Raw genomic sequence first — 144,179 nt, forward strand, 5'->3', positions numbered from 1 at the left:
TGGGCAATAGGGTAAGACGGATTGGTGAAGCTTAAAAGCTGTCCTCAGTTAAACATCAAAAATGGAGTCAGACTATTACAGATAGATAGATAGATAGATAGATAGATACATAGATGATAGATAGATAGATAGATAGATAGATAGATAGATAGATAGATAGATGAAATGGAACTTAGAATCCAGAAATAAATCCTTGTACTTATAGCTAATTTATTTTCAACAAAGGTGCCAGCACAATTCACTGGGGAAAGGTAGTCTTTTCAACAAATGGTGCTGGGATAACTGTCTATCTACATGCAAAAAGATAGATTTAGACCCATATCTCACACATACACAAAACTAAAGCATACATTAACTAAAAATGGATCACAGACTAAAATGAAAGAGCTAAAAGTTTTATTCTTTTAGAAGAAAATATAGGACATTATCATCAAGAGCTTGAGTTAGGCAATATTTCTTAGATGCTATACCAAAAGCACCATCCACAGATGAAAAATTGGGCTTCAACAAAATTAGAAACTCTTATATGTCCAAAGACCCCACCAAAAAATGAAAAGCAACTGACCGGGAGAAAACATTTTCAAGACACATATCTGATAAAGGACTTATATCCAGAATTTATTAAGAACTCTTTCAAATCAATGAGAAACCAACATCCCATGTCTATGTAAAATGTAAAAAATGGGCAATGGATATGAACAGGCATTTTCCCAAAGAATATGTATCAGTGGATCTTAAATACATGAGAAGATACTCAAACATCATTAGTCATTAGGAAAATGCAAATTAAAACCATTTTATACCCACTAAATGGATATAATAAATGAGAGAAAATAATAAATGCTGGCAGGGATGTGGATAAATGGGAACCCTCATATATGGGAAAGTAAAATCATGAAGCCACCTTGGAAAACAGTTAAACATAAATAATTAAACATAAAATTACCATATAACCCATTATTTCCATTCCCAAGAAAATGAAAACATGTCCACACAAAGACTTATACACAAATGTTGCCAGGAGATAGGAGTGGAATGGGAGTAACTGTAAATAGGCATGAAGGATTTTATCAGGGTGATGAAAATGTTCTAAAATTGACTTATGGGTAATGGTTACATCATTTGTAAATTGAATAAAAATCACTGAGTTGTACCTTAAATATGATGAATTTTATGATATGTAAAAATACAACAAAAATCTCTTTGTGTGTCCCTAAGTCCCTGTATGTGGTGTCTCTCTGTTCCATTGTCCTTCTCTTTGTCCCCTCATTGCTCTCATTCCATTCCTCTGCTCTTCACTCTGTTTCCTCTCTCAGTGGTCCCTATAACTGTGTCTTTTAATCTCTTTTTCCATTTTCTTCTTCCGTGTCCTACTCTCCCTGTGTTACCTTTTGTCTCTATCTTCCTCTCTCTGTGTTTCCCCCATTTATACCTCTGTCCATTCTACCTCTCTTTGGATTCCTGTTTCTATTTTTCCCTTTGTGAATCCCTTGCTCATTCTCTATCCTCTTCTCTAGGTGTTCTTTATGTCTTCATTATGTGTCAGTCATTCATACAGTCTCTTGTCTTGCCTTGTATCTCATTTTCCCTCCCTGTTGTGCTGCCTCATTTCCCAGTATTAACTGAAGACTGTTAAGTCCTCTATGATGTCATCTAAAACTTATTTTAATAAAAAGTCTTCAATTCTGCCTAAAAAAATGTTTCAGTCCCAATTTATATTAATGAAGGCCTTAAATTTGATTTGGAGGAGGTATTTTCTCTCAAAAAATTATATGCTTAATGTTGTCTTATTTTTTTTTAAGATTTTATTTATTTATTTGAGAGAGAGAATGAGAGAGAGAGAGAGCACATGAGAGGAGGGAGGGTCAGAGGGAGAAGCAGACTTCCTGCTGAGCAGGGAGCCCAATGCAGGACTTGATCCTGGAACCATGACCTGAGCCGAAGGCAGTAGCTTAACCAACTGAGCCACCCAGGCGTCCTTAATGTTGTCTTATTATATTCCAAGCTCTATGTTGGCTGAAGTTGCAGTGCTTAACAAATATCTATCCAAAGCACTCTACAAACGTGACTTTCTGATACTTATATTGTACATTTCACCTTATCTAAATCAAGGAAAATATAATCTTATGCAGTAATCCAATATGGTCACATGATGAGTGAAGTCTATGGTAAAATCAAGATACAAAAAGTATTAGAGAGCTCACCTGGGATGCTATACTATTTTTGTCTGTTCCGCTACCTATCCCAATAAGGTGGGAAAGGCAAGGAGAAGTAGGGAGGAAAAATTCACCCATTAACTGCAAAAAAGCAATGCAATGGATAAAGAATAATATTTTAAAGATTGTACTAAAAAAACTGGACAGTCCAAAGAGATGAAAATAGTCAACCCCTACATCACACCATTCACAAAAATTAATTTGAGATACCTAACATATCTAGATGAAAATATAGGAGAATATACTTATGACGTGGGGTTAGGCAAAGACAAAAAAAGCCATAACAAAAAAAGAAAAATGTGATATATTAGACTTAATTAGATTAAAAACTTCCAATGATACCATTAAGAAAATTATCAAGCAAACCACAGGAGAGGAGAAAGTATTCAAAATACACATTTCTTACCAAGCAAGAACTTATAACCAGAATATATAATAAATTCCTATAACTAAAAAATCAGGGGCACCTGGGTGGCTCAGTCAGTTAAGCATCTGCTTTTGGCTCAGGTCATGATCCCGGGGTCCTGGGATCAAGTCCCACGTCAGGCTCCCTGCTCAGTGGGGAGCCTGCTTCTCCCTCTGCCCCCTGCTGGTGCTCTCTCTCTCAAAAAAATAAATAAAATCTTTAAAAAAATTTTAAAAATCAAACAACCCCAATAAAAATGTGCAAAGATGTGATGTGTGTGTATATATATATGTGTGTGTGTGCGCACACACAATGGGATATTACTTAGCTATCAAAAATAATATCTTACCATTTGCAATGATGTGGATAGAACTAGAAGGTATCATGCTAAGTGAAATAAGTCAATCAGAGAAAGATAATTATATGATTTCACTCATATGTGGAATTTAAGAAACAAAACAGAGAAGCATAGGGGAAGGGAGGGAAAAATAAAACAAGATGAAATCAGAGGGAGATAAACCATGGGACTTTTTTTTTTTTAAGATTTTTATCTATTTATTTGACAGAGAGAGACAGCAAGAGAGGGAACACAAGCAGGGGGAGCGGGAGAGGGAGAAGCAGGCTTTCCGCGGAGCAGAGAGCCCAACACAGGGCTCGATCCCAGGACCCTGGGATCCCAACCTGAGTCAAAGGCAGATGCCCAACGACTGAACCACTCAGGCACCCCTACATTACAAATCTAATTTTACATGTGTTAAGCATATAATATAAATTAATAAATAAAAGACATAATCAATACAAAACAACAGAATGATGAGGTAACTATACAGAAAAACATCAAAGTTTGCAACCTTTTGTGTTAATTTTGGTATAATATTGTTAAAATATACATATACACTTGTTAAACACTTGCTTTTTAAGATAACATGAAAATTCACAGACTTTGATTAGATTCAAAACTAAACTTTATGAATTAAAATGGAAGAAATAAATTGACTATAATGCTATAAAATAAAAAAACTAAACACTAGGAGATTGTAAAAATACCATCTAGCCATTTGTAGAAATAGTAATTCTTGGCTAAAGGAGAAAATAAAAATAAAAATTATAACCGACTTGACTTTAAGAGGAAAAAAGGAAAAGGGTAAAAAAACTTAAGTATGATTAAATAAGCTTCAAAAACCAATAAATAAAAATTAGCTTCCAGAGGTAATTATTAACAAAAAATAATAAAACATAAGACACATTGAAAATGTGATTAAAAGAATAAAGCTTCTTTTATAAAAAAACAGAAAAATAATTGGCAAGAATATTCAGAAAGAGACATAGCTAGAGACACGGAGGAGATTAAGTAATTATACAATTTAGTTCTAGCAATAGAAATTCCCAAGATGTCTGTGTTTTGTCCAGATAGAGCAGCATACTTCAGATTGTAGGTTTACATCTGCCAGTGGGTGTTAACAAGCATTTTCTTTGCATTTGTTTTGCTTATTTGGTAATTTTCTTCTATGCTTAGTTTAAATTTTTTTTAAGTTTATTTATTTAGTTAGTTAGTTAGTTTTGTAATCTCTACACCCAACATGGGCCCGAACTCACGACCGAGATCAAGTCACATGCTCCACTGACTAAGCCAGTCAGGTGCCCCATGTCTTGTTTAAATTATATAAGGCATAGATGTTAATAGTATGTTAGGTATTATAATGTGTAACTTTTTTTTCCTGGCATTTATGTGAAGTATTGTTTGCTGTGAGATATTGACCATAAACATCTAAACATTTATTTATTTTTTTGTAAATAGGCTCCATATCCAACATGGGGCTTAAACTCATGACCCTGAGATCAAGAGCCACATGCTCTACGGACTGAGCCATGCAGGTGCCCCTAAACCTTTTTTTTTTTAAAGATTTTTACTTTTTAAAAAGATTTTATTTATATTTAGTTATTTAATTAGTTAGTTATAGCAGGGGGAGGCACAGAAGTAAAGGGAGAGAGAATGCCAAGCAGACTCTGTGCTGAGTGCACAGAATGTGATGTGGGGCTTGACTTGAGGCTCAATCCTATGATCCTGAAATCATGACCTGAACCAAAACCAAGAGTCAGATGCTTAACCGAATGAGCCACCCAGGCACCCTTAAAGATTTTTATTTTTAAGTAATCTCTACACCCAAGGTGGGGCTCAAACTCACAACCCAAGAGTTGCATACTGAGCCAGCCAGGCACCCCAAAACCATAAACATCTAGAAACAATGCACTTAAAATGAAAAGTAGTGTTTTACTTCCACTTGAGTTTGAATATTTTCCACCAAAAAATAACCAAATAACCAAATAGAGGCGCCTGGGTGGCTCAGTTGTTAAGCGTCTGCCTTCGGCTCAGGTCATGATCCCGGGGTCCTGGGATCGAGCCCCGCGTCAGGTTCCCTGCTTGGCAGGAAGCCTGCTTCTCCATCTCCCACAACCCCTGCTGGTTTTCCCTCTCTCACTGTGTCTCTCTCTCTCAAATAAATAAAATCTTAAAAAAAAATAACCAAATAAATCAGCGAGAAGAGTGGCATTACTTTATATTTTGACAATCTCTTTAATCCTAAGTGTAACAGAATACAGCTGGTATTTTATATGTGCTCTTGCCTTTATTTATTCATTTATTTATTTAAGAGGGAGAGAATCACAAGCATGCTCCACACCCAGCATGGAGCCTGACATGGGGCTTGATCTCAGAACCCTGAGATCATGACCTGAGCCGAAATCAAGAGTTGGACACTCAACCTACTGAGCCACCCAGGCGTCCCAGTGTGCTCTTGTATTTAATCCGCCAAGATAAAGAAAATCTGGACTCACACATCCAGAATTTAAAAATGAAGAAGTATTCTAATGGCCTTTTCAGATATTTGTCAATATTATTGACACTACACCAAAAATCAACAAGTGGTAATTTCTTAAATGTTACTGTAATGTGGAATCTGACCTTTATCTCTCTAAGATTGGTATTAATTTTAATTTTTTTTGCAGTTTTTTTTTTTAAGTAAACTCTATCCCCAAGGTGGGGCTCGAACTCATGACTCTGAGATCAAGAGCTGCATGTTCCATCAACTGAGCAAGCCAGGCACCCCAGCTTCTCTTAAAATCCATTTGTCTATCTTATACTTTAATATCATCACAGATGATCTAGTAGCATCACACAGTAATCATTTAGAAAATACTGGTTCAATGAGTTAGGCAGACCTTCCAAACGTTGACATATTTCATTATATGGTATTACAAAATCACATTCATTAATATCATTAGTAATGTCATCACAAAAGACTAAGTATTAGGAAGCTGTCAAGTTCATGGTGACAGATACTATTTTTTTTTTAAGATTTTATTTTATTTGACAGAGAGAGCGAGAGCAAGCACAAGCAGGCAGAGCGGCAAGCAGAGAGGGAGAAGCAGACTCCCCGCTGACCAGGGAGCCTGATGTGGGGCTTGATCCCAGGACCCTGGGATCATGACCCAAGCCGAAGGCAGCTGCTTAACAGCGGCTAATTTTTTTGTTTGAAAAGTCAAATTAACAAAAATTACTACCAGTTTTCTTTATTGTCAGGTTTTATAAATCACTTCATTTTTGACAAAATGTTTAGCAGATATACAGGTCTTCATCTTCTTATTCAAATTTGTCAGGTGCTCCTTCAAATGAAATTGGTGCCCATAAAAAGGTGGCTAGTTCAGCTCACAACTCAAACAATCTATAAAAGTGCGTTTCCTGGAAACAACTTGATACTTCAGCATGAAGAAAAACTTTATGTGCCTTTCTCTCTTCATTACATAAAATACTTAGAAGACGAATATATATAGAAATGTTAATATCCTGGTTGTAACATTATAGTTTTGCAAGACATTACCATTGGGGTAAACTGGGCAAAGAGCTCATGGGATCTCTCTACATAATTTCTTACAAATGCATGTAAATCTAAAATTATCTCAAAATAAAAAGTATAATTTAAAAATTTTGTACTCAGGGTCAAGTTCAACAAAACTAATTTTAACTGTTTTATGAAGAACATTCTTAAGTGGAACTAGCATGTTTTTACCCCAAGTGTGTGGTGGTAAAGAACACAAGAACTATAGTACACTTTGGTGACACCGTCCTGATTCAAGCTAAAGGCCCAGCAGTTTCCCCACCATTGCTTTTTGCACAATCAGTGCAAATTTCAGCACAAGAGAAAAAAGCAAATCAGGTCTTAGTGTTATAATGAAATTTGTTTTGACCATGTAGATCACCCAAAAGGGCCCCCAAACATCCTCTGACCACATTTAGAGAACCACTGATCCATAAGTTAAAACAGAATAGTTATATTAAAACTTACTGTCACCCCTTTTACTTTTTTTTTTAAGTAATCTCTACATCCAACATGGGGCTCAAACTCACGATCTCAAGATCAAGAGTCTCATGCTCTACCTGACTGAGCCGGCCGGGTGCTCCTGTCACCCCCTTTTGAAACAGATTTCAGTGGTGGCCATAACAGGCTTATGGATTTGAAGTGATATTATTTCATACTGTTCATCATCTTTTCTCCAAATTTTTCTTCATGCAGTATAGTCTATTACTTAACCATAGGAGTGGTAGGATGGGCAGTGGTTGAGCTCGGGCACTTTTTCTGTTTGTTTTAAACATCTAGAGCTGTTATCTATCTCAGGATATGAAATATGGGGCACTGGTAGATAACCAGTCCAGACAGACTGGAAAAAGAAAAATAAAACCACAAGATTTTGAAGATTCACATATATGAACACCATCCGGTGCTTGCCTCCTAATCAGCTTCCAGACTTGCACACAGGTTTTAATGCTAGGCCGAGGTGGAGAACTCAGGTGGCCTGTTCCAATTCTGTCTTCTGAGAAGTTCTAAGCAGAGGATCTAATGCAGATTTAAGAATTAGTACAGGTGGGGACTGGGTAGGTCCGAAGTATAGGGCGTCTTTCTACCATTTCCAGTCTCTGGTTGCTGTTCTATATAAATGCCTCCCCGGGTTTGAGTCTTTGAAATCTGTTTGAATTTTCAGATACCAGCAGTGCTTATTGTTGTTGAGAATTTTAAATAATTTAAGGCAAGATCTTTTGGATTTATGGACCGGTTACATTGAAAACTGAAATATTTCAGGTGCCTGGAAGGCTCAGTCGTTAAGCGTCTGCCTTCGGCTCAGGTCATGATCCCAGGGTGCTGGGATCGAGTCCCACATCGGGCTCCCTGCCCAGCAGGAAGCCTGCTTCTCCCTCTCCCACTCCCCCTGCTTGTGTTCCCTCTCTCGCTGTGTCTCTCTGTCAAATAAATAAATCAAATCTTTAAAAAAAAAAAACCTGAAATATTTCTTCTTAAAGTTAAAAAAAAAAAAACAGTAAAAGATACATGTTTGCTTTTGGAATCCTTATTTTTGTGACATCATTTTATGGAAAAGAGTGATTCAATTCTAAGATGCAAAGAGATTAAAACTCTCAAAGTATTTTTCTATTGAGACGGAGAAATAGCAGTAGGCCAGGATTTACCATGGGAAGGAATGAGAAGGGCAAGCCACACCAGCAGCTCCATCTAGGATAATATTTCATAATTCTTCACCAGGTTCTTCTCACTCCACTGAAACTTAGATTTTGAACGAAAATTAAGACTCCTACACCTTGGGATGCCTGGCTGGCTCAGTCACTAGCGCATGTGACTCATAATCTCAGGGTTGTGAGCTCAAGCCCCATGCTGGGCATGGAGCCTACTTAAAATAAAAAATTCAATTCAATTAAAAAGACCTCTGCACGTCATATTATCTGAGCTAGTGATTTCCTAACTCTAACTTTGGATAGTGAGATTTTGGAACCTATGTTTATTTTTTCCCTCAGTTGAGAGCCAATGACCCAAACACTGAATCTTGTACTTGCTATTTTCATAATAACTTGAAATCCTGCTTCCTCACTTTCTAAATACTAATATACAAGTGAGTTTGTTTTCCTATTTTTATATGGTTCTATTCTAGGTATCTGTCCACAGATAAAAAGACATGTTATTACACTGTTCTTAATATCCCGCCATTCCTCAAAATTTTACTTTCCAAATAAAACTCAGAATCATTTAGTCAACTTCTGTGAAAAAAAATTGGGCCTTGGCTCCGAATTATACGTGAATCTGTGGGACACCGCTGTTCTCAAAAAGAGAGTATTCCCAACCAGAGAAATCATATATTTTACAATGGTTGGAAAGATTTAAACCAAAGAGGGCGCCTGGGTGGCTCAGTTGGTTAAGCGACTGCCTTCGGCTCAGGTCATGATCCTGGAGTCCCGGGATCGAGTCCCGCATCGGGCTCCCTGCTTAGCAGGGAGTCTGCTTCTCCCTCTGACCCTCTTCCCTCTCGTGCTCTCATCTCTCATTCTCTCTCAAATAAATAAATAAAATCTTTAAAAAAAAAAAAAAAAAAAAAAAAAGATTTAAACCAAAGAATTACCTGTGGGATGTAGTATGGTAATTCAAAGAAGAATAGGAAGTAATTTCATTTTCTATTCCCATATATGGGTGTTTTCTTCATGAAAGCATAGGATACATTTCTAATCTAAATACACCAGTAAATAAAAATATCTTCAAAATGGATTCAACTTGGAAACCAGAGAGGGCCCCAGGAAACAAGCAAAAACGGTTACTTCTTCCCAAAACCAGGATAGTCACAGTCTTTCTCACCAGTCAGCTCTTTGCATGATAAAACCTTCTTCTACCCATGCACCATCTCTGATCCCATGAATTCACCATTTCCCAAACTCTCCCTGAAGCTGACTCTGCTGGGTCATGCTCTGGGAAACCAAGATTAAGTCAGCCATGGTTTCTGTCAAGTCTCTTGTTCTCAGAAGGTAAGGCAGACATTAAGAGATGAGCTCTAGTGTCGCTGTTTCTCTAACATCCAGGCTACTGTATAAGGAGTGTCCAAGTATTCTTGGGAAATGACATTAGAAGAGCCTCCATTCCCTAATTTCAACCTACTTAAAAGTACCCCTTCCATCACGTTACCTGACAGATCTTCCACAACCCACCACCCCCACCAGGGCATGCCAGAGCTCCTGAAAATGAGCCAGCAGTTCTCCTTCATGTGGCCTGGAGATGTTGACTCTTACCATGAGGCTCGTGAACACTGCTGTCACACATAAGATGTCTCCACTTTGGTGTCTGGCAATGGTTGACTTACTACTAAAGCCACAGCCCTAGGTGTGACTTCTGGCATCTCACGAGGTATGAGTCTTGGTTAAAGATTTCACTACACTCGTACATACAAGGTTTCTATCCTGAGTGTGTCCTCTGATGTCTGATGAGGTTTGATTTCCGACTAAAGCCTCGCCCACACTTCCTACAAATATAAGGCTTCTCTCCTGAATGTATCCTCTGATGTCTAATAAGGTGTGACTGCCGGCCAAAGCCTTGCCCACACTCCCTGCACACGTGAGGCTTCCCCCCTGAGTGTGCCTTCTGGTGTGTGATGAGAGTTAACTTATCACAAAAGCTTTGCCCACACTCCCTGCACACAAAGGGTATGCTACCTGAGTGTGCCCTCCTGTGCCTAAAGAGGTTTGGCTTCTGGCTAAACCTTTTACCACACTCCCTGCATATGAAAGGCTTTTCCCCTGAATGTGTTCTCTGGTGTGAAATGAGGGTTGACTTATCATTAAAGCCTCGCCCACACTCCCTGCATACAAATGGCTTTTCCCCTGAGTGTGTCCTCTGGTGTGTGATAAGGGTTGATTTCCTGGTAAAGCCCCGCCCACATTCCCTGCACACAAATGGCTTCTCCCCTGTGTGTGACCTCTGGTGTTTGCTGAGATTTGACTTCAGGCTAAAGCACTGCCCACACTCCAGGCATACATAAGGTTTAACCCCTGAGTGTGTCCTCTGGTGTGTCTTGAGGTTTGATTTCCAGCTAAAATGGCGCCCACATTCTGTGCATAAATAAGGCTTCTCTCCTGTGTGTGTCCTTAAGTGCCTAATGAGGTGTGACTTCTGGCTAAAGCTTTGCTCACACTCCCTGCACACATACGGCTTCTCTCCCGAATGTGTCCTCTTATGTCTGATGAGATGTGAATGCTGGCGAAAGCCATGCCCACACTCCCTGCAAACATAAGGCTTCTCCCCCGAGTGTGCCCTCTGGTGTGTGATAAGGTTTGACTTCAGGCTAAAGCTCTGCCCACATTCCTTGCACACATACGGCTTGACCCCTGAATGTGTCCTCTGGTGTGTGAAGAGGTTTGACTTCCAAGTAAAGCCTCGTCCACACTCCTTGCACACATAAGGTTTCTCCCCTGAGTGTGTCCTCTGGTGTGTGATGAGGTTTGACTTCCAGGTAAAGCCTCGTCCACATTCCTTGCACACATAAGGCTTGTCCCCAGAGGATGTCCTCTGGTTTTTGATGAGGGTTGACATATTGCTAAAGCTCTGTCCCCACTCGGAGTACACATAAGGTGTCTCCCCTATGTGCATCTTCTGGAGGCTGAGCAGGTTTGACTCCCTCATAAAGCCCAGGCCAAACTCCCCATATTTGATTGCTCCAAATCCTGAGACTTCTACACCATGCAACACTTTGTCTGTTCCCCCAAGGACTGTCCTCTGGTCTTGGCTGGGCCCTGTATCCATCGCTGTGTTGTCTTGCTTGGACCTTACTGGCTGTTCTTGCCGTGGGCTGGACAACGCCTCTGAAGTGCCTCTTTTGCTTACTCTCCCCAACAAGGGCTTGGAGTCTTCTTCTGTCTCTTGAATTTCTGCTTTGTCACCCCAGCAAGTTTGACCAAAGAGTTGCTTCTGCTGCTGGTTTTGATCTTCTGGATAGTGCTTCCCCGGGGGGAGATGGTTTCCTGCACATAAACTTGAGAAGAGCTGAGGAAGGTGACTGAACCACACATGCTGGCTGAGGCCTTGCTGACTAGCGAATGCCAGTGGGTAGTGGGGACAAGGTTGAATGTTTAGCTTTGATCCTGCTGAAGAAAGAATATTTTGAGTCAGAGTAGCCACGGGTAGGGTGGCCGGGGCCATTTTGCTTTGCCCATTGGTCGTTTGTAATATGTTTATATCACAACCTGTCTCCCACTCAGACATCCTTGCATCTATAAGAAGAGCTGCTTTTCATTTTACTTTATACACTACATTTTTAATCACAGGAGTTAGCAAACTTGTCAGGTAGGCCAAATTCAGCCTGCAACTTGTTTTTGTATGGCCCACCAGCTAAAAATGGATTTTACCTTTCTAAGGATTCAAAGAAAGAAAGAGAAATAAATAAATAAGCAAACAAACAAATAAACCAATGAGGCACTAGACTGCATGTGACCTGGGAAGCTTAAAATATTTACTGGGTGGCCCCTTACAGAAAAAGTTTTTGGCCCCTTGTCCTACTGCAATGTAGAAAACTCTGGGGCACCTGGGTGGCTCAGTTGTTAAGCACCTGCCTTCGGCTCAGGTCATGATCCCAGGGCCCTGGGATCGAGCCCTGCATCAGCAGGGAGCCTGCTTCTCCCTCTCCCCCTCCCCCTGCTTGTGTTCCCTCTCTTGCCGTGTCTCTCTCTGTCAAATAAATAGATGAAGTCTTAAAAAAAAAATGTAGAAAACTCATACCAAAAACTTACTTTCACAATACTTGACAGAGTAAATAGTTTACTTCCAGAAATCAACCAACACATACAATATATTGAGAAGTATTTATTCATGAAAAACACTGAACTCCGGATAAGAAAAGCAGGAGTCTGAAGCATGACTGCCTGGAGTTGCTCTCATCCGTCCGATCCTCCAGCTTGGGTGTTATGGTAGTTAGACTAGGACAGGTCATAAAACCATCAGTTCTGTTGCTGCTACAGGGACAGTCACCTGATTTGAGTGGAAGGTGAGAAACCAGTGCTGGGTGGAACTGTCAGTAAATGTGATCTAGGTGGTAAGTGAACAGGGAAGGCCACCAGTGACTGCTATCTGAGATTGCAGTCTTTCTTGGTTGGGACCAAAAGAAGAAGAAGAAAGACTGGTAGACCATCCAGAAATGCAGCAGGGGAAAACCTGAAAGTGAGAGAGCCAGGGAGGGGTTTGATAAACTCTCCACACAGCCCTGGCTGACTGGAAAGCTGTTTGCAAAAGCAGGGGAGATGGCTGGGGCCCAAGCTATGCACATAAGCCTGCCTGACAGAGACTATAACCAGGTACAGAGGAAAAATTAGAGGGATCAGTGGAAAGTAAAAAGCCAGACAAGACTTGGAAACTATCTGAACTTTGAATGAGCTCCCCAACGCACCTATTTATCCATTGGCAGAAGTAGGGAGCCTTACTGGCTCAAAGTCTTTGAACACAACCTATTGCCAACTGTTGCAGATCACTAAGCCCTGCAGACACAAGGCTTAAATCAGGAAGCCAGGATTAAAAATAAACACAAGAATACAATAACAAATCAAGCGGAAACATCACCTTCACAGAGAAAACTTTTTCCACATATTTAGTCTAGAAAAGTTACTAAAACTGGCAACAACAATATCTAGGCAGGAAACACCATCAGCTCTCAGGGGGGCTAAAAGATAGTATCTAAAATATCCAGTTTCCAAAGAAACAGGAAAGAGTGACCCATACTGAGGAAAAAATGCAGACAATAGAAACTGTTGCTGGGTGGCCCAGATGTTGATTTACAGGAGGAAAGAAAGTGTTCAAAGCTGATGTTATGAATATATTTAAAGAACTAAAGGAAAACAACATGTAAAAACTTAAAGGGAAGTATGGTAACTTAAGAAATAGAAAAATCTCAATAAAGAAAAAAACTATTAAAAAGAAATAAAAGGAAACTCTGGAATTAAAAAGTAAATTAACTGAAATAACAAAATTACTAGGAAGATACAACAGCATATTTGGGCTTGCAACAGAAACAATGAAGTTGAAGATAAATCAATAGAAATTACCTAAACTGAAAAACCAGGTGAAAGAAAGATCGAAGAAAAGCAAAGAGCCCCAGAAACCTGTGGGACACCATCAGATAAATCAATCTATGCATAATGGGAACGCACGAAAGAGAAGACAGAGAGAAAAGAGCAGGAAAAAAATGTCTGAAGAAATAATAACTAAAAAGTCTGAAATCTGTTGAAAAACATTAGTCTATAAATCCAAGAAGCTCAACAAACTGCAGGAAAACATAAAACATAAAGAGGGTGCCTGGGTGGCTCAGCTGGTTAAGCATCTGCCTCCGGCTCAGGTCATGAACCCAGGGTCTTGGGATTGAGTCCCACATCGGGCACCCTGCTCAGCGGGGAGTCTGCTTTTCCCTCTCCCTCTGCTTCCCTCACCACTTGTGCTTGCGTGCAGTGCACTCTTTCTCTCAAATAAATAAAATATTTTTAAAAAAAATTTTAAATCTTTAGAAAAAATACTCCAGGGGCACCTGGGTGGCTCAGTTGGTTGAGCGTTTGCCTTCAGCTCAGGTCATGATCCAGGTGTCCTGGAATGGAGCCCCACATCAGGCTCCCTGCCTAGTGGGGAGTCTGCTTCTCCCTCTCTTTCTGCCCCTCCCCCCTCTTGTGCTCTCTCTCTCAAATAAAATCTTTAAAAAAAAAAGAAAGAAAGAAAAACATAAAGAAAGCCCCAGAGAGATACATCATAGCCAAATTCTTGACTATCAGAAAAAAAGACAAAAGAGAACATCTTGACAGCAGCAAAAGGAAAATGATTCAACATGCACAGGAGGAAACAATATGATTAGTGCTAACTTCTCATCACAGACAATGGAGTATGGAATGATTTATTCAAGGTGCTGAAATACAGGTGAAAAGGCTACTAAGAATTCTATTGAGAATAGAAGAATTCTATTCTCAAGAAATTATCCTTCAGAAATGAAATTGATACAGATATTCACAGATTAACAAGTACTCAGAGAGTATCTGTTGTTAGCAAACAGGCCTTATAGGAAATACTAAATAAGCCTGTCAGGCTGAAAAGAAATGACACCAGACATTAACTCAAATCCACAGGAAGAAATGAGGACCACCAAAACTGGTAAGTATGTGGGTAAATATAAAAGACTACACATGTATATTTTTCTCCTTTCTTCTCTTAATTTCTCTGAAATGCGTAAGATTATTATAAAAGGTAATAACTCTAACACCATATTATGAGCTTTATTATATATATTTTTTACTGGAATGAAGTTAGTATTAATTAGATTATGTTAAATTAGATGTATTTTTAATGCCTAGAGCTGAATTAAGAAAATAACTACAAAAATTATATATAATATATCTAATAAATAATAATTATTATTATTATATACACACACACCCAAAAGGCAGGGGAATAAAAAAACATGAAGCACATAAAAAATAAGTAGCAAAATGGCAGACTTAAACCATATCAATAATTATATTAAATATGAGCAAACCAAACATTCTAAACAAAAGACAAAAAGTTCTTAGTTACACCACCAAAAGCACAATCCATTTAAAATTTTGTTAAGTTGGACATCACCAAAGTTTAAAACTTTTATGCTTGAAAAGACACCATGAAGAGAACGAAAAGACAAGCCGCAGACTTGTCTTTTTTCTGAAACTTGACTTTATAGAGTTGAAAGTATGTGAAAACCGTATATCTGATATAGGACTGTGTCTAGAGTATATGAAAAACTCTTATAACTCAAAAAGAAGACAAAACAATCCAATTTAAAAATGGACAAAAGAACTGAATAGCTATTTTGTTAAAGAAGATACGCAAAGGGTTACTAAGCATATGAAAAGATCAACATAGGGCGCCTGGGTGGCTCAGCTGGTTAAGTGTCTGCCTTCAGCTCAGGTCATGATCTCGGGGTCCTGGGATTGAGTTCCGCATAGGGATCCCTGCTCAGCAGAGAGTCTGCTTCTCCCTCTGCCCCTCCTCCTGCTCATGCTCTCTCTCTCTCTCTAATAAATAAATAAAATCTTTAAAAAAGAAAAAGATCAACATCATCAGTCACTAGGGAAATGCAAATTAAAACCACAATGAAATACCACTACACACCCAGTAGAATGTCTGTAATCAAAATTAGAGACAATTCTAAGTGCTAACAAGGAAGTAGAGAAACACACTGCTAATAGAAAATGTAGAAATAGAAAACAGAAATGAAAAATAGAAATACTAATAAAAATGTACAGCCACCTTGGAAAATAATTTTGCAGTTTCTTAAAAAGTTAAATATAAACATGTCATACAATCCAGAAATTTTACACCTACTTATCAACCCCCCAATGAAAATGTATGCCCACAATAAGACTGGTACATGATTGTTCTTAGCAGCACTATTCACAATAGCCAAAAAGTAGATACAACCCATATATCCATCAGTCTGTAAATGGGTAAACAAAATGTGTTATGTCCATACAATGGAATATTATATGGCAATAAAAAGGAATGGATTACTAGGCCACCTAAGTGGCTCCGTCGGTTAAGCTTCCCACTCTTGATTTCAGCTCTGGTCATGATCTCAAGGTCGTGGGATCGGCCCTGCCTCTGGCTCTGTGCTGAGCACGGAGCCTGCTTGGGATTCTCTCTCTCCCTCTCCCTCCCCTCCAATACATGTGCACACTCAAAAAATAATCCAATCAAGAAATGGGCAGAAGACATGAACAGACATTTTTCCAAAGAAAACATCCAAATGGCCAAAAGACACATGAAAAAGTGCTCAACATCGCTCAGCATCAGGGAAATCCAAATCAAAACCTCAATGAGATACTACCTCACACCAGTCACAACGGCTAAAATTAACAAGTCAGGAAACGACAGATGTTGGCGGGGATGCGGAGAAAGGGGAACCCTCCTACACTGTTGGTGGGAATGCAAGCTGGTGCAGCCACTCTGGAAAACAGTATGGAGGTTCCTCAAACAGTTGAAAACAGAGCTACCGTATGACCCAGCAATTGCACTACTGGGTATTTACCCCAAAGATACAATTGTAGCAATCCGAAGGGGTACATGCACCCCGATGTTTATAGCACCAATGTCCACAATAGCCAAACTATGGAAAGAGCCAAGATGTCCATCAACAGATGAATGGATAAAGAAGATGTGGTGCATATACACAATGGAATATTATGCAGTCATCAAAAAAACCGAAATCTTGCCATTGCAACAATGTGGATGGAACTAGAGGGTATTATGCTAAGCAAAATAAGTCAATCAAAGACATATATCATATGATCTCACTGATATGAGGAATTCTTTTTTTTTTTAAGATTTTATTTATTTATTTGACAGAGAGAGACACGGCAAGAGAAGGAACACAAGCAGCAGGGGTGGGAGAGGGAGACGCAGGCTTCCTGTGGAGCAGGGAGCCCGATGTAGGGCTCGATCCCAGGACCCTGGGATCATGACCTGAGCCGAAGGCAGACGCTTAACGACTGAGCCACCCAGGCGCCCCGATATGAGGAATTCTTAATCTCAGGAAACAAACTGAGTGTTGCTGGATTGGTGGGGGTGGGAGGGATGGGGTGGCTGGGTGATAGACATTGGGGAGGTTATGTGCTATGGTGAGTGCTGTGAATTGTGTAAGACTGTTGAATCACAGACCTGTACCTCTGAAACAAATAATACATTATATGTTAAAAAAAAAAAAAAAGAAGATAGTAGGAAGGGAAAAATGAAGGGGGGGAATCGGAGGGGGAGGCGAACCATGAGAGACTATGGACTCTGAGAGACAAACTGAGGGTTCTAGAGGGGAGGGGGATGGGCGGATGGGTTAGCCTGGTGACGGGTATTAAAGAGGGCATGTACTGAATGGAGCACTGGGTGTTATACACAAACAATGAATCATGGAACACTACATCAAAAACTAATGAGGTAATGTGTGGTGATTAACATAACATAATAAAAAATAAATTAATTTAAAAAATTTTAAAAAAAGAAAATAAAGAAATGGATTACTGATACATGCCACAACCTGGATGAACCTCAAAAATATTATGCCAGATACAAAAGACCATATATTTTATGATACCATTTATAGAGTATGTCCAGAAACAGCAAATCTATAGAGACAGCGTTATCAGTGGTTCCCCAGAGCTCAGATGGGAGGAAGGATAGATGCAAATGGGCATAAGGGAGCTTTTTGGAATGACAGAATATTCTAAAGTTAAATGGAAGTAATGATCATACAATAAATGTTTACCAAAACTAATGTAACTGTATATTTACAATAACTAGATTTTATGGTATATAAATTTTATCTCAATGAAGTTGTTAAAAAACTGTAAGACTATATTTCTAAGATGTCAGTGTCATAAAAGACAAAGAAAGGTTACTGAAATGATCTATATTAAGGGAAATTAAATAGACCTGACATGTAAATGCACTACTGAAACCTGGACTGGATCATTTTCTGGAGAGTAAAAAAAGATATTATTGCATCTACTGACAAAATTATAATATGATAAGGAGATATTAGATAAAAATTACTGTATCAAAGTTAAATTTACTGAGGTTGATAACTACTATGGTTATATGAGATTACTATCCTCCTTAGAAAACCTTTTAACAAACATACACATATGAACATACACACACACACACACACACATATATATGTATACATAACTATACATACATATATATTGAAGGGGGAAGAAGGGAGAACATGCATGTAAGATAGTACACAAATATAAAATATTAATAGGTGATGTCATGATGCCATTTTACTTTTTTTAATGATTTTTCTTTTTTTTTAAGATTTTATTTATTTATTTGACAGAGAGAGAGAGCACAAGTAGGCAGAGCAGTAGGCAGAGGGAGAGGGAGAAGCAGACTCCCTGCTGAGCAAGGAGCCTGATGCAGGGCTCGATCCCAGGACCCTGGGATCATGACCTGAACCAAAGGCAGAAACTTAACCGACCTAGCCACCCAGGAGCCCCTAAAGATTTTTTTTTTTTTTAAGATTTTATTTATTTATTTGACAGAGGGAGACACAGCGAGAGAGGGAACACAAGCAGGGGGAGTGGGAGAGGGAGAAGCAGGCTTCCTGCTGAGCAGGGAGCCCCATGCAGGGCTCGATCCCAGAACCCTGGAATCATTACCTGAGCTGAAGGCAGACAGTTAACGACTGAGCCACCCAGGCGCCCCTAAAGATTTTATTTTTATGTAATCAGTACACCCAACACGGGGCTTGAACTCACAGCCCCAAAGAGTTGCATGCTTTGGGGCACCTGGGTGGCTCAGTCATTAAGCGTCTGCCTTTGGTTCAGGTCATGATCCCAGGGTCCTGGGATCAAGCCCCACATCGGGCTCCCTGCTCGGCCAGGAGCCTGCCTCTCCCTCTCCCACTCCCCCTGCTTGTGTTCCCTCTCTAGCTGTCTCTCTCTCTGTGTCAAATAAATAAATTAAAAAAAAAAATCTTAAAAAAAAAGAGTTGCATGCTTTACTGACTGAGCCAACTAGATGCCCCTGATGCCATTTTATAATAACATATATGCCATATATTTTTCCACATACATATGTATGAAAAGGATATAAAGGTGTCCTTTGTACTATTTTTATTTTTGCAAATTTTCTGTAATTTTGAAGTAATTTCCAAATGTCAAGTCAAAAACATACAGGATGAAGCCGACTTCTGAAAATGGCAGCAGACTGAATTAGTCACAAGAACCCCTGCAGAAAACAATGATAAAACTGGAAAAAAATACAATAAATAATTACTTCAAGTCACTGGAAAACACCCAGAAGTGACTAGAAGCTGGCTGGAGTAAAGGGTTCACACTAAAAAAACTGCAATAAAAAGGGAGGGGTAAGAATTTTCTTGCTACAAAGCACTCCCAACACACACAACTACAGCAATGGAGAAATACCACAGCCTTATGGGCTCAAGGTGCCACGGGTTAGGATTCAGAGAAGGAACAGAAGCTCCAAATACATGTTAAGAATAGAAGGAAATGGGGCGCCTGGCTGGCTCAGTCGGTGGAGCACATGACTCTTAGTCCTGGGGTTGTAAGTTCGAGCCCCATGTTGGGTGTGGAGATTACTTAAAAATAAAATCTTAAAAAAAGGAGAATAGAAGGAAATGTACAGTCTCAAATCCTTATATTAGAAAAGAAAGAAACCTGAAAAGTAACAATGTTAAGCATCCATCTTAAAAACCTGGGGAAAAAATAGTAAAATAACCCCAAAGAATAGAAAGAAAATAATAGAAGTTCAAACATAATTCATACAATAGACATGATGAACAAACAAACAAAAAAAGGCAAAATAAACAGATGAAACAGTTGTCTTTATATGAAACTCCAAAGAATATACACAGGACAAATTACGGAATTAATTAAACCACTCAGCAAGGCTGCTGGTATATGCTCATTATGATCAAATGAATTTTAGTTCTACATTTTAACAAAAAATTATAAAAATTTAGTTTTTAAAAACGTTAACTCTCAAAAAAAAGTAACTCTCAAAACAACAAAAAAATAAGCCTATGTATAAATTTAAAGAAAGATGTATATTTACATTATAAATTATAAAACCTTGCAAGAGGTAGTGATAAGGATATATTAACAAATAAGTAAAAGAAGACACCACACTAAGAGAAAGACTTAATATTCTAAAAGATGTCAATTCTCTCTAAATTAATGAATATATTAATATATGTATATTATTGAATATATAAATGCAATGCAACTACAACAAAATCCTGACAGGAGACTTTATGAAATATGACAAGCTGATAATAAAAGCCCACTGGGCTGAAGCTACAGAGACAGAATAAGACAGGAAGACTTACCCTACCAGACACTAAGACTTATTATAAAGCTATAGGAAATTAAAACAGTGTGATATTGGTGCAGGCATAAGCAGATACAGCAATGGAATAAAAAGAGTTCAGACACTGATCCAGGCATATACTGAAATTCAAAATACGAGAGGTGGCATTAAAAATTGGGGAAAATGATGAATTATTCAATGGGGCCCAGTCTGATGGTGACGTGTTTAGAAATCTATAAAAATAGACCCACATCTCTCAAGACACACAAAATCAATTCCAGACAGATTAAAGACCTAAGTTGTAAAAAGCAAAAATATTTTTTGATTTAAAGAAGAAAATCTAAATAATGTCTTTATGATCTTGACAGAGGGAAGGAATTCTTAAATCAGACAGACACACATACAGACAACACAAAAAAATCTGACAAATCCAAACACATTAAAATTTATGAAATTATTATTAAAGGCCATTAAAACATGGGGTAAATTTCATAACACTCTTGAAATGAAAGTAATGGGAAACAGATCAGAGGTTGCCAGAGGTTAAAGGTGGAGGGCAGCATGAAGGAGTTTCTTTCTAGTGGTGGAACGTTCTGTATCCTTACAGTGGTGGCACTTACATCAATCTATGTAAGTGACAAAATTTCACAGTACTATGCAACAACAACAAAAGAGTACATGTAAAAACTGACGAAATCTGAATCTGATTAAGGTCTGTAGATATAATAGTATTGTACCAATGTCAACTTCCTGGTTTTGAAATTGGAGAAAGCTGGGTAAAGAATAGATGGGAACTTGCTGTATTATTTTTACAAACTGAGACTTAAATTATTTCAAAATTAAACAATTTTTTATTTATTTTTTAAAAGATTTTATTTATTTGAGAGATAGTGACAAAGATATCAAGAGAGAGCAGAGTGGGGAGGTGGGGGAGAAGCAGGCTCCCCGCTGAGCAGGGAGCCCAACATGGGGCTCAATCCCAGACCCTGAGATCATGACCTGAGCCAAAGGCAGACACTTAGCCACCTGAGCCACCCAGGCGCCCCTAAACAGCTTTTTATAAAGCAGGTTGGCAGTCCACAGATTGGAAGAAGATAAACATAATACATTTAATGGACAAAGGAATCATTTCCAGGATTTATTTAAATACTTCTACAAATGAACAAGAAAAAGAAAAGCAGCCTAGAGATCTGAAGAGGAAATTTGCAGAAGAGGAAACATCAATGCTCATCAACCTAGGAACATAGGAAAAGATGCTCAAACTCAATGCTGATTACATTAAAACTAGTGTGAGAAGCCATTTCATACCCAAAGGATGGTTAGAAACATAACTCTTTGTTATGGCAGCCTTGCAAACTAATGAAACAACTGTTGAGAGCAATTTGGCATTACCTAGGCAGGATGAACAAGTGCACGCTCTTTGATTCAGCTACTCTACTCCTACGCATCTATCTTAGAGAAACGAGGGCTTATATGCCCAAGGACACATGTATTAGAATGTTTATAGTTATAATTTTTTTAAGATTTTATTTATTTCAGAGAGAGAGAGTGCACACAAGCAGGGGAAGGGGCAGAGGGAGAGTGAGAAGCAGACTCCCTGCTGAGCAGGGAGCCTGGCACGGGGCTCAACCCCAGGACCCTGGGATCATGACCTGAGCCGAAGGCAGACGCTTAACCAACCAAGCCACGCAGGTGCCCCTATAGTGCATTCTTTAATAGCCAAAATTGGTAAAAACATAGACTTCCAACAAAATAAAATGGATAAATGAATTGTAATTACACGTATAATACAATAAATACTATATAGTAGTGAAAATAAATGAACCAGAACAACATATATCAACATGGGTTAATCTCACAAACTCAGTGTCAGTGGAGAGAGCAAACTACAGGAGGATATACATAATATGATGACATTAATGAAAGTTTAAAAATGTCAAACAATACTGTAGATGGTTGAGGGATTCACATATATGAAGTAAAGCAAAAGGCCAAGCATAAGATTTATAAATCCCTAATTTTGAAAAAACAGTTCCCTTTGGGCATGGTGTGGGGAGGTAGGGGAAATAGGAACTTCAATTGTTTAGGTAATGCCTTATTTCTTAAGCTGGGATGTTGGCTCATGAGGACATATTTTTTCATTATTCATAGCTTGCTGTAATCTTAATTACTGAGTAACATATTTTTTAAGTTATGGGAATTGGAAAGGTAGAATTAATCAATTACATCTCACCTACGGGAAACTAGAAAGTATCTGAAGGGTGGCAGACTTAATGTCCATAGGACAGACGTAGTTTTTAAGATCAAGAGAAGAGAAAGAAGCCCATGAATGAGGAAAGACTGAACATGATGAAGAAGGCAAGCCAAGTAAAAGGAAGGGAGGCTTCCTGGTGGAGGAAAGAAACAGGGAAACCAAGAAAGCCCTCACCCCAACTGAAAATGCTATTCTGGAAGGGAGGTCATGCCAGGCAAACTTACCAGTGACCTAGGAGGCCTGAGAAGAGCTTCTTCCCCGTACCCGAGAGATGCCTCCTCCTTCCCTATCTTCCAAGCTGTGGACGGTCCCATCTACCCTGCGTCACACTCACCTGGACAGAGGCCCAGTGGATGCTGTCTCTCCTCTATCCAGGGCTCTTCCCCTTGCTCCAGCTGAGAAATGAGTTTTGGTCTGGAAAATGGAATTTCTGCTCATGGGGAAAAACAACAACAACAAGAAGGAGATTCTTGGTTATGGGCTCAAGGGGCCATTTCTTAACTCAGAGCCAAAATGCGTAGGGAAACTCAAAGGGCGATACAGGACCCATAATTGTGAACTCTCCTCAGAAGAGCTGAGTAAGCAAAGGTGACTCCGGTCAGGAAAACAGCATATTAACACTTGGTGAAGGAAAATCACCTAGGTTTCAAACAAGATAAAGCAAAAAGAGAGCCCCAGCCTTGAGAAAGAGGCGTGGAAATGCAATGTTAAAGGCAACATGAGTAAATCTACCTGTTTTCAATTCCACTAAATCCAGATTTCCGCTGAGGGAGGGGGGGATTATGGTTTCTAAGCCCAACCCTAGAACAAAGCTGCTTCATGGGTAGCCTTTCCTCGTGATATGTAGAAAACACTCTGTGGGGCAGATTTTAAGTGCTAAGGGAAACCATCCTTACCTAGTGAGACCAGGTGATTGTAGGTCTCCAGCATCACTTCCCTGTGCAGAGTCCTCTGAGCTGGGCTCAGCAACCTCCACTCCTCCTGGGTGAAGTCCACAGCCACATCCCTGAATGCCACGAATGCCTTTAACACAAAACACACCACTGTTCATCTGGGAGTGGCCTTGCTCGCAGCTCAGGATAAGCAATCAAAAGGCTTCCCTGTGGGAGGTAGATATTTCTAAACCCTACTTTGGATTGTGAATGAAGGGTAGCAGAATACGCCACTCCAATTTATGCCATTTTGGCATAGGGATTATTTTGGGCTGAAGGCATTGAGAAGAAGCAGACACAAGAAAAGTTCTCTGCTCTCCCCCCATCTGCCTAAGAGCAGAACACAAATTTGTGAAAGTATCTCCCCTCCCGGCTCTACCGGGAAGAACAGAAGTCAATCTCTGGAAACAACTCTAGACCCTTATCAGCCAGGAGATGGCACCAAAGGAATTCACACAACTAACCTTACTAACTACCCCTTATCTTCCACCACAATTTGTTGTCCTCAAAACTCAAAATGTTTTTCCTTTGTCTTGTCACTTCTCTAAAAAGTTATTGTCCTTTTGTTAAGATGCTGTATGAGCCCAAGTTCTAACCACCCCTTTGAGTTATTCATCACTGAGTGCTCCCATGTGTATCTGTGTTAATAAACTTGTTTGCTTTTCTGTCTTTTGTTGGTCTAATTTATAAGGCCCCAGCCAATGAACCCAAAATAGGTAGAGGAAAAATGAATTTTTTTTCTTCCCCTACATGACCTTAGCGCCAAGCATTCAAAGACCATTATTCTCCTTTAACCAGCCAGCATCATTTATGCACCTATTACATTCTAGGCTAGCTGCTACCAGGGATGAAAGCAAAACACAAGTCCCTTCACATTGGAAGCTTTAAATCTTGGCACGGAGAAGAGGAAGACATCACACACATGAAGTTAAACAGTAAAAAAAAAAATCGTCTTACTGAGCTTGAAGAACAGAGACTAATTGGTCTAAGCATTTATGCTCTACCTACTTGAAGCCACTGAGTCTCTGGGGGGTAAGTACCCACCAATATGTATACTTTGTAGCAGGACCCATTCCTCCCCCTGCTCACACTCCAGCTGCCGTGATCCTGCCTGAAGAGTGCAAGTGTGTGGTTGGAAAGACTCTGGACTCAAATCACACTATCCCCAACTAGAGTACCCTTCAGCAAATTAGCTAACTCTCAGCATTTCTGTTTCTTCTGTGAACCAAGAAAACACAGCATTTATCTCACAGGACTGTGCTGAGGATCAGAGAAGTTGGTAAATGTAAGGATTCAAGACAAAGGACTGTTGCACACAGTAAGTGCTCAGGGAGGACTTCCCTAGCTGTTCTAGAATCCTTATTTTCACTCAGGTTCTTTTTCCCCTCTGCTGCTTTAATGTACCCTCTTAACTCTAGATAATGTGTTACTCATTTTTATTTTCTGACTGCCTACTAGGCTGAAAGTTCTATATGCCTTGTTCACTGCTATTGCCCTGGTGCCCAAAGCAGAGCCTGCAAACACTAAGCAGTCAAATATTTTTAGATGACTGAATGTGCACTTACTATTATTATTATTCCCCTAACAAAGTTTCAAATGCCCTTCTGCTACCTCGAAAGCTATACTTTGGAGAGTGGGAATATAAAATCGTCCTTGGATGAAAGTTTTGGTGAGGTGTCTTGGTGTGGAGGTGTGCAGAAACCAAGCCCCGAGGAGCCTAGGATCCAGTTCGGGGATTCTTCCTAGCCCATCAGTTTTTTTGTCTTTTAAAAGAGAACATAATCTGGGGCGCCTGGGTGGCTCAATCAGTTGAGTGTCCAGCTCTTGGTTTTGGCTCAGGTCATGATCTCAGGGTTGTGAGATCAGGCCCCACGTCAAGCCCCACATCAGGTTCTGTGCTTGGTGGGGAGTCTACTTGGGACTCTCTCTCTCTCCCTCTGCCCCTCCTCCCCTTGCACATTCTCCCTCTCTCTAAAATAAATAACCTTTTTTTTTTTTTTTAAGATTTTAAAAGAGGACACATTCTGCAGTCCATAGATAGGGTTAGTTTGAGCCATACACAACATTTTCTTTATATCACTTATATGTTGGATGATTCCACATGAAAATATCAACTTATGAGTCCTGTTGAAAAAATCCATAAATCTGACCACTCTGGGCTTTGCATTGCTGCAGGGCCACAGATGGCTGAAGGTGACCCACACTATGGGTCCATTAGCCTACCCATATTATTGGCAGATTGCTACAACTCCTACCTTACTTGTTTCATTTAGCTCCCTGCTTGGTCCCTTTGGTGATCTGATTTTGCATCCCTTCTCAGAACACCATCCCCCTTAAGGGATGACACTGTGTCTCCCAAACTAATTCTATGCCGTGCCCTCTCAGGGGACGCTCCCCTAAATTTTCTGTTCCCTATCAGCACAACTGTTCCGCACTGGCTGTGGAATGGCCTGAAAACAGGACCCCCCTGCCCCCCCCACCTTTCGTAATAGCAATCCCAGAAGCCAGCCCTCCATCAAAGTAATTAATTAAATATAAAGCACAGCCAGGATGAGTGAGAACTATGGTTCTTACCCCTCATCTCTAGCTGTACTTTAGAACTAACTGTGGTGTTTTAAAGTATGGACTCCTGGGTCTCTCCACAAATGGATAAAATCAGACTCTCTGGGGATAGGGCTTTTATACTTTTAAAGGCTCCTAAGTATAGTCATGGTTTAAAATCAGTAGGTCAGAGGAATCTCAAGAGGGAGAGGTCACTGTAGGATGGAGAGATCACAGCAGGTTTTATGAAAGGAAGGTATGATCTTGGTCGTAAAGGGCAGGCAGGATTTTGAAGGATTAAGGAGAAATAACAGGGGTGGGCCCTCCAGATAAGACATCTGGGATGGGAGGGAATAAGGAATGAAAAGTGGCTAGCTGGAAAAGAGAGCAGGCCGGTCATAGCAGACTACAGAGGGTTCGAAAGGCCAAAGGAATATAAAATCCTATCCTCTACTGTGCATTGAAGGTAATATATGAGTAATACCCTCGATGAGTACACGAGTGTACATGATGAGTAGATGAGTATACATGTGGATAGACAGGTGGTAACGCACGTGTAGCAAAATATTCATTGTTAAATCTAGGTGGTGGGTATGTGAGTCAATGTTAAGGTATATTTTTTTCTGTAGATTTGAAACTTTTCATAATTAAATATTGAAAAGACTATTCATTCATTCAGATATCTGCCTAGCCCCGGCAGTGATTTGATTTTTAAAACCCCTTCTTAGAATGAACACACACACAAACACACACACACAAATACCTAGAAAATCTCTGACAAAGAAGCTACACTGCAGACCAACCTACATTCTTTCAAGAAGTTTAACACAACTGGTATTCCTACAGCCCTGGAAAAATTCATGGTTTCTTTGTCTGAGAGCCACACATGTAGGGGGGTGTGGAAACACTAAATGGATGACTCTCTATGACCCATTCGAAACCTCTCTCACTGAGGAGCAACTCAGCTAGCAGCTGGGGGCACTAAATCCAACTCAAGGGGAGGCATGACTGGCAAAAAAGTAACCTATCCCTTTGTCAGCTGAAGAATGGATTGGTGGCAGGGCGCCTGGGTGGCTCAGTTGGTTAAGCGACTGCCTTCGGCTCAGGTCATGATCCTGGAGTCCCGGGATCGAGTCCCGCATCGGGCTCCCTGCTCAGCGGGGAGTCTGCTTCTCCCTCTGACCCTCCTCCCTCTCATGTGCTCTCTATCTCTCATTCTCTCTCTCTCAAATAAATAAAATAAAAAATCTTTAAAAAAAAAAAAAAAAAAAAAAAAAAAAAAAAAGAATGGATTGGTGGCTGATGAGAACCAACAAGACACAGTAGCCTGCTGCTGGATCCCAGCAGAAGACTTCTACATTTTTAAGATGGAGTAATACGGAACCAATACTTTGCCTAAAGTTCATAAACATGGGCACAAATCACCCAAAAGAGGCAGCAGAGTTCAGTGCACTGGCTTTAAGTGTGGTCCCTGAACCTACAGCAAGAGCATCCCTTAGGAACTTGTTAGAAATACAAATTCTCACGCCCTAGCCCAGAACCACTGAATCAGCATGCGGGACCCAGCAATCTGTTTTAACAAGGCTTCTCAGTGATTCTGATTGACAGAAAAGTCTGAGAAATGCTCAGGGGCTAAAAGCACACTCTGGAGACAGACTGTGTTCAAATAAGAGCCCTCCTTCTCCCACAACTTGGCATCAGTAACTTGACATTTCTGTGTCTCAATTTTCTAAAAATGGGTATTATAATATGACTTACCTTTTAGGGTTGTCGTGAGACTTAAAGTTGCTAATAAGCAACATCCTACGGCTGTGAGGGGAACTAGCCTGATGAGGCTCACACTGTCAACAGCGTCAAGTGGAGGAATCAAAGAACCCCAGTCCTTGATAAGCTTATGAAGGGAGAGGACCAACCCCATAGTGTATCCTGGCTCTGGACTTTCTTTCATGTGGGCTCAGTTATTGTTTAGAACAGCCCAAGTGGGGTTTCCTGTTGCCTGCAGCCAAAAGGTATCCTATCTTGTAGCAATCCCCCGCCCCCTCCGCCATGAATCATGCTTCTCTTTTTCTACCCTTTATGCATTTTCCTCCTATACTAATGCTAGGCTTGGCCGTGGGACATACTTTAGCCAACGGGACATCGGCAAACATGATGCAAGCAAAGGTTTGGAAAGCATTTGGGTTTGGGGCTGGCCTTGTTTCTTTCTGTGCAGTCAACCTTGAGGCTGCCATGTAAATAAATTGAGCTTGCCTGCTGACGAGGCCACACAGAGAACCAAGAACTGAGGTACCTCAGAGCCAACCAGCCTGTCAACCACCAGATATGTAAGGCCATCCAGCTCCAGCTGAGCAGCCAGCGGACTACAGCCACATGAGTGAGCCCTGGTAAATCAAGAGAAGAACCACTCTGCTGTGCCAAGCCTAACTGCTGACCCACAGAATTGTGAACGAATAAATGATTGTGTTTTAAGCCGAACTGGTAGACAGAAATGAAGTGCCATCACAATTACCCAAAACACGTGGCATTAGCTGTGGGAACAGGAACAGTGGAGGTTATCAGCACCAGTGGGAAAAGTAGTAGACAAACTGTTAGTGGGGGCTAGAAAAGCGGTTAAGGAAACCACTAGGGCAGCCTGAGAAAGGCCATGCCTTTTACATGCTAGCAACACTGTCGCCTGTACTCAACTTGGAAAACAGAAAAAAATACCGAATGATTTCAGATCTGGCTAACGAGATCTCCAGGAACCCTGTTAAAGGCTTCAGTTGGATGCCTCTAGCCACATATGAGAACTTATAGAAAGAGAAAAGCTAAGGCGCCTGGGTGGCTCAGCTGGTTGACTGTGTCTGCCTTCAGCTCAGGTCATGATCCCAGAGTCCTAGGATGGAGTCCTGCATCCGGCTCCCTCTACCCTTCCCCCCTGCTCGTGATCTCTCTCTCACTCACTCTCTCTCAAATTAATAAATATTTATTTTTATTTTTATTTTTTTTAAGATTTTTATTTATTTATTTGAGAGAGAGAATGAGATAGAGAGAGAGCATGAGAGGGGGGAGGGTCCGAGGGAGAAGCAGACTCCCTGCTGAGCAGGGAGTCCGATGCAGGACTCGATCCCAGGACTCCAGGATCATGACCTGAGCCGAAGGCAGTCGCCCAACCAACTGAGCCACTCAGGTGCCCTAAAATATTTTTTTAAAAAAGAGAAGAGCTAAAGAAGCAACTGAGCAGTTTGTAAGCATCATTTAGGGGAAATAGAGACACATGGGGAAAAAAAAAACCTTAACCAACTAGCTTGTTATTGTCATGCACGGATGGTCATCCCGTCCCAGTCAAACTGCCAGCAGACTACAGCGACATGAGCAAGCCCAGGTGAAGCCTCCCAAACGCCCATCTATGCCTGGCTCAAAATCCTGACCTCTCAAACTGTGTGCTAATAAATTACTTTGTTGTAAGTCAATAAGCTTTGGGATGGTTTGTTATGCAGCAAGGGCTAACTGATATATTGATAAAGGAATGTCATATTAGATGAAAATTACTTTACAGCTAATATCATCCTTGACTTGCTAGGATGCTCATGCTGACAGAAACTCCTTAGGTTTGGGGGCACCTGGGTGGCTCAGTTTAAAAAAAAAAAAAAGAAACTCCTTAGATTTGGCAAGCATTAGAGTCAGTCCTCCCATCTTTCTCTCACTCCTGAGCCTGAAAAAAGGATTCCTCTGAATGACTAATAAAACACTTATTTTTCTTCCTTCCTCCAGCCAACCTCCTAAAAAATGAATTAATGTAAGTTAAAGGTGTATATGAGATGACTCCACTGTGTTGGTAATAAACACACGTTCAGAATTAATAATCAGAACATGTCAGAAACAGGACAACACATTTGAAATGAGGAGTGTCCTGGGGTGCCTGGGTGGGTCAGTCGGTTAAGCATCCAACTCTTGGTTTCGGCTCAGGTATGATCTCAGGGTCATGAGATCGAGCCCCTAGTTCAGCTCCACACTCAGCAGGGAGTCTGCTTGAAGATTCTCTCTCTCTGCTCCTCCCCCTTCGCATGCTCTCTCTCTCTCTTTCTAATAAATAAATCTGAAATGAGGAGTGTTCTGAATACCTAAGACACTGTTGTGAGCCACTGAAGGAGGACTTCTGAACAGAAGAGTGATGTTACTGTAATATTTGGGGAAAATGAGGATGACAGAAACATGCTGCGTAGCAAAGGACCATATCAACATGTAGAAACCAACCAGGACACTATTGTAAACATTCATGTGAGAAAAGAAAAAGATCTGCACTGGCAGGTCTACCCTGGGGATGTAAAACTGCACAGTATAACAATAAAAACAAAACAAGAAAACTGAAAAACATAAAGCAGACATCATGATGGAAGAAGGGGGCCTCAAAAACAGAAGAAATAATCAAAGCGATCAAATGTTTTAGAACAGGCAGCGTTCCAAAGCTCCAACTGGTGTGAGTCCCCACTGCTTTGAAATGGTCATTTCAACTCACCTTACCATATTTTTGTTGTGAGAATAAATACAAACCTATAAAAGAATTTCATGCACAAAATTGATCACAGAAGCAAAATTTACAATAATTAAAATATTGGGACTAAGTTAAATGCTCCCCCAAATTGGAAGGGACCCTCTTGTACTGTTGGTGGGAATGCAAGGTGGTGCAACCACTGTGGAAGACACTATGGAGGTTCCTCAAAAAGTTAAAAATAGGGGTGCCTGGGTGGCTCAGTCTGTTAAGAGTCTGCCTTCAGCTCAGGTCATGATCCCAGGGTCCTGGGACTGAGCCCCACACTGGGCTCCCTGCTCGGTGGGGGGTTTGCTTCTCCCTCTGCCTCTCCCCCCACTCCTGCTCTCTCTCAAATTTAAAAAAAAAAAAAGTTAAAAATAGAACTACCCTATGATCCAGCAATCACACTACTGGGTATTTAGCCAACAATACAAAAATACCAATTCAAAGGGATACTATGTTTATAGCAGCATTATTTACAATAGCCAAATTATGGAAGCAGCCCAAGTGTCCATCAACAGATGAATGGATAAAGAAGATGTGATATATATAATGAAATATTATTCAGCCATAAAAAAGAATGAAATGCTGCCATTTGCAACAACACGAATAGAACTAGGGAGTATAATGCTAAGCAAAATAAGTCAATCAGAGAAAGATAAATACTATATGATTTCACTCAAGTTTGGAAATTAAGAAACAAAACAAATGAGCAAAAGAAAAAAGAGAGAGAGACAAACCAAGAGACAGACTCTTAATTATAGAGAACAAACTGATGATTACCAGAGGGGAGGTGTGGGGGCAGGGAATGGGTGAAATAGGTGATGGGGATTGAAGAGATTAAGGAGTGCGCTTGTGATGAGCACTGGGTGATGTATGGAAGTGTTGACTCTCTATATTGCACACCTGAAATTAATACAACACCGTATGTTAACTACATTGCAATTAAAAAAATAATAAAAATGATCCCCTCCAAAGTGGAAAGTAGTGGATGGGTTCATCCATTTCATGCAATATTATAGAAATCACTTCCAGTGGGTTAAGTGTTGGCTATTTCTCCACCTATAAAATATGGGTCTGGGTAGATACACTGGCACGATCTTTAATATACTGATTTTATCGCCTTTTCCGTCTGAGCTGCCAACATGCCATCCAGACTGAGGAAGACCCGGAAACTTCGGGGCCACGTGAGCCACGGCCACGGCCGCATCGGCAAGCACCGGAAGCACCTAGGAGGCCGGGGTAATGCTGGTGGCATGCATCACCACAGGATCAACTTCGACAAATATCACCCAGGATACTTTGGAAAAGTTGGTATGAGACATTACCACTTAAAGAGGAACCAGAGCTTCTGCCCAACTGTCAACCTTGATAAACTGTGGACCTTGGTCAGTGAGCAGACACGGGTAAATGCTGCCAAAAACAAGACTGGAGCTGCTCCTATCATTGATGTGGTGCGATCGGGCTACTACAAAGTTTTGGGAAAGGGAAAACTCCCAAAACAGCCTGTCATCATGAAAGCCAAATTCTTCAGTAGAAGAGCAGAGGAGAAGATTAAGGGTGTCGGGGGCGCCTGCGTTCTAGTAGCTTGAAGCCACATTTGAGGGCGTTCATTAAATGCTAACAAGTGCTTTTCAAAAAAAAAAAATACTGATTTTATCATTAAGCTCTGTCAAAATGTGTGTGAGTGTGTATGTGTGTGTGCGTGAGTATAAAATGAAACAAAATCCCAATGGTAACAGAATCCCAAAATAAAATGGAAGACCTGTAAGTGTGCAGGCTGTGCCTTTACACATTACTGACTGTCATCCATCAGGTATTCTTTATACAGCAGACAAGTCAGCAAATTTGTTCAATGGAGTCAGTGAAAAAATGATAAGGATTAGTAACATCATGTGCCTGCCAGCCCATCTCATTTGTTACAAATTTTACTTTATTCTCTCAGGCAAAGGTCCCTGCCAGTGACCTAATATAGAACTGTGTATTTGTTTAAATTGGTTTGTATAATTCAGATGTCATGCATATCAGAGTACCTGGATAGTCTACCCAGACCCCCTGAAATATGTAGTTAATTAATATTTTGTGTGTATTTTCTTCACTACTCATTATGTTAATATATATATAATTATATACCACTCCTCCAGGAACAGGCGTGAACTTTGCCCAATACCAACAAGGCAGCCTGCAGCGCAAGAAAAAGGGACAGATCCATCCTATTGGCAGCCAACATGTAATTTGATGAAAATTCTCACCTCTTTTTTGGCTTTCAGGAGCCCCGTGGCCATTTTCCTGGTCTCCTGAATGCTGTCCTTGGAGAAGGGCAAGGTCTCAGAAGATAGACCTGGGGATGTGAAAAGAAACGAGAGCGTGCCTAGATGGAAAAGCCCCTCTCCACCAGTCAAGGCGGGGTCGGCTCCGGAGCCCCACACCTGGGGGTTCAGTGTTACAGAAATCACCAGCACAACCCAATTCCCATCCAGAGCCCTGGGAAAAGGGTTCAAAGTGACCGAGCACCCTCAAATTCAGCCCTAAGCTCTGGCCACGGAGTGGAGCCCATGTCCCCCTGCAAAGGAGTAAGTGTCTCCCTCTAACTCTCTGGGCTGGAATGAAAAGATAACGGCCTGGAATGCCTATGGAAGGGCGCCCGAGTTCAGAGGTAGCCTGTGTCCCGACGAGTAAAACAGGGACAAGCAGAGGGACGTGCTGACTGGACGAGGCAATGACTACAGGGCACTCACGTGACACGGGGTGCACGTTGCCAATCCTGAGGCTGAGGCTCGGGAACCAAGCACAGAAGTGTGGGAACGACCGAATAGGGAGGCCTACCCCGCCGCCTACCAGCGAGTGGGCGGGACCCACCAACCGGAAGTGCTCCGGCTACGTAAACTCCTCAGCAAGGAGAACGCCAGGGACAGCGGAAGTGGCAGCGCGGGTCTCTGGAGAGTGTAGTCTTTGGGATGGAGAGGTGGTGGGCGAGCAGGCTTCGCCAACGGCCGGGTGACTCTGGCATCTGCACCTCTCATGCAACGAAGCTTAGGAGCTCACGTTAAGATGCCCAGACCAAAAGGTGCACATGTTTCTTCTCCGAGGGCCAGTGAGATCCCGCGGACCACGAGAGAGTCGCAGAAATGCCCGAAGATTCTAGAAAATGTGGTCCTGGCGCCCCGCCGGTGTTACGGAGGCAGGTGGACAGACTGTGCGCGCTGACCTTCAGCGGTACGGGTGAGTTGGGGTAACCCACGCCAAGGCTCCGCACTGTGTGCCCTTCCAGGAGCAGAAACCAGGGTCCGGAATGGGGCGAGTGGGCGCAGCTCAGGGCAAAGATCTTGCGGAACGAAGCAGTGGAGTGACACTCTGTTGGGACTCCGGGATAGGAGCGACACCGGCCTTGGTGCGCCAATCCGCACAGGGAACGCCAAGGCTATTTTCTAGGAGAGCGGGATTGGCTTGGGCTAACTCCCGGGGTATTGGTGGATGGCTCTAGTCCTGTGTCCCTGGGATATTGGTGGGTGGGGAGGCGGGACTTGAGACCAAGAGCAAAAGGCCCCCTGGTGGTAGAAGTAGTCGTGTGGTGAGGAACCGTGGCTTGATCTAGAAATCCCTGGGTTTTTTATTGGAAGCTAGGTGCCACTTAGGGGAAATTTACCGGAGTTGTGGTTGGGAGGTGGGGGTATGGGGTGTGAAGAGGAAGCAGAACTTGACAGTTTTGTTCATAATGAATTTTTTTGCATTAATTTTGATTTTCAAAGATACCACCTTAAAATATTTATCTTGATTACTGAGTTTTTATGGTGCCCCCTTATATTTTGCCCCCAGAGTGCCGGCTATAGGGAAAGGCATGAAGAGATCTTACACTATATCAACTTCATTGGCACCTATTGGCCTGTAGTCTTGATAGGAAGTGAGGGCTCGGCTTCTGGGCATTAAGTAGCCAGAAAGAGGCCTTTGGAGCTATGAAGAGCACACATGAAATGGAAGGACTGAAAGCTTTAGAGAAGGGATTGGGGTGCAGGGGGTGGGAGGTGGGATCCTGAGATAATCCAGATCCCTATGTGTAGACATGTTGACACAGTCAGTGAAGAGAGACCCAAGCTGATAGATTACCTGTAATAAGTGAAACATAATATAACAACAGGTCAGGTGATGATGTGACTCAGCGAACTTACTCCCCTTTTTTTCCTTCAGGGAAGGAAAAGGGGCTGGAGGTTGAATGAGTCAATCACTTGTTCATGCCTGTGTAACGAAGCCTCCATAAAAAAACAAAAAGATGGGAGTTTGGAGAGCTTCCAGGTTGATGAAGACTCGGGGAGAGTGGTGCGCTCAGCATGAAAGCTCTGTGACCCTTCCCCATACCTTGCCCTATGCATCTCTTCCATGTGGCTGTTCCTATATTATCCTTCTATAATAAAATGGTAATCTGGTAAGTAAAATATTTCTCTAAATTCTGTGACAATTTAGCCTGAAAGTAATCTATGAATTAGAAATTAAGGCAGAAAACAAAGGACCTATTAATCACATTTCAGGTAAGAAAACTAACATAAAAGTAGGATATGAGAAAGGGAAGAAATAATCAGATGAGGGTGGGGTTGGGGCACTTATGGGGATGCAGGAGGCAGAAAGAAGTGCAGTTTGTGCATAAAATCATTACAGAGAGACAGTCTTTGGAGAGGTGTGTACACAAGGATCGTGGCTAGATTGGAAGATGACAGATATCCCGAAAGGTATATTCAGGGGTTGACAATGAATAAAAAACGAGAGTCAAGTGTAGAGACTTTCCCATCCTGTGCACAGATGGGAGGAGAGCATGGATAACATCAGTAGGTGATGTGCAAATGGGGAGTAGACAAATGTGGAGTAAATAAGCACAGCAAATAGCCCCTCAAGAGGGAGATGAGGAAAATGAGCACAATCCTATCCTCAGAAAGACACACAGCAGTTAAATCTCATGTGGAAACTCAGGTTCAAGGGTAAGAGATGGCTGCCCACACCTCTGCTATGTCACCTGCAGCCACAGGGTGGTGGGCAACGCCTTCTTGCTCCAAAAGAGTTGGCCACAGAAGGCAGAGCAGGTCCTGTCGACCTCTGATAGTCGTGGACCTGGGGCGGCGAAGGAACGGAGAAAAAGACACGACAGTAAAGCGAGGTACAGGGGACCCCGAGCAATCAGCCCGAGGTGCCAAGGTTTATTTTCCATCATCTTATATACCTTCTACAGCGATACAGATCTATAATGATTTTTAACAATACAACAGTACAGATCAATAATGATTTACAGCAATGACTTAGGTTATTGAGAATCTTTCAGGCAAGATACCAGCACACAATGCGCAGTGTTATTACGTATGATCTCTAAGGCAAGATGTGAGGACAGGGTGCTCAATGTACTATGTATGATTTCTGAAGCAGGATATGTGAACAGCGTATAAAATGCAAAAACAGGAAGGGGAGTGCACAGCGGGCTTTTCACAGCTGGCTTCCTTTTAGCAAAATAACTTTTACTGTGTACATTGGAACAAACCACGCACGTCCTTAGGGCAAATTCGCTCTGATCCTTCCAGGCTATTTAACCTCATAATCTCGAGTTTTCTCAGAGATTTCGGAGCCTTGCAATCTCGAGTTTTCTCAGAGATTTCGGAGTCTGAATGAACATGCACCAGTGGTCGCCGTGGTGTTCTGTGTCCCACAAGGTCCCACACTGAAGCTCCAGAAGGGAGGAGGTTCCACAGTGAGAGAAAAACACAAAGTAAACATAGTATCTGTATATTTTTATAATAAAATATTTCATATACATTCAAGTAGAGATGGGTACAGTGACAGATAATAAGGTAGAGGAATCAGATAGACACCACAGAGATGTAATGACAGATAAACAAATGATATGTAAGGGAGTTTATCCACATATGCAGACTTTATATGTTCACGTAAATACTTGTATTTGTGCATCATTCAGTAGAGATGTTTACACAGACTGCACTCACGTTGTGAAGTCAACAGGAGATGAAGTAAAAACAAAGCAGTTATCGAGTATCCGTCTGTTTTTTTTAAGATGTTATTTATTTATTTGACAGAGAGAGACATAGCGAGAGAGGGAACACCAGCAGGGGGAGTGGGAGAGGGAGAAGCAGGCTCCCCGCCGAGCAGGGAGCCGATGCAGGGCTCAATCCCAGGACCCAGAGATCATGACCTGAGCCGAAGGCAGACGCCCAACGACTGAGCCACCCAGGCGCCCCGAGTATCAGTCTGTCTTGTGAGACACACACAAACACAGCTCCTCGCCTCCCTTCTGAACACCGCTACTGCCTGCAGCAGGTGGCAATTCTAGCCCTGGCCACTTCTCTCACAGTGTCAGAGACATGGAAGTACATACCACAAAACTCACTAGAAACAAAAGCCAGGAAGTGCAGAGGCTGTGGAAAACGGACTTCAAGTAGGAGGGATTAGAAAGTCCAGGAGAGGGATTCCAGAGAGGATCCAGATGCCTGCACAAAGGCCAGGCAGTGAGCAGACCCAGGTGTCTGTGACTAAGTTAGCATGAACTCAAACATCGTCTGATACAATGCTTCTCAAAAGCTGCTGCAACAGACCCACCTGGGGGGCTTAGTAAACACAGATTGCTGGGCCTCACCCTGAGTTTCTAATTCAGTGCCTGTGTGGCACCTGGGTATGTGCATTTCTAATATGTTTCCAGGTAACAGTGATGCTGCTCATCCAAGGAGCACACTAGGCTCTACTCTAACACCAGGTCAGGGGGAGGTACTAAAGAGCAAAGCAGCAGCAGAAGGGACTTGAAGCCTGCCTGTAGGGGCTTCTCTGGAAACTCCTCAAACATAAAAACCTCCAAGATGTTGCAAGAACATCGACAGCATCATGTCTCCAAATAAAAGGTACCACTCAGGAAGTGCTTGGCCAGGTAGTGACAGGCCCAACCACTGGACCCACGTAAACCTTCCAGAAAACCTGGGACCCCGGCACTCTGAGAACCCCTTTCTACCCTCCCTCACTGAGATCTGACACCCTGTTTCCTGATAACATTCCATTATAGCACAGGAAGGAATGTCACTGATATGCCCACTTTTATGGACTTTCCTAGATAAAAATAACCACTCGATATAGAAATTTTTTTTAAATAAATGTTTATTTTTCATATAAAAGAGCACAAAATTTTACATCAGTTTAATGGAAACCCTAAAATACAAAGAAAAGATATAAAAATAATGATAAAAATAGTCAACGAGGCAAAGCAATACTTAAGAGATCTTATATCCTAAAATACATATATAGCTATCTATGCTATTTTAAAAATCAAGGCAGAAACAAAAGGGGTGCTACATACCTCTAAATTTATGCATTCCAATTTTCCAGTTTAACTCTAAAATTAATCTGGAGATCGGTCATGAAAAAAATGGGGAAAGTGTCTAACTCAACTGATGGGACAAAGAAAATAATCATTGGTAAGTAACTGCAAATAAATACCTAACCAAGACAAAAAACCATGGCACCTCTTCTGGGGAAAGGCTGAAATGGGGGATAGAGGAAAAAACTGTGACCCTCAAAGGAAAATAAGACAGAAGAAATCAGGCCAGAATATTAAGGAATTGGAAATGAGTCTCCATATCAGAAAAGGAACACAACAAACAGCAAGAGGAAAGACAGAGGCAAAAGTCACCGACTCCAGGGGTGGGGAGGTCCATGAGAATGAAGGAGGCAGGAAGAGAGGTGGAGTGTGTACATAAAATCATTCCCTAGAGCTGTGCTGTCCAATGACGCAGCCACTCATCACATGTGGCTACTGAGCACTAGAAACATGGCTAGTTTGAACTGAGAAATGGTGTAGATAGAAAATACACTCCAGCGGCGCCTGGTGGCTCAGTCGGTTAAGCATCTGCTTTCCGCTCAGGTCGTGATCCCAGGGTCCTGGGATCGAGCCCCGCATCGGGCTCCCTCTCCCACTCTCTCTGCTTGTGTTCCCTTTCTCGCTGTCTCTCTCTGTCAAATAAATAAATAAAATCTTAAAAAAAACTATCCCAATCACAGACCCGCAAGCTGAAGAATTTTAAACTGTTAAGCGTCACTGTCTTGATTATCACCATGACATGAGATCAAAAAATCAAATCAGCACATGCCATATAGACTGGATGTCTCATCTGAAATAGATATATGCTGTGCATGGAGAAGCACTGAACTTATCCAGGGGGCAGCATGCCAGGAGGTGCCACACATGTATCTGGGTGTGCATTTGAATGGAGTGCTCAAACTCTCATCCGCACAGCTCCGCTGTCCTTCACTGGCACTGCAGGGGTGGAACTAGGAGGGGAATCCACATCCGGTGATACAATGGGGAAAGAGACACTTTGGGATTTTGCCCTGATTTCTGAGGGGTATTTTCTCTTCTCCCTCTGGGTTGTATTTTCTTGCTGTCCGCCTGTCTACCATTTTGCCACCCCAAACTGTAGCCCAACTCATCTCCTCAGCGTGAATGTTGAGAGTTTAGACTTACCTCTTTAATCTCTACAAGATTTGCCCAAAATTCAGACTTAAAAGAATAAAAACAAGTTTGCTTGAGAAAGTTCAGCCTCCCCCTTCTTAGGGGAACCCTTAAAGAAACATCAGCCCAGTGTCTCCCCATCTCTGCTCAACAACTCCTTGTGACCTCTCCTTCAGGAGCAGAAGGCAAATTCTTACCTAGGCCCACCTGCCTCCACGAACTGTAACACAGGACCGACACACAGAGATCAATAACTCAATATAATTTAACATAATACAAAGTCAGGAAGGGATGCCCATCATGAAATGTTTAAGCAATAAAGCTGCAGTGATGGGGAGGGACGGGAAATAGTACAGGACTCTAGGGATGGGCTGGGAGTGAGTCCCGATAAACTCTACATCCTGGTAGAGGTAGGGTGCAGGCAATCAGACTCTGAAGAGAAAGGTAAGCCAAAATTCTATCTATGTAAACACACACAATTAAGATCACATCAGATAGAGTCAGGTGGGTTAGGAATGACAGAAAGCAAAGGAAACAATTGAAAATGTGAAGGTTTCTCCATAAACCGTTAGGAGGGTAAATGCCAGACACACCTCCAGCATGTGTTTATAGTCAATTAACAAGGCAAAGTTTGGAGCAGCAAGGAGAGATGGAGGCCAGGCACTTCCTCTGGATCATCAATGTGAACCTGGCAGCAAGCCACTCTGGATACTACCATTTTCCCCATGACGAATCAAAGCCACAGTGAGTCTCATTGGTGGGTTCAAGGTCAGAGAGCTAATAAAGGCTGCCATCTGGGATCTGAATGAGGCTGTTGGCCTCCCAGGCCTGTTCCTGATGCTCAATGACTAAAAATCAATCTCACTTAGTGATAAGTACAAGTGGGGCGCCTGGGTGGCTCAGTCGTTAAGCGGCTGCCTTTGGCTCAGGTCATGACCCCAAGGTCCTGGGATTGAGTCCTGCATCAGGCTCCCTGCTCTGCAGGAAGCCTGCTTCTCCCTCTGCCACTCCCCCTGCTTGTGTTCCTCTCTGGCTCTCTGTCATATAAATAAATAAAAACTTTTTTTTTTTAAAGTACAAAGTATCTCTCCAAATCCCTCAAGTTATTCTTTTCTGTTAGTATTTGTTCTGTGAGCTAGACAAGGCAGAAGAAAAGGGAGAAAATGTAAACTCAGGAAAGTAAACACACTTCTAAACTGATGCATGGTCAAAGAAGAAAATGCAACATACCCAAGGATAAAATTGCATTTGGCATAGGGACCTAAGCCTGTATGAAGCCTCTCATCCAAAGCTATGAAATAAATCCTACAAAAATAAGAGATCCACTCACTGAGTAACATTTTAAAGGATCTGGGAAGGTAGCGCTATTATCTATGACTAAAAGAGTCAAACCAGGGTTATAGTTTTTAAACAAAACAAAAATTCCTAAACCTCCTTAACTGGCTGTTCCTTTTACAAGAACCACGTATGTCTGTCAAAAAAATAAATTAAAGAAATTGGGGAATTATTACTAATAATAAGGTACCAAAGTTAGGAACATATTTTCCCTTAAGAGAAAAAAAATCCAGGGCGCCTGGGTGGCTCAGTCCTTAAGCGGCTGCCTTCCGCTCAGGTCATGATCCCAGGGTCCTGGGATTGAGCCCGGTATCCGGCTCCCTGCTCTGCGGGAAGCCTGCTTTCTCCCTCTCCCACTCCCCCTGCTTGTGTTTCCTCTCTCGCGGTGTCTCTGTCAAATAAATAAAATCTTAAAAAAAAAAAAACCAAAGTAACTTGCTATGCCTTTCACAGCAATTTCTCAAAATAAATTTTTATGAAGCCTAGGACAATCAAAACAAAAGTTGGTTTTATTAACAACATAAAATCCCCAAAGCCACTGTAACTGATTGTCCTTATCACAGACATTCCACTAAATAATACAGCTAACAAGAATGGGATTTTTAAAAGGCCGGGGCCCTATAGTATAAATACACTCTTAACCAGGAATTTACTCATTTACTAAACCTGAATCCATTGGCCAACCCTCCCCGCGGAAGGTGCTGCAAAAAACACCTGCCAACGGGCGCCCGGGTGGCTCAATCGGTTAAGCATCTGCCTTTGGCTCAGGTCATGATCTCTGGGTCCTGGGATTGAGCCCCACAACGGGCTCTCCGCTCAGTCGGGGGGCTGCTTCTCTTTCTCCCTGTGCCTGCCGCTCCCCCTCTTTGTGCGGGCTCTCTGTCAAATAAGTAAAACCTTAAAAAAAAAAAAAACCCACCAAAAAATAAAAGGGAGTTTTACCCAGGGGGGGTGGAAAATGCCTGCTTTTTACCTTTAATACCAAGACCCTGCCAGTCGGACGTCAGAAACCCTGTGGATCAGCCTCTGCGCGGGCGCCCCCCCAGTCCGGCTGGAAACCAGAAAGAGCTGGAGGTTTAACCGCTTGGGTTTCCAGCCCGAGTCCCGACTCGCGCCGTCGCGACAGCCGAATTCCCAGGCACGCAGGGCGGACCCGAACGTCCCACGTCCAGCGGTCTCCTCCCAGCCCAGCGTAAGGATCTGGAACCATGTTCAGCCCCATCTGCCTTCACAGCTTCTTCCGGCCTCGCGCTTGCCTGTGCCTTCGCGTGGGGGCGGGCTTCCGGAAACAGTGGCCAATGGGAAACACGATTAAATACACTGGACTCAAAGCAACACCGAGGAAGAAAGGAAGAATGCAGGTATCTCAAATATAGTCAGAGCCCTTAGCCAATGGATGTGCAAAAAAGGGCTCGCCTCTCGTTGACCAATAAAAAGTGTTTACGGCCGACCCGCCTACAAAGAGTAACAAAGGTTTCTTGCGGAAGTCCAGGCAAGAACGCTTCCTCTGGGCGCTTCACCCTGACTTTGCAATCTTTCGCGCTGTTGGCTGAATCGTCTAGGAGATTTGCACTCGGCGCTGGAGACCCCCTGTCCTCGTCCAGGTGTTACGACCCCTGAACTCCGAGACCTGACTTTGCACACAGCAGGTCTCATTATCAATGGGCTAATAAATAATAAAATAAAGGAAATGGACAGTGAAGACATTAATGAATAAAATCAAGCAGACACTTGCGGTGCAGGGCCTCTTCTTTGCAAAACCAAATCCAGGGGCAAAACCAAATCCAATACGTTTCTAACAAGCAATCAGAGTACAGAGGGGGCAGGCAGCAGAGCTTTGCATTTGATTCATATAATTTGTCAGTAAAGTCCCAGAGTTTGCAGCCATTTCAATGTTCTACAGTTTACCTCAGTTCTGGGAGCAGCGCTTCTCTTACAAGCAACCGCGACCAACGGCTTTAATTTCAGCAAATTCCTCTTTATGTGCGTATCTGGAACTGTCTGTGGGGTAACATTTTAAAATTTCTATTTCGAAGGGATCCACGGCTCTCGTGTGTTTGTGTGTGTGTGTGTGTGTGTGTGTGTGTGTTTCTTGGCATCCCCTGGGGTCCGCGGGCCCCTCGACTCCAATCTCCACCCACGGAATTCAGAGCCACATTCTTGTACTGCGCGAGTGTCTTCCAAATAGAAGAAACAGTATTATTGCAGACTGGCTCTCTGGTTCTGATCTAGGCGGTCGCGTTGACGTCCAGACAGTGCTGTGCGTGTTGACCGTGGTTTTCAGTGAAGGGAGGGTAAGAAACAGACCGTGACTAACAGAAGTGCGTTCCTAAGGCTGGATTGGTCACAGATGGAAGAAGAGCCTCCCTAACGCCCCAGGGGCCAAATGGCGGCCTAGTGGGAGGTACAGCACGGCTGTAAATGACTGGCGGGGGCGGGTCCTTCCAACAACAATGGAGCTAGTGGGAGGCCTGCGAGGCTGGGCCAATCCCGCTGTGACTGGCGGGGGCCAGCCCTCCTCTAACAACAAAAGGCCCCTAGGAAAGAATCCTGCATACCAAGGGACGCTGAGGCGTTACTATGGGAACTTAGGGTCTTCCAGGTCTTGATTAACTCCTTTCTCCCACAATTTTTTCTTTTTCTAACTGGTTCTTATAACCCTATGAGGCCTCAGTGTGCCGTCTCTCGCGGCAGAGTTTTCTCTAGTCTCGGGGCTGTTTCCTAAATCACTGCGCTAATCTCACTCCTCTGCTCCTGATTACCCCAAACATTTGTCGCGTGCTGGCTCTTGTCCCTGCTAGACCTGCTCTCTCGCCGGCTACTGAGAGGGCAGTTGGGATTTTGGAAGAGGGGGCAGGTGCAGGGTACCCGTGGCGGGGTGGGAGAGAAGGGGAGACGGGCTCCTCCACACCTTTGCCCACTCAGGTTCCCCAAGGCTCTGACAGGAGAATCCTTACCTTTTCCGCAAGGTTTTAAATTGAGACACTTGGGAAGAGGGCAGAATTGCAGCATAATACAAGCTGGGGGAAGGGGGATATGGGAAAGGTGGGAGATGCATCAACTAAGGCGGTATCTTTATTACTTTATTCCAGTATTTTAATCTTTATTTTACCCCATACCTTTGCCTAATCACGTTTCTCTGTCTCTACCAGGCACCCCTCTCCCCTGGGGTGGGGGGGGGGCGGTTGAGAGGATGTCAGTCCCCAGTCTCTGCTCCCTTGGCCTGAATTGGAATTAGTCCCTTCTTTTTTATTATTATTTTAAAAAGATTATATTTATTTATTTGACAGAGACAAAGTGAGAGAAGGAACACAAGCAGGGGGAGTGGGAGAGGGAGAAGCAGGCTTCCCGCTGAGCAGGGAGCCCGATGCGGGGCTCCATGCCGCGCTCCATCCCAGGACTCTGGGATCATGACCTGAGCCGAAGGCAAACGCTTAACGACTGAGCCACCCAGGCGCCCCAGTCCCAGAGCTTTCAGTTTCAGTGTACATATCTTGGCTGGAAGGGATGGCGTCGTTGGACTTTTAAAATATTCAATTTTCGCAAAGTTATATTTATCGCTCTCTTCCTTTATGTATACTGAATTTTGTTTCTTACATGCAAAAGTATTCTTATCCTGCAATTAAAAAAAAATCCTTCTTTATTTTCTTCTAATTCTGTAATAGTTTCTGATTTTTACATTTCCTTTGGAGTTGATTTTGGGGGTACGGTGTGAGGTAGAGATGAATTTGCATGTCATCCTTGTGTAGCGGCCATGCTAATCTTCTCTGTATCATTCCAATTTTAGTATATGTGCTGCTGAAGGGAGCAAGGTGTGAGGTAGAGATGTAACCATTTTTTCCCCCGGATGGATATTTCTCCAAAGAAGACATACAGATCACCAAAAGACACAGGAAAAGATGCTCATCATCACTCATCATCAGGAAAATGCAATCAAAACTACAATAAGAGATCACCTCATACCTGTCGGAATGGCTAAAATCAACAACATAAGAAATAGTGTTGGCAAGGATGTGGAGAAAAAGGAACCCTCTTGCACTGTTGGTGGGAATGCAAACTGGTGCAGCTACTGTGGAAAATAGTATGGAGGTTCCTCAAAAAATTAAAAATGGAACTACCTGGGCACCTGGGTGGTTCAGTCAGTTAAGCAGCTGCCTTCAGCTCAGGTCATGATCCTGGGGTTCTGGGAATGAGCCCCTCATCAGGGCTCCCTGCTCGGTGGGGAGTCTGCTTTTTCCTATGTCCCTTGCCCCTAAACATGTGCTCTCTCTCTCAAATGAATAAATAAAATCTTTTTTTTAAAAATAGAACTACCCTATGATTTTTCTCTTTATTTTACACCATACCTTTGCCTAATCACGTTTCTCTGTCTCTACCAGGCGCCCCTCTCCCCTGGGGGGGCGGTGAGGGGATGTTAGTCCCCAGTCTCTGCTCCCTTGGCCTGAATTGGAATTAGTCCCTTCTTTTTATTATTATTTTTAAAAGATTTTATTTGTTTGACAGAGAGAGAGACAAAGCGAGAGAAGGAACACAAGCAGGGGGAGTGGGAGAGGGAGAAGCAGGCTTCCTGCTGAGTGGGATGATGATTCAGCAAACACACTATTGGGTATTTTCCTGAAGAATACGAAAACACTAATTCAAAGGGATACGTGCATCCCTTTGTTTATAGCAGCATTATTTACAATAGCCAAGATATGGAAGCAGCCCAAGTGTCCATTCACTGATGAATGGATAAAGAAGTTGTGGTGTACAGGTGCGCCTGGGTGACTCAGTCGTTCAGTAACTGACTTCGGCTCAGGTCATGATCCCGGGGTCCTGGGATCGAGCCCCGCATCGGATTCCCTGCTCCATGGGAAGCCTGCTTCTCCCTCTCCCACTCTCCCTGCTTGTGTTCCCTCTCTCGCTGTGTCTCTCTCTGTCAAATAAATAAATAAATCTTAAAAAAAAAAGAAGTTGTGGTGTATATATACAATAGAATATTATTCAGCCATAAAAAAGAATGAAATTTTGCCATATGCAACCACATGGATGGAGCTGCAGAGTATAATGCTGTGAAATAAGTCAGTCAAAGAAAAAAAAATACCATATGATTCCATTCACATGTGGAATTTACGAAGACTCACTTTAAAGACTCACTTTAAAAAAAATAAATAATGGGGCGCCTGGGTGGCTCAGTTATTAAGCGTCTGCCTTCAGCTCAGGTCATGATTCCAGGGTCATGGGATCGAGCCCCACATCGGGCTCCCTGCTCAGCGGGAAGCCTGCTTTTCCCTCTCCCACCCCCCCTGCTTGTGTTTCCTCTCTCACTGTGTCTCTCTCTGTCAAATAAATAAAATCTTTAATAAATAAATTAATTAAATAAAGGCGCCTGGGTGGCAAAGAAATAAATAAAATAAATAATAAAGACTCACTTTAGACCCAAAGACACATATAGCTTCAAAGTGAAGTAATAGAAAATTACATTTAGGCAATTGGTAACTCAAAGAGACCTGAGATGGCTATAATAGCATAAAAAAGTAGACTTTAAATGAGAAAAGGTTACAAGAGACAATGAATTATATATTAATTAAAGTGTCAGTCTTCAGAAGATATAACAGTCATAAACAGAGCCCTATAATATATAAAGCAAAACCTGATAGGATTGAATGAAGAAACAGGCAATTCAACAATAATAGCTGAAGACTTCAAGACCCAATATTCATAATAGACACACAACTAGATAGATCAACAAGGAAATAGAGGACTTGAACAACACTGTAAACCAACTAGAACTAACAGACATATAATAAAACACCAGAATAAACATTATTCTCAAGTGTACATGGAACACTCTTTAGTGTATGGTTCCAGACCATACATTAAGCCACACACACACACCACACAACTCAGTAAATTTATAAGCATCAAAACCATATAATGTATCTTCCCTGACCAAATGGAATGAAATTAGAAATCAATAGAGAAGGAAATCGACTATTCACAACTACATGAAAATTAAACACAGTTTCAAACAACCAGTGGATCAATGAAAAAAATCACAACAGAATTTAGACAATACTTTGAGATGAATGAAAACAAACATATCAAAACTTCAAGGCTGCAGCTAACACAGTACTGAGAGGGAAATTCATAGCTATAAATGGCTACATTAAAAACAAGAAAGATCTCGGGCGCCTGGGTGGCTCAGTTGGTTAAGCGACTGCCTTCGGCTCAGGTCATGATCCCGGGGTCCCAGGATCGAGTCCCACATCGGGCTCCCTGCTCAGCAGGGAGTCTGCTTCTCCCTCTGACCCTCTTCCCTCTCGTGCTCTCTCTCATTCTCTCTTTCTCAAATAAATAAATAAAATCTTTAAAAAAAAAAAACAAGAAAGATCTCAAATCAATAACCTGACTTTCCACCTTAAGGAACTAGAAAAAGAAGAGCAAATAAACACAAAGTAAGCAGAAGGAAGGAAATGGTAAAGATTAGAAAGGATATAAATAAAATAGGAAATAGAAAAACAACAGATAATCAACAAAATAAAAAATTGGTTCCTTGAAAAGATTGACAAAATTGATGCACCAATAGATAGACTAAGAAAAATAGAAGATTCAAGTTACTAATATCTGGAATGAAAGTTGGGACATTACTACTGACCTTACAGACATAAAAAAAATAAGAGAATATTATGAACAATTTTATAAACAAATCAGATGACTCAGATGAAATGGACAAGTTCCTGGAAACACACAAACTACCATAACCTATTCAAGAGGAGTATGTAACAGTCTTTCTATGACAATAAGGAGATTGAATCTGAAAGCAAGTACTGTTAATGGAATGAATGTTTGTGTTCCTCTCAAAATTCATATGTTGAAGTCCTAACCTCCCACATGAAGATATTTCAAGTTGGAGCCTTTGAGAGATAATTAGGCTTAGATGAAGTCATGAGGGCAGGGTTGCCACGATGGGACTAGTGCCCTTATAAGAAGAAACCAGAAAGTGTGCTCTCTCTCTCTCCCTCTGCCATATGAGGATACAGCAAGCAGGCAGCTGTCTGCAAATCAGAAAGAAGGTCCTCACCAGATGCTGAATCTGGTGGGACCTTGACCTTGGACTCCCCAGGTTCCAGAACTGTGAGAAATAAATGTTTGTTGTTTAGGCTACATAATCTATGGTTATTTTATTATAGCACCCCAAAATGACTAAGAAAACTTCTAACAAATAAAAGAATCATGTGGTTTCACTGGTGAATTCTACCGAACATTTAAAGAATTAGCACCAATACTTCTGAAACTCTTCCAAAAAAATAGGAAAGAAGGGAATACTTCCAAATTCATTCTATGAGACCAGTATTACCCTAATATCAAAGCCAGATAAATATATCACAGAAAACTACAGGCCAATATTCTTTATGAATAGAAATGTAAGAATCCTCAATAAAATACTAGCAAATTGAATTAAGTTGCATATAAAAAAATTATGCACCATGAACAAGTGGGATGTATCCCAGGAATGTAACGCTGGTTCAACATAGGAAAATCCATGAATGAAATATATCATATTAATAGAACAAAGAGAAAAGGACATCTATGAAAATTAATAGTGAAAGCTTTCTCCTCTAAGACAAGGAACAAGACAAGGAGGTCTGCTCTTGCCACTTCTCTTAAACGTCATACTGGAAGTTCTAGCCAAGGCAACTGGGCAAGAAAAAGATGTAAAAGTCATCCAAATTGGAAAGGAAAAAAGCAAAAACTATCTCTGTTCACAGATAATATGATCTTGTATATAGAAAACTCTAAAGAATCCACTAAAAATTATTAGAACTAATAAATGAGTTCAGCAAAGCTGCAGGATACAAAAATCAATGTTCAAAAATCAGTTGTATTTCTATATACTAGTAATGAACAATCCCAAAATGAAATTTAAAACAAGAATAAATTCTTAACTTTACCTAACAAGGTGAAAGATTTGTATACCGAAAAATATAAAACACTGTTGAAAGAAATTAAAGACTTAAATAAATGAGAAGATATCCTGTGTTCATGGATTGTAAGCCTTAATGTTGTTAAGATGGCAATATTCCCCAAAGTTACTGCAGATCCAATGCAATCCCTATCAAAATCCCAATGGCCTTCTCTTGCAGAAATGGACAAGCTGATCCTAAAATTTATATGGTATTGCAAAGGACTCAGAATGGCCAAAATTATCTTGAAAAATAAGAAAATTGGAAGACTCACATTTCTTGTTTTCAAAACTTATTACAATGTTACAGAATCAAACACCAAAGGCTAGACATATATCAATGAAAGTGAATTGGGAAGCTAGAGATAAACCCATACATCTAAGGTCAACTGATTTCCAACAAGTGTGCAAGACTATTCAGTGGGGAAAGAACAGTCTTTTCAACAAATGGTGCTGGGACAATTGGGTATCAACATGTAAAAGGAGGAATTTGGACCCCTACCTTACACCATATAAAAACTATAAATGATCAAGGACATAAATGTAAGAGCTAAAACTATGAAACTCTTAAAAGGAAATATAGGTATAAAATTTTGTGACTTTGTATTCGGTAACCATTACTTTTCTTTTTTTAAAATATTTTATTTATTTATTCATCAGAGAGAGAGCACAAGCAGGGAGAGCGGCAGGCAGAGGGAGAAGCAGGGTCCTCGCTGAGCAAGGAGCCTGATGCGGGACTTGATCCCAGGTCCCTGGGATCATGACCCGAGCCGAAGGCAGATGCTTGACTGACTGAGCCACCCAGACGTCCCTAGGTAAACATTTCTTTTTTTTTTTTAAGATTTTATTTATTTATTTGAGAGAGAGAGAATGAGAGACAGAGAGCACGAGAGGGAAGAGGGTCAGAGGGAGAAGCAGACTCCCCGCTGAGCAGGGAGCCCGACGTGGGACTCGATCCCAGGACTCCAGGATCATGACCTGAGCCGAAGGCAGTCGCTTAACCAACTGAGCCACCCAGGCGCCCCTCTAGGTAACCATTTCTTAAATAGAACATCAAAAGCACAAATATCAAGAAAAAAGCAAATAAATTAGACTTCATCAAAATTAAAAACTTGTGCATCAAAGGAAACCACCAAGAAAGTGAAAATACAACCCACAGAATGGGAGACCATATTTGCAAATGATAGTAACATACAAATAATTTTTATAGTTCAACAACAAAGATAATCCAGTTTTAAAATGGGCAAAGGACTTGAATAGACATTTCCCTAAAGAAGATATACAAATGGCCAATAAACACATGAGAAGAAACTCAACATCATTAGTAATTACAGAAATGTAAATCAAAACCACAATAAGATACCACTTCACAGCTACCAATGGGATTAGGATTTAAAAAAAGGGGGGGCGGGGTACGGGGAATGACAATTATTGGTGAAAATGTGGAGGAACCAGAACCCTCATACATTGCCAGTGGCAACAAAGTAAGATGGTGTAACCACTACGGGAAACAATTTGGCAGCTCCTCAAAAAGCGAAAGATAGAATGATCATATGATCCACGAATTCCACTCTTCCACATATATCCAAGAGAATTAAATGCCTATACTCAATGAAAATCTTGTACATGAATGTTCATCATAACATTTTTCATAATAGCTCCAAACTGGAAACAACTCAAATGTCCATCAACTGAAGAATGGATAAAATATGTGCTATATCCATACAACAGAATATTGTTCAGCCCTAAGAAGGAATGTAGTACTGACACCTGCTACAACATGGATGAACCGTGAAAATATTATGCAAAGTGAAAGCAGCCATAAAAGGCCACATAGTTTGTGATTCCATTTATATCGAATGCCCAGAATAGGCAAATCTATAGGGACAGAAAGTAAGTTAGTGGTTGCCAGAGGTAGGTGGGAGGGAAGAATGGGGAGGGACTGCTTAACAGTAAAGGGTTTTCTTTTCGGCCTGATGAAAATGCCCTGGAAGTAGACAGTGGTGATGGTTAGACAACTTTGTAAATGTACTAAAACTACTCAGCTGTGCTCTTTGAAAGGTTAAAATAGTAAATTTTATGTTACCTGAATTTTACCTCAATAAAAAAATTTTAGGGCTCCTGGGTGGCTCAGTCGTTAAGCGTCTGCCTTCAGCTCAGGTCATGATCCCGGGGTCCTGGGATTGAGCCCTGCATGGGGCTCCCTGCTCCGCGGGAAGCCTGCTTCTCCCTCTCCCACTCCCCCTGCTTGTGTTCCCTCTCTCGCTGTGTCTCTCTCTGTCAAATAAATAAAATCTTCAAAAAAATAAAAATAAAAAAAAACTTTAAAGCAAAGGATAATTCTTTGAAAAAAATTTTAAATAAATATTTATTTTTTGAAGATATATACAAAAGTATTTAAAGATGAAACAATATCATAGTCTAGGATTTGCTTTAAAATACTCCAGGATTGTGTGTGTGAGGGAGGAGGATGGAATAAGGGAGACAATTCATCATGAGTAGCTAGATGATGGGGACATGAGTTTGTTACACTGTTCTTTTTCTATATTTGATTGAAAATTTCCAGGTACATGTAAAAATCTAATGTGCAAGATAACATCGTTAAATTGCATAATTATTTCCCGTCTATTGACATATAGTAAAAGTTAATCATGTGTTTTAAGACTTCAATAAATTCATGGGCGCCTGGGTGGCTCAGTTGGTTGAGCGACTGCCTTCGGCTCAGGTCATGATCCTGGAGTCCCTGGATCGAGTCCCGCATTGGGTTCCCTGCTCGGTGGGGAGTCTGCTTCTCCCTCTGACCCTACCCCCTCTCAGGTGCTCTCTCTCTCTCTTTTTCTCATTCTCACTCTCTCAAATAAATAAATAAATAAAATATTTTTTAAAAATGTTTAAAAAAAGACTTCAATAAATTCAGTTTTTTAAAAAGTTTTAGAATACTCATCAATTCTACTCCTATAAATACCCCAAAGAAAGTAGAGTAGGGGCGCCTGGGTGGCTCAGTCGTTAAGCATCTGCCTTCGATTCAGGTCATGATCCTGGGGTCCTGGGATCGAGCCCCGCATTGGGCTCCCTGCTCAGCGGGAAGCCTGCTTCTCCCTCTCCCACTCCCCCTGCTTGTGTTCCCTCTCTCGCTGTGTCTCGCTCTGTCAAATAAATAAATAAAATCTTTAAAAAAAAGAAAGAAATTAAAGTATATGTCCACACAGAGTATATGTGTACCCAGATGTTCACAGCAGCTTTATTTATAATGTCAATTTTATAAAGCCAAAAACTGGAAACAACCCAAATGTAAATGTCCATCAACAAGCGAACGGACAAACTGCAGTTGTGTTGTATGGAATACTACTTAGGAGTACCTGCAACAACATGGGTGATTCCTGCAAACACTGAGTGAATTAAGTCCTACATAAAAGACTACATGCTGTATAATTCCACTTACATGATATTCTAGAACTTGCAAAATATATGGTTTTAGAAGTCCAGAGAGTGATTTCCTTTGTAGGGGGGCAAGAAGAAGGGAGCAGCAGACGTCTCTAGAAAGAGCTGGAAATGTTTGGTTTCTCCAGTTCAAGTGCTGGACACGGGTGTGTTCACTTTGTGAAAATCTACCAGCCTGCATACTTATGACATCTTTCCCATCTAAACAGGAATAAATGCCCTATACCGTTAAGCCTGATCCATGTAGTGCATCTCAGCACCCACGCCCTGGCATTCCCCCGGGCTCTGGAAGGCACCGGCCTGGGCGATGCCCAGTCCCAAAAGCCTCTCCCTACAGTGCACCTTCTGGTGCGTCTGCAGGTGGACTCTGACTGAACCCCCTTCCCACACACGGCACAGAGACAGGGCTTCTCCCCTGTGTGCACCCTCTGGTGTCTCCCGAGGGCTGAATGGTGCCTGAAGTTCCTCTCACAAGCCCCACACCTCTAGGGCTGCTCTCCCATGTGGACCCTCTGGTGGATGCCCAGATCCTTGCTCCGGCCGAACTGCTTCCCACAGGCCTCACGCCGGAATGGTCTCTCCCCAGTATGGACATGCTGGTGCAGGTAGAGGTTGGCTCTCTGGCTGAAACCCCAGCCACATGTGTCACACACATAGGCCTTGTCTCCTGCATGGTCTGCCAGTGTTGTGCCAGCGCAGAGCGCAAAGTGAAGCCCCGGCCACATACCTCACAAGCCTGGGGCTTCCTATGTGGACGTTCTGGTGGGTCTGCAGGGCTGCCCTGCAGCTGAAGTCCTTGTCGCAGTCTTGGCACCTGAAGGGCTCTCGCCCGTGTGGACGCGCCAGTGGATGGACAGGTTGGAACTGCAGCTGAAGCCCTTCCCACATTCCTCACGCGTGTGAGGTTTCTTTCCCATGTGGTCCTTCCTGTGCCTTCTCAGAGTGGATCCTGAGTTGGATACTCTGGAACGCTCCATGCTTTGGTAGGCCTTTTCTCTGGGAAGGAGCCTGGGAAAGTTAAGGTCTGCTGTCCTTACCCTGAAGGCTCTTCCACGCCCATCGTATGGAGAGGGCTTCTCTCCTGTATGGGTTTGCTGGTGAAGTAGAAGGTTTCTGAGCTGCCTGAAGTCTTGGCCACACTGGGGACCACTGTAGGGTTTTTCTCTTGGAGATGCCTGCCAAGGGAGAATCCCATCATTCTCATCCCTGACACCTGGGACAAAAAAAATTAGATGATGAAGTGAGCAGGGGTTTTGTCCAAGGCTGCACAGCGCATCTGGACACACTCTCAGGCAGTGCTGGTAAGGCCGAGAAGCTTCACAAAGTAGAGAAGTGTTGGGCTGCTGGTCTTTGTCCTTTTGACCTTGGGTTTTTCATTTTTGCTTCAGGGGTAAAGGGAACATACGGAGAACCGTTTCCTTAGTGAGGAAATGAAGTGTTACTAAAACACTTGATTAAACTGTGAACTACAAAGGTGTTAGTGTTGTTAAAGCATAATTATCAAAAGTTAAAAAGATAACTTTCCCAAATATGAAGTGAACAGGGGCACCTAGCTGGCTTAGTTGGGAGGGCATGCAACTCTTGATCTCAGGGTTGTGAATTCAAGCCGTGTGTTGGGGGTAGAGCTTACTTCACACACACACACACACACACACCCCAAATATGGAGTGAACATCTGTCGAAAATTTTAATGAAGAACCAATAAGATGGTAAGGCTGGTTCTTAAGCATGTATGGAGCCTGAGCAGGTATTTGTCTCCAATCAAAAAATCTTTGAATATTTTCAATTAAATGAAAGGCATAAAAAGTCAAACAAGATACATTTTTAAAATTGTTACCCATCCCTTCATGGATTCATAGGTTACTGATGGTATTTACTCCTGGCTGACTGGTTCTCACCTGAATAGGAGCTTCTTGGCATTTCTTCCTCCATCCATACACCATCTTCTTGTTCAAAATGGAAAATCATTTCCAGTTTGGACAGCAGATGCCCTGCTTGAGGGGAAAGATATGTGGATTAGGGCCCTGCAGTGTGACTAAGGACCCTCACACAAGTCAAATCTAGGCCTTGGTATCCGTGAAGATCCTCTGAAGACTGAGAATAAACCTATTATACATTAATATCACATTTTGCATTTACTTATACACTTACAAATATGTATATATATTCCCTAAACAAGAAAAGTTCCAGGAATTCTTGGGAACTTCAGTGAAAAGACCCATTTGCAATATAAAACAGTAATAATGCTCAATGGGTTGAATAGGCAGTGATGAGGCCAGGGAAGTGCAGCCCCAAGTATGATTTGAAGAAACTTGTCAAAAATGCAGACTCCATCCCAAATCCACTGATTCAGTAGTGCTGGTGATGGAAGCCAGGGTTGTAGGTTTTTTGCATAACCTTGTATTTTATAGAAAAGTAGCATTGTAGGTTTTTTGCATAACCTTGTATTTTATAGAAAAGTAGCAAGAGTAACACGAAGAACGCCCACAGAACCCTGAACCATATTCACCAGTTGTTATTGTTTGGCCCGTTTACTTTATTACTTTCTCTCTCTCTCCACATACACAGTTCTTTTCTAAAACCACGTGAGAGAAAGTTACAGGCCCATGGCTCTCTAGGACCCAATTCTTAGTAGGTATTTCCTAAGAACAAGGACATTCTCTCCCATAACAACAGCACAGTCATCAAAATCAGGGGACTTAACATTGACACAGTATTTTACGTAATCCAGCTAATTTGCAAACGACGCCAATATGTCCCTTTTGGCACTCTTCCTGGACATTTTTTAGCATTGAATTTAGTTGTAATGTGTCTTTAATCTTCTTTAAGTTGGACAGGAACTGGCATTTCTAATGATCAGGTATTTTTCTGCACTCTCAAATCTGATACCCTCTGTCATAAGGGATCTGGAATATGTGGGTGCCCAAATGCTAATCCCCTGGGGATTTAATCCATTTGGTTGAACCCACTGTGAGAGTAGCAAATGGGTTCGGGAAGATGCTGTACTCACCCAAGGAGATGAGATTTTCTCATAGTTCCAACATCACTTCTCTGTACAGGTGACTCTGAGAAGCCACTCCTCTTGGGCAAAGTCTGCAGCCACATCCTTGAATGTCACCAGCTGCTAAAATGACAGACATAGTCACACACAGACATACCCATTCCCACAGAGGAATGCAGTTGACAAGTACCAGTGAATCTTGATGGTTTCTAGGGTCCTGATTTTGGCAAACATCCATGCCCCTGCTTACATTATATTTTGTAGAAGATGGAAAAGACATATGAGACACATTTAAAGCTCTCCAGCCCTTAAAGTTTCTTTGATGGGAAGACTCAAACTTCAACCATAGTATACCCAAAGCTACACAGTTCCAGAGGTGCTGCCCACACCACATTGTATGAATCAGGAGAATAAGCTTGAGATTCAAAGTCCATAGTTTACATTAGAGTACACTCTTGATTTTGTACATTCTTTGGGATTGGACAAATGTATAATGATATGTATCCATTATTATGGTATCATACAGAGTATTTTCACTGCCCTAAAAATCCTCTGCACTCTTCCTGCTCACCACTTCCTGTCAACCCTGGTAACCACTGAGCTTTTCACTGTCCTCATAGGCTTTGACATACCTTCCACATCACAGTGACAAGCTGGCTTAAGAGGTCTGCCTCTTCCTTTCCAACCCCCAGATAGAAACTTTACAGTGGAGAAAACTGGGAGACCCTACACTAATTTTTTAAAAGATTTTATTTTATTTATAGAGAGAGAGAGTGCAAGCAGGAAGAGGGGCAGAGAGAGAGGGAGAGAGAGAATCCCAAGGAGACTCTGCACTGAGCATGGAGCCTGACACGGGCTCGATCCCAGGACCTTGAGACCATGACCTGAGCCAAAATCAAGAGTTGAACACTTAACTGACTGCCACCCAAGCACCCCAACCCTACATTAATTTAAGTCACCAAAGTTAATATCACTAGTAATGAAACAAATCAATATTATGTGCTATTTGATATGACACACTGAGGACACATCACTTCTGCATCACTTCTTGCCAAAAGTGTAAAACCTAAATCTAATCATGAAGAACTGTCAAAAAAATCTTAACTGAGGAACATTCTACAAAACAGCTTAGCCGGCACTCATCAAAAGTCATGATCAAGAAAGACAGAGAAACATTAAGGAAAGTGTTCCAGATTGGGGCGCCTGGGTGGCTCAGTTGTTAAGCGTCTGCCTTCAGCTCAGGTCATGGTCCCAGGGTCCTGGGATCAAGTCCTGCATCGGGTTCCCTGCTCCGCGGGAAGCCTGCTTCTCCCTCCCCCACTCCCTCTGCTTGTGTTCCCTCTTTCGCTGTCTCTCTGTCAAATAAATTAATAAAATCTTTAAAAAAATAAAAGGAAAGTGTTCCAGATTGAAGAAGACTAAAGAGAGGTAACAAAGGGAAAAAGGCCATAAAGAAAGTAATTAAGACAACTGGCAAATTTTAATTATGGGTTGGAGATCAGACAATAGTATTGTATCAAGGTTAAATTTTCTAAATTATACCATGGTCATTTAAGGGGCTGTTCTTGCTTATAGAAGATGCGTGCCAAAGTAATTAGAGGTAAAAGACAGATAATGTCCACAACTTAGGCTCAAATGATTCAGAAAATGATAAATACACAGAGATGCAATGATAAAGTAACTGTGACAAAAAGCTGGCAATTGATGAATATGAGTTAAGGCAATATTGGTGTTCTTTGTACTATTATTGCAATTCTGTAAATTTGATCTCATTTAAATTTTAAAATCCATTGCAGCAAAAAACAAAACCAAACAAAAACCTTAACAAGGCCTACAAAGCCCTCAAGAAAGGACAGTACTTCTCGGGGCACCTGGGTGGCTCAGTCTTTAGGCATCTGCCTTCGGCTCAGGTCATGATCCTGGGGTCCTAGGATCGAGCCCCGCATCGGGCTCCCTGCTCAGCGGGAAGCCTGCTTCTCCCTCTCCCACTCCCCTTGCTTGTGTTCCCTCTCTCGCTGTGTCTCTCTCTGTCAAATAAATAAATAAAATCTTTAAAAAAAAAAAAAGAAAGGACAGTACTTTTCAATGTACATGGTAGACACTGGGGCTTGTGGAAGAGATACTGGACCATTTGTGACCTAAATTAATGGAAAGTAGGGGCAAAAGTTAAGGTGTGCCAGGGCTCTGATAGGGTGGTGGCGTAGGGGGAGTGCATTGAGGAGGGAGAGTGGGCTCTCCTCTGCAGTATCCTAAAGCTGTGCCATGTTTCATGTTTCTCTTAGAGTCCTGGTGGGCTCCGCAAGGAAGTGAACAAACATGTCACCTAACTGGGGACAGGGATTACTGCACGAAAGAGGTTAAATCCCACTCACTGAGGGTCTTGCTGCCAGGAACCTGGGGGCCATTTTCTCCTCTCTTCACAGATCACTCAGGGCCAGCAGACTCCAAAGAGAGCAGAATAGGGAGCTGGGAGAAATGAGGATTGAGTCACATGCCAGAAATCCTCATACCCAGTCTGTGCAGATCCACTCTCACCTAAAAGGAAAATAAAAGCATCAATACAAAATCCAGAAATAAACCCACAATCATATGGCCAATTAATCTTCAATGAAGCAGGAAAGACTATCCAATGGGAAAAAGACAGTCTTTTCAACAAATGGTGCTGGGAAAACTGGACAGCAACATACAAAAGAATGAAACTGGACCACTTTCTTACACCATACACAAAAATAAATTCAAAATGGATTAAAGATCTAAATGGAGACCTGAAACCATAAAAATCCTAGAAGAGAACATAGGCAGTAACTTCTTTAGCATCGACCATAGCAAGTTCTATCTAGATATGTCTCCTTAGGCAAGGAAACAAAAGCAAAAATAAACTATTGGGATTATATCAAAATAAAAAGCTTTTGCACAGCAAAGGAAACAATCAACAAAACCAAAAGACACTTATGGAGTGGGAGAAGATATTTGTAAATAACATATCCAATAAAGGGTTAGCATCCAAAATATATAAAGAACTTATAAAATTCAACATCAAAACACAAATAATCCAATTAACAAATGGGCAGAAGACATGAACAGATATTTTTCCAAAGACGACATACAGATGGCCAACAGACACATGAAAAGATGCTCAATATCACTCATTATCAGGGAAATGCAAATCAACAGTAAAATGAGATCTCACCTCACACTTGTCAGAATGGCTAAAATCAACAACACAACAAACAACAAGCGTTGGTGAGGATGTGGAGAAAAAGGAACCCTTTTGCACTGTTGGTGGGAATGCAAACTGGTGTAGCCACTGCGGAAAACAGTATGGACGTTCCTCAAAAAGTTAAAAATAGAACTACCTTGTGATCCAGCAGTTACACTACGGGGTATTTATGCAAAGACTACAAGAACACTCATTCAAAGACACACCGGTACCCTGATGTTTATAGTAGCACTGTTTACAATAGGCAAGATATGGAAGCAGCCCAAGTGTCCATCAATTGATGAATGGATGAAGAAGAGGCAGTGTATATATATACACACACAATGGAATATTATTCAGCCATAAAAAGAATGAAATCTTGCCATTTGCAACGACATAGATGGAACTACAGAGTACAATGCTAAGCAAAATAAATCAGAGAAAAAGAAATACCATATGCTTTCACTCATGTAGAAATAAGAAACAAAACAAACAAGCAAAGGGGAAACAATAAGAGAGAGAAATCAAGAAACCAACTCAATTATAGAGAAGAAACTGATGGTTACCTGAGGGAAGGGGGATGGGGGAAGGATTAAATCGGTGATGGGCATTAACGAGCGCACCTGCAATGAGCACAAGGTGATATATGGAAGTATTAATCACTATATTGTACACCTGAAACTAATATAACACTGTATGTTAACTAACTGGAATTAAAAACTTGAAAAGCGTCAAGAACCAAAGTCCACCTGCAAGACCGTGAAGAATGCAGAACACGCAAATCCTTCAATCTCTGCACTCAGAGGGGTTTTGCAGAGATACAGCCAGGCTGTGATTCAGGGGTGGCCTGGGATACCAAATTCACAACTGGGGCACCTCCACCTTTAACATCTGGGGCTATAACTTCCACTGGGACAACAAAGTGAAAACAACACCTCTCTAGCCTTTCTGGCCAAGAGTATGGAGAATTCTCTGTTGAAGAGATCTGTGCGGGGGCATCCACTTACTAACTCCTCCCTCATCGCCCAAACCCGAGAATGCACAGATCTAGCCACTCCCACCAACACCTAAGAACACGCAGCCCTAGACGGTCCCCCCAAACCCCTGTACCCTACCTCACTGTCCTCTCTCCACCAACCTGGGGTTGCCATGGTCCAGCTGCCACCCCAAACCAAAATGCCCGGGCGAGATTTATCCAAGGGCCCCTAGCTTCTGCCCACCCGCCCCCCAGCCCAAGGATGCATCACAGCTCACCAACCTGGGAACACGCAGTCGCAGCCAACCGTCGCATCTCAATAGAACCAAGAACCCCCTTATGTCGCCCCCCAGACCCCGCGAGTTCCGGACGTTCGGTTTTCCCTGGTCCCCCTTCGCACGACCCGGTACTCTCCCTATTGCCGCCGCCCTCAGCCCGTAAGACTGGGGGACTCACCTCTCCGGGCGACCGCCTGGGAGGTCTTGGGCAGGGAGGCCAGTACGAGACGTTCATGGGCCGCGTGCCCGGCAACGGCCCAGCCCACCCGCGCGGCAGACCGAGAGGGCCCTGCAGCTGGTGCCCCCGCGCGGGGGCCTGGCGGCTGGACCACAACTCCCAGAAGCCCCCGCGCAGGCCGGGGGCGCGCTCGGTACCCCTCCCTGAGGCGAGGCCCGCGTAGGTGAACCCAAAGTCTAAGCCGTGGTGGTCCCGCTCGTGGGGGCTGGACCCACCCGCCCAAGAACAGACACGTGCCTCCGCGGTCTACAATCAGATGTAAAAAGTGCCTGTAATTAGTCTGTTCAGACGCAGCTGTGTTTAAGCTTATATCCTTTATGTGAATATTTACGTCATTTTTTTAAAAGATTTTTATTTATTTATTTATTTGGGAGAGAGCGAGAATGAGAGAGAGAGCCCCAGAGCAGGCAGAGTCAGAGGGAGAAGCAGACTCCCTGCTGAGCAGGGAGCCCGATGTGGGACTCAATTCTTGGACTCCAGGATCATGACCTGAGCTGAAGGCAGTCGCTTAACCAACTGAGCCACCCAGGGGCCCCTATTTATGTCAACTTAACCTGCTTTTTTTTTTAAATTATGTTAATCACTATACATTACATCATTAGTTTTTGATGTAGTGTTCCATGATTCATTGTTGCGTATAACACCCAGTGCTCCATGCAGTATGTGCCCTAATACCCATCACCAGGCTAACCCATCCCCCTACCCCCTCCCTTCTAGAACCCTCAGTTTGTTTCTCAGAGTCCCTAGTCTCTCATGGTTCGTCTCCCCCTCTAACTTCTTCCCCTTCATTTTTCCCTTCCTGCTTTTTTTTTTAAACATATAATGTATTATTTGTTTCAGAGTTACAGGTCTGTGATTCAACAGTCCTATACAATTCACAGTGCTCACCATAGCACATACCCGCCCCTAACCTGCTTTTTAAATCAAATATATATTGAACACGAAGTGTTCTTCCATAATATTTTGTAAATTCTACATGCCACTTATGTAATTGTCTTATCTTGTTATCATTAGGTTGTTTCAAATTACTGGTATTACAACTGCCATCACCTGTGTTTGGCAGAGCTCAAAGGCAGGAAGGGGAGTAGGAAAACTTTATAGTGAAAAAGGGAAGCCTTCAGGAATACAGTGATTGGAGATTATTGGCATAGAAAAGCTGGAGGTGAGCTAAAGAGAAGCAGTGCATATTATATGACTGGTTTGGGATCGAATTTGGCTTTCTCTGGTTGGTCCTGAACTGGAAGCAGAGGGAAGAAAAAAAAAAAAAGTGTGGGGGGAGCTAGCAGTCATTGTCCAAAGCCTGAATGTTATGGGCTGATCACTGCCAAGGTTTTAGTTTGGTTTCCTGATTGGAAACTAGTTGGTTGCTGCAGAGTTTGTAGGTCAGAATTCTGCTGTCATATATGATCTGTTGTTGTCTGTTTGTATATCCAGTCTGTCAAGTTTAACGGTTTCAAACAACTATCTTTCATGGTTTCTCTGGGTCAGGAATTCTGGAACAATCTGGATGGACAGTTTTGGCTCAAATTTTTCATGATAGCTGAACCTGGAAGAGTGCAGAGTTCCCAAGCCACCGCGAGCTGGTGGGACATCTCTCTTATTTCATGTGATCTTAGGGTTTCTCCATGTGGTCTCCTTGTGTGGGCTAATTTGGGCTTCTTAGCATCATGGTAGCCTCAGACATCTTACACTGCAGTTCAGGGTTCTAAAGGCAAGAGTCCCAAGAAAGATCCAGATGGAAGCTCTATCACGTTTTACATCTAGCCTCAGAATCACATAGCATCATTTCCACTGTACTCACAATTTAAAAGGCCCATCCAGATTCAGTGGAAAGGGGAAATTGTCTCCACTTCCTGATGGGAAAGTGGCAAGGTTCTGGAAGACCATGTGGGACCAAAAATATAGTTGCACTCATTTTTGGAAAATACAATTTGCCATAAACTGTAAACAGATCGAAGCAGAGGAAAAAGTCTTAATTTTTGCTCAGCCATGAAGACTGGACATTGTTATTACAGAGCTGAAACCATTTGTAGTAGGTAGGAGTGATAAAAAAAATTATGATCTCTAAATAAATTTTCAGCAGGGTCAGGGAAGATCTAGCTCCACCGAACATATTTAAAGTGACAATGAGAGACAAAAATGAAGCTGTTTTCTGTTTACTCTCTTTGTCCAATATCTGTTCACTGTTACTATAGTTTTGTCATTTTGAAGCTGTTGAATAGAATCACACAAAATGTACCTTTTGATACTGGCTTTTATTCATTAAGCATAATGCCCTTAAGTTCCATCCAAGTTGTTGCATGTATCAATAGCTAACTCCATTTTATTGATGAGTATTATTCTATTGTGTGTATGTGTTCTGTGTTTTCTTAGATTCTGTGTTTGTCTTGTTTGGCATCTATTCACCACGGGGCCAATTGCATTAAGTATATTTTCTTATTTTCTGATTTTCTGTATTCTTGATCTGGCATGTGGGAGCCTTACAGATCTGGAGAGAGATTCCCTCCGAGGGCTAGCCAATTCTTAGAAATAGCAAGGGGCTTAGCAAGAAGCATGTCTTTTACATATAAATCAACCCCACCAGAGTCTATATATCCCAACCGTCTCCTTATCTACCTTAAGTCAATACTTCCTCTGCCCTAAATCATCTCAGAGCCAGATACCAGGCAACTAGAGACCACTGCTTTATTAAAATTCAACTGGGTAAAATTTAAAGATCTCCCTGGCTTTATTCAACATTCCTTAATTGGGTAGCATTCAATATAGCAGATAAAAAGGAGTTCCAAAGAGCCATACAAAGCAAGAGATTTTATAGTCAGAAGGGAACAGGAAGAAGGAAATTGTACTAGGCAATACATAAATAAATAAATAAATAAATAAATAAATATCAGATTTGTTATTGCAAGGGTACTTTCCTTTAGGGGCTAGCAGGAGTCCATTAAGCAGATTACCTAATTAATGCTGATCAGGCAATTCCGGAATGACTGGTTTAAGATTCCATTTCTGGGAGAGCTACACACCTGTCAAAATGGCTAAAATATTGTGACAACAGCAAATGTGGGTGAGGATGTGGAGAACTAGATCACCCATACATTGCAGTATATATAATAGAGTAATACAGTACATCCACTCTTGAAAATAGTTGGACAGTTTCTTATAAAACCCCAAATGCACTTACCATATGACTCAGCAATAGAACTCTTATGCATATGCATTTATCCCAGAGAACTGGAAACTGTGTTCACACAAAATCTCTACACGAATGTTCATATTAATTGTATTCATTATAGCCCAAATTGGGAAATAATTCAGATATCCTTAAATGGAGGAATAGTTTTTTAAATTGTGGCACATTAAAAACAACAACAACAAAATAAACAAAAAAATTGTGGTATATTCACACCATGGAATACTATTCAACCATTGGTACATGCAACAACTTGGATGGATTTCAAGGCAATTATGCTAAAAAAAAAAAGAAAAGAAAAGAAAAAAAAGCCAGTCACAAGATCTACATATTGTATGACTCCATTTATATAGCATTCTTGAAATTTAAAAAATTAGTGAAATGGTGAACAGATTAATAGTTGCAGGGCTTAAGGATGTGGGAAGGGGTGGGCATGGCTATAAAGGGGTAGCATCAAGGTAGCCTTGTGGTGATTAAACAGTTTTGTATATTGTGGTGGCTACAAGAAACTTAGACACATGATAGAATTCTACAGAATTGTTACATACAGAAATAAGTGCATATAAACCTGGTAAAATCTTGATATTGGACTATAGTTATGCAAAATATTACCATTGAGGGTAACTGAGTGCAGAGTACATGGGATCTCCCTCTATGAATATAGATTGAAGAAAATGATTACCTTGAGCTTAGAAAATTATTTAAATTAAGTGATAATCAAAACAAAAGAAACAGGATGAGGTAAATCTTACAGGGAAATTTATAGCCATAAATACATATTAGAAAAGAAATGGTAAAAATCAATGAAACAAAAATTCACCTAAATTTTAAAAATTGCATTAAATTAAACCAAAAGTCGAGTAAGAAAGTAATAAAAACAGAAAAATAAATAAATACATAAAATAGAAAAGAGCCACACAACAGACTACCAAGAAAGCGAGAAGTCATTCTTTCAAAAGATCAATAAACCACTACAAAAACTAATTAAGTGAAAAAGAAAAAGCACAAATAACCAGGAGCAGGAATATAATGTACAATATAATGCAGATTTTAGAAAGAATAAGATTACACCCACTGATCTGAAGGGATGTACAAGATAGACTGTTGCTTGAGCAAAGAAAGAGAAAACAATGCATAGCATGGTGCCATTTATTTATTTATTTTTTAAAGATTTTATTTGAGAGAGCGAGAACGAGAGAGAGAGAGAGAGAGCACATGAGGGGGGGAGGGCTAGAGGGAGAAGCAGACTCCCTGGTGGGCAGGGAGCCCAATGGGGGACACGATCCAAGGACTCCAGGATCATGACCTGAGCCGAAGGCAGTCACTTAACCAACTGAGCCACCCAGGCACCCGCCATTTATTTTTTAAGTGATCTCTGCACCTAATGTGGGGCTCGAACTCATGATCTCCGAGATCAAGAGTCAGATGCTCCACCAACTGAGCCAGACAGTTGCCCCAAGCTTGGTGCCATTTAAAAACTTGAATAAGGACAAATCAGATTGACATGTGTGATGTTGATATGAGCAGGGAGAAAGCTATGAAAAGATAAATAAGCTTTGTTGAAATTATAGATATGTCTGAAAGAATTGAGATGGGGCATGATATTTATATGACCTCATTGTTTACTAGTTGTGAAAATATATTACTGCTGTAATTTTGGTAGAGGAATATAATAAAAGATACATTAAAAATGTATGCATATGTGGAAAAGAAAGGTTTGGAATCACTCTTTCCTGTAAAAATTACCATAAATCAGTGTTCAAGAAAATCTCTCTCACAGGATCTGACTGAAGAGGAAATTATAGAAGAAGGAAAGATTTATGAGATCTTTGGTGAAGGACATTTCCTTCTGCAGAGTGGGACAACTTTCCCTGACAAACTAGGGTCTAATACTAGAGACATGGAAAAGCCCTAACCCCAGATACTTGACTCACTATCTATAGTAATCTCCTAAACTTTATCCTTCTATTCATGTACTTTGGTCAAGTAACTGTGTCCCAGATGTGTTTATTTCTCACAAATGTTAATGACCATGAGGAGGAAAATGGTTTTCACAGTCAAATTAATTTGTGACACACTGGAATATACAAGTTGAACTCTGAGCCTTACTGTTTTCTATTTCTGGACTATTCTACTGCATTGCCCTGTTTGTCTATCCTTAGACAAACACTACAGTCCTTATCGGCCTACCATAGCTTTATACCGAGGCCTGCCTCAGATGCCACAAGGCCTCCCATTTGTTCCTTTTCAATACTGATTAACTATTCTAGGTCTTTGGGTTTCTAGACAGTAGCTCCCCCCTTATCCATGGCTTCCCTTTCTGGGTTTCAGTTACCCACGGTCAAACCACAGTCCAGAAATAGCAAATGTAAAATTCCAGAAGTAAACACTTCGTAAGTTTCAACCCATGAGCCGTTCTGGGTAGTGTGATGAAGTCCCACCCAGGATGTGTCCCTTTGTCTAGTGTATCCACACTGTCTGTGACACCCACCTGTTAGTCACTTAGCTGTCTAGGTTCTCGATCAGCTGTTATGGTATCACAGCACCTGTGGTCAAGTAGGCCTTATTTTACCTAATAGCCCCAAAGCACAAGAGTAGTGGTGCTGAATATTTGGATATGTCAATGAGAAGCTGTAAAGTACTTCCTTTAAGTGAAAAGGTGCAAGTTCTTGACTTAATAAGGAGAAAAAAGAAAAAAAATTCAGTTCTTTTTTTTTGTTTGGTTTTAAGATTTTATTTATTTGACAGAGAGAGTGCGAGAGCAGGAACACAAGCAGGGGGAGTGGGAGAGGGAGAAGCTGGAAAAATCCAGTTCTGTACTAGCTGCAGTTTCAGGCATTCACTGAGGGTCTTGGAACCATATCCCTTGCAGATAAGGCAGTGGGGCCGGGGGAGGACTACAGTACAAATTTTAGAACAATTTTACCAATTAAAAAAAAATGCTGGTATTTGGACTGGGGTGGCACTGAATCTATAGATACTTTGGGGAAAATTGATTAAAGATACTGAGTTTCCAACCCACAGCCATGGTATCTCCATTTATTTAAATCTTGTCTAACTTCTCTCAGCAATGTTTTGTAGTTTTCCATATAAAAGTCTTTCATATCTTTTATTACACTACTCCTAAGTATTTTGTATTCTTTGATATTATTATAAACTGTATTTTTGTTTCATTTTACAATTGTACATTGCTCATATAAAGTGTTGCTTTCTTTATGGTCAATTGATTTTTTTTGAAAGATTTTACTAATTTGACAGGGAGAGAGAGCAGCAGAGGGAAAGGGAGAAGCAGACTCCCCACTAAACAGGAAGAAAGATGCAGACCTCGAACCCAGGACCCCGGGATCATGACCTGACCCAGAGGCAGATGCTTAACCGACTGAGCCACCCAGGCACCCCATGGTCAATTGATTTTTTTTTTTTTTATAAAAGTGCCAAAGCACCTCAACGGAGAAGAAAGTCTTTAACAAAAAGTACTGGAACAACTGAGTATGTGAGGGGAAACACACACACACACACACAAAATCAAAGAAACAAAACAGAAACCCCACTTGAACTTTATCCCATACACAAATATTAATTCTAGGTGAATCACATACCTAAGTTAAAAGCTAAGACTATCAAGCATCTGGAAGAAAACAGAATTTTCTATATAATCTTTAATCATTGAGTTGCGTTTAGTTCTGCATTAAAGAACATAATCTGTATGATGTAAGTCTGTTGAAAGTTATTGAATCTTATTTTATGATTCAACATTGTAGTATTTCCTATTGTATTTCCTATATAATTGAAAAGCAAGTATGTTCTGTGGTAGAGACTGTACAAAGACTATCACTAAATAAATATCAAGTAGGTAAAGTTGGTTGATAGTATTGTTTAAATCTTTTGCATTCAGGGCTTTTCAGGTTTTAATCCATCCAGAAAAGTCCTAAGTATCATTGTAGGCTCTCTTTTTTTTTTTTAAGATTTTATTTATTTATTTGAGAGAGAGAGAGAATGAGAGCTAGACAGCATGAGAGGGGGGAGGGTCAGAAGGAGAAGCAGACTCCCTGCTGAGCAGGGAGCCCGATGCGGGCCTCGATCCCGGGACTCCAGGATCATGACCCGAGCCGAAGGCAGTCGCCTAACCATCTGAGCCACCCAGGCGCCCTCTCATTTCTCTTTATCTCCATGGTCTCTTCATCTATATTCCTTCATCCTCATTCCTATAACATGCACTGCACTTAGGTATGGAAAGTCACACAGCAATCTGTTCACTTAAAAGGGGCTTATTCCCAACAGAAATTCAGTTCAATGCTTCTTTGTCTCCACCACTCTTAGATGGTCCCATATAAAAGTAGGATTTTTATATTGTCAAGGTTTTTCTTGCAGTCATGGCAGTGAATGTTTTTCATATTCGTCTAGAGCATATTGTTCTAATTGCAATCAAAGTTGAAATTCTGGGGAGCCTGGGTGGCTCAGATGGTTAAGCGTCTGCCTTCGGCTCAGGTCATGATCCCAGAGTCCTGGGATCGAGTCCCGCATCGGGCTCCCTGCTCCTTGGGAGCCTGCTTCTCCCTCTGCCTCTCTCTCGCTCTCTCTCTCTCTGTGTCTCTCACGAATAAATAAATAAAATCTTTAAAAAAAAATAACATTAGGATTATAGGGGCGCCTGGATGGCTCAGTCATTAAGCATCTGCCTTCAGCTCAGGTCATGATCCCAGGGTCCTGGAATCTAGCCCAGCATTGGGCTCCCCGCTCCACGGGAAGCCTACTTTCCCTCTCCCACTCCCTCTTCATGTGATCCCTCTCTCGCTGTGTCTCTGTCAAAAAATAAATAAAATCTTTAAAAAAAAATACTGGTTAACATTAGGATTATAAATTCATAGAAATAGGTAAGTTGCTGTCTCAGTCTGTGTCTAAAAGAGTTCCTAAAACCTTTCATAGATTTCAACTATTAAATATATATAATTTGGTGTCTCCCTTAATATAGCTGTGTGACATTTGAAGTAATTTTGGTGTAATTTAAAAATGTTCCTTTTGGAGGGGAATCTATTAAGATTTTACACCTCTGCTGTAGTCAATTCTGTGTCAGTTCAATTTCTTTATAAAAATCCCATACTTGGGGCGCCTGGGTGGCTCAGTTGTTAAGCATCTGCCTTCGGCTCAGGTCATGATCCCAGGGTCCTGGGATCGAGCCCCGCATCGGGCTCCCTGCTCCGTGGGAAGCCTGCTTCTCCCTCTCCCACTCCCCCCGCTTGTGTTCCCTCTCTCGCTGTGTCCCTCTCTCTCTCTCTCTCTGTCAAATAAATAAGTAAATAAAATAAAATAAAAATCTCATACTTTGTCCAGACTTTCAGATATGGATAAAAATACCTATAGTACTTTTGTTTTTTAATTGTGATAAAATTCATATACTATTATATTCACCCTTTTAAAGTATACTCTTCAGTGGTTTTTAGTACATATTCACAAAGTTGTGCCAACTACACCACAAATCTCAGAACACTGTCATTAACCAAAAAGACAAAGTCCTTTTAATTAAATATGTAGTTGTTTCAATTTCACAATCCTATTCATCTATCATCCTTACTTCCCCACACAAATGACTAAGGTGTGTCTACTGTTATTTCTGTCAAATAATCAAATTTTCTATTTTAGTTTGTTTACTTATTTCATTTATTTCTGTATAAGAATGACTTTCTCTACCCACATTTTAGGCTTATTTTTGTTTATTTAAGCTCATTGAGTTCCATATTGAGTTTATTAATGACCTGTCTAGTATTTTAATATATACATGCAAACTGGTTTATACAATTTCCAATACAACCTGCCATTCACAGGTTTTTCAATTGTGTTCATTTTCATTCACACTTAAATAATATGTGTATCAAGGACTTAGTTCCCTGACCCATGTTAATCAATAGGGAGCACAGAGTTAAAATTCAAATATTTGATGGCTATTCTATTGTTACTGTTTTCTCCATTCTGGTCAAACACTGTGGCCTGTATGTTTTGGTTTTTTTTGGGGGGGGAGGAGGAACTAATTATTAGGAAAAATATCCTTATCTCTTCCTGTTTTTTGACAGCTGTGATTTCAACTACTCATCATTATATGCACAGGGTTTCAGACTGGCATTAACTTTGGTGCAAGCATAGAAGATGAAGTCTGAAGAAAGACTATTCACAAATTCTTTTTCTTCCTTTTAAAATTCCATGCTGGATAATGAGTGATGAGAAAAGCTTTCCTAGGGGCGCCTGGGTGGCTCAGTCGGTTAAAAAAGGTTGCCTTTGGCTCAGGTCATGATCCTGGAGTCCCAGGATTAAGCCCCACATCGGGGGGGGGGGGTCCCTGCTCAGCGGGGAGCCTGCTTCTCCCTCTGCCCCTCACCCTGCTTGTGCTCTCTCTCTCAAATAAATAAAATAAAAATCTTAAAAAAAAAGCTTTCCTATACTAATTACGTTCATTTCTCTCTTTTTTTTCATTAGGAATTCTTTGATTTAGACAAAGGTAAGCAACATGGCTAAAATCCTTTCCACAAATAGGAGCACCTGGCTGGCTCAGTCGGAAGAGTGTGTGTCTCTTGATTTCAGGGTCATGAGTTCAAGCCCCACATTGGGTACAGAGATTACTTAAATAAACTTAAAAAAAAAAAATCCTTTCCATGAATAATAATGAAGATAACTATGAAAATGAGTACCAATGATAATAGTGGACAACTTTTACTAAACATTTACTAGGTATAGTAAATATTTACTAGGAATAGTTCTAAGCACTTTACATTTATTAATTCATTGAATCCTCACAACAAACAAATACATACAGCATGATTATCTTAATAATATGTAAGAAATAAATTGCCACTAACATATAAAAGTAAAAAGTAAAAACAAAACAAAACTAGAAGGATAAACAACACTTTGATAATAGTGGTTCATTATCTTTCTAGTATGAGAGGGGGGTGGATAAAAAGGAACAAAACAGTTTAAAGGGAGAAAATGTGTATAATTTCAGCAATAAATAGATGTTTTAAAAGAAAGAAACAAACATTCAAAGATAAATTTGGGGTCATAGTATTCGGGACATATTTCATAACTGCAAATGTTTAGATGCAAACAGAACATGAGTAATAAAGTCATTTTGAAAAGTCATTAAGTATATATAATTCATTTTAAAAATCTATATTTATTGAAATGGCAACCATATTTTTTGGCATGACCAAAACAGGTGAAGGGATAACATGCATGCATACCATGACTTTAAAAATAAAGTCTGGGAGGTTTGCTCTATCAACTTACGAGTAGTCATTGATAGTTGCTATGATTACTGTTAATCATAATTGCTGGTTTTCTGATTTTCTGTTTTGTGTAAGAAAATACAAATTTGTGAAACGAAACACAAGATTAATACTGACTTCAAAAACAAGGTTATAACTCTACAATTAGAAACTACAAAATCTCACAATTTTAAACAGTGTGATATTGGTGTAAGCACAAATACATAGATCAGAGAAGAAAAAAATACAAGCAAATATAAACAAGAATATAATGTCTCACCAAGAAGGTAGAATGAAATAATAGGCAAGAAAAGAATTACTGAACTGCCCTTAGTACAAGATTGGGGAACGGGGATGGGTAATGTCAATTTAGAATCTTAATTCATAACTTAGAGTGAAAAACATTTGAATTAAAAAGAAATATAAAATAAAATTTAAAAACAAAAACTAGTGAAAGTGTAACTATCAAACGTGAATTTTTTTTGTTTAAAATATTAGGAAGGTAACAGGTGCTTTAACTTTTATTACTCATCAGTATGAATTCCCTGATGACGAATGAGATCTGAGCCACTACTAAATGCCTTCCCGCATTCCTTACAGTTATAGGGCTTTTCACCAGTGTGAATTCTCAGATGTCGTGTAAGGTTTGAACATTTATTAAAGGCCTTTCCACATTCACTACATTCATACGGTTTTTCATCTGTATGTATTCTCTGATGTTGAAAAAGTTGTGAGTTCTGAGTAAAGGCCTTCCCACATTCAAGACATTCAAAGGGTTTCTCACCGGCATGAATTCTCTGATGTTGACGAAGTTGTGAGCTCTGAGTAAAAGCTTTCCCACATTCCTTACAATCATAGGGTTTCTCCCCAGTGTGAATTCTCTGATGATTAGTAAGCGCTGAGCCACTACTAAAGGCTTTGCCACATTCCTTGCACTCATACGGTTTTTCACCAGTATGAATTCTCTGATGCTGAACAAGCTTTGAGCTCTGAGTAAAAGCTTTGCCACATTCTTTACATTCATAGGGTTTCTCACCAGTATGAATTCTCACATGTTGAAAAAGTTGTGAGCTCTTAGTAAAGGCTTTCCCACATACTTTACATTCATAGGGTTTCTCACCAGTGTGAATTCTCTGATGGTCAATAAGATTTGAGCAATAGCTAAAGGCCTTCCCACATTCCTTACATTCATAGGGCTTCTTACCAGTATGAATTCTCTGATGCTGAGAAAGGTATGAGCTACAACTGAAAGCCTTGCCACATTCCTTACATTCAAATGGTTTTTCACCAGTATGAATTTTCAGATGTCGAGTAACATGGGAGCCACAACTAAAGAATTTCCCACACTCCTTACATTCATAAGATTTTTCACCAATATGAATTCTCTGATGTTGAATAAACTGTGAATTCTGACTAAAGACCTTTCCACATTTCTTACATTCATAGGGTTTCTCTTCATTGTTAATTATTTGCTGTAGAGTAAAGAATGTCTGTTGAATAAATGTGGGCATGTATTCATGAGTGAGTATTTCTTGGCTGAAATGCCCACTTTGATATCCCAGTTGTTTTTCAAAGTGGTTTCTATATTCCACAATGTCTCTAAAACGGGAGTACTCAAGGCCATGCTTTGTAAGCCCCATTATCTCCCTCTGGCAAGATTCTATTTCATAAACTTCCTTCTTCAGAGACAGTAACTTGGTTTCACACATTGATTCCAGATCTGAAAGAAAATGAAATGTTAAATATTCTTACCACCCCACTCCCACCACCCATTTATGAAAACTTAAACTTTTATAATAGAAATGGAAAAATTAAAGTGAAAAGAGTATCTGGTGGTAAGTGACATATAGTTCTCAAGTATATCTGTTTAACCTGAAGATAGACCCCAAAACTGCACTGAAATTAATGAGATATAATGCAAAATGTGAGGGAGGAGACTACAGAAAAAGGAAACCACAATGATTCTCAAATATTGATGTGGCTCAGAATCATAAGGAAAGGAAGATAAATATACACTACCTGGGCATATGAAAAGATGACAAGTCCTATATACATCTATACAAGCATGCATGTATGAACACGTAAGAAACCATCATACTATACGTATCACAAAAAGTGGATAATTTGCTGACCTCCATTAAAGGTTTCTGGAGAGGAACAAATGCACATAGGGGAAGATTTCTGGGCTCTGTAGTATGATAAAGAATAAATTTGGTCTTTGTCCTTGGTTTCTAACACAGAGCTTCAAAAACCCTTGGAACTTCCTGAGTGATAGGAGTGTTTTTTGCTAGGCCAATGAGGTGACTCACGGCAGATCCCTAGATAGCTGCAGGATGGGGGACTGGTCACCAGAAAGACCTAGCATGTTATTAGAGGGTTGGGACCTTCAGCTACTGGCCTTCTGGGGAGGAGAGAAGAGCCAGAGATTGAGTGGCCAATGACTCACTCAATCATGCCAGTGTGAGTAAATCCCAATAAAAACTCTGTACACCAAAGCTCAGTGGACCTTTCTGGTTGGTGAACATACTTGATGTGCCAGGTAGGTGACACACTTTGATTCCACAGGGAGATGGCGTGGAACCTCTGTATCGGGAAGCTTACTAGACCTTGCCCTAAAATGTATCCTTCAGAGTAAAACTGCAATTATAAGTATAAAGCTTTCTAGAGTTCTGTGAATCATTCTAGCAAATTATTAACCTTGCAGGAGCTGTGAAAATCCCCAAATTTATAGCCAGTTGCTCAGAAGTGTAAGTGTCTAAGAACTCTGAGACTTGCAGCTGGCATCTAAAAGTGAGAGCAGGGGCGCCTGCGGGGCTCAGTCGGTGAAGCGTCTGCCTTCGACTCAGGTCATGATCCCAGGGTCCTGGGATCGAGCTCAGTGGGGAGTCTGCTTCTCCCTCTCCCCCACTCGTGCTTGCTCTCTCTCTCTCTCTCTCTCAAATAAATACATAAAATCTTTAAAAAAGTAAAATAAAATAAAGCGAGGGCAGTCTTGTGTACAGCTCTGCTATTAATCCGTAGGGTCTATGCTAACTCTGGGCAGTTAGGATCAGAACTGCAGCACTCCCAGTTGTGATGAAAACTGAAGAGGTTCCAAAGTAAGGATAGATTGGCCAAAATTTGAAAGAGATTACAGAGGGCTAGCCACAAAGGGGCAGAGCCTGGAGTCAGTCTAAGGTATTGAACTAAATTGATGTGAGTAGTAGATAGGGAAGACTCAGAATATGTTCTGTTCTGGTGATTCAGTAAAAATACTGTTTGCCTTCGAATTTTGTGATGCTGATCTTGGGAGAAGAGACTTACTCATGTACCACTGCAGTGGCTGAAAAGGAGGCAGCTAACGTTTAAGGCAAACAGGAAGAAAATAAGACACGGTGGAAAGTACTGTCATGGAAAAATGACAAGTGGAAGCAAGCTGATAAGAGTGGAATTCCAACTCACAGTTACTCACTATATGTTCCTGGATTCATGACCTGAGCCGAAGGCAGACACAACTGACTGAGCCACCCAGGCACCCTGGAGTTTTCTTAATACATTAAATAGTAAGACCTAATACTGAACCTAGTACTATAGCAATTCTGAAATATTGATGAGCACAAATAATTTTTTAATATGTCTACATTAACAGTAAGATGATATGAAAATATCTGTGATTTCCATCCATGTCAAAGTCACAGGAACTATACAATACTGCTATGGTTTGTTCCATACACCACAGTAGGAAGATATGCAATTTTCAATTCGAGGTTAGTTAAATATAAAGTATTTTGTTCTTCTCTTTCAAGCTCAAAGACTCCCTAAATTTTATTCAAAAGAATCCAAAATTAGCAACCTCCTTAAAAACATGATGTCACTCTTCCGCTCAAATCATCTCATTCAGAATAGAATTCAAAGCCCATACCAAGGCCCACAAGACCCCAAGTCATCTGCAGGCACACCCCACCTCTCACGTGCACCTAGCACACAAACACACAAACACACGTACATCCTGCTACTTTGCTGATCTCCTTTCCTACAAGTCCCTCTTTGCTTCTTCTGTTCCAATCACAGTGGTAGATGCCAAAAAGCCCCTAATTCAGGGACTTTGTTCTTCCTTTTCCTTCTGCCTGAATCTCTTCTACCAGATATTTACAACACTTGTTCCCTCGCTTCCTTCAGGTTTTGGTTAAATTATCACCTCATCAAAGAGGCCTTCTCTAACCTCCCTTCACACCACTTACCACCATCTGACATTATAAACATATCTTTTTTTCTCTCTCACCTTCTAGAACACAGGCTCCAGAAGAGCAAAACTCTGAATGTTTTATTCAATGCTGTACTCCCAGCATTGGCCCCACTGGGACCAATACTTACTATACAGTAATGCTCTTCTGGAGCATTCAGGATAAGGTAAACACTTTATCCTAAATCTCGCCTCCTCTGACACCTCTTCCTTTCCATTATAGGCCTTTTCATTTTCCCCAACATTATCATCATAGGAGGTGACTGCAATCACTTGCAAGACTCCCAACTATTTATTCAGTATGGATTTTCCACTTCTGCATATTTAGCCACTGACTTTCTGCTAAGCCCCCTGATTCTCTTTACTAGATTCTACTTTGTAGAAATTATTCATGGATATATTTTAGCACTACTTTTTGACTTCCAAGTTTGTTTGTTTTTTTTAAGATTTTATTTATTCATTTGACAGAGAGAGACAAAGCGAGAGAAGGAACACAAGCAGGGGGAGTGGGAGAGGGAGAAGCAGACTCCCCACGGAGCAGGGAGCCTGATGCTGGGCTCGATCCCAGGACCTTGGGATCATGACCTGAGCCGAAGGTAGACGCTTAATTACTGAGCCACCCAGGCACCCCTGACTCCCAAGTTCTTAATAGGTGACATGATTAGCAAATGACAGCACCTGGCAGGCTCTCTTGCACAAATCAGTAAATGAAAAACACTGGGTAAAGAAATAATGCACAACAAACTGGTTAAACAAGTCACTGGCAAGTAATATTGATGAAGACCAGTACTTGGAGGAGGGGCTGTGCATACACATGCATGCATGCACACACAGAAAACATTGAAGAGGAAGAAAAGCCAACTAGGAACTGAATCTAAAATACGGGTAAAAGAGTTTTATTGGAGGGGAAGTGAAGGGCTCACCCTACTTGAAATTATGAGGGTTGCTGGAGAAGAGTAGCAGAAAGAGTAGTAAGTGAGAGAAGGAATGAAACAGGTCATTTGTAAACTCATGCTAAGAGGACTTGGTTTTTCCAACAAGCCTAGATAACATCTCAAAGGTGCTGAGTTTACCTGTAGTGCCTTGCTCCTGACCAATCATTTCTCACTCACCTGAACACAGGCCTCTTGTCAGCTCTCTGCCAACCATCCAGGGCTCTTTTCCTTGTTCCAATAAGGAGATAACTTGAGGCTTAGGAATGTAAAGTCCTGCTCACAAGAAAAGATATGGGACATGGTTATGCGGTGGGTAAACCAGATCCAGAAATCAGATCCAGTCCCTTGATGACAAAAGAGGAGATGCCACTACAGGAACAGCCAAAGAAAGAGGACGAAGCTTCTGCCACAGTCACTGGAGTTGCCCATTTCCAACTCTTCCTTTTCATTGCAGCTCAAACCACTTATTTGGGAATAGGGAGCAGAAATTCAGCCGGTAACTTGAAAAGCAGCTGGGAAATTCACTGTGGAAGAATCATTCCAGAGAAGAACTCTAAATTACTGGTATAGAAGCCCTTACCCATTGACAGCAGATTGCTATAGTTCTCCAACATCACATCTCTGTACAAGTCCCTCTGACCAGGGTCCAGGCACTCCCACTCCTCCTGTGAGAAGTCTATAGACACATCACTGAACACCATTGATCCCTGAAACAATAAACATATGTATTACTTGTATAATAAAAGAAATAATTCAGAGACTATGGCACTTGTATTATGGGGTAAAGCAAATGAGTGACTGTATTGGTATCACTCAGAATCAGTACCTTTGGATCTTAAAAATAGATGCAAGAGTAATTAGTTTATTTTATAATAACATATCTAGAGGGCACCTGGCTGGCTCAGTTGGTAGAGCATGTGGGGACCCTTGATCTCGGGGTTTTAAGTTTGAGCCCTATGTTGGGTATAGAGGTTACATCCAAAAATAAAATCTTAAAATCTATGAATAAACTTAACCAAAGATGTGAAAGACCCATGCTCTGGGAACTATAAAACACTGATGAAAGAAATTGCAGACAACATAAATAAATGGAGACATTCCATGCTCATGGACTGGAAGAACAAATACTGTTAAAATGTCTATAGTATCCAGGGGCGCCTGGGTGGCTCAGTCGTTAAGTGGCTGCCTCCGGCTCAGGTCATGATCCCAGGGTCCTGGGATCAAGCCCTGCATCGGGCTCTCTGCTCAGTGGGAGGCCTGCTTCTCCCTCTCCCATTCCCCCTGCTTGTGTTCCCTCTCTCGCTGTCTCTCTGTTAAATACATAAATAAAATCTTTAAAAAAAAATGTCTACAGTATCCAAAGCAATCTACAGATTTAATGTAATCCCTATCAAAATACCAACAGTATTTTTCACAGAACTAAAATAAACATTCCTAAAGTTTGTATGGAACCACAAAACGCTCAGAATAGCCAAAGCAATCTTGAAAAGGAAAAAAAAACTGGAGGTATCACAATTCCAGACTTCAAGTTAAATTATAAAGCTGTAATAAAACAATATGGAACGGACACAAAAATAGACACATAGATCAACGGAACAGAACAGAAAGCCCAGAAATAAACCCACAATTATGTGGCCAATTAATCTTTGACAAAAGAGTAAAGAATATACAATGGGGAAAAGATAGTCTCTTCAATAAATGGTGTTGGGAAGACTCAACAGCTACTTGCAGAAGAATGAAACTGGACCACTTTCCTACATGATACACAAAAACAAATTCAAAATGAATTAAAGACCTAAATGTGAGACCTAAAACCATCAAAATCCTAGGAGAGATCACAGGCAGTAACTTCTCTGACATCGGCTATAACATCATCTTTCTAGATATGTCTCCTGAGACCAGGGAAATAAAAGAAAAAATAAACTATTGGGACTATGTCAAAATAAAAAGTTTCTGCACAGCAAAGGAAACGATCAACAAAATTAAAAGGCAACCTACTGAATGGGAGAAGATATTTACAAATGACATATCTGATAAAGGGTTAGTCTCCAAAATATATAAAGGACTGATACAACTCAACACCCAAAAACAAATAATCCAATTAAAAAATGGGCAAAAGACATGAACATGAACATTCCTCCAAGGAAGACATACAGATGGCCAACAGACACAAGAAAAGATGTTCAACATCACTCATCATCAGGGAAATGCAAATCAAAACCACAATGAGATATCACCTCACACCTGTCAGAATGGCTAAAATGAACAACACAAGAAACAACAGGTGTTGGTGAGGATGTGGAGAACAAGGAACGTTCTTGCACTTGGTGGGAATGCAAACCGGTGCAGCCACTGTGGAAGACAGTTTGGAAGTTCCTCAAAAAATTAAAAATACAACTACCCTATGATCCAGTAATTGCATTACTGAATACTAATTCAAAGGGATACATGTACCCCTATGCTTATATAGCAGCATTATTTACAATACCCAAATTATAGAAGCAACCTAAGTGTCCACTGATAGGTGAATGGATAAAGATGTGGTATTTATACAGACAATGGAATATTATTCAGCCATAAAAAGAATGAAATCTTGCCACTGCAACAACATGGATGGATCTAGAGAGTATAATGCTAAGCAAAATAAGTAAGTCAGAGAAAGACAAATACCATATAATTTCACTCATATGTCAAATTTAAAAAATAAAACAAACCAACAAAGGAAAAAGAGAGAGAGAGAGACAAACCCCCCCAAAAAAAGAGACTCTTAACTATAGAGAAACAGATGGTTACCAGAGTGGAGGTGGTCGGGGGGATGGGTGAAATAAATGAAGGGGATTAAGAGCACACTTATCTCGATGAGCACTGAGTAATATATGGAATTGTTGAATCACTATATTGTACACCTGAAACGAATATAACATTGTATGTTAACTAGAACAAAAAGGTTAATCAGTTTATTTTAGATTGAAAACAAACAAGTTCCTGACTTTACCTATTGAAAAGGTCTACAAATAATAATTCATCCAGTAGAAATAAGCACCCCTAGTGTCTAGATTGTAGTCCCTAAGTATTATATTCAAATAAAAGGAACCAAGATCTTTTGGGGAAAGAGATGATTTCAGGATTGAGTCAGAAATGCCAGGATAAGACTGAACATTCTGTTATATCAGAAAGCAAGGGAGCTATCAAAAACTGTTAGAATCATGTTACATGGACCCAGGCACCAACTTGAAGAGCCTTTCATTGGCTAAAAATGGTATAATTTGAGGATCCAGTATAATGGACCTATAGACAAAAAAATGTTTAAATCATGAGCTCCTAACAGCAATGAATAAAATACTACTGGTCACCCTTTTAGGATTCTAAGAAACCAACTCATTATTCAAATATTCTTTCCTAGACAGACTATCTTTCAGGGTAACCAAACAGTTGATGAGAAGTTTTACTTTATAAAGAGTATTTCAGGGGCGCCTGGGTGGCTGTCCATTAGGCGTCTGCCTTTGACTCAGGTCATGATCCCAGGGTCCTGGGATGGAGCCCCACCACATCGGGCTCCCTGCTCAGCGGGGAGTCTGCTTCTCCCTCTCCCTCTGCCTCTCTCCCTAGCACTCCCTCTCTCTCAAATAAATCAAATCTTAAAAAAATAAAAATAACAAACAAAGAGTATTTCACCTAATCTACGAAGGAGGAATGACAGAATTAAAATATCATTCTGCAACCTCTAATCTAGACAGTAATCACCAATGATGGATAACATTACAAAAAGAAAGAGTACCAGATATAATGTGCCTCCTGATGGAATCACATATCACCATGTGTGACATATTCACGACAAAAAAAAAAAATCTCAACTGAATCTGATCAAGCATCTAGACTTAACTACCAATTTTCAGGAAACAGTTAAATGATGCCACAGAGATGCAATCAGCAAAATCCAAACAGTGGACAAATGAACTACTTTTTTTCTTTTCTAACAAAAACATACACAGAAAGAAAACAGATGGAAGGGGTACCTGAAAAATAAGAGACTCAAAAGACTTCAATGAACTGCAGTGCACAGTCCTTATTTGGATTCTAATCCAAATAAACAATTAAAGAATTCAAAATTTGAACACTGGCTTGATATTGATGATATTAACAAATTATTTCTAACTTTTCTAGAGGCAATAATGGCATAATGGTTGTTTCCAAAAATAATCCTTGTCTTTTAGAAATACATACCAATTTGTATTTGCTTCAAAATAACCCTGTGTGTAGAAGTGAGGGTAGGGTAGTGTGCAAGGAAGAAACAGGTATCAGTATAAATGAAACAAGACTGACTCGGATTTGAAGCTGAATGGTGAGTATATGGTGGTTCATAACTCCTCTACTTCCCTATGTCTGAAATTTATTATTATAAAGTTTTTTTAAAGGGGGTTGGTAGAGAATAGAATATCTGCAAGGCTCTACTCATATGAATTGCACTGATTTAAACAAAATTGTGATATAACTCTGTTGTGGGAAAAGGAAGTAGAGTGTGATAATAGCAAATCCAAATCCACACATACCTTGCAAAAAAATAACTACAAAATGTCTAAAAATTTGGTTAATCAAGAAACAGCAATATAGGAATATTAATTAAAATAATGGATATATTCTATTGTAATCAGCTAAAAGAGATGCAGGTATCTCCCTTCAGGGATTATCTTTATTTCTGAGATAAAGAAAACTGGTGATTCCTATGGAAATTCCTCATGACCCACACTTCCTGTCCAACTTCAAACTGAACTTCGTTCATGGATGCCCTAAAAGTCACAGAGATCTGTCAGGATCAGCTACTGAGCCCACAATCTTCCGAGCTCATAAACCAGGAGGTCTTGCAACAGTCTAACATTTGGAACTACCAACATCACTTCCTATACTATCTCACTGGTCAATACCCATCTGTAGAACATACCCATGTTTGCTCCCAACTAAGCAACTTACGCATCTCCACCTCATCAAATCACCGTCTGGAAAGCATAAGTTCATTCTACAAATCTACTCTCATTTCCTTTCCATCATAGCTCTTGGGAGAGGGCTGAGAAAAGAGATGCCAGGTGAAAATATTAATGCTGGGTCAAAAAAAAAAGGGCACTTAAGAATGGTAAAGGATTATCTGGTTAGACTGAGGGGAAAAGGAGTCCAAGGATCCTGAAGGGGAAACCTGATAGCCAAAGATGTCAGGAATAGGAAAACAAATACTCAAATGACCATTAAAAAAAAAATTTTTTTTAATTTGAAACTAAATGTCAGGAAGGTAAGAAAAAGCATCAACTCACCTGGGCCATGGCTTTCAGTATTGCAGGAGAGGATCAGTCCTCCTTGGGGCTGTTTTCCTGAGAAAGGATAGTATTCTGAGAAAGCAGGACTGGGGAAGCAAAGAAATGCTCTAGAAACCACATTGGCTTTACAACTTTCAGTTGACCCCCCTGGGTCTTATGATGTAACTGTGGTCAGTGGGAGGACGGGATGAATTCTACTTCTTCAACCCCAGCAGCCCCAGGCTTTAGCTATAGTAAAATGGATCCTGGCTGGTGGATTCAAAGGAATACAGACTCAGATTCCCTCTCCTTCATCTGATTAACCCAGGTTCTTGCCTCATCCAAGTGATTCAGGCCAGACCTTGTCCCACTTCAGTAAACCCAAGACAGAGCTTCTTTGACCTGCCTGAGGAGATCCTCCTCTGCAGCCCTCACTCAGGTCCTCAGGCAAATTCACCCAAATGGTACCCTTGGTCCAGGAACCCAGTATGCTCTGATCAGAAGGACTAAGACTTCCCTAATGAAGTCTTCTCACTTCCCAAGCCCAAGACAGTCTGTCAACTCCCATCCCCGCAGAACTCCTTACCTCAGCCTTACACAGACACACTCCTCATTCTTTTTTTTTTCCCCAAAGATTTTATTTATTTATTTGAGAGAGAGAGAGAGAGAGAGAGAGAGCACAAGAGGGGGTAGGGTTGGGGCGCCTGGGTGGCTCAGATGGTTAAGCATCTGCCTTCGGCTCAGGTCATGATCCCAGAGTCCTGGGATCGAGTCCCGCATCGGGCTCCCTGCTCTTTGGGAGCCTGCTTCTCCCTCTGCTTCTCTCTGTCTCTCATGAATAAATAAATAAAATCTTAAAAAAAAAAAAGAGGGGGGAGGGTCAGAGGGAGAAGCAGACTCCCTGCTAAGCAGGGAGCCTGATGTGGGACTCGATCCCAGGACTCCAGGATCATGACCTGAGCTGAAGGCAGTCACTTAACCAACTGAGCCACCCAGGTGCCCCCACACGCCTCATTCTTACCCTATAGCTCTGTTTTTCTTTAAAAAAAAAAAAAAATAATAACTTTGCTAATATGTTTTTGCCATGCAAAACAAAGTGTCAACTTTTATAGCTTTGGGCTAAGAAGATTTTTCTTACCTATCCATATTTATATAAATTTCTCTGTTTAGGGGCGCCTGGGTGGCTCAGTCGTTAAGCGTCTGCCTTCAGCTCAGGTCATGATCCCAGAGTCCTGGGATCGAGCCCCGCATCGGGCTCCCTGCTCGGTGGGAAGCCTGCTTCTCCCTTTCCCACTCCCCCTGCTTGTGTTCCCTCTCTTGCTATATCTCTCTCTGTCAAATAAGTAAATAAAATCTTTAAAAAAAATTTCTCTGTTTAATGCTTTGTCACACGTAGGTCTTTAATCAATTATTATTTTATTTTGGTAGAATATTATTTAACAAAACACTATAGTATAAAATTATGTTATAATTTTGTTTCAGTATAATTTATGAGTTAGGAATCCTACTTAATTTCTCTCCTGGGAGGCTGACTACCCAAGTGTACCAAAGTCACATGTGAATATATCTCACTTAAAATGCACTATTATTTTATATGCCACTAAGAAAGATAAAAACTGTGTAAGATATTACCTGACTTCAGATATGTTGAAATCGGGGGGGGGGGTGCGTGAGCCTTACCGCAGGTGACTACAGCATTGGTTTAAATGCCAAACCATTATAACAGATGATACATATTTGGATTTACTGTGGTTCTATTTTGATTCAGTGATCCATCTTTATTCTTTGGCCAGCATCACACTCTATTTATTGTAATTTATTTTTTATATATAATTTAAAAATATGTCAAGGGGCACCTGGGTGGCTCAGTTGGTTAAGCGACTGCCTTCGGCTCAGGTCATGATCCCAGGGTCCTGGGATCGAGCCCCGCATCGGGCTCCCTGCTCGGCGGGGAGCCTGCTTCTCCCTCTCCCACTCCCCCTGCTTGTGTTCCCTCTCTCTCTCTGTCAATTAAATAAATAAAATCTTTAAAAAAATAAAAATAAAAATATGTCAAAAATATATCTTATAATTTAAAAATATGTCTTAATAAAAGGCCGTTTCCATCACATACCTATTAGAATGGCCAAAGCCAGAACACTGACAACAGGAAATGCTGGTGAGGAGCAACAAGATCTCTTGTTCATTGCTGGTGGGAATGCAAAATAGTACAGCCACTTTGGAAGACAGCTTGACAGTTTCTAACAAAACTAAACATACTTGGGGCGCCTGGGTGTCTCAGTCTGTTAAGCGTCGGCTCCCTACTTCTCCCTCTCTTTCTGTGTTGTCTCTCTCTCAAATAAATAAAATCTTAAAAAAAAAAACCAAAAAACTAAACATACTTTTATATGATCCAGCAATCATACTTCTTAGTATTTACTCAAAAGAGCGGAAAAATTATGTCCACACAAAGACTTGCACAGAAGCTTTATTCCTAATTCCCAAAACTTGGAACCTTTAGTAGGTTAATGGTTAAATAAACTGTGGTACATCCAGAAAATAGAATGTCATTCAGTGATAAACAGAAGTGAGCTATGGAGCCATAAAAAGATATAAAGGAAGCTTAGATGCATATTACTAAGTAAAAGAAGTCAATATGGAAAGGCTACATACTGTATGACTCAAACTATATAATAATCTGGAAAAAGCAAAACTCTGAAGACAATAAAAAGAGTGGTTGCCAGGGGTTTGGAGAAGGATGAATAAATAGAACACAGAGGATTTTGGAGGCACTGAAACTACTTTGTATGATACTATAATGATGGATACATGCCATTTTACATTTGTCCTAACCGACAGAATGAACAAGAATAAACATCTAAACTGTGAACTCTGGATGATCATGAGGTGTCAGTATAGGTTCATCAAGTGTACCAAATGGGGGCGCCTGGGTGGCTCGGTCAGTTAAGTGTCTGCCCTCAGCTCAGGTCATAATCCCCAGGGTCCTGGGATCCAGCCCCAAGTCAGGTTTCTTGCTCAGCACGGAGTCGGCTTCCCCCTCTCCGTCTGCCCGCCCCACCCCCACTTGCACGCTCTCTCGCTCTCTCTCTCTCAAATATATAAAATCTTAAAAAAAATAAAACTTTTACCAAAAAGAAGTGTACCAAATGTACCTGGTGGGGGATGTTGATAATGAACAGGGAGGCTGTGGGAAATCTCTGTACCTTCCTCTTGATTTTGCTGTAAACCTAAACCTGCTCTAAAAACATAAAGTCTTTAAAAAAAAAAAGTTTCTGGCTCTGAAGCCAGACTGTCTAGATTAAAAATAAATAAATAAATAACCCCTCATTACTCATCTTTTTCAAGTTTCCTGATATTCTGACTTACTTTCCCATATGAGCATAAATTGTTTAAAAAATATATCGGTATTTTTCTTGAGGCTGCATAAAATGCATACATTAACTTAAGGAGTTCTGACACCTTTATGATGTTGAGTCTTGCTTTCCTATAACACAGAATACCTTTCTATTTATTCAAATCAATGTTTCTGTCCTTCAGGATACTGAAAGTTTTCCTCATGTGTATCATGCTCATCTCTTTTTTAGATTATTCCTAGGTATCTTATACTATTTTTGTGGCTATTAATTATATTTATAAATTACAATAATTAATATGCATATGATATAATTATGTTACACAGAAAATTAACATAAACATAATTATATTTTAAGTATATATTTATATGTAAATGTGTTTTATATTATTGTTTACTTAAAATTGTTATTACACTTTTCCCCAATGCATCTTTCATCTATTTTTGTTTTAAATAAACAAAATTCTATTGACTTCTGGATACTGACTGTGTACCTTTTAAATTCTCTTCTATTTGTAATAGTTTTCAGTCTATAACAGGATGTTAAACTATGTCTCTCTCATTCTTAGTTTAGGAGAAGTCCTGAAGAAGAGCAAGAGAACAGGGGCCACAAAACTCTGCATTCCACAGCAAGAACACTGGCTATTTTTTTTTTTTTTTAAGATTTTATTTGAGAGAGAGAGAGAACACAAGTGGAGGGGAAGGGCAGATGGAGCAGGAGAAGCAGACTCCCCGCTGAGCAGGGAGCCCGAAACGGGGCTCGACCCCAGGACCCTGACGCTTAACCAACTGAGCCACCCAGGTACCCCGAGAACCCTGGCCATCTTGTGTATCGTGCAAAAGGAGCTGGCTGCAAACTGATTTTGTGCCCTTGGATCCATTCAACATCTATTCTAAAGGTGTTTCAGAGATTGGAGAGTGTATGAGAGGAGGCTGTTTTTGAGAGAAAGAGCTACTTTTGGAAAGCACTGGTATGCTCTGTAGTCCTCCTGCCTCACAGGGACAGAAAAGAGGGACCCCAGTGCCACAAGGGTTCCAAGTAGAATGTGATGGGAGGTATTGGGAAAATTTGCCTTGTGTTCCAGAGTTTAGAAAGCACAGAGACTGGGGCCACAGTCCCTCTTCGAAGTAGCTATGATGGGCCCCATAGTAGGAGCTGGCCTGGGTCTGGTTTTATTCTAAGCCTACCAAAAGTATTTCCAGCTCTAGAGAAGAGCTCTGTGGAGGACTGATGCCCAAAGCCTGAATGTAGGAACTGTAAGCAGCCCTCTCCTTAGTAGTTGTGAACATGCCCCAAGGCAAGAGAGATCCAGCGTCCCTACAATTAAGATTTTTCTTCCCCTCTCTTTTTGCTGCTCCCCACTTCAAGTTGTCTAGTGGAACAGAGGTTAGGAGAAGGAAAAAAAGAAGCAATCATCAAGCTTTCTCACTGGAAGCTTCTAGCTCAAGGAGCCAGGAGGTCAAACTTTTAAAACAAAAGTTTATGGCATCGATTAGTACAGTGAAACAGACATTCTCATTACTAAAATGAGGCTGATTTTGTGACTGAAAGAAACCAGAGGACTGTTTATTTTCCAACTGTGACTGAAACACTTATCTATAGGCAGGAAATTAACTGGCCCAGAGAAGCTTGGTAGAAGTTATGGGGAAAAAATAAAGCAGTTGTTTTCCAGTTGTTCCCTATGGAGTACTGGTTTTCTAAAGGACTTAGGGGGGAAAAAGGTTAAATAATACTGCTGATAGTGCCTTCTCCCTGATTTTATGGTGAATGCTTCTGGTATTTCACCATTAGGCATTAGGTTAGTTTTGCTTTTTTTTTTTTTTTTTAACCTTTCAATATAGAAATCTCCAAACACACACAAGAGTAGAGTTTAAATAGTATGAAAATCCTCCATGTACCTACTAACTAACTTCAATAATTATCAGGTTAGGTGGCTCAGTCTGTTAAGCATCTGCCTTCCGGCAGGGTCCTGGCATAGAGCCCTGCATCAGGCTCCCTGCTCTGCAGGGGAGTCTACTTCTCCCTCTCCCTCTGCCCCTACCCATTTCTGTTCTCGCTGTCTCTCGCTCACTCTCTCAGTCTCAAATAAATAAAATTTTTAAAAGAAGTAATTATCAGGTCATGGCCAATATGGTTTTTTTTAAGATTTTTTTTTATTATTTATTCATTTGAGACAGAGAGAGAGCATGAGCAGGGGGAGAGGCAGAGGGAGAGGGAGAAGCAGGCTTCCCGCTGAGCAGGGAGCCCGATGTGGGGCTGATCCCAGGATCCTGGATCATGACCTGAGCCGAAGGCAGACGCTTAACCATCTGAGTCACCCAGGCGCCCCGGCCAATATGGTTTTATCTAGACTCTGCTCCACTAATATTAGGTTAGCTTTGATTTTTGTTTGAATAGCTTTATTGAAAAATACTTCACATATTATATAAGTCAATCATTTAAAATATATAAATTCTATGTTTTTTACTGTATCACCATGATCTAATTTTAGAACATTTTCTTTCCCCCAAAAGAAAGCCCATTAACAGTCAATCTCCTTTTCCCCCTCCTCCCTCAGCCCTAAGCAGACATGAATCTATGTTCTTCCTCTATGGACTTGTCTAACATTTCATATAAATGGAATCATAGGATATGTGGCCTTTTGTGACTAGATTTTTTCATTTAGCACGTTTTCAAGGTATATCCATGTTGTGGCATGTTATCAGTATTTCATTTCCTTTTATTGCTGAATAATAATATTCCATTGTATGGATAGATCACATTTTGTTTACCCATTCATCAGTTGAAAGACATTTAGATTATTTCCACTTTTTGGCTTACCATTGTGAATAATGCTCCTATGAACATTCATGGACAAGTTTTTGTATGAATATACCTTTTCAGTTCCCTTCAGTATATACCTAGAAATGGAACTGCTAAGCCATATGGCAACTCTGTTTAACATTTTGAGGAACTGCTAAACTGTTTTCTAAAGGGGCTGAACCATGTTGCATCCCACCAGCAATTTGTCAAAATCTTCATCTTGTTATTATCTCTTTTTTATCATAAGCATCCTACTAGATAGGAAGTGGTATGTCATTGTGGTTTTGATTTACATTTTCCTTATGACTAATGATGCTGAGTGAAATTAGTTTTTAAGAACTCAATTCTTTAGAATTCTTTTCTAATGTAATTTCCACTACTGTCCATTATTTTCCCAAAGGCATTCCCATTCATGTGGGAAGAGGCAGTAACTCTTATTTCCTATTAAGGACAAGGAAATTGAGTGGAATAAACATTGTGAATGGTTAATGGGAAAGGAGAACCAGCACATCTTTGAATGGTTTTGGCCAGGAGAAGGGATGATGTAGATAATTAAGACAGAAAGGGCTTAGGCCCAATAAAACTGGGGACATTCATGCTCATCCTGATCGTCTTGAGGAAACTCCAGGCTTTCAGTTCACTTTTTCATCCACGCCACCCAGATTACTTTAACCCAGAGTAAGCCTGCTCAAAACACTGTGTGCTAATCTTGAAAAAATGCTATCTATATTCTAACTCTCCTACTCTTGTGCCCGCTAATTTTTAGGTAAATAGAGTCATAAGGAAAGCTAATAGCCTTATGAAGTCAGAGGTACCCCTGCAGTGTTGAGTCACTGTATAATGAAGCTAACATTTAACAGCGGCATGTACCTGTCATGCCCACAGCACCTTTCCTGAGGAAAAAGGTGCCCACCCGAATTTAAAGTTTAAGTCTCGTTTGATCATTCTTAAAAAGCAAATTTTGCTCACTATCCCTTAATAAATGTTTACTGTCAGATTTAATTACTTCCTCAATTAATTGCTAGCCCCTTGACCCCAATAATCTTTCAAGGTATGAGAAAATTTTGAAGGTTGAAAAAATGACTTACCATAAGAAGAAAAAAAAAGAAAGATCAATGTGAACACTAACTAAATCTTAAAAAGAAAACTTTTGAGCTCTGGCACCACTTAAAGTAGTCCAACAATAGCAGCATATTTGCTCAACATAAACTCTCAGGTATAAAAGAGTCCTCAGTATTTGGTCTTTTATTCAATTCCAAAAAGGAAAGAGAAATGAGGAAAAGATCAAAGAAAAGGAAAGAGGGTTCTTGAATAATAGCTGACTCCACGCTTAAAAAAATCTGGAACGTTCTGCTGCTTCAGTTGCCAAAAGATGATACTCTCAAAAGTGTCAGGTGTTGTGTTGAAAGGATCCCTTTTAAGAGCCTCCTAAGGGGTGCCTGGCTGGCTCAGTTGGTAGAGCACTTGATTCTTCATCTCGGAGTGGGGAATTTGAGCCCCACGTTGGGTGTAGAGAGAGAGCACAAGCAGGGGAAGGGGCAGGCAGAGGGAGAGGCAGGCTCCTTGCTGAGCAAGGAGCTCAATGGCGGACTCAATCCCAGGACCCTGGGATTATGACCTGAGCCGAAGGCAGATGTTTAACAGACTGAGCCACCCAGGTATCCCGAGATTACTTAATAAGTTAAAAAAAAAAAGTCTCCGAATAGGGGCCCTCACTGGCCGTTTAGTGAAACATGCAATAGTATATTATGAATACTTCTTCTGCGGCTCCTCCTTGTACTATGATGGAGTCCATTGCAACCATAAGGTAATTAAAACACTGAAAAATTCTTTAAATCCATAATAACACGTGAGAGAAAAATATAAAGTTCACAAAAAAGGGTGAATAAAAATATACAATATTTTACTGGCTATAATTAGTGAGTGATTATATGTGTAGTTTTTTTTCTTGTCTTATTATTTATATTTCTAGTATAAGTGCTTGTTTCTACTTGTACAATCTGAAAAGTATAAACTCAAGGAACTTTGAAAAAGCCAGTTAGCCTCAGAAATAGGAAAAACTGTACCAAAACCAGGAAGGACACCTGTGGCCTCACACAATAACCCCAGACAGAAAGGGCATCACAGTTAGTTGGCACAAGTGAGCACACAAAAATCCAAGTAGAAACAGGGTATGATAAAATAATAAATAAGCTGAATGTCCCAAGTGAGAGCTCACTGCATACTCAATCCATTACCTATGAAATGAACATTTTATTAACAAAATTAAACCCCTAATAATTAGTGATATTAGAAAGATTTAGGTTTTTTTAAGAAACGCCTAGCCTAGCTCAATATATTATGACAGGATGATGAGTTGTGATGACATTGCGTATCATGCAACTTTAAGCACACATCACATCCAGTGAAGAAACTGAGTTACAAAAATAAAAATCTACATTAAAAACATAAATTTACATGTCTGATGACATATAAAAAGGGACTCAGCATAATGACCACCAGCTCAGGTTCTAATGACCGTATAATATGCAACCAAGTCCCAGGGACCAACCAAGAGTTAAGTGAGAACTCAGCCTTTCTCATATCTGACTTGGTAATCTGTGTCTTATCTCCTTTTTTTCTTTATATTTTCCTAGAGGTTTATCAGTTTTATTCCCAAAACTAAATTTTTGGCTTTGTTCATTTTCTCTGTTGTACATTAATTTTATATTTCAAAATATATAAATTTTTATTTGAGCTCTATTATTATTTCCCATTTTTTTGCTCTTTTTGGATTTAATTTAGTACACTTTGTCTTAACTTCTTGAAATGGGGGCACCTGGGTGGCTCAGTCGGTTAAGCACATGACTACGGGTTTCGGCTCAGGTCATGGTCTCAGCATCATGAGATCAGGCCCCATGTCAGGCTCCGCACTCAGTTGGAGTCTGCTTGTCCCTCTCCCTCTGCTCCTCCCCCCGTTCTCTTGCGCTCTCAAATAAATAATCTTTTAAAAAAACATCTTGAGATGAATACATAGATCATTAATTTTTCAACATTCTTCTTTACTAGCTTATGCATTCACAGCTATATATTTTCCTCAGGTTCAGCTTTAGCAACGCCACACATTTTGATATATTTTTATTATCATATAGTTAAAAATTTTTCTAATTTCCATTGCAATTTCTTCTTTGAGCCACCAGTTATTTATAAATTCATTGCTTAAATCCCGAATATTAAGGACATTTCTAGGCATCTTTTTGTTATTGACATCTGGCTGAATTCCAGTGTGGTCAGAAAACATTATTTCAGTCTTTTAAAATTTATTGAGATTCCTTTATGGTCCAGCATGTGATTAATATGGATAAAGTCTCATAAGCATCTGAAAATAATATATACCGTAGTCGTAAGGTACACTTTTCCACATATGACACTTACGTCAAGTTTGTCAATTATACTGTTCTAATATTATATAGCTTTAGTGGACATACACTGATTGTTCTATCAGTGAAAAGTGCTGTGAAAAGTGAAAAAAATGTTAAAAATCCCCTACTATGATTGTGTTTTGTCCACTACATCTTTTAATTCTGCTTAAAATTTGAAACATTTTACAAAAGTATGTACATTTAGGACTACAATATCTTATTGGTGGACTAACCTTTTTATTATAAATTGTTGCTCTTCCTGGCAAAGCTTCTGTTCTAAAGTCTGTTCTCATACAATTAGGTAGGAATGTAAATTGATAGAATCATTTAGGAAAACTACCAGTGTATATTAATGCTGAATATATGCATAACCTACAACATAAGTATTTCACTCCTAGGGGTATACCCAACAGAATGCATTTATATGTGCACCAAAAGACATGAAGAATGTTCAGAGTAGCCTTTTCCATAATAGCCCCAATCTGAAATCTTGAGAACAACTCAAATGCCAATCAATGATGGAATGGATAAATAAATTTTGTTATAGTCATACAATGGAATTTTATTTTTTTAAAGATTTTATTCATTTATTTATTTGAGAGAGAGAATGAAAGAGAGAGCATGAGAGGGGGGAGGGTCAGAGGGAGAAGCAGACTCCCCGCTGAGCAGGGAGCCTGATGCAGGACTCGATCCCGGGACTCCAGGATCATGACCCAAGCTGAAGGCAGTCGCTCAACCAACTGAGCCACCCAGGCACCCCATAGAATGGAATTTTAAACGGCAATAATAATGAATGATCCACAACAACATGATGCAACATGGATGAATCCTGCATATTCATACTACTTAATATTATTACATATTATATTCATTATTACCTGTGAAATACAATGTTAAAAAAAGCCAAGCACAAATTGTGTGATACTATTTATACGAAATTCCAGAAGAGACAAAATTAATCTATGGCTGTAGAAGACAGAGTGATGATTATCTCTGGGAGAGGTGAGTAGTGAATGGATGGGACAAGAACTAGGCTTCTAGAATGCGGGTAATGTTCTATTTCCTAATCTGATTTGAGATCTGGTTAAATGAATATGCTCATTTTAAAAAATGCATCAAGTCATATATTTTGATTTCTGTACTTCTGAATGTATGTTATACTTTAAAATACAATGATATATCTGTATCAGCAAATAAAAAAATTAAAATACCAAGTGATGAAGTATTAGAATACAGATGATATGTTGATAAACTGCTGGTAAGAATTTAACTGTTACAACCATATTGAAAACCGGTTCAGCATTATCTAGGAAATTTGAAGATACACACATATCCTATGGTCTGGCAATTGATTTGCATGTTTATACCCTAGGAAAGCATGCATATGTGCACCAGAGTACTCATAAAAACATGTTTAGAGCAGCCCTTTCAAGTGAGCCCAAAAGAAGAAACAACCAATGTCCAAATATATAACTGTGGTTTATAACAATAAGGATAAGCCTAAGACATACAATATTGTGTGGAAAAAAAAAAAAAAGACTCAAAACAACATTACCCAGCACAATTTCATTTCTATATAGTTAAAAAGACAAAACTAAACTATATTATTTAGGGATGTGTAGATATACAATAAACTGTTTGGTTTGTTTTTTTTAAACACCAACAAGAAAATACATTATCACCAAAGTCAGAATTAGGGTTACCTAAAGAGGTGAAGAGTGTAGGTTTATTCTCAGGGCAGGTAGAACAGAGGCTTCTGGAGGGCTGAAACAAGTTTTTGTCATATAGAGGTTCCCTTTATAATTCTTAAACTCTATGTCTATATTTTAAACACTTTGTGTATGTATGTAATATTCAGGAATTTTTAACCAAGGAAAAACTAATTATATCATAGCTATAAATTTTAGTGAAAATATAAAAATTTGAAATGATAAATGCTATGAGATTCTGATCTTGAAAATAATGTATACTGTATGTACACAGGAAATGTGTTAGAAGGAAATCAATCAATATATTGACAATGGTTATATCAGCGTGGTAGTTTACTTTTGCTCTCTGTAACTTCCCATTTTCCAAATTATTTAAAATAATCATGTGTACGTGTCTATGTGTGTGTGTTTAAAAAGAAGCAAAAGCTTAATACATTGGAGAAATTGAGCTATTTTCTAAATTAGTATGTGAACACTATGTAGAAGGAAATGAGGGGAAATGTTGGGATTTGTGTGCCCACCCCTAAAGCTTCCCATCATTTTCTTTAATGGAAATTTGTCCAGGTCACATAGATGAATCTGTGTTATACACGAGGCCATCCAGAAGAAGAAAAGCTTAAAAAGGAAACCCCCTCACACCTTCTATTTGGCTTCCTCAACAGCCATTCCTCCTCCTTCTTCTGGGGACCTATCTGAGAAGAGCAGAGCTGAGGAAGGAGAAAGGAATCATGAGATGCCAGGCCTTTCTTGTGGCTTAGACTGACCAGAGCAGTAGTAGGTCTGGACTCATACCTACCACCCATGGAGAGGAGGGATGGAGTCTAGGCTGTTCACAATATTCCTGTCGGAGCATGTCAGAAGGGGAGAAGTCTCTGCTGTCCAAAACCAAAATCTTGTCTTGATCTCAGACAACTACTGGGACAACACACACTGCCACCCTGGCAATGCTTACTGGCACCCTCCAACTGCACACACGGTTCCACAAAAAGTTACGTGTTCCCACTCACACGTCCTCACAAAGGCTTAGGTTGCTAACACAACCGCAACCACAAACACACACACACTCCTCAGATAACAGTCATGGCCGCATAATCAGACTCTGTACACTCCCCACCTCCTACACACAATGTCACACAAAAGGAACGCACACACTCACAGACCCGCCGTGGGGACAGTCACACCTGACACACACAGAGACGCACAGTCAGAACCGCACACCTACAACAGGGACATCCAGCCACACCTGTAAACAGAGGTCCGCGCATGGTCAGTCGCAATGACACACCCACCCCAGGGACAATCACACCCCTACACAGAGCGCCGTACAGTCACATAAGGTCACAGCCGCACACATGGAATCCTGTTCCTCTTGTCCCTTCCCCCAGTCCCACGAACTCACACGCGCCGTTGAGTCCAGACCCGCCCAGACCACCCCTTCAGGCTGCTCCTCCCCAACCCACGGACGCACCTGCGCAGCCTGGTCGAGCCCCCAACACTTAGGCCGCTCACCTTGTAGTTCCCCTTGCCGGGAGGCCGAGAATCGGGCAGGCGAGTGAAGGAGCGGCCCTGTTCCTCCGGAGGCCTCTGGGAAGTGTAGTCCGGAAGCAGGTCGGCTCAGACAAGATGGCGCCTGGCGCTTCGCTTTACTGCCCGCGCATAAACCTGGGCCAAGCCGATATCCCTGCTCCCCCTCTCCAGATCGCTGCAGGGGGTCTTCTACCTCCAAATGCAGTCTCCGAGTCGGGTTCCCACAGGAGACAGCCCACACATCCTGGAGATACGGTTCCTCCATGGGCCCTGCCAGTGCCTGGGAGCCACATGTTTCCCAAGAAATAGAAAAAGGTTGCCGCGTTCTCACGGAAGTTGATTAGAGCCGCAAGAACTTCTGGGAAATGTAGTCTAGAGGTGGAAAGGGTGAAGCTACCTCCCATGTAGCTTGTCTTGGTTGACTGCGCTAAGCTTGCCCACAGTGAAGAATGGAGCCTCACCCAAGATTCTTTTAGAACTTGTATCTTTTAACCTTAAAAATAAAAGTGTCAATTACTTTACCACCAAAATGGGTTGTTGGGAATAACAGAATTGCAATTCAGGAGGAGAATGTTCTGCCAAAATGGTAAGCAAGTCCAGCAAACAAAGGAGAGGGACAACTCTTTCGTGGAAAAGGAGGAAGTTGGGAAGTTGTTTTGAAGGAAAATCCGTTGGAGAAAACCAGGGTGATAATGGTTTATCATTGCCAAACTGCAGGGGTAGTCAGTTTCTTGTAGGTGATACAATGTACATCTTTCCCCTTGGGCCTGTAATTTACATTCTTTCCTGTTGAGGGTCCTTAATTGACAATTCTTCCTATAACTGACAGACCCTCTTCTAGCCTCCTGACTCTACTTTAATGAGGTTTCTCCTTATTAATTTTCACATAACCTACTGAGAGCTGGGACCTGGGACCTGGGAGTGATTGACTAAATTGCCATTTTTGCCTTCCTCAGTGGATGAGTGTGTAGCAGGACCTGGACACTGCTCATGGAACAGAAATCTGGGTGTCTCAGCCCGAATCCCACAAGAAAAACTGAAGGTGAGTAATCCAAAAGCTTGGAAGGGGGCTGATGGCAGGTTGTCTGGAGTGTCAGGCTGTGTGTATGTGTATGTAATAGTGGTGACTCAGAAGATGGCCCCAATGTGTGTAAGGCAATATGTGAATTTGGATGAGTTACCTCATTTTCTTCATTTGCAAACTAATGATACTTGGAGTGCATGTTCTGGTACCATCAGTTTTACTTGACCTTTGGAGAATCAAAAAAGCAAACCAACTGGTCTGACACATAGTTTCAAATATGTTTTTTTATAAGATCATGTCTCTGTTCCTTGCATATGGCTATGGATCCCACACCCTCCAATGCCTTAGGGATCTTGTTTTCATGTGTACAATTTCAGTCTCCTTCTACAGCATTTGGAGTTGTATTTTATTCCTCTCCAGTCTTCTATGGTTTGATCCCTGACTCCCCCAATTGGAAAAAAAAAAAAAAAAGACTTAATAGTATGGTAAGTACAACAGCTTAGATATGAATCCTACCCCTTTAACCTCTTGGAAACAATTAAAAGTCACAAATGGGGACCAAAACAGAAAAATCCAGTTTCAGCCCATAGGGGTGCTTGGGTGGCTCAGTCAGTTGGGTGTGTCCAACTCTTGATTTCAGCTGAGGTCATGATCTCAGGGTTGTAAGATCGGGCCCCATGCTCAGCCCCCTCCGCTTGGGATTCTCACTGTCTCTCCCTCTCTCTGTTCCTGCCCCTCCTCCTGACCCGGCTGATGCTCTCTCTAAAACACACACACACACACACACACACGCCTGTAACTCCAAAATAAATGTGAGTACTTCCTAATACAGTTGACATTAGGTAGAAGAATGTCAGAGAATGAGAGCTGGTAAGCAGAGGTGAGAAGTGGTGCTTAGAAGCTGATGAAGCCTATTAGAAAAGATTCCAGAAATGGTGGAGGGCAGAAATGGTGGGGGCAAGAGGCAGAGCGGAATAACTTCAAGAAGACTAGGAGCTTATCTTGAAGGATAAACTTTGGAAAGGGAAATGACATGAAGATAGTAGAGGTCAAGCAGAGTGATATCAGGTGGAACCCATGTGCCAAGATCAGGACAGTCATGTTTAAGGGAAAATTGATTTGGAAAACTAAAATGTGTCTTTAAGATAAAATAAGACGAGTGTCCAGAGAAAACCTCAAGTTGCTTAAAGGAGAGAAACGTCAACTAGTGTCAAGTTTATTATACTCAAAAATATTTAGCACCACAAATCAGTGTAACAAAACTAAAAGGATAATCAAGGGAGTGAAAGCCAAAGATTTTTGTCCAGAGTCAACGTGCAATTTAAGTATAGGTATAATTTAGAGTCACCCTAAAAGAAGAATAAGAGTCACCCTAAAATAAGAATGTTGAGAGCCAACAGTAGTAATATAAAGGTGGGTTTGTGCAAATAGAAAAACACAGAGGATGGCTATTAAAATTTAAAAAGGGCTAAAAACAAACCAAACCCCTAAAAGATACTAAAGTGTTGGCTGAGCCTGGTACGAGTGGAAGAGGATGGAGGAAATAAACTAGAATAAGTAGGACTTGGTGGAAGAAGAGTTTGCACGAGAATTATTTAGGACAGGAAAGAAGAGTATGGATGCAGCTATTACAGAGATGAGAGTAGAAAAGAACTATGAGGAAGAGAGTAAAATGTGAAATGAAATGGCTGGTTATGAAGATTGTGTGCTTCTGATTATGACAATCCTGAGATTGAAATCCCAGTCCTGAAAATTACCGTCTATGACCTTGAACTAATGATGTGTGCTCTATGCACAACATATTCTATATCATCAAAAATCTTCATAACGGTTTTTTTTTCAGGAGTGCCATATGGATCAAGGAAAACATGTATAAAGCTTACACAAAATAAGTCCCCAAAAGCTATTACATTAAACACTTCCCAACTCATTCTTTAAGGCCAATATTAAACATGGAGTTACTGTATGACCCCATAATTTCACTCCTATACATACACCCAAGAACACTGGAAATGTATATTCATGCAAAAATTTGCACACGATTGTTCATTGCAGCATTATTTACAATAGCCAAAAGTGGAAACAACCCAAATGCCTATAAATAGATGAATGGACAAAGAAAATGTGGTATACCCATACAATATAATTTGGCAATAAAAAATACATGCCACAACACAGATAGTCCTTGAAAACATTATGCTGAGTAAAGGAGCCAGTCACAGAAGACCACATTACATTAATAAGATATGTCCAGAATAGGCAAGTCTAGAGATTCAGAGAGTAAATCAGAGTTACTTAGGGTTGGCAGGGTTAGGACAAATTGGGAGTGATTGCTGGTAGGTATAGGGTTTCTTCTTGGGGTGATAAAAATGTTCTTAAATTAAATAATGAGGACAGTCATACAGTTTGGGGGTTACAATTTTTCCACATCCTTGAAAACAGCTATTTTTCCATTTGTTAAAATTATAGCCATTCTAGTGGGTGTGAAGTGATACATCATTGTGGTTTTGATTTGCTTTTCCCTGATCATTAAAGATGTTTAGTGTCTTTTCATATAATTATTGGTCATTTGTATACCTTCTTTGGAGAAATGTCTATTCAGATCCTTTGCCCATTTAAAAATTGAGTTAGTTGCCTATTATTGAGTTGTCAGAGTATATTTTGGATAGAAGTTCCTTAATAGATACATGATTTGCAAATATATTCTTTCATTTGGTGGGATGTCTTTGCACTTCTTAGAAGGTGTCCTTTGAAGCACAGAATATTTAATGATCTTGAAATGAAAGTTATCTAATTCTTTTGTTGGTCATGCTCTTGATGTTATATCTAAGTATCCTTTGGTAGTCTGAGACTATGATGATTTGCTCCTGTGTTTTCTTCAGAGAGTTTTACAGAAGTCTTCCTACCTTGTATTATGCTAAGTGAAATAAGTCAGAGAAAGACAAATACCATATGATCTCACTCATATGTGGAATTTTAGAAAGATAATAGATGAACATATGGGAAGAGAGAAAAGAAAAAAAGGAGAAAGGGAAACAAGCCATAAGTAACTCAACGGTAGAGAACAAACACGGTTGATGGAGGGAGGTGAGTGGGGGATGGACTAGATGGGGGATGGGTATTAAAGAGAGCACTTGTTGTGATGACCACTGGGTGCTATATGTAAGTGATGAATCACTGAATTCTACTCCAGAAATCAATATTACATTGTATGTTAACTAACAAAATTTAAGTTAAAAAAGTTATAACTCTTGAATTTAGCAGTTTGATCCATTTTGAGTTAATTTTTATAAAGGATAAGAGATAAGGGCCCAACATCATTCTTTGCAGGTGGCTATGCTGTTGTTGCAGCACATTTATTTAAAAACCTGCTCAATTTTTCTCAACTGAATCATCAATATTGATTGATCTTATAGATGTTTGGGTTTATTTCTGCACTCTCAATTCTATTCCATTGATCTATGTTCCCATCCTTGTACCAATATAATAGTGTGTGATTGTCCTTATAGTAACTTTAAAATAGAGAAGTAGGAGTCCTCCTACTTTGTTTTCCTTTTTCAAGATTGTTTTGGTTCTTCTGGATCCCTTGCAATTGCGTATGAATTTAGAATCAGCTTGTCAGTTTTTACAAATAAGTCATCTGGGATTCTGATGGAATTATTTTGAATCTATAGATCAACTTGGGGAGTACTACCATCTTAACAGTATTAAGTCTTCCTATCTATACACTTGGGATGTTTTTTCATTTGCTTAAGTCTTTTAAAATTTTAAAATTTATTTAACCAGATGTTTTGTAGTTTTCTAAGTTTTACACTTTTTGGTTAAATTTATTCCTAAGTAGGGGCAGTGGGTCATTTGGTTAAGGGTCTGCCTTTGGCTCAGGTCATGATCCCACAGGGTCCTGGGATGGAGCCCCGGGATCCCTGCTCAGCAGGAGAAGTCTGCTTCTCCCTCTGCCTCTGCCCCTCCCCCTGCCTTTGTGCTCTCTCCCTCAAGTAAATAAAATCTTTAAATAAATAAATAAATTTATTCCTAAATATATTATTATTTTGATACTGTTGTAAATGAAATTGTTTTTAATTTCATTTTCAGATTGTACATTGTGAGTTTATATAAATACAACTGATTTTTTTCTACAATAGAGCTACTCAATATTTGTATATATTGTGAAATGATCACAATAAGTCTAGTTAACATCTATCACTACACATAGTTACAAATTTTTTTCTTGTGATAAGAATTTTTAAGATCTATCCTCTCAGCAACTTCCAAATATACAAAACAATAGTACTAACTATTGTCACCATACTGTATATCACATCTTTAGAACTTACCTATACCTAGACCTTTGACCACCTTCACCCATTTTACCCACCCAAACCCCTCACTTCTGGCAACCACCAATCTGTTCTCTGTACCTATGAATTTGGGTTTTGTTTTAGATTCTGTGAGATCATACAGTATTTATCTTTCTCTGTCTGATTGATTTCACTTAGCATAATGCCCTCAAGATCCATCTATGCTACTTTCTAAATATATCATAGTTTCCTTTTCCATTCATCCATTAATGAACACTTCGGTTGCTTCCATGTCTTGGCTATTGTAAATAGTGCTTCAGTGAACATTGCATGCATACACCTTTTTGAGTTAGTGTTTTCATTTCCTTTGGATAAATACCCAGAAGTGGAATTGCTGTATCATTTGGTAGTTCTACTTTTAATTATTTGAAGAAAGTCTATACTGTTTTCCATAATGGTTAACCAATTTACATTTCCACCAATAGTGCATAAAATATCCCTTTTCTCCACTTCCTTGCCAATGCTTATTTCATGTCTTTTTGATAATAGTCATCCTATCAGGTATGAGGGGATATCTCATTGTGGTTTTGATTTGCATTTCCTTGATATGCTGAGCACATTTTCATGTCCTTATTGATCCTTTGTATGTCTTCTTTGGGAAAATGTCTATTCGGGTCCTCTGCCCGTTTTTTTTTTTTTTTAAAGATTTTATTTATCTGACAGTGTGAGACACAGCGAGAGAGGGAACACAAGCAGGGGGAGTAGGAGAGGGAGAAGCAGGCTTCCCACGGAGCGGGGAGCCCGATGCGGGGCTCGATCCCAGGACCCTGGCATCATGACCTGAGCTGAAGGCAGACGCTTAAATTTTTTGTTTGTTTTTCTATTGAGTTGCATGGCTTCTTTATATATTTTGGATATCAATCCCTTATCAGATATAAAGTTTGCAAATATTTTCTTTGATTCAATAGGTTACCTCTTTATTTTGTTGATGGTTTCCTTTGCTGTGCTTTTTCATTTGATGTAGTCTACTTGTTGTTTTTGCTTTTGGTGTCAAATCCAAAAACTCATCACCAAGACTAATATCAAAGAGCTAACAGCTCTGCTTATTTCTAGGAGTTTTATAGTTTCAGGTTTTACATTCAAGTCTTTAATCCATTTTGAGTTAATTTTTGGGCATGGCATAAGAGAGTGGTCCAGTTTAATTTTTTGCATGTCGCTGTCCAGTTTTCCAACACCAAAAATTACCATATGATCCAGCAATTTGTAAATTTTGTATATATACAGAAGAATTGAGAACAAGCTCTCAAAGAGATATTTGTACTCCCATGTTCATAACAGCATTATCCACAATAGCCACGTGTCCATTGATGGATGAATGGTTTCACAAAATTTACATAGAATATTATTCAGCCTTAATAAGGAGGAAGATTCTTCAATATGCTACAATATGGATGGACCTCGAGGACATTATGCTAAGTGACATGATCCAGTCACAAAAAGACAAATGCTGTATGATTCCACTTATATGAGGTACCTAGAGTAGTCAAATTCATAGAGACAGAAAGTAGATGGTAGATGCTGGAAGATGGGGAAAAGGAGGAATAGAATTTTTATTTAATGAACATAGAGTTTTAGTTTTGCAAGATGAAAAGAGTTATGGAGATTGGTTGTACAACAATGTGATGTATTTAACACTACTGAACTGTACACTTAAAGAGAGTTAAGATGAAAATATTATGTATATTTTATAACAATTTTAAAAACTCTGTACCTGAATATAGCAGTTTTGTTCATAATAACCCAAATCTGGAAACAATCCAGATATCCTCCAATGATAAATGATTACAGTGTGGGATAGCCATACCATGGAATATTACTCATCAATAAAATGAAATGATCTATTGATTCACACAACAACTTGTATGAATATATAGAGAATTATACTGAGTGGAAAAAAAATCATAAAAGATTATCTACTGTGTGATTCCATTTTACATATAACTTTATTTATTTATTTATTTAGATTTTATTTATTTGACAGAGAGAGATGCCCAACAACTGAGCCACCCAGGCGCCGCTATATATAACATTCTTTATTTTTTTAAATTTTTTTAAAGATTTTATTTATTTAATTGACAGAGAGAGAGACAGAGAGAGAGGGAACACAAGCAGGGGGAGTGGGAGAGGGAGAAGCAGGCTTCCTGCCGAGCAGGGAGCCCGATGCGGGGCTGGAGCCCGATGCGGGGCTCGATCCCAGGACCCTGGGATCATGACCTGAGCCGAAGGCAGTCGCTTAACCAACTGAGCCACCCAGGCACCCCTATATAACATTCTTTAAATGACAAAATGTAGAAATGGAGAACAGAATAGTGGTTACCAGAGATTAAGGAGGGGGTGAAGTTGAGAGGGAAATGAGTATGACTAGGAAAACATGAAGGATCCTTATGGTAATGGGCATGTTTTGTATCTTGACTATATCAAGGTCATATACTTAGACCTTGTGATATTATACTATAATTTTGCAAGATGTTACTATTGATAGAAACTGCATTAAGTATACACAAGATTTCTGTATTTTTTTTTTTGAGAGTGAGCACAAGTGGGGTGGGGAGTGCCAAGGGAGAAGGAGAGACTCTCAAGCAGACTGCACTGAGCGCAGAACCCGACAAGGGACTATAGTCTTAACTGGTCAGTCTGGAGTTTTCTGGTCAGCACCAATGAGGTAATCTGCTACATAAGGCAAAGGAAGATGAGGTAATCCTTTCTTTCATTTTCCTTTCCCCTATCGTCCTATAAATGCCTTCCATTTTGCACAGCTCCTTTGAGCTCCTATTTACTTGTCAGGTGGGATGCTGCCCAATTCATGAATGGTTCTTTGAAAATTAGTAATGGGAAACCTAACTAAAATGGATTCAGGAGGTTTGGGCAGGGACACTCTTGTCCTAGCATTGGTAGTCAATTGCAGACCCAGCAGGGAGATATTGACTTGACCTTGCATGTGGAAACTACTATTCCAGGCAAAGAACAGACTTTCCTTATCCCCAGGGCAACAGCTCAGCCAATGAGAAGCCACCATACTTTGAACTCCCAGTTTACTCCAATGGACTTTTAACAGCCTTCCCAACTTAACTCTTTTGTCCTTAAAAAAAAGCTCACCACCTCTCCTTTGTCTCCTGGACTTGCCTAAGGGTTTTGCCTTGGCTTGTGATTGTCTTTTATTCCTAAATAAACCTATCTTTTGCTGATAAAATATTCAATAAAGTCAATCAAATCTTCAAATTGACTCAGTTGAATTTTGTGTTGCTTTTTTTTTAACAGGGTCTGAAATGCCCAGTGTTTATCATCCACTTGGTTAAGCACAGATCTCAGCCACCATAAAAATGCCTACCCAGGAAATCAACCTCTGAGTACCCCTAGTAAGGCCAAGTCCCATGCCCAGACTTGGTGGAGTACAAAGTCCTTTCCACCAGATTCCTCGTGTTTTCATCTCCAGACCACAGTTTTTCAGATAGCTCTGCAACTTCCCACATCAGGTTCTTTCAGGGACTTTGAGTTTTTTCCTGCATCAATCACACACTCAGGCCGGTGGGCCACACTTGGGAGCCCTCGATCGGATTCTAGACCGAAATTCCTGAAGCGTGGAGACAGGAATTCAGATTCCGCCCGGGCGGCGCCATTTTTTCCGCGCAGTCTGGCTCCAGACTACATTTCCCAGAGGTCCCGCGACCCTACTCAACTTACAGTTTTGAGTTTGTTCCCACGCAAGCTGGACTTTAACCTCCCCGCGGAGAGTAGGGGGAGCCTGTGGTAGGCGTGGCTCTGCTCGGCTTGTTTGGAGCTAACCCTGGAGTGGCTCGAGGTGAGGCAACTTGAGCCCTTGGGGAAGCGGAGCGGATGCAAAGCTTCAGGCCGCTGAGCCTGGAGCGGGCTGAGGGGTAGAGGTTGTGGCTGCGGGTGGGTGTGAGTGTGTGACGGTGTGCGGCGCCTGTGACCTTGCGTTTGACAATCATGTCCCCGTGGCGGGTGTATGATTGTGACGTTGTGTGACTGTGTGTGTGTAGGTGCGGGGAGCCCGTGTCTCTGCTGGTATGACTGTGTGTATCCCTGGTGTGGTTCATCTCCGAGAAACCGTGTGTGCGAGTGTGTGGTGCCTACGACAGTACAGGTGTCGTGTGTGTATGCGAGGTGAGTGTGCGATTGTGACCGTGACCGTGGCATTGCGTGTATGGTTATGGAGTGCCTTCGACTGCCACTGTGACTCCAATACTCTGTCCCAGGAGACCCCTGTAACTCAAGACCCATTCTGGTCAGTCCTTCCCTGAGACAGCCTCTTCTGACCTCCCTCCTCTCTTGATGGGAGGAGTGGGACTAAGACAGGGCTTGGGCACCGTTTTTGCCGAAAATTTTAACAAGCAGTCTTAGCGGCAGCCAGTTCTGGCTTGAGGTTGAGCAGCCTAGTCTGTGTTGTCTTGGACCATATCAACTTGATTCTTGCTTTAGATCAGGAGAAGTGGGGATGCCTGGGTGGCTCAGTCCATTAAGCGTCTGCCTTCGGCTCAGGTCACGATCCTAGACTCCTAAGATAGAGCCCACATCGGGCTCCCTGCTCTGCGGGAAGCCCGCTTCTCCGTCTGTCACTCCCCCTGCTTGTGCTCTCTCTTTCTCTCTCTGACAAATAAATAAATAAATAAAAACTTTAAAAAAAATTTTCAGGAGAAGTGAAAATATGAAGTAGGTTGTGATGGTGCTTGCAAGTAAGATAATGATGATCAGTGTATTCAAGTGATCTAGAGCAGTAATTATTAAGCTTAGAGCAGTTTCCAGAGTATGAAAATCCCCTTCAAACCGTAAAGTACAACTTCTGCAGCTACTTGATTTTGTGCTTCATCCCCCCACCCCAGTACTTGCCTGAGAATCACAAGGTGGGGGGGAAACATGACCCTCATGCTAAAATAATAATAATAAAAACATTTTTTTAAGTGAAAGACCAGGCCTAAAATCAAAATCTTGGAATGACCTTTAAGGTGATAATATCCAAAAACAACAGTGGGGATATGGTTAAGTTAATCCAGGCCATATCCATGTAATAGAATTTTTTACAATGAATACATATTGTTTTTTTTCAGAGTTTTTTCAGAGTTTGTGTAATCTTTTTAATGTTCTAAAACATGTCGGTGGTATTTGCTTCAGTCACATTGATTTTCTTAATGGCCTATATTCCTGTCACAGGCATGTGTTTACAGCCTATTCATAATTTTCTTACCATATAGGATGCTTCTACCCTATCTCTAATTTTTTTTCACGAAATAAAAATGACTTTATAGTCTGTTTTTCTGATGACAGTATTACAGACTTAATGAAAAACAATCAGAAACTTGAGATTATAAAGAATCAGATTTAAATTACCTATAATTTCATCATCCAGAAGTACTCATTATTTTCAAGAATGTATTTCCAAATTTTTGCTTGCATGGTTCTATAGTTTAATTGGGTGAGATTACAATACACTCACCTTCTGTTACTTGCCTGCCCCTTCCTCTTCGTGGATAGGCACTATCATAATTAATAATTGTGTTGAATTGTGATCATAATGTATTTTATATATTTTGGATATTAACCCTTTATCAGATATGTCATTTGCAAATATCTTCTCCCATTCCCTGGGTTGCCTTTTAGTTTTGTTGATTGTTTCCCTCGCTGTGCAGAAGCTTTATTTTGATGTAGTCCCAATAGTCTATTTTTGCTTTTATTTCTCTTACCTCAAGAGACCTGTCTGGAAAGATGCTGTTACAACTGATGTCAGAGAAATTACTGCCTGTGGTCTCTCCTAGGAATTTTATGGTTTTAGATCTCAAATTTAGGTCTTTAATTCATTTTGAGTTTGTTTTTATGTAGTAAGAAAGTGGTCCAGTTTCATTCTTTTGCATGTAGCTGTTGAGTTTTCCCAACACCATTTGTTGAAGAGACTGTCTTTTCCCCATTGTATATTCTTCCCTTTTTTGTCAAAGATTAATTTAACAAATTTTAGGAGTGTTTGTTCTAGTTCTGGGAAAAATACTGTTGGTATTTTGATAGGGATTGCATTAAATCTATAAATTGCTTTGGGTAGTATAGACATTTTAACAATATTTGTTCTTCCAATCCATGATATACAGTTGTTCTTGAATGTCATAGACTTTGATGTCTCCTCCCAAAACGGGAAAAATGAAACATGTAGGGAGAGTAAAGGGACGCTGGTCTTATAAATCTGGAAGTCACTTCAGCTGGAGAGGGAGGGGCTTGCAACAAAGAAGGAATTGTAGCAACAATAACCTGTTTCTTTGTCTGCATCTCTCTGATCAGAAGCAACAATCCGCAATCAGAGCGGAGATCCCCAATATCTGGAGGACAGGGTCCTTTTCTCTCACCCTGGCTCCTGGAAGCTATGTGCAAGCAACTCCAGGAACACATGCACAGGTGCCTGCCACTTGACTGGGAATGGCCATTGGATATTACTACTTTGCTAAGAGCTGAAATTGACCAAAAGTGACTAGAATTTATTATACAAGCCTTTCTCTGCAAGCCTTCGATAGACTCCAGAGTTTTTGTTTTTTTTAAAAGAGAGAAAGAGCACACACCCAATTGTGGGGTGGGGCCGTGCAGAGGGAGGGGAAGAGAATCTTAATCAGGCTCCACACCCAGCACGGAGACTGACGTCAACAGGGCTCAGTCTCATGACCCGGAGATCATGACCTGAGCCAAAATCAAGAGTAGGATGCTTAATCTACTGAGCCACCCAGGTGCCCCTGACTCCAGAGTTCTAAAAGTTACATCACATTCTGCCAGCACAATTGTTGTCTAGATGAGGAAACAGATTGCTGGTTCTTCCTACTCTGCCATCTCCCAGAATCTGAGATCTTCTATATTTCTTTATTTCAAGAGTGTTCAATGGTACAGTTATAAAAGCTTCTTTTTTTTTAAGATTTTATTTATTTATTTGAGAGAGAGAGAATGAGAGAGAGCACATGAGAGGGGTTAGGGTCAGAGGGAGAAGCAGACTCCCTGCTGAGCAGGGAGCCCGATGTGGGACTCGATCCAGGGACTCCAGGATCATGACCTGAGCCAAAGGCAGTTGCCTAACCAACTGAGCCACCCAGGTGTCCTATAAAAGCTTCTTTAAAGGCATTGATAATTTCAACCATCTATGTCATTTTAGCATTTGCATCTATTGGTTGTCTTTGTCCTTACAAGTTGAAGTTTTTCTAGTTCTTTGTATGATGAATTTTTTTTTTTTTTTTTTTTTGCTGTATGTTTGGAAGGCTGTTCATTCAAGGGGCATAACGCTGGTCCTTAGTGTAGGAGACAGCCATTATGTTCTACATTCCCTCATGTGTCCTTTGTGTTTATGTATGTGAGTAGATGGCATAGGCAAGGAGAGTAGGAATAGGAAGGAGAGTGAAAGTGATAGTTTTTTTTTTCATTTTTATTGTAAAATGTAATAGATGCGGAAAACTGCACAATGTAAACATATAGCTTAATGAATTATTGTACGGCCAATACTCTTGTAGTAATGGGAGTCATATTTAACCTGATGATTCAGAGACCTGTTAGCAAGTCTTATTTCTCACTGCCTTTTCTTTTCCTTCCTTGGTTTGTCTTCTCTGAACCAAGCCTGTCTCCAAGGGAAGAGAGAATAAAGCTGAAGAGAGAAGAAAGAAGAGTAGAACTGAATAGTGCTTATGATCCTGAGTCATGACTGAGGTTATTGGTGTTTTCTCTCTCTTCAGGATTACAATAATTTCTTTCCATGCCATTATATTAGATTTCCTTATCCTGAAACTTTCTTTCACACTGAGCCCCATCCAGGAGTCTGGTTCCAAGCTTCTCCTTTCCAACAGTGGTGGGACACATAGTCCAGAGCCTTGCTCCATACCATTCTCTTCTTTTTACACCTTTACATACTCATTCAATGAATCAGTTGGCAACCTTGTGCTCAGTCTTTTAATAGGAGCACTTCCCTCAAGGAACCAGGAAGTCATCCCTCATCAGATTTGGGGTTTAGTGAAGTAGAGATATATGAATTTCATAAATAATATATAACTTTGTTTTTCAGCAAGCAGTGATGTTCAGAGATGTGGCTGTAGACTTCTCACAGGAGGAGTGGGAATTTTAGGACTTGAAGCAGAGGAACTTGTACAGAGATGTGATGTTGGAGAACTACAGCCACTTGGTCTCATTGGGTAAGGATGCTCCCCCCAACCCCCAGTAATTAAGATTCCGCTTTATATACAGACCTGTGTATAGACAACTTTTGTATATGCATATAGGATAGTTTTTTTTTTTAATTTACACAACAGTACATAAAAGTAGTTGATACTGAAAAAAACTCTTCTACCTAGAATGCCTCCATCCTCTGCTGTAAATTTTCTGGATGCCATTCTGACTTTCTGCTTCTGAACAGAGCAATTTGAACTTTGTAGAACTGGAAATGGGCAGTCCTTTTGTACTGTGGCTAAAGCTTCATCTTCCCCACCCTTTAGACAATCTTGACATATTTCTCTGAGTTTTCCACTTCTTTACCAAGGAATTGGGTCTGAAGTTTGGATATCCTTGGCATAACTAAGTCCTATTTCCATTTTTGTTGTTGTCAACAGGACTCTCTCTTTCTAAACCAACTTTGATTTCCTTTTTGGAACAAGATAATGAGCCTTGGATTGTTGAGAAAGAGTCACCAAAAAGCCTATACCCAGGTAGGTGAGGGAAACTTAGAGAGGGGGAAGCTGCTGCAGGAATAGACCACCTGCTCAGTGAGATGATAGCCCTTAGGCAAGACTGTCCAGAATGTTCTTCAAAGAGGGAGGTGTCCTCTTTTTTTCCCCAGTGACGAGTGTTCTGGCTATAATTTAGATCCAGTTATTTCCCTGTTCCTCTTTCTCTTTTGGTCTTGTATAGTTTATCCATCTTCTGATGTATGTATTCTTTTCTCTAAATATTACTCATATTATTTTAGCTACTTTCCAGTAATCTGCCCCCCTTTCTTTACTAGTTTCTCTCTCTTCTTTTGAAAGATTTTACTTATTCAAGAGAGAAACAGAAAGAGCATGAGCAGAGGGAGGAGCAGAGAGAGAGAGAGGGAGAGGGACAAAGCAGACTCCCCACTGAGCCAGGAGCCCAATGTGGGGTTCAATTCCAGGACCCTGAGGTCATGACCTGAGCTGAAGTCAGATGCTTAACTGACTAAGCTACCCAGGTGCCCCTACTAGTTTCTCTTTGATTCAATGTTTTATTTATTCATTTTTTAATTTCTCAGATTATAGAATATGTTCATTTTTCTATTGTGGTAGGAAAAAACAACATACATAACAATTTGCCGTCTTAACCATTTTTAAGTGTTCAGTATAGAATTAATTATGCATATAAGTTGTCCAACAGAGCTATAGAATTTTTTCATCTTGCAAAATTGAAACTCTATACTCATTAACAGTCACTCCCTTTCCCCTCCTCCTTATCACCTGGCAACCATTTTACTGTCCGTTTCTAAGAGTTTGACTGCTTTAGATATCTCATATAAGTGGAATCATGCACTCTTTGTCTTTTTGTGACTGGGTTATTTCACTTCACATAATGTCCTCAAGGTTCATCCATATGAAGGTTGTAGCATATGACAGGTTTCCTTTTTAAGGCCAAATAATATTCCATTGTATGTATATACCATATTTTCTTTATCCATTCTATTGTCAGGACATTAGGTTACTTCTACTTCTTGGCTATTGTGAATAATGTTGCAATGAACATGGGTGTGCAAATATCTCTTCAAAATCCTGTTTTCAATTCTTTTGGATATATACCCAGAAGTGGAATTGCTGGATCATATGGTACCTCTATTTTAATATTTTGAGAAACCTCTATATTGTTTTCCATAGTGGCTGCACCATATAACATTCCCACCCACAGTGCATGAGGGTTTCAATTTCTCTACATCTTGTCAACACTCATTATTTTCTGTTCTCTTTTTGATTAGTGGCCATCCTAATGAATATGAGGTTGATATCTTGTTATGGTTTTGTTTTGCATTTCCCTGATGATTAGTGATACCTTTTCATGTGCTTGTTAGCCATTTGTATTTCTTTTTTGGAGAAATGTCTATTCAAGTCCTTTGCCCACTTTTAAATCAGATTGGGTTTTTTTTTTTTTAATTGTTGTTGAGTTGTAGGGATTCTTTGTGTATTCTGGATATTGACTCCTTACCAGGTATATGGTTAGTAAATATTTCTCCCATTCTGTGACTGCCTTTTCACTCTCTGGACTGTTTCCTTTGTTGTGATATTTTTAAGTTTGATGTAGTCCAATCTTTGTGTTTTTACTTTTGGTGTCATATCCAGGAAATCATTGCCAAATGCAATGTCATGAAGCTTTCCCCCTATGCTTTCTTCTAGGAGTTTTAAGTTTCAGGTTTTATCTTTAGGACTTTAGTCCATTCTTAGTTTATTTTTGTGTATGGTATAAGGTAAGGATCCAGCTTCATTCTTTTGCATGTGGATATCCAGTTTTCCCAGCACCATTTGTTGAAGAGACTGTCCTTTCCCTGTTGGGTAGCTGTGACATCCTTGTTGAAAATCATTTGATGATATATGCAACTCATTTATTTATTTTTGCTAGTCTACTTATCTTTTTAAGTTTTTATTTAAATTCCAGTTAGTTGGGAGGGAGGCAAGATGGCGGTAGAGTAGGGGACCTCATTTCATCTGGTCCCTTGAATTTAGCTAGATAACTATCAAAGCATTCTGAACATCCGTGAATTCAGCCTGAGATATAAATTCCAGTTAGTTAACATACAGCGTAATGTTAGTTTGAGATGTACAATTTAGTGATGCAACACTTCCATACAATACCCAGTGCTCATCACAACAAGTGCACCCTTTAGTCCCCATCACATATTTAACCCACTCCTCCACCTGCCTCCCCTCTGGTAACCATCAGTTTGTTCTCTATAATTAGGAGTTGGAAATGGCTAAAACTAACAACACAAGAAACAACAGGTGTTGGTGAGGATGTGGAAAAAGGGGAACACTTTTGCACTGTCGGTGGCAATGCAAACTGGTACAGCCACTCTGGAAAACAGTATGGAGGCTCCTCAAAAAGTTAAAAATAGAACTACCATATGATCCAGCAATTGCACTACTGGGTATTTACAAAAATACTAATTCTAAGGGATACATGCACCCTGACATTTATAGCAGTATTATCTACAACAGCCAAATTATGGAAAGAGCCCAAATGTCCATGAGCTGATGAATGGTTAAAGATATGGTATATATAAACAATAGAATATTACTCAGCCATAAAAAGGATGAAATCTAGCCTACTTATTTTTGAAGTTAAAGTGCCAAAAATTTGGGGGTGCCTGGGTGGCTCAGATGGTTAAGCATCTGCCTTCGGCTCAGGTCATGATCCTGGGGTCCTGGGATCGAGCCCCACATCAGGCTCCTGGCTCAGCGGGGAGCCTGCTTCTCCCTGCTTCTCCCTCTCCCTCTGCCTCTCCCCCTGCTCATGCTCTCTCTCTCTCTCTCTCTGTATCTCTGTGTCTCAAATGAATAAATAAAATCTTTAAAAAAAAGGTGCCAAAAATTTGTCAAATGCAGAGAAAGCCATTTAAAGAATTAGATTAAGAAGTTGGAGGGTGTCCCTCTCATCTACCCCTTAAACATATCCCCTGCCTCCTCTTCATTAGTATTTACTGGTTTGCTAATTTGTACATTAATACTTTACCAGATGATTAAAAAAAGTTCCTAAGTAATTTACTGTATAATAAGAGAACCACAAATAACTTCCAAAAGGTACAGAGAAATCAAAAGAAAGTGAGGCTTAAAGATGTAGCCATGGGATTTATCAAAGTGGAGCCAGTAGGTGGAATGTGGGAGTGAGGAGACCGTCAGAGATTGCAAATAAAGCCTCATTGTATGTGCTGAGGAAGAGGAGGTAAAGTAGAACTTAGATATGAAGGCTGAGGATTAGGAGAGTGCAGGGCCAGAAAACCAAGGCCTAATTATCAAAAAGGTCAGCAGTGGCACATATCTGTGAAAACAGGAGGATAAAGAGCCACCAAAGGCTGTTGCATTTTACATGTCGTCTTCAAGGACCTTAAAGGTTCATTGAGCAGAAGTGAGATTACAAACGAAAGGCACCAAATAATTATTCTTCATTTGAAATGTGAGGGATAGAGAATAAATAGTTTTTCTTTATTAAAAAAAATACATTTCTGAGATCTTAGGGGCATGTTTCAAATATTTTAGTCATAATATATTGTGAAGTTAAATGAAGCATATATTTGTTTAAATATGATATTGAAGGGCATCTGGGTGGTTCAGTTGGTTAAGCGTCTACCTTTGGTTCAGGTCATGATCTCTGGGTCCTGGGATTGAGTTCCACATTGGACTCCCTGCTCAGTGGGGAGTTTGCTTCTCCCTCTACCCCTCCCCCCCGCTTGTGATCTCTCACTCTCTCAAATAAATAAAACTTTTTTTATTTAAAGATTTTTATTTATTGAGAGAGAGAGAGAGAATGGTAGAGAGAGAGCATGAGAGGGAAGAAGGTCAGAGGGAGAGACAGACTCCCCGCTGAGCAGGGAGCCCGACGTGGGACTCGATCCCAGGACTCCAGGATCATGACCTGAGCGAAAGGCAGCCGCCCAACCAACTGAACCATCCAGGCACCCTAAATAAATAAAACTTTAAAAAAATAAAAAATAAATATGATATTGAGCATTTTATAAACTTTATGTATGTAGGAAAAGAGGGAATAGAAGTCACATTTTTCTTGCTTAAAGAAAATTTGCAATTTGGTGGAAGTAAATCTTGTTGTTTTTGGAAATACTATATAGCACTATTCTTTTTAACTTTAAAAGTTTATAAATATTGGGTTGCCTGGGTGGCTCAATCAGTTGAGCGTTGGACTCTTGGTTTCGGCTCAGGTCATGATCTCAGGGTCGTGGGATCAAGCCCCATGTTGGGCTCTGCACTCAGCACGGAGTCTGCTTGAGATTCTCTCCCTCCCTGCCCCCCCCAAAATAAATAAATAAATCTTTTAAAAAGGTTTATAAATATTTAGTAAAATATAAGAAAATGCAAACTTGTATCAACTAGAGAAAATCACAGGATTGCACCGTGCAAACTGCACTGTATCATGGATAAGTTTCCTTATTTGTAAACATGAATCTGGATCACAATTTTTAGTTTCTTAGTATTCTGTCATATGGACTTTTTCAGGTACTTAACCAAAATCCCAATGATAAATATGGAGATTATCTTTAAAAATTTGCTATTAAAAATACAGCTTTACCACTTCACAGCTACTAAGATGGCTATAATTGTTAGCAAGGATGTGGAGAAGCTAGAACCCTCATACACTGCTGGTGGGAATGTAAGGTGGGGCAGCTATTCTGTTTGACAGTTTCTCAAAAGGTTAAACATAGAGTTAACATTTTACCCAGGAATTATACTCCTAGGTATTTACACAAGAAAATCAAATGTCCCCAGAAAAACTTGTACATGACTGTTCATTTCAGCATTATTCACAATAGCCAAAAAGTAGAAACAACTCAAATGTACATATTAGCTGATGAACAGAAAAATAAAATATGATATAGCCATACAATGTAATATTATTTGTCACTAGAAAGGAGTGAAGTACTAATATACACCACAATATGGATGACCCTTGAAAACATATGTTAAGTAAAAGAAGCCAGACACAGAAGACTATATATTGTATGATTCCATTTATATAAAATGTCCAGAACAGGCAAGTCTGTAGAGATACAAAGTAGATTAGTTGTTGCCTAGGGCTGGTGAGATTGGGGGCAATGGGAAGTTACTGCTGAAGGATATAGCTTTCTTTTCAAGATGATGAAAATGTTCTAAACTTGACTGTGGTGATGGTTGCTCAACTGTGTAAATATACTAAAAATCACTGAATTATGTTCTCTAAATGAGTGAATTGTATGGAGTGTAATTTGTATCTCAATAAAGCTGTTAGAAAAGAACATGACCTCCATTACTCTCTTCTTAATTATACCCTTCTCTGATTTTTAAAAATTATTTTTAATTACAAAAGGTATATATACATACATTCTTCCTTTGTAAAAACAGGTATTACATTGATTGATTGGCCATCTATATGTCTTCTTTGGAAAAATGTCTATTTAGGTCCTCTGCCCATTTTTTAATCGTTTTTAATCGTTTGTGGGGATTTTTGGTGTTGAATTGTATGTTGTTTAAAGATTTTTTTTTTTAATTTGAAAGAGAGCAGAGTGAGCGAGAGAGAACACAAGTGGGGGGAGGGGCGGAGGAAGAGGGAGAAGCAGTCTCCGCACTGAGCAGGGAGCCCAATGCGGGACTCCATCCCATGACCCTGGGATCATGACCTGAGCCAAAGGTGGACGCTTAACTGACTGAACCACCCAGATTCCCCATCCACCAATCTACTTTCTATTCGTATGAGTTCAGCTTTTTAGATTTCACATATAAATGAGATCACTTTCTCTGGATGACTTATTTCACTATGCATAATGCCCTCAAGGTTCATCCATGTTGTCACAAATGGCAGGATTTCCTTCTTTTTTATGGCTGAATATAAACACCACCTTTTCTTTATCCATTCATGTGTCAGGGGACACATAAGTTGTTCCATGTCTTGGCTATTGCGACTAATGCTACAATGAACATGGGGGTACAGATATCTCTTCAAGATAGTGATTTCATTTCCTTTGGATACATACTCAGAAGTAGGATGATTGGATCATATAGCAGTTCAATTTTTAATTATTTGAGGAACCTCAATACTGTTTTCCGCAGTGGTTGTAATAATTTACATTCCCACCAACATTGTACAAGGGTTCCCTTTTCTCCACATCCTGGCCAGCACTTATCGCCTGGCATTTTGATAATAGCCATTCTGTCAGGCATGAGGTGATATCTCATTGTGGTTTTGATTTGCATGTCCCTAATGATTAGTGATGTTGAGTACATTTTCATGGACTCAGCCATTTGTATGTCTTCTTTGGAAAAAATGTCTATTCAGGTCCTTTTCCCATTTCTTAATCACACTGTTTTTTTGCTGTTGAGTTGTATGCGTTCCTTATATGTTTCGGATATTAAACCCTTATCAGATACATGGTTTGCAAATATTTTCTCCCTATATGAGAAATCATTTATGCTTGGGATTATCAGCAGTGGACATTAAGAGAAGAGAAAAAAAATCAAAGACCTATTTAAGAGCTAGGCAAGATTTTCTGAATGTTGAAGAAGTTGATGCTAGAATAATGTTTACCCTTTGGCCTATGCTTTTCAGCCTGGCACTACTTTGATGTCTTCAAAATAGTTTGCGTTATCCAATTTCATCATTTTTGTGAAAATATTTTTTCCTTATTACAATTAACACTTATTAAAATAGCATTTATTTTTTAGGGACTTTACCCAAATTATTCTCTTCTTTTTATTATAGAAATTTTCAAATATTTGCAAAAGTAAAGAGAATAATACAATAATGTACCTATCACCGAGCTTCAGACAGTTTCCATTATTTTCCCAAACTCACCCTAAATTACTCTTAATTTTAGCAATTAACTTATGTTAGGTGTTACTATCATTTTACAGATATGGAAGTGGGACTTAGAGATTGTAAGTAATTCTTCCAGTGACACAATTCTTGTAATTAACAGAGCCGAGACTTGAAATCCAGTCTCTGTGATACAGTTCCTTGGATCTTCCCTCTACACCACTTTGCATTTTATTCTGTCATGCTATCTGAAGGTTGCTTTCACTTCAGACTGTCAGTGGCTATTGCCATCGGTGAGTCTACTTGTTTCTTTTCCTTGGTGAGCATCTTTACATGCCAAGCAAATAAATGGTATTTTACACAGTCTCTACTCTAGATATAAAAACTACCTCCTTGTCATCTGCTCATAGCAGACTCATTGAGCCCTTTGAACTTTCCCCAGGATATTTTCCACTTTGAAATGCCATCGTCTTGCTTCATCAACTAACACCCAACACTCTTTTTATTACAGAATTTCTGGCTTACTAGCCACCAAGACACCCTTTGTCCTGTTGGCGGGTGTCCTCTAGTTTCCCCACATCAGCAAATCTATATGTTCATAATCACATGAAACTTAAGTTATATAATTTTGCTACAATGCATAGAACATCATAAAGATTCTTTTAAAATAATGATTATGGAACTTAATTGTTTTCCCTATTAACTTCCTGATATTTTCCTATATCCCCATTCTAATTCCTTTTCCTTAACCCTCACCATTCAATAGTTACTTATTGGACACCTGTTATATGTGTGTGTGTGTGTGTGTGTGTGTATATGATAGATATTGTGCTAAAAAGCTGATTAGATAATAGTGAAACAAACATGGTGCCTTCCAATAGGAATCTTATAGCATAGAAATGTAGAAAATGAGAAAATGAGAAAAATAAATGAGGGAAAAATTATGAAGATTATGGTTAATCATCCCGGACTAGAATAAGATTTGGTGTTGTCTGACGCTGTTTGAGAGGAGGGATTTTCAGTGTTATTTGTAATTATATTTACACTGAGAGCAGAAGGATGAGAAGGGGCCAGCCATACAAAGACAGTACCTGCCAGAACAGCAATGCAAATCACGCTAATGTAGAAAAGTTTTTTATCTGCTTTTGGAACAGAGCATAGTGAACTGGGGAAGAGCATGGTTCAGTGATATGTTAGCTAGGGCCAGCTCATGACATCACCTTAGAGTTAATGTTAAGTTATTCAAACGTTATACTAAGTGCAAAAGAAAACCTTAGTGATTTTCCACTTTCAGATTACATCAGAATCACTAGAGATCTTTCTTAAAGTCAAGGCCTGTTCCTGTAGATTTTGATTCAATTGCTTTGAAGTGATACTTCTACCATTTGTATTTTTAACAAGCTTACCAGTAATTCTGATCTGAAGCAACATTTTAGAAACAATTAACCTGCTTCTTTAATCACCTTCTTTGTCCACGTTCACCTTCCATGGTTATATTTGAGATCTTTCCAAGCCATCAATTTCTTATAAGTATTGTGTTAATATCCCTATTTCAGAAATTTTGTTCTTCCAGGAACTGGAAAAAATGCATGTTTTCTTTCTCTCTCACTGCTCAGATGTGAAATCCCAATGTGCAACAAAGGAGTTATCATCAAAGGATGACAATTATGAAATGAAGTTATCTCAAAGGAAGAAAATGGAAAGACTTACAAGCCATGACTTTGGATGTTCCATTTTTCAAGATGATTGGAAGTATAATCATCATTTTCAGACAGAACAGAGAAATCAAGAAGAATATCTTAAAGCTGTGACAGTCACCCATGAAAATATGCAAAGTCTCAGTCAACGAATATCCTATAGTCTACATCAGATATATCATACTGGGCAAAAACCCTATGAATGCAGAGAATGTGGGAAAGTCTTCAATTACCACTCGCTGCTAATTCACCATGGGAGAAATCACACCAAAGAAAAATGCTATGAATGTAAGGATTGTGGAAAGGCTTTTAGCAGTTGCTCAAAATTTACTGGACATCAGAGAATTCATAATGGAGAAAAACTCTATGAATGTAATGAGTGTGGGAAAGCTTTCCACCACCCCTCAAATCTCATTCGACATCAGAGAATTCATAGTGGAGAAAGACCCTATGAATGTAAAGAATGTGGAAAGGCTTTTAGTCGTGGCTCACACCTTACTCTACACCAGAGAATTCATACTGGAGAAAACCCTATGAATGCAAAGAATGCAGAAAAGCTTTCAGTTACCACTCATCCCTCATTCGACATGAAAAAAACACATACTAAAGAAAAACACTATGAATGTAAAGAATGTGGGAAGGCTTTTAGCAACAGCTCAGTTCTTAGGGACATCAGAGAGTTCACAGTGGAGAAAGACCCTATGAATGTGGGGAATGTGGGAAAGCCTTCCATCACCACTCAATCCTTATTCAACCTCAGAGAATTCACACTGGAGAAAGACCCTATGAATGTTAACAATTGTAATAAAGCCTTCCATTATCATTCAAATCTTATCGGACATCAAAATATTCATTCCAGAGCAAAACTCTTTTGAGTGTAAGGAATGTAGACAGTCCTTTAGTCATAACAGAGAACTTTCACACCATCATCGAATTCATACTGGTGAAAAACTTTATGAATGTAAGGAATGTGGCAAATCTTTTGGTCAAGGAGCACAACTTATTCATCATCAGATAATTCACACTGGTGAGAAACCCTATGAATGTAAGGAGTGTGGGAAGGCCTTTATCCGTGGTTTGTGTCTTACTAGACATGAGAAAATTCATATTAGAGAAAGAAAATCTCTAGTATTGTAATGAATATAGACAATCCTTTGCTTCTAAGTAATCTCTTATGGGACATCAGATAATTACTAGATGAGAACTCTGAATGCAGCAAGTATAGGAAGGTCTTTTGCTTTATTTTATAATTTGCATCAGAGAATTCATGCAGGAGAAAGGTCACATGAATGTAATATATAATAAATTTTTATTTATCTTAATTCTTACCATGTCAATGATTTATATTAGCATGAAATTATACTCATGTAAATAATGTGGAAAACTTAGTTTGTACTTTATTGTAATTAGTGGATTTATGATAAAGACAGTCTTTATAATGAATGTAACAAATGTAGGAAACCATTACAAAGATTTTACTTAACTTTAGGGCATTATAAAAACATTCTTTAATATGAAAAATATGGGGAAGTCATCGGTAACCACTTATCTTTTATTGAGCATAAAAAAAAAGCCACCCCACTTTGACAGAAAGGCAGTAGAATGATAAATCAAGTAAAAAAGTTGAGCTAAAACAAAATACACTATTAACTTGGTAATTTAAGGAAAAAACTAAAAGTTCAAAATATAGAATCTTTAGTAGTGAATGAGATTGAGAGTACTACATATCAAATGCTGTGTAATGTGACCCAAAGCTGTACTGATAGAAAAATGTATATCCTTTGATACATGCATATAATTTAATAAACAGAAAAATAAACTACATGTAAAACACAGGAAGGTAGAAAGCAAATAAAATAACTTTCAAAACAAGAGAAGATAAGAATTAATAAATGTAGAGATTAAATCGAGTCAACACTAGTCTAGATTTAGTCCATAATCCAGAAGTGTTCTTTCTAGAGGTCAGGATATGGGTGTGGTCCAGAAAAAAAAATTGAAAACTAAAGACATTATGAATGAGGAATTTTATATAACTATATAAACTGGGATTCTTTTTAAACATTCTACTACTTTATACCAGTAAGTTTGAACATCTAGAGCAGGATTTTCACACTGTTGACATTTTGGATCAGATAACTCTTTGTTGTGAGGGGCTATCCTGTGTAGTGTAGGGTGTTTATAGTAGCATCCCTGTCCTCTGCTCACTAGATGTCAGTGTTATCCCCTTCCCTCTAATTGTGATGAACGAGAATGTTTTCAGACATTTAAATGTCTGGGGTGGAGGACAGTGTAAAATTGCCCCCAGTTGGGAATTACTGAGCTACATGAAATTAATCATTATCTAAGAAATAACCTAATTTTATTCAGGAAGAAGTAGAAAACCTGAATAAAACATAACCAACAGGAAAAAAATGTTAAAATATTTAAAGATATAGCCCCTTAAAAGTTCCCCAAGGACCAGGTGTTTTTAAGAACACGGCATGCTGGGGTGCCTGTGTGGTGCAGTTGATCGGAAGACCAACTCTGGGTTTCAGCTCAGGTTGTGATCTCCGGGTCCTGGGGTTGGGCCCACCTCTAGCCCTGAGTCAGGCTCCTATTCAGCGTGGAGTCTGTACTCAGTGTGGAGTCTTCTTGTCCCTCTTCCTCCCCCTCTGCCCTGCCCCCCATTTGCATGTACTCTTTCTCTCTCTCAAATGAATGAATAAATCTTAAAAAAAAAAAAAAAAGAATACAGTGTGCCAGTCCTTCAAGTAATAGATAATTTATATATTATATAAATTCTTCCAGAGCCTGGGGGGTAAAAATAGAATGCTTACCAACTTACATAAGAGGTTACTAAAACTTTGATACTTAAATAGGACAAGAATATGTTATGGTTTGAATTATGTCCCCCCAGAATTCATGTTGAGGCCCAAACCCCCAATACCTCAAAATGTGACTGTTTGGAGACAGGGCTATTAAAGAGATGATTAAATTACAATGAGTCCCTTAGCATGGAACCTAATCCAATCTGACTGGTGTCCTTATAAGAGGAAATTTGGACACACAAAGAGACACCAGGACTACACATACACAAACGAAAAGACCACGTGAAGACCTAGTCTCGGAAGAAACCAAACCTTGATCTTGGACTTCTAGCCTCCATAACTATGATCAAATAAATTTCTGTTAAGTTACCCAGTGTGTGATATTTGTTATGGCAACCCTAGCAAGCTAATACAGAGTACATAATGAACATTAAAAGCCAATGTAAAGGAGTTTTACGTCTTTATTTGTAAAGAGATATAAAAATCCTAATTAAGAAATCAAACCTAACACTGTATTAGAGTATTACTACCATATAAGATAATTTACTCAAATTGTCCAAGACCTAACCTGCTTTCAATTAATGATATATCCAGGCTCTGTATATTCCCAAATTCAAGAAAACACAATAATTTTCAAAAGGCATGATACAGCCCCAACTTCTGGATTCAGCTATTGTATATTTATATGGTCTAAAGAGTTGCAATGTATGTTTACTTGCACAATTTAAACTCAAATTTTGAAGTATTACAATAACTAGAATATACAATATTTTTCTTTTTCTTTTTTAAAGATTTTATTTATTTATTTAACAGAGAGAGACACAGCAAGAGAAGGAACACAAGCAGGGGGAGTGGGAGAGGGAGAAGCAGGCTTCCTGCTGAGCAGGGAGCCCGATGTGGGGCTCGATCCCAGAACCCTGGGATCGTGACCTGAGCCGAAGGCAGACGCTCAACGACTGAGCCACCCAGGCAATCCTAGAATATATAGTATTTTTAAATCTGGTAAGCCAAGTCCCCCACCACAGTTTTTTCTTTTTCTGCCTACTCCCATGTATTTGTTCTCCTATTTTACATCAACATGGATGGGACTGGAGGAGATTATGCTAAGTGAAATAAGTCAAACAGAGAAAGACAATTATATGGTTTCACTTATTTGTGGAACATAAGGAATAGCAGGGAGGACATTAGGAGAAGGAAGGGAAAAATGAAGGGGGGGAATCAGAGGGAGAAATGAACCATGAGAGACTATGGAGAAACAAACTGAGGGTTTTAGAGGGGAGGGGGTGGTGGGATAGGTTAGCCCGGTGATGCGTATTAAGGAGGGCACTTACTGCATGGAGCACTGGGTGTTATATGAAAACAATGAATCGTGGATCACTACATCAAAAACTAATGATGTATTGCATGGTGACTAATATAACATAATAAAATAAAATTTTAAAAAATAAATTTGAAAAATTAAAAAATTAAAGATTGAAAGAAAAAAAAAGATCCATGTGCTCTACTGACTGAGCCAGCCAGGTGCCCTTTGTTCAGATTTATTCTTGTGTTTCATGACTTTGGGACTAGATATATATTTTTTATTCATTTTTAACTGGTTACAGCTAATATAGAAAATAGTGTTAATATTTATATCTGTGTCTTATATCCATCATACCAAATGTTTCCCTTGAGTGTCTTCGCTTATCCAGATGTACAAATATATGATTTAAATAGAAATAATTCTGACTCTACCTTTCCAGTGTTCACATCAATTATTTTCTAGCCCTGTTGATTGGTTTACATTTCTTTTTTTTCTTTTTAAAGATTTTATTTATTTTTTGACAGAGAGAGAGACAGTGAGAGAAGGAACACAGTCAGGGGGAGTGGGAGAGGGAGAAGCAGGCCTCCCGCGGAGCTGGGAGCCTGATGGCGGGGCTTGATCCCAGGACCCCGGGATCATGACCTGAGCCGAAGGCAGACGCTTAGCGACTGAGCCACCCAGGCACCCCATACATTTCTAAAACCATGTTAAATAACTTCAATAAGTGTACATGTCCTCATCTCTTTCCTGATATAAACGGATATGACTTCAGTATTTCAATGAAGAGCATATTACCCATGGGGTTTGGTAGACAGCTTTGGTCATAGTAAAGTTTGGCCTTTCTATCTTTATATTAATTTTATTAGAAATGACAACTAAGTTTATCATGCCTTTTGGAGGTAATCATATAATTTTTATCCTTTAACTTACTGAGTAATAAAGTATTTCCTGGTATTACAATATGCTTTATTACAACATAAATTCTATTTTGCTATAGTATGAAAGCAAAATATCCCATGTGTTAAGTTTTAAGACAAAGACTCTTGTAGAGTGGGGCGCCTGGGTGGCTCAGTCGTTGAGCGTCTGCCTTTGGCTCAGGTCATGATCCCAGGATCCTGGGATCCAGCCCTGCGTTGGGCTCCCTGCTCAGCGGGAAGCCTGCTTCTCCCTCTCCCGCTCCCCCTGCTTGTGTTTCCCTTTCTCGCTGTGTGTCTCTCTCTGTCAAATGGATAAAATCTTAAAAAAAAAAAAAAAAAAGACTCTTGTAGAGTTAATTTTTAGCATTTTGATTGAAGGGCAAAGTTGAGGATGTAATAAATCTGAAACCTTTCTGCATGTCTAGGAAAATCCAGCTATTTATAGCTTGGGTTATGGCAGTTCCATTGCAGAAAACAGCAGTGGAGACTGACAGCTCTCTTGCTCAGGAGATAACATTGAACTGTTGGAAACCAGGCATGTACAAGAGAATGTTTACCCATGATATCACAATATATAATTAGAAAAGTGTACCAGACGGTTTGCCGAATACAATCACAAGTAGAATCTGATAACTGGGGTTCTTTGTTTTGTTTTATCTCCAATTTGACATTTTAATATTCTTAGGCTCCAGCTTTTGCAAAAAAGTGTTTATGAATTGCTCAGAATCTCATTGCTCACAACACTGACTGTTATTTAGAAGCTCACATTCTTCAACTCCAGCTTCAGCTGAGACTAAAACAAAAATAACATGTTTGTGTATAATAATATATATATATACATATATAACACACATCTATATAATGTATATATATGTCTAGTAGAACTAGAAACTAAGAAAGGACTAGAGTTCTATATTAAGAAAATGTGAAATTATAACTCTCTGCATCTACACATATGAATATTTTAATAACCTATACATCATGTGATAATAGTTAGAATTTTTGCATCTTTATATGTAAGTGAAATTGCTGTATAAATGTGGATTTTTTCCTATTTTAAAACTTATTTTTATCATACTTTAGGACTAAAATTATTTTCATAAAATGAACTGGGAGTGTTCTATGTTTCTGCCTAACCTGGAATAATTTGGTGGTCTTAAAGGTTAGCCTAGTCTAGCACTTAACTAGAAACTCCAGTTGAATGTGGACTGTTTTGGGGGCCATCCTTGTCTTGTCCAGACTTAAATGTGAACACCTCTGGTGTTTTATCCTAAAGTATATAATACAAAAAAAAAAGAAATGTTTTAGCAGGTTAAAAATGTTCTCTTCTGTATCAGGTTGGCTAAATTTTTTCTTTTTTTTTTTTTAAGTAGGCTCCACGCCCAGTGGAGGGCCTAAACGCACAACCCTGAGATCAAGCCCTGAGCTGAGATCAAGAGTCAGATGCTTAACCGACTGAGCCACCCAGGCACCCCATGATTGGCTAAATTTTTTGTTTTGTTTTCAAATTAGGAAGTTATGTTTACTATTATTAAATGCTTTTTTAAAAGTTTTTATTTAAATTTCAGTTAGTTAACATACAGTATAATATTAGCTTCAAATGCTTTTCCTATGTCACTGGTGTGCCTTCTAGTGTTTCCTTATTAAGAAAGATGTTTCTAATGGGTTTTGTTAAGTAGCTTTTATGAAATTAAAAAGTTGTCACCTATTCCCAGTTATCCAAGAGGGGCTTTCCCCACTTTAATCTTGAAGTAATCTTGAATTTTATTATTTTTTCTCCTTTTGCTGAGATATATGATTTGTCTTCATTAATCTAATAGTATAGCTTATTCAGCTGATATCTTTCCTGATATTATATTTATCTTTGCATTTCTGGAATAAACACCACTTTGTCATAATATGTCTTCTTTTAACTTACAGCTATAGTTTATCTCTCTTTTTTTAAGATTTTATTTATTTATTCATGAGAGACAGAGAGAGAGAGGCAGAGGGAGAAGCAGGCTCACAAGGAGCAGGGAGCCCGATGCGGGACTCGATCCCAGGACCCCGGGATCATGACCTGAGCCGAAGGCAGACGCTTAACCATCTGAGCCACCCAGGCGCCCTATAATTTATTTCTTAACATTTTATGTAGGATTTTTGCTTATCTGATAAAAAATGAGATCAGTGTATAATTCTTTGTTCCTTGGATTTTCTTTGTTTAGCTCTTATGGTTACAGTAATCTCAAAGTACATTTAGTAGCCTTCTTTTTCTAGTCACTGAAACAGTTTTTGTAAGATATAAATTATCTTTTCCTTGAAGGTTAAAAACTTACTTATAATTAGGGTCCCTGGCTGGCTCAGTCCATGGAGCATGCTACTCTTGTTCTCTGGGTTGTGGGTTTGAGCCCCACGTTGGGTATAGAGATTACTTAAAAATAAAATCTTAGGGGTACCTGGGTGGCTCAGATGGTTAAGCGTCTGTCTTCGGCTCGGGTCATGATCCCAGGGTCCTGGGATTGAGCCCTGTGTCGGGCTCCCTGATCAGTGGGAAGCCTGCTTCTCCCTCTCCCTCTGCTGTTCCCCCTGCTTGTGCTCTTGCTTGCTCTGTCAAATAAATAAATAAAATCTTAAAAAAATAAAAATAAAACAAATAATATCTTTAAAAAAATCCTTATAGTCATTTGTTCAAAGTATCTTTTGGCTGGAGAGTTCTTAGACTATTAATAATTTTTTTAAGATTTTATTTATTCATTTTAGAGAAGGAGCAGGGGGAGTGGCAGAGGGAGAGGGAGAAGCAGACTCTCTGCTGAGCAGGGAGCCCAACACGGGAAGGTAGATGCTTAACCAACTGAGCCACCCAGGCACCCCTTTTATTACTTTTCTTTAAGGGCTAATGGTCTATTGACATTTTCTGTTTCTTCTCAAGAAAATTTTGGTAATTCAAAAAAGTTGATAATTTAATCTAGGTAGTTAGCATTAAATCTATTTACTGATTTTTAATGCCTACTGTATCTAAAGTTAAATCTCTGATAGTCCTAATTTTTATACTTTTCCTTTTTCTTGATGAATTATATTAAAGTTTTGTTCAGGGGCACCTGGGTTAAGCGTCTGCCTTCGGCTCAGGTTATGATCTCGGGGTCCTGGGATAGAGCCCTGCATCTGGAGCCTGCTTCTCCCTCTCCCTCTCCCCCTCCCCCCACTCATGCTCACTCTCTCTCTCTCTTTCTTTCTCAGATAAATAAATAAAATCTTTAAAAAAATTTTTACTTTGTTTCTCCCTAAAACCAGTTTTCACTGTTATAAATATATCTTTGGTATTTTTGCTTGCTACTTATTTCATTAAAGTCTGATGTTTATTTCATTTCTTCTTTCTTTGAGTTCATTTTCTGAAACTGAATAGAAAACTGCTTTATTTTCAATTTTTCTTGTAGTTAATGCATTTAAAGCTATTATTTTTAGATCCCCATTTTGATATAAAGTTCCTTATTTTTTAGTTTTAAATGTTTCCTGATTTCCATTATAATTGTTTTTTAACCTATGCAATATTTAAAATTGTTTTGGGTCTACAGATATATGCTTTTATTTTATTTATTTATTTATTTATTTATTTATTTATTTATTTATTTATTGCTTGTAATTTAATTACCTTGTAGTCCAGCAGGTAGACTGTAGAATATTTGATCTTTGAAGTATGGGCAATTTCAGGGAAATATTCGTTTGTGCTTGTAAAGTATAAAAAAAGTATTTTTGCAGAGAAGCTTTCAATATATAGCTTATACATCAAGATAGCTGTATTGTTAAATTTTATTATTTTCTTACTGTTTCTTACTAATGTATCAATTTAGGTATCGGTTATGTTAAATAAAAAAGTCTATGATTGTAGATTTAACTTTTCCTTCTAATTCCCTCAAGTTGTAACTTACATATTTTGAGACTGTATTATTAGAACCATACAGGTTCTTCACTGTTAAATCTTCATGGCATTATTTTTTTATTATTATTATATAGTATTCATTCTTCAAGAGGGCGCCTGGGTGGCTCAGTTGGTTAAGCGACTGCCTTAGGATCAGGTCATGATCCTGGAGTCCCTGGATCGAGTCCCGCGTCGGGCTCCCTGCTCGGCAGGGAGTCTGCTTCTCCCTCTGACCCTCCTCCCTCTCATGCTCTCTGTCTCTCATTCTCTCTCTCGCAAATAAATAAAATCTTAAAAAAAAATTTATAGTATTCATTCTTCATCCCTATAAATGTGCTTGGTCTAATGTACTATTTTGAGTGGTATTAACATTGCCATATTTACTTTATTTTGCTTAGAGTTTGCACGGGACAATTTTTCCTTTATTTTCAGTCCTTTTTTTTTCAATCCTTTCTTAAGGTTTATCTCTTATAAGCACTATATACCTAGATTTTGTTTTGTCACCCATTCTATAATCTGTGTCTTTTAATAAGATTAATCTCTAATTTCTTGTAATTATTGATATTTGAATTATTTCTATCATCTTGTTTTTTGTTTTCCCTTTAACACCTTTCTTGTTTCATTTGTTCTCTTTTGTCTTTTATGAGTTGATAATATTTTCTCTTGTACCTTTTCAAAAATCTACTCCTTTTTAAAAAAATTTTTTTTAAATTTATTTGTCAGAGAGAGAGAGAGCACAAGCAGGGGGAGTAGCAGGCAGAGGGAGAAGAAGGCCCTTCTAAGCAAGGAGCCCAATAAGGCACTTGATCCCAGGACCCCGGGATCATGACCCGAGCTGAAGGCAGGCACTCAAACAACTGAGCCACCCAGGCGTCCCTAAAAATCTACTCCTTTATAAGCTATTGATTATTTCAAGTACAGATTCTCAATCATATTAGACACAGTCTCCTTTTCACAACAAATATTTTATTACAACTCTTTTTTTTAAAGATTTTATTTATTTATTTGACAGAGAGAGACAGACAGTGAGAGCAGGAACACAAGCCGGGGGAGTGGGAGAGGGAGAAGCAGGCTTCCTGCCGAGCAGGTGCCTGATGCAGGACTCGATCCCAAGACCTAGAGATCATGACCTGAGCCGAAGGCAGACGCTTAATGACTGAGCCACCCAGGTGCCCCTTTATTACAACTCTTGATTTCCTAAAATTAAATATACACGTAGTATGATCTCTCACCATTCATAATGTTTTTTTAAAAGATTTTATTTATTTATTTGAGAGAGAGAGAGAGATGAGTGGGGGGAGGGTCAGAGGGAGAGGGAGAAGCAGACTCCATGCTGAGCAGGGAGCCTGACATGGGGCTCGATCCCAGGACCCAGAGATCAGAACCTGAGCCAAAGACAGATGCTTAACCAACTCAGCCACCCAGGCACCCCTCATGTTTTAAAACTCAGTATAATGCCCTAACTTGACATAAATAGGAACATTAAAGGAAAGAAAATTATAATATAAAAATGCCCCAAACGACTAACATGTTCTTACACCTATATATACAGTTACCAGAAACATGACAGCTACAAGTGCAGACTTCCACACATATGTTGGTAATATGAATACTGTAAGCAGGGTTGCCACTGTTGATGTGATTTTTCCAAAATGACAAAGCTCATTATAAAGTTCTGAATATAAAGTGCAATTCTGCCTCAATTGCCTTGACAGTTGCATCCGTGGAAAATTTGGTATGTATTAGAACCATCTAAAAAACTTTGTGTTCATATGTAAAACAGGCTATAGGCTCAGGTATTCATTAGCAGGATTTTCACCTATTTAAATATCCAGCACGATATTAAAAAATGGTGGTGGTGGGAAACAGTTCTTCACTGTAGAGGGCTATTTTTTGCATTTCAGGACATCAGCATTTGTGGCCCCCACATATTTAATGCCAGCAGTTGTCCCACAAGTGTCCAGCTCCCTACCCTTGGAGTGGTTTCACCTTCATTGAGAATCCCTGACCTTCATGAATGTTCAGTAATGTATTCAAAAGACATTCAGGACATAGCACAATTCTTCCATGTTTAGCAGACTTCTGGCATCCCACCCACTAAATGCCAGTAGCATGTCCAATATCAATATTACAGCTAGAGGGGCGCCTAGGTGGCTCAGTTGGTTGGGTGTCTGACTCTTGGTTTTGCCTCAAGTCATGATATCCGGGTTCTGAGATTGAGCCCCACACTGGGCTCTGCACTCAGGGCAGAGTCTGCTTGAGATTCTCTCCTTCTCCCTCCCCCTCTGCCCCTGCCCCCACTCACTCACATGCTTTCTCTCTAAAATAAATAAATAAGTAAGTAAATAAATAAAAACAATCTTTAAAAAGTATATATAGCTAGAAACATTCCATAAATTTCCAAAACACCCCATAGGAAGCAGTATTGCCCCCACTGAATTTTAATAATTGCTATTGTATTTCTTTTTTTTTTTTAAGATTTTATTTATTTATTTGACAGAGAGAGACACAGCAAGAGAGGGAACACAAGCAGGGGGAGTGGGAGAGGGAGAAGCAGGCTTCCCGCGGAGCAGGGAGCCCGATGCAGGGCTCAACCCCAGGACCCTGGGATCATGACCTAGGCCCAAGGCAGACGCTTAACGACTAAGCCACCCAGGCGCCCCTGATTGCTGTTATATTTCTGACCTGCAAAATTAATCATGAAAATTTCTAACAACACGTAATGATATTCAGTATATTTATCCTCCTCCCAAATAAAGAAGTCAAGAGCTTGAGTGTGCTTTAACTACCTTCTGAACACCCTCTCCAAATTGTCAGTGTCTAAAAGTGCTCCAATGAAAATATAATGTGAGCCACAGGTGATTTTAAAGTTTTTTGTGGAGATATTTGAAAAGTTAAAAGAAACAGGTGAAATAATTTTAATAATATACTTTAATACATGTCCAAAATATTATCATTTCAACATGTAATTAATATAAGATTGTTAATAAGATATTCTGTTAAGTTCTCAAAATCAGATATGCTTTTTATACTTACAGGACATCACAGTTTGGACTAGCCATGTCTTAAGTGCACAATTATAATAGCCACACATTGCTAGTGGCCACTATATTGGACAGCACAGATAAAGAATGTTAGTTCTACCTTTTAAAAAAGACATGCATTAAACAGACATTATTTTTTAGTCCGTAGTTAAACTTAACAAAATATTTTGTAAAGCAGTGGGCTGATGCTCTTGAGATTTGCTGGTCTTATTCTATACCTTATTACCCACAAAGTTCAGACATTTTAGAACTCTATAGTGTTCTAAAACTGTTAAAAACTAAACGAGAGTACCATCTGGAAGACCATACCTTGTAAAGCTGGGTATTGTCCTCACATCTAGTACATGGTCTCATCAGAACCAATATATAATAGTTTTTTAGGGTCTGGGTACCAAAATGGAGACTGGGATAGCACCTATTAGTATTACACATAATGATCTACTATCAAAATATTTTTTCCCTCCTATTTAAAAAATTACCATCTCTGGGCTTTGCTGGTTTGGAGGTCTTAATGTTCAGGGAGAAACTATTCCACCAAATTTATTCCACTGAATTAGAAATTGAGAGTGCCACATAGCCATTTTTGTATTCCTCAAATCACTAAATAACGTGATATAAAAAGGGTTCTGTATTTAATGATTAATTCTGATTTGCACAAGGAAATAAGGTTCCTGCTACTCAAAAGGCAGGTAACAGATTTTCCAGGTGAAGTTTTATTTATTTTTATTTTTTTAAAAGATTTGACTTATTTATTTGAGAGGGGTGGGCAGAGGCAGAGAGAGAGGGAGAAAGAATCTCAAGTAGACTCCCTGCTGAGTGTGGAGCCCGAGCTGAGGGCTCGATCCCAGGACCCCAAGAACACAACCTGTGCCGAAACCAAGAATCAGTTGTCCAACAGACTGAGCCACCCAAGTGCCCCAGGTGGAGCTTTTAAAAGGTTGTTGGCTACCTATATTTTCTTTCTTACTTTGTCTTATATAGATTCATAATATATTAGAAATTTTTTTATTCCCTGTCACCCATCCCTCTGTTATTTTATAAGGGGCATACTGTTCATAGATGTCTTTACCAATTATTCCACAAGATATAAGACATCAAGAAGGGATTGTGACAGAAACAGAAAATGAATGAACTTCACCTAGAAATTCTAAATGTGAAGTTAGATGCATTCACTAATGTTACCTTGGATTCACTCTTTTGGAGACAGCGTATTTTGACTTGTACAAGTTACAGCTGCATTATTTAAGGGAGCATTTTTGTTTGCTTGTTTGTTTTGTTGAGAAGGAGAGTACATGCTGATGCTGGGCAACAAGGGATGGACTGTATTGGGCATTTGCCATGCTTTCTGGCTTCCTGGCATATTTTTCCCACCCTATATTCTGGGGGTTTGCTACATTATGAGACCTACCTCCCAAAGTTCCTAACTAGAAACTCCCCTCAAAGTAAGGTACCCTTAATTCAAAGAAGAATGATGTGGAGAATAAAGACATACATGGAATTGATTCTGATGAGTGTCAAAGAGATGCACTAGAAGCCATGGTCCTAATTGCTACCTCCCATAACTCTGTTAGCAATACACTGTGGTACCTGTGCACAGTGGAGGTAGAGGTGGCTGTAGGCTCTGTGGGCTATTGCAGAATCTTCCCAAATGATCTTCTCCCTTTTTCCCTTGCCTTCCTCTCAACAATTCCCAAAAAGCAGCAAAAGGGATCCTGTTAAAAAATGAATCAGATGATGTCACTCCTCTTCTCAAAACCCTCCTATGGGTCTTACTCACAGTAAAATCTGATGTCTTTAGAATTGTCTCCAACGTCTGCAACCAGCCCCCCTCGTCACCTTTGACCTCATCTCCGTATCACTTTTTTCCTGGCTCACTTTACTCCCACTACACTGAATTCCTTGATATTCCTAGAAATCTTTGCCTCTGCAGTTCCTTCTTTCTGGACACTCTCTCCCTAAATATTCACATTATTCATATAATATGTTATTGGCTACATGAGTTTCTTCTTCTATGAAATGCCTCTTCGTATCTCTTGCCATATATGTATTGGGTTTGTTATGCTTTACTTAATGATTTGGAGTTGTTCCTGCTACCAGTCTCCTGTAGGCTCTTGTTCTGTTTATCTGTTCCAGTTTATAACTTCTTTTCATTTTTTTTACTGTCATTTGATGAACAAAAGTGCTGATTTTAATATAGTCAAATTTATCACTCTTTTATATTTCTTTTGTGTCTGTTTAAGAAATCTTTAACCATGAAGTCTAAAAAATATTTGATTTTTTTTTTTTTACTAACAGTTTTATTAAAGATATGTTTTGGCATTTGAATCATTAATCCTTCAAGGGTTGGTTTTTGCATATGGTGCCAATTCCATTTCCTTTATGGTTTTTGGCCTATCCAGTTTTCCTTCATGTGGCAATTTCTTTCTCTAGGTTTTCTTAGAAAGGCTTTTAAACACATTACTCAAAATAACGATAGAATTCTCTTGAGTTTCAAATTTTCTTTCTATAGGAATGTCCCATTTTCTTTCTAACGTTGCTTGCATATATCTTCTCTATTTTTTAAATCTTTCTTAGAAACTGACTGCACTCTTTTACAGAGAACCAGCTCATGGTTTTATTAAACATATCTACTAGGATTTTTTCCCTACTTATTTTATTAACATCTGTTTATCACATTAATTCCTCCTTTCCAATTTCTTTGGGAGTATTTAATAGGACTTTAGTAGAATGTGATTGAATTAAAGCTTAATTAATTTGTTTTCACTCTTTCTAGTTTCCTAATTTTAGGTGAGATTTTCTTCTGGGTATCATTTTGGCCCATCCCTTAGATTTTTCATATGCAAGTACTATCTATCATTTTCCTCTTCATTCTAAATAGTTTGCAATAGCCAGTGTTATGTTGTCCTTAACCCCAGGATTATTCAGATGTGTGTATTTTATTTTATTTTATTTTTTTAAAGATTTTATTTCTTTATTTGACAGAGAGAGACACAGCGAGAGAGGGAACACAAGCAGGGGGAGCGGGAAAGGGAGAAGCAGGCTTCCCGTGGAGCAGGGAGCCCGATGCGGGGCTCGATCCCAGAACCCTGGGATCATGACCTGAGCCAAAGGCAGACGCTTAATGACTGAGCCACCCAGGCGCCCCCAGATGTGTGTATTTTAATGTACACGCATTTGGAACATTTTATATATTTTATTGTCTCTTGGTTTCTATTTTCATTTTTATGTAGTCTGAGAGTACGGCATATGTGATATCAGTTTGGGGGCTTTATACTGTCTTTTATGTCCTACTTTTTGGAGAATTTTTATGAGTGTTCCATGTATATTTGAAAAAATGTTCTTGTTCTGGTTAAAAATAAAATAAAGTGTAGATATATATCAAGCAAATTACTTATGTTATCCCAATATAGCTTTATACCTACCTTTCTTCTATTTGATCTGTTTCTGAAAGATGTTAGTTTGTTACTGTGATTGTGAGTTCCTCAAAATTTCCCTATTTTACCAGTTTTTGCTATATATTTCAGAGCTATATTGTTAGATAAATGTTACTAGTGTTGTATGCTCTTGGTAGCTGCATCTTATTAAAATTTGGAACATCTCCGTTAATATTGTTTGCTTTGAAATCTGTATAATCTAATACTATCAACACACCTGCTTTCTTCTTGATAATATTCCGTTGTAAATGATTTTTATACTCCTTTTCTTTTTAAATTTTTACTGTGAAATTTTCACACAAATACTGAAGAAAACATTATAATAAACTTTATGTACCTATCACCTGCTTTCAACATTTACCAACATTCTGTTATTTTTGTTTTATCCATCTACCCCTCCTCAGTGATGTTTTTTAAGCCAGCATTTTGCTCGTTAGTATTTCTATATAAATCTCTAAAAGATAAGTCTTCTTTCTAACATAATCACACTACCAACAAAATTAACAGTTATTCTTAGACCTCTGATAAAAATGTGTGTTTACTAATAGACTGCCACAGATTTTTTCCTTCAACCAGGCTTTGGGAGAAGGAGAACCTGATGTAAGCATAGTCCAACCCTCTAACTGGCCCTATTTTTAAACTGAATCCCAGAGAGGGACATAACTAGCCTGAAGGTACCTAGCAGTCCCACACCAGAGCCTAGGTCTAGTTCCCTCAAAACACTTTCCCCACTTCTGGGATTGACACAGAATTTCAGTAGGTCATAGAACTTCCTACCACTGTCAGGTAGAAGAACTTCCTGGCAGAGGCAATATTTATCGGGGTTTTGAAGAATGTTTAGGAGTTCACCGGATGAAAGGAATTGTGTCTTCACACACACACACACACACACCAGACTTTAGGCTTCATTTACAACCCAAGGGCGTTGTTATTACTCAGATTTTAATTTACAAACTAAATTTGTAAATTAAAACAAAAATAGCAGTTTTCCTTAAGTGTTTTGTCACACGTTGACCATATTAAAAACCATTGTTATTTTTATAATTGTTGCCTACTAATGGAGATTGATGGGGATTCAAGGCTCCCTTTCCCTCCACCAGCCCTTCAGAAGGTGCCATCTTGCCCTGGTGGTATCCTTCAGGAGAGGTCTGGACCACCACGACTTGTACCCTATTTCCCCAGGTGGTTCCTCCCGTAAAAGGCTAAACTACCCTGCGTGCAGCCCATTCTGACATCTATCTTGTCGGGTGGTTTCATCCAGGATGGGGCTCCCGTTCTGACCTCTCCACCTTCTTCCTAAGCGGTTTCTCCAAAAAGTAGACTGTACTGTCCTAACTTCTCCCCTCATCCCCTGATGACTCCTCCCTGGATTCAGCCGTAACATATAAAACGTTTGTCCTTCTCCCTTGGTGATTTTTCCTCCCTGGCTCCCTTCATTCCTAGTGGTTTCTCCCAGCAGATTAATTGCTCTCAGCCAAGCGCCGTAACCCTAGAGGCAAACTAGCTTTTCTAAATATGACACAGAGTACCAGACCCCATCGCCAATACCTTCTCCCTCACAGAAGCCTACCTCGACCAGGGCCTCACCCCTGCATTCTATGTGGCAATCCCGGTCTCGCTCTATGAAAACCGGCGGGAGGCCTCTTCCTCCGCTGTACGGAACGGACACGCCTCAAAGATGGCGGCTCGCGCGCAGAAGCACCATTGGGCGAGGCCATGTTCTCGGTTCGACCGCGTCTCTTACGAGAACCGCACCATGTTAACTGTTGGCATGTGCGGCTTCCAAGGTAACTCAGAGCATGCGCACTAACAACAGTTCATTAAAGGAGGTGCTAGAGGCCAGACCGGAAGCGGAAGTGGTCCTCGAAAGGTTTTTCGCCGCTGATGTCAGGCGTTTCTCCGCATTTTAATTCCGAGAGGTCTCAGGTGATTTTGGTTGGTCGTGATTAGGGATTCTGTTGGGTCGATGATGGAGGTGTTGTCCTTAGAGTGAGTGATGGTGGTTTCTGGGCTCAGTGGTGAAGAGTCTGTGGCGTCCGTTGCTGTGAGAGCAGTGATGGGAGTCTCTCGGGTCAGTGATGGGGATCTTTGAGATGAGTATGGGATTTGTGGGCTCAGTGATGGGAGTCAGTGGTCACTGAGCTGTGGAGTCAGTTACGGGGGTCGGTGGGGTCTATGATGAGTTTGCTTATGAATGTTTATTCATAAGTTTTGATGCGTAGCATTTTATTGTTCAAATCTAAGTACTGGCTTTTTAAAAATTTCAGGTTTTTTCTTTCATCCATGAGTTATTTAGAAGTGCGTTGTCTATTTCATGTAATGCTCGAGCTTAAAATTTTTTTTTACCGTTAGTTCTTGGTCGGTTTTCATAAATGTCACATCTATTACATCAAAACAATGTGTGTTCTCATTGTATTGTTTCATATATATTCTGTTTATCTTGTCTGCTTAATTACAGAGAAAGGTAAACTCACTGGAGTGATTTGTCCACTTGGCCTTCTTTCTGTCAGTATCCGCTCTGTATATTTGAAACTATTATTAGGAACAATTGCTTATTTTTAATAATAGATATGACTAAATAACTCAAAAGATATCATAACAATTCAGGTTCCCACCAATAATTTATAAAACGGGTCATTTTCCCAAATGCTTTCCAGCACTGGATTTTTTAAAGTAAGTTTTTATTGGGTACCTTGGTGGCTCAGTTGGTTGGGCGACCGACTCTTGATCACAGGGTGGTGAGCTCAAACCCTGCGTTGGGCTCCTTGCTGGGCTTGGAGCCTACTTAAAAAATTAAATTAATAAGTTTTTACTATTCTTAGGAGAAATTATATGTAATTGCTGTACTGTGCTTTCCTGTTAGTAAAATTGGCATCTTTTTAGTTAATTACTATTTAAATTTCCTTTTCTGTGAATTTTCATATCCTCTGTTCAGGGTTTTTTTCTGTGCTTTTTTTTTTCCATATTGATTGCTAGATTTTTTTTTAAATTTAGAGATAACTTGTTACATATTGAAATTTTATATATATCTTCATTTTTATCTTTAAAGTGTATTTTAATATATAATTAAGAAATATCCTCTAACCAGAAATATGTTTTTTTCTTTTATATCATCTGGGTTTTCTCATATGTGTAATAAGGATCTCTCCCACCCCACTACAATGTTCATGCAAACATATACTACTAAAATTTATTTAAATATCTTTTGGGGTTTATAAAATACATATACTTAAATGTTTAGTCCTGCTGGAATTCAGTCTAATGTATAATGTGTGATAGGGATATAGTTTGTTTTTTTTTTCCAGGTGGATGGTCAATTATGTCAGTGCCACTTACACAATAAATGTCCTGTGCATACTCATTGAATGCCATTTTTGTTACATGTATAAGTCAGTATTGTCTGAGCTCTTATTTTCTCTGATTACATTGTTTTTATATTTAGTTTTAATATCTAATAGAGAATGGTAATTGCTGATATTTATTATATGCTTCTTGTGTGCCAGGGAGATGTTGAATACTTTATGAGCATCATCTCATTTAATTTTTATAACTCTATGCAATAGATACTTTCATCCTTATTCTTGAAACTAAAATGGAAGGAACTTCTTCATATTCTCATAGTTGAAAGATATAAGAGCTACAGTTCAAATTTTAAGTAATATTACTCCATATCTCATGACTAATATCCATCACAGCTTTCATTAAGCTTTATATTCTCCACAGCACTGGTTCTCAAAGTGTGGTCCCTGGACTAGCAGCATCAACAGCACCTGGGCACTACTTAGAAATGCAAATTCTTGGACCCTGCTATGGTCTGGATGTTTCTGTTCCCCCAGAATTTTTATGTTGAAATCTTAATCTCCAGAAATACCCTATTAGTTGGTGAGGCTTTTGGGAACTGATTAGGTCATGGAAGTGGGGCATTCATAAATGATTAGTGCTATTATAAAACATCCCACATAGCTCCTGAGCCCCTTTTACCATGTGAAGACACAATGAGAAGCTGCTGGCTATGAATCAGGAAGAGGCCCCTGACTAAAATGCAACCATACTGTCTCTTTGATCTTGGACTTTCCAGCCTCCAGAACTGTGAGCAATAAATTTCTGTTGTTTATAAGCTACCCAGTGTGTGGTACTTTATTATAGCAGCCTGACTAGACTTATACAGTTGCTACCTGAGGCCTATTAAATCAGAAACTGGCAGTGAGGTTGAGGAATTTTAACTGTATTCTAAGAAGTCCCAAGTGTTTTGAATCCACACTCAAGTTTGAGAGCCTCTGCTCTGTGTGTCTAGCTCAGGGAACTTCACCTTGGTGTTCACAGGAAAGGTTTGTGTGATGAATATCTAGTATCTGACTGTGTGGACATTGTCGTTCTAGGTTTTTTGGTGTCTCTCGGGAGCTCCTGGGTTAGATCTTCCAGACTCCAGCCTGCCTCTCTCCAGCAGCTCTGCTTGAGTTTACAGATGTCTACAAAGCTTTAGGCTCCTGAGAGAATAAAGTTTGAGTCCCACCATGATCATGTCAGCTAATCGGACCTCTCCCCAGAAATCCCTGGTCCTGGTTCCAGAGGAATGTGATAATTCATACGAGGTAAGAAGGAAGAATCCCAGGGGGTAGGGAATTCATCCTGGGAATAGATACCTGTGATATGTCACCAGAACCTCTGGGCAGCGGCAGGTTGGTCACAGGAAGCAACCAGACTCCTTTACTTCCCTAAAGCAAATCTTGATCTCTTCTGCCAAGAATGAGCAACACATGGGTGTCTCCACATCTAGAGGCCAACTGTTTGACAGTGGAGAAGTGGAATGTCCAAAACTGCCTTTTATTTTGTCCTCATGCTGTGCTGATCTTTGGCTGAGGATAAGATTCCTGATTAGAAATTGTTTTTGTGTGTAATTCTCAAAGTATTTCTCTATTTCTTCTTAAACTGTTTCTCCCCACATAAATATTTCTCCTCTTTTTTTTAAATTTGTTTTTTAGATATTGGTTCTCTGCTGATCTATTTTATGAACTACTTCCAAAAACATTAATTCAGGCAGACAAAAAATATGAAACTTTGCTATAATGTTGATTTTACTCTCTAACCAAGAGCATTAAATTAGAAATACGAAGTAAAAGACTTGCACAACTTTGGGAATAGACTTAATATCTGAACTATACATTTTAAAATGGTAAATTTTATGTACATTTTACTACAATTAAAAAAAGTTAAAAAAGTGAAAGGCTAGCAAAAGAAACCCTCATATCTGAAAACTTTAAACCTTTTTCCTATATAAATATTCTTTAAAGGAAAAACCATAGAGGATCTTAGAAAATTCCTTGAGTTTAGTTTCAATTAAATAAAGAACTACATTTTAAAGTTTGTGTGCAAAGCTAAACTATAGATTGAGGGAAAAAATATAAATTTAATGCCTTTTTAAGGAATCCTGGAAGTTTCGGGGAGAAAAGACCTAAGGTATGAGTAACACTTAGAACTGAAGAAGTTAGAAAAATAATTCAATAAATATAAAATAATAAGGACTAGAAAATAACAATAAAATAAGGGAAGAAATTAGTCACATAGAGTCAAACATAATTGATGAAGATGTCTGACAGAAGCATAAGTGGCTTCTGAATGTGGTGATCAAGAACCAGGGAGTAAAGATACACTGGAAGTATGTAACAAAACAGGAGAGATGGTTACTGCTTTATCAAAGATTAAAACAATCTTGAATGAATATTACACAAAATCATAGAAAAATATGAAAACCTAAACAATAGGGATACAGTTTTACAAAAAATAAATGTCAAAATTGGTAAATACAGATGGTTCAGAAGCCCTTGAGGAAATTAAAATGTTTATCAAACATTTCCTACACAGTCAAATATGATGGAAAACATCATGTGGATTAATAGTTGATCTTTATGCCAAAGTTTTGGGTAAAGATGATAATCTAAAATTATTCCCAACCTTGTTTGTGGTGTTTGTTTTATTTTGTTTATATATGAATCTTGATGCCCAACCTGTCAAGAACAGTAAAAGAACTGGAAATTATGAACATAGATGCAGAAGTCATAAATGTATTCAAGAGTACATGAAAACAATGAACATAGATGCAGAAGTCATAAATGAATTCAAGAGTACCTGAAAACAATAGCCAAATAGGGTTTATCATAGGGACATGTGTGAAAGAGACATTATTTCCTCATTTAGCAGTCCACTCCAAAGTTAAAATAACAAAGTATCTCAAAAATAATAAAAATGCTATATATCAAAAGATAAGATATACAGCAAAACAGTGTTCAGAAATAATTTAGGAAAATAATTTGTCTTATGCAAATAAATATAAAAATCTAGATGGAGTGGATGAATTTCTAGGAACATATTAAATTTCTCACCAAATCTTTAATTACTATTTACCACATTTTCACTTTTAGGTATTAAGATTTTTATTTAAGCTAATTCTACTTTTGATAAAATTAGGATGCAGCTTTGGAGAGATTAATTTGTACTGATTTTATTCTGAAATGTTAAGTTTTGTGTAAAGTGTGTGTGTGTGTGTGTGCAAATTTTATGTTTAATATTTCTGAATGTTATATAGGCACATGAATTTTTTAAGATACAGAATTTGCTGTCTTATCAATAAGCCATCTTATATAGTTATGAGGTTTGTACAGTGTGTTTTTTGTTTTGTTTTTACCTTATCTGTTGGAGCTGAGAGATACTGTTTCCCACCACAAATATATTTCTGTCTATATTTATCTGTAGTTTCTGTTCATAAACTTCGATGCTATGAAATTTGGTGTGGTGATAGTAATGACATCTGAAATTAATTTTGGATTGTGTCCTTGTTATATTTAATAATTTTTCCCTAGAATTCAGCTCTATCTGATATAGAGATGGAGTTTCTTGTTTCTTTTCTGTTGGCATTTCCAGATACGTCTTTTGCTCATCCTTTTACTGTCATCCTTCGGAGCCCTTGTGCACTTTTTCTGTACAGCAGTTTGGAAAGATGTATTTTCCATACATTTCTGATAAAGATACTTCTTTTATATATCTTTCACCTTATACTCTGTATTCTTACTTTGGTTCTATGTCCCTTCCGGTAATTTGGAAGGTTTGGATTCTTTTCTGTATGGTTGGTTCTTTTAATGTGATCTTTGTCACATTAACATTTTGAACTCAATCTTTTTTCTTAGTATTTCAAGTTTTTATCTAAATTCTAGTTAGTTAACATATAGTGTAATATTAGTTTCAGGAGCAGAATTCAGTGATTTATCACTTACATATAACACCCAGTGTTCATCACAAGTGCCTCCTTAATCCCCCATCTAGCCCATCCCCTGCCAACCTCCCCTCCAGCAACCCTCAGTTTATTCTCTATAGTTAAGAGTCTCTTATCGTTTGCCTCTCTCTTTTTTTTTAACTAAATCTTTTAATCTCTTGTTTTAGACAATAACTATTAAATTTATACTGTGACTAATGATAAAAGTTCTATGCTTCCACTTCAAGGATTCTTTTGTTTGTTAGATGTTTTTTATTGAACTCTATTTTTTTTCTGTTTTCCTTTAAAAGTCCTTATTTCCATTTCATGTTGCTCACTTGTCTTAATCTGCTCCTTGCCACTTTTTGTGTTTTCACATGGTGTTTTATTGCTTTCAGAGGGACCTCCCATTTCTGTATTGCTTGTTCATTTTCACTTCTTTACTGAGTTCTGCCAATTTATTTTTTTAATTTATATAACCATTTTCTTTTTTTTTTTTTAAGTTATTTATTTATTTATTTATTTGACAGAGACAGAGATAGCGAGAGCAGGAACACAAGTAGGGGAAGCGGGAGAGGGAGAAGGAGGCTTCCCGCGGAGCAGGGATCCCGATGTGGGACTCGATCCCAGGACCCTGGGATCATGACCTGAGCCGAAGGCAGACGCTTAACGACTGAGCCACCCAGGCTCCCTACATAACCATTTTCTTTAGCCTGTTTGCCCATTATTTCTTCCTTGGACTCTTAGATTCCTGTTTATTTTAGGTAGTTAATTGTTTTAGTGAATTCCTTGAAATCATGGTGAATGTGTTTTCTTCTATATTGTGGTAATTTATTTCTAGCATGTTCCTTTTAATTTCTTCTTTTTTTCTCTCATTCTTTTTGCTATAGTATCTTTGTACATCAGGAAATGTTTATTATTATCTTTGAATGAGGAGATTTTTTCCTGGACAAACTGTTTATAAGAAGCTCATTTGGTAAGGAGTCAAAGCTACTAATATGACATCTTCTTTGTTCCCCATTAAATTCTGATGACATTGGGTTTGAGGACTGGGGTTTTGGTATATGTAGGGTATCAGTATCCACGTGTGTCAAAGAGAAAAATTGGAGCTCATGTATTCTTTGCAAGTATATACGGAACATTTTTCAAAGAAATGACAATTTTTTTTTAAAGATTTTATTTATTTATTTGACAGAGAGAGACAGTGAGAGCAGGAACACAAGCAGGGGGGTGGGAGAGGGAGAAGCAGGCTTCCCGCGGAGCAGGGAGCCCAACATGGGGCTCGATCCCAGGACTCTAGGATCACAACCTGAGCTGAAGGCAGACGCTAACGACTGAGCCACCCAGGCGCCCAGAAATGACAATGTTTTAAGCCCCATAAACAGAATCAACACATCAGAAAGAAGCAAACTATCGGGCGCCTGGGTGGCTCAGTTGGTTAAGCGACTGCCTTCGTCTCAGGTCATGATCCTGGAGTCCCGGGATCGAGTTCCGCATCGGGCTCCCTGCTCAGCGAGGAGCCTGCTTCTCCCTCTAACCCTCCCCCCTCTCATGTACTCTCTCTCTCTCTCATTCTCTCTCTCAAAATAAATAAATAAATCTTTAAAAAAAAAAAAGAAGCAAACTATCATCTGTGACCACAATTAAATGAAGAAAAAAAATAGTAATTTTAGACATTAAAAACCGCAGATATCTAAGATAGACTTCCCACAGATACAGATATACTTTGTCCGTCCTTGTCCTCCCTGGATGCTCTTTCCCTCCCCTGAGTACAGTGGCCTGCGCCGTGCGTACAACTCTCGAATCTTCATCTCCATGTTAGCTCTATTCAACTACTTAGTGTCCATCCTCGTGTATATTTTATCACCTAAATTTCAATATGTACAAATCAACGGTTGTACTGAATAACTGATAATTGAGTCCCTTTTTCTCACCTTCACACCTGATACCGGTTTTATCTCCTTAATATCAATCCCTTCAATAGCATTACTACTCCAGCCTTAACTTTAGGTAAGTAAGAAATTGATACTGTCTCACGTGAATTGTGCAGGGGCCTCATGACTGACTTTCCACTCATGCCTATTCTGAAATGTTGTGTTTTGAGAATACACCTTCTTCAGTATATTTTTTAAATCTTTTTATTTATTTTGAAACAATTATAGATCCTCAAAGGGCATTGCAAGATATAGTGGTGGTGCATGATTCTTTTTGTTCATTACTGGTTGTAACTTGTTAATATTTTGTTGAGGATGTTTGCATCGAAGTTCATGAGATATATAGTCCTGTAGTATTCTATTTTGTGCTGTCATTGTCTAATTTTGATATCAGAGTAATGCTGGCCTCACAAAATTAGTTGGGAAGTGTTCTCTTTTATTTTCTAGATGAGACTGTGTAAAAATGAGACTAATGCTTCTTTAAATATTTAGTAGAATTCTCTAGTTAAACTATCTGGGCCTGGAGATTTCTTTTTTTCAGGAACTTTTAAATTAAGAATTTAATTTAATGGTTATAGGATCATCATCTTTTCTGTTCCTTAATAGTTGACTTCTGGTAGTTTGTGGTTTTTGAAGAAGTGGTACATTTCTTCTACATTTTTGGGTCTATTAGCATAGAGTTTTTACAGTCTCTTATTTTCCTTTAAATGGCTGCTGGATCTGTATTTTTTTTTTTTTAAGATTTTATTTATTTATTTGAGAGGGAGAGAATGAGAGACAGAGAGCACAAGAGGGAAGAGGGTCAGAGGGAGAAGCAGACTCCCTGCCGAGCAGGGAGCCCGATGCGGGACTCGATCCCGGGACTCCAGGATCATGACCTGAGCCGAAGGCAGTCGCTTAACCAACTGAGCCACCCAGGCGCCCTGGATCTGTATTTTTTTTTAAGGTTTTATTTATTTATTTTGAGAGAGAGAGAGCATGAGTGGGGGAAAGAGCGGAGAAATGGGGGGAGAGGGACAAGCAGACTCTGTGTTGAGTGCGGAGCCTGATGCAGGGCTCGATCCCAGGACCCTGAGATCATGACCTGAGCCGAAACCAAGAGTTGGATGCTTAACCGACTGAGCCACCTAGGCACCCCTGGATCTGTATTGATATTTATTTCATTACTGACATTACTGACATTACTGACATTTGTATCATCTTGTTATTTTTGCCAGTCTGTTGACTGTTAGGTCAATCAAGAAAGCTTATCAATTTTATTGATTTTTGTCAAATAACTGGATTGTGTTTTATTCATTTTTCTTGTATTTTTTTAAATTTTGTTTTCAATTTCATTGATACCTGCTCTTTATTATTTTCTTTCTTCTGCTTGCTTTGAGTCTGTTTTGCTCTTTTTCTAGTTTCTTGAGGTAGGAATTTAGTTTAGTTATTTAACAGTTTTCCCCTTTATTTTATTGATTTATGCTTGACATATAACATTATATTAGTTTCAGGTATATAACATAATATGATATTTGTATATATTGTGAAATGATCACCACAATAAGACTAATTAACATTCATCACCACATATAGTTATAATTTTTTGTGTGAGTGATGAAAATTTTTAAGATTAAGCTACTCTTAGCAACTTTATACATTACAGTATATTACTAACTATAGTCACCATGCTGCAACATTATAGCCCCATGACATATTTATTTTATAACTGGAAGTTTACTTTTTGACTGTCTTCACCCATTTTGCCAACTACCCATCTCCCACCTCTGGTAACCGCTAATCTGTTCTCTATGGCTGTGACTTTTGTTTTTTTATTTTGTTCTCTTTAGTTTTGAGATTCACATATAAATGAGATCATAAGCTAATTGTACTTCTCTGACTTATTTCTGTTAGCATAATATCCTCAAGGTCCTTCCATGCTGTCACAAATGGCAAGACTTGTTTCCTTTTTTATCGCTGAATAATATTCCTGTGTGTGTGTGTGTGTGTGTGTGTGTGTGTGTGTGTGTGTGTGTGTATCACGTTTTCTTTATCCATTCATCAGTTAATGGACACACGTTGCTTCCATGTCTTGGCTATTATGAACAGTGCTGCAGTAAACATGGGGGTGCATATATCTTTTTTGATTTATTTACTTAAGGGAGGGAGAGAGAATCCCAAGCAGATTCCATGCCGAGCACAGACCCCGATGCAGGGCTTGATCTCATAACCCAAAAAAACCTATGAGATCATAACCTGAGCCAAAACCAAGAGTCAGATGCTTAACCGACTGGGCCACCCAGGCATCTATCTTTTTGTGTTTGTTTTCATTTTCTTTTTGATAAATACCCAGACATGGAATTGCTGGATCATATGGTAGTTCTAGTTTTAGTTTTTAGAGGAACCTCTATACTGTTTTCTATAGTGGTTGCACCAATTTACTTTTTTTTTTTTTTTTAAGTAGGCTCCACACCCAGCATGGAGCCCAACATGGGGTTTGAACTCATGACCCTGCAATGAAGACCTGAGTTGAGGTCAAGAGTTGGTCGCTTAACCAACTGAGCGTGCCCCCCCTGCGCAAGTTACATTTTTACCTACAGTGCACGAGGCTTCCCTTTTCTCTACTTCCTCATCAGTAATTGTTACTTGTTTTTTGTTTTGTTTTGGTAATAGTCTTTCTGACAGATATAAGGTATCTCATTATGGTTTTGATATGCATTTCCCTAATGTTTAGTGATATTGAGCACCTTTTCATGTACCTGTTGGCTTCCTCTATGTTTTTGGAAAAATGTCTATTCATCTCTGCCCCTTTTTTAATTGGATTGTTTCCCCTTTTCTAATGAAAGCATTTAGTGCTATAATTTCTCTTTCAGCATTGCTTTATGTACATCCCAAAGGTTTTGATACACCGTATTTTCACTTTCAGTTCTGTGTATTTTCTGAATTTTCTTTTGAGAATTCCCCTTTGACTTACAGGTTATTTAGAAATGTGTGTTTAATTTTCAAATGTTTTGTAGCTTTCCAGATAGTTTTTGTTACTATTTTGTAATATAATTCCTTTGCAGATTTTTCTGTTGTCTTTGTTACTGATCTTTAATTTGATTCCATTATGGTCAGAGATGCTATGTATTATTTCAGTTCTTTTAAATTGGTTGTGATTTGTTTCACAGGCTAGGTTATGGTCTGTCTTGGTCATTGTTCTATGGGTGCTTGAAAAGAATGTGTACTTCACTGTTGTTAGTTGGAGTAGTCTATAAATAATGATTAGATCCTATTGTTTGTTCTTCTATATCATTATTTCCTATCTGCTGTTTCTATAAATTGCTGAGTGTGGGTATTCAGCTCCCTATAATCTTTTTTTAAAGATTTATTTATTTATTTGAGAGAGAGGGAATGTGTGGGTGAGTGGGGCGAGGGGCAGAGGGAGAGAACCCCCAAGCAGTCTCCCCACTGAGCACAGAGCCAACATGGGATGCCATCTCATAACCCACAAGATCATGACCTGAGCTGAAACCAAGACTCGGACGCTCAACTGATTGAGCCACCTAGGCGCCCCTCCTATAATCCTTTTATTTTTTAAATGTATGACTCGGGGCACCTGGGTGGCTCAGTTGTTAAGTGTCTGCCTTTGGCTCAGGTCATGATCCCAGGGTCCTGGGGTTGAGCCCCACATTGGGCTCCCCACTCCACGGGAAGCCTGCTTCTCCCTCTCCCACTCCCCCTACTTGTGTTCCTTCTCGTTGTGTGTCTGTCAAATAAATAAAATATTTAAAAATAAATGTTTATCACTCTAGGTAAGAGTTCCTTCAATTATGCATTTACAGATTAAATTTTTTTAATATGGAGGATCATGTTTTTAAAAAATATTTTATTATGAAAAGAAGTCAAGGTATACAAAAGTAAAGAGAGTAGTTTAAGGAGC

The 144,179-nt window shown here is 39.7% G+C and overlaps 3 protein-coding genes, 2 long non-coding RNA genes and 1 pseudogene across 6 annotated transcripts; 3 read left to right on the forward strand and 3 right to left on the reverse strand.

Annotated features, from left to right (window-relative positions):
- Nucleotides 1-8,972: 8,972 nt before the first annotated feature.
- Nucleotides 8,973-102,331, reverse strand: LOC113935420. The gene is given in 21 exon segments (XM_035724896.1): nucleotides 8,973-11,584; nucleotides 22,919-23,014; nucleotides 23,481-23,607; nucleotides 32,823-33,054; nucleotides 33,409-33,602; nucleotides 33,779-33,957; nucleotides 36,089-36,243; nucleotides 40,286-40,360; nucleotides 41,373-41,590; nucleotides 41,873-42,056; nucleotides 52,533-52,989; nucleotides 57,288-57,312; nucleotides 59,235-59,714; nucleotides 65,476-65,552; nucleotides 66,255-66,283; nucleotides 70,440-71,631; nucleotides 75,246-75,341; nucleotides 75,649-75,775; nucleotides 80,372-80,428; nucleotides 93,128-93,638; nucleotides 102,209-102,331. Coding segments are annotated over 19 exon segments (5,724 nt in total). The 5' UTR covers nucleotides 80,381-80,428; nucleotides 93,128-93,638; nucleotides 102,209-102,331; the 3' UTR covers nucleotides 8,973-9,812.
- Nucleotides 31,699-32,218, forward strand: LOC113935644 (60S ribosomal protein L27a-like). The gene has a single exon (XM_035725299.1). The coding sequence runs from the start codon at nucleotides 31,716-31,718 to the stop codon at nucleotides 32,160-32,162; it is 447 nt and encodes a 148-aa protein (XP_035581192.1). The 5' UTR covers nucleotides 31,699-31,715; the 3' UTR covers nucleotides 32,163-32,218.
- On the forward strand, nucleotides 33,444-44,316 carry LOC113935666. Of its 2 annotated transcripts, XR_004819774.1 has the most exons (3): nucleotides 33,444-33,792; nucleotides 34,756-34,990; nucleotides 44,178-44,316. It is a non-coding gene; the product is annotated as an uncharacterized LOC113935666 (long non-coding RNA). The 2 variants fall into 2 exon arrangements; XR_003524082.2 differs by lacking the exon at nucleotides 44,178-44,316 and having other exon boundaries at nucleotides 33,445-33,792; nucleotides 34,756-34,994.
- Nucleotides 44,116-44,201, reverse strand: LOC113933896 (annotated as a pseudogene).
- On the reverse strand, nucleotides 51,154-59,569 carry LOC113935667. Its single transcript, XR_003524083.2, has 5 exons — nucleotides 59,409-59,569; nucleotides 57,150-57,312; nucleotides 54,787-54,897; nucleotides 53,675-53,767; nucleotides 51,154-52,989 (listed from the first exon to the last, which is right to left on the reverse strand). It is a non-coding gene; the product is annotated as an uncharacterized LOC113935667 (long non-coding RNA).
- LOC113935621 (zinc finger protein 566-like) lies at nucleotides 101,619-117,020 on the forward strand. The gene is given in 8 exon segments (XM_035725298.1): nucleotides 101,619-102,326; nucleotides 106,118-106,207; nucleotides 106,560-106,686; nucleotides 107,101-107,196; nucleotides 115,618-116,220; nucleotides 116,223-116,290; nucleotides 116,292-116,361; nucleotides 116,364-117,020. Coding segments are annotated over 6 exon segments (1,002 nt in total). The 5' UTR covers nucleotides 101,619-102,326; nucleotides 106,118-106,207; nucleotides 106,560-106,652; the 3' UTR covers nucleotides 116,495-117,020.
- Nucleotides 117,021-144,179: the final 27,159 nt, after the last annotated feature.

This window comes from Zalophus californianus, chromosome 17 (genome assembly GCF_009762305.2).
Source record: "Zalophus californianus isolate mZalCal1 chromosome 17, mZalCal1.pri.v2, whole genome shotgun sequence".
NCBI lineage: Eukaryota > Metazoa > Chordata > Mammalia > Carnivora > Otariidae > Zalophus > Zalophus californianus.

What these genes read in the sequence shown, in the direction of transcription:
- LOC113935644 (XM_035725299.1), top strand. Translation starts at nt 31,716, where the DNA reads ATGCCATCCAGACTGAGGAAGACCCGGAAACTTCGGGGCCACGTGAGC.